General features: G+C 40.1%; 2 protein-coding genes across 3 annotated transcripts; both read left to right on the top strand.

Moving 5' to 3' along the window:
- Nucleotides 1-40,537: 40,537 nt before the first annotated feature.
- LOC126252079 (radical S-adenosyl methionine domain-containing protein 2-like) lies at nucleotides 40,538-86,781 on the top strand. Of its 2 annotated transcripts, XM_049952931.1 has the most exons (6): nucleotides 40,538-40,826; nucleotides 46,741-46,902; nucleotides 50,636-50,859; nucleotides 54,322-54,471; nucleotides 66,587-66,619; nucleotides 84,743-86,781. In XM_049952931.1, exons 1-6 carry the CDS (start codon nucleotides 40,541-40,543, stop codon nucleotides 84,905-84,907), a joined length of 1,020 nt encoding a protein of 339 aa, XP_049808888.1. In that variant the 5' UTR covers nucleotides 40,538-40,540; the 3' UTR covers nucleotides 84,908-86,781. The 2 variants fall into 2 exon arrangements, with proteins under 2 accessions (XP_049808888.1, XP_049808889.1); XM_049952932.1 differs by lacking the exon at nucleotides 46,741-46,902.
- A 36,270-nt stretch (nucleotides 86,782-123,051) lies between these two features.
- LOC126253481 (rhythmically expressed gene 2 protein-like) lies at nucleotides 123,052-129,212 on the top strand. The gene has a single exon (XM_049954844.1). It carries the CDS (start codon nucleotides 123,249-123,251, stop codon nucleotides 124,038-124,040), a length of 792 nt encoding a protein of 263 aa, XP_049810801.1. The 5' UTR covers nucleotides 123,052-123,248; the 3' UTR covers nucleotides 124,041-129,212.
- The last annotated feature ends 14,967 nt before the right edge of the window (nucleotides 129,213-144,179 follow it).

Below are 144,179 nucleotides of genomic sequence, written 5' to 3'. Positions count from 1 at the left end.
ATCCCCAGAAAAAATGTTATTACAGTTTTCGGTAGAACTCTTAGGGTCCTATTAAGAAATGCCATCAGACCTTTTGTACGAATTTATTACTTTTACATGACAAAAGTGATTCCCACATTAATTATCTCACATAGAGTCATCGTCACAAATAATGTTATAGTTTTTGGTAGAAATCTGTGGGTGCTATTCAGAACCGTCATCAGAAATATTCTACGAATTTTGCTATCGTAGAGAAAGTGAGTATCAGATTAAAACAATTATCGTATAAACTATTGTCGCCACAAAAATGTTCTTATCATTTTCAGTACAACTCTTCGGGTGCTTTCCAGAACAGCCAACAGAACTGTTATACAAATTTATTTTTTCCAAACTGACGAATAATTTTTTACCATATCAAATTTTTGCCGAGTTATTGTTTTCTTCCCGAAATTCTGCAGAACTATTCGTGTTTTGAGCAGGGAAATCTAGAACTGTTGCATACATATCAAGAACTATGAAAAAAGGTATATTTCTCTTAAAAGGGGTTCAAACTTCACGGGAAGTGCTCATAAGCATTCCATATTAAATGCAGTTACTACGTAAACAATTACCTGCACAGAATATGTTACCAGTATTTTCGATAGAACTCTTACAATGCTATCCAGAGCTGTCATCAGAACATACGAATAGACATAATTTTTTTGTAGAGTAAGTGAGCCCCACAATTAATCAATTACCTTACAAACTATTATAACCACAAAAAATGTTATTATGATTATCGATAGAAGTCTTGGGGTGTTAACCAGAACTGTTCATCAAAACTGTTGTACGAATTTACTTTTTTCTATGGAGACAGTGGGTCTAACATCAAAGCAGTTACCGTATATATATCATCGCCACAAAAAGATATTATTAGGATTTTCGATAGAGCTCTTGGTGTTCTGTTCAAAACTGTTGTACGAATTTACTTTTTGCGAAAATTGTCAAAGAATGTATTCGACGCGAAAATTTTTTCGAGTATTGTTGTTTTCTTGGCTAAATTCTGCAGGACTATTCAAATTTTGTACAAATAACTCTAGAACTATGTAATTTCTTTCAAGAACTCTGAAAAAATATACATTTCTGAAGAAAAGTGTGCCAACTTCACAGTAAGTGAAGAGGTTTCCTCCTTAAATTGCAATTATCTCGTAACCTATTAGCAGCACAAAAAATTGATATTAGGATATTCGATAGAACCATTGGGGTTCTGTTCAGAACTGCCCTCAGAACTGTTGTACGAATTTACTTTTTGCGAAAATTAATAAAGAATGTTTGCTATACGAAATTTTTTTCGAGTATTGTTGTTTTCTTCGTTAAATTCTGCAGAACTATTCAAATTTTGTACAAAGAACTCTAGAACTATGCCATATCTATCAAGAACTCTGAAAAAAATATACATTTCTGAAAAAAAGGGTGCCAACTTCACAGTAAGTGAAAAGATTTTCTCATTAAAATGCAATTTTCTCGTAAAATATTAGCTGCAGTTAAAATCTTACTTGGATTTTCGAAAGAACTCTTGGAGCTCTGTTCAGAACTGTGCTCAGAACTCTTGTACTTATTTACATTTTGCGGAAATTGACTAAGAATATTTTCGATACGAAAATTTTTTCTTCGCTACATTCTGCATAACTATTGAAATATGTACAGAGAACTCTACAACTATGACTTATCTATCAAGAACTCTGAAAAAAATAAATGTTTCTGAAAAAAAGGGTGCTAGCTTCACAGTAGGAGCTCCTATGTAATTCTTAATTAAGTTGCAATTACCTCTTGAACTATTACCTCTATAAAAAAATGCTACTAGGATTTTCGATAGAACTCTTCACTTGGAGTCCAGAACTGTCATCATAACTGTTGTACGAATATATTTATATTTTCCGTAGAGAAAGTGTATCCCACATTAAATCAATTTATCTCATAACCTATTATCCCCATAGAAAAATGTTGTTGGGATTTTCGATAGAGCTCTTGGGGTTCTGTTCAGAACTGTCCTCAGAACTGTTGTACAAGTTTAATTTTTGCGAAAATTGACAAAAAATGTTTTCGATACGAAAATTTTTTCGATTATTGTTGTTTTCTTCGCTCAATTCTGCAGAAGTATTGAAATTTTGTACAAAGAACTCTGGAACTATGCCATATCTATCAAGAACTCTGAGAAAAATATATATTTCTGAAAAAAAGGGTGCCAACTTCACAGTAAGTGAAAAGATTTTCTCATTAAAATGCAATTATCTCGTAAACTATTAGCTGCACAAAAAAATGTGACATGGATTTTCGAAAGAACTCTTGGAGCTCTGTTCAGAACTGTGTTCAGAACTCTTGTACTTATTTACATTATGCGGAAATTGACAAAGAATGTTTTCGATACGAACATGTTTTCGAGTATTGTTGTTTTCGTCGCTAAATTCTGCAGAACTATTGAAATTTTGTACAAAGAACCCTAGAACTATGGTACATCTATCTAGAGCTGTGAAAAAAAATGTATATTTCTCGAAAAAGGGGTGCTAACTTCACACGACTTATTCAAAGTAATGTTCAGTCTTCCATTTCTAAAGGCGGAAACGTAGAATGGAAGTTACAACTATCAGTACAACACGGCCGCCTACCTACTTCGAAAGTCATCAGGAGCACCCCGGGAGTTAACAGGTATGCAAGCAGCTGCAGAATAAGTGATGTAGAAAGTTCATCTGAAGTATCATTTTCTACAGCAGAATGAAATAATAGAGATGTCAAATATTGAGGGGCTACGAGTTTATGGCAAACAATGGATTGATGATTCTCTTTTTCACACATACTTAGGACTCCTATTCCTTTCTGGAATCCATGGGGAATCTACAAAAATTTTGTGGGATAAGGATATTAGGCGGAACATATTTCGAGCAACCATGTTCCTAGAAACATTCTGTAAAATATCGCGCTTCTTGCAATTTGATAAGAAACCCACAAGAGAGGAAATACGACTTACTGATAAACTCGCCGCAATTCGCAGGATCTTTGAGAAATGGTTAGAAATCCTTACTAAACTGCATAATCCGGGGGAATATGTGATCGCCGACGAGCAGCTGGTAGCATTTAGACACCGCTGTCCATCCAAGCAGTACATCCCAAGCAAACCGACAAAATATGCGATCAAGATATGGACTCTGTGTGACAGCAAATCTTCATATGTACTGAAAGCCCAAATTTATGCAGGAAAGGAGAGTGGAGCGGCACAAGAAAAAAAATCTGGGAATGAGAGTAGTTGCTGGTCTTACCTCTGATTTGCGAGGTCAGAATGTGTCATGTGACAATTTTTTCACGTCCCACAGTTCTGGACAGCTGCTCCTGAAAAGGAAACTGACGTTAGAAACCACACGTAACAATAAGCCAGAGGTTAAACGAAATATGACCAATAAGGAGGTTCTTACCTCTTCGTTTTACTTCACAAATGACGCTACGATCGTCAGTTATATTCCTAAGACAAATGAGAATGTTGTACTAATGAGCACTCTCCACCATGGTGGGGAAATAAGTGACAGTTCTGATAAGAAGCCAAAAATGATTTTAGATTATAATTCAACCAAAGGGGCTGTAGATACATTCGATCAGCTATCAGGTACTGTACATATACACTCCTGGAAATTGAAATAAGAACACCGTGAATTCATTGTCCCAGGAAGGGGAAACTTTATTGACACATTCCTGGGGTCAGATACATCACATGATCACACTGACAGAACCACAGGCACATAGACACAGGCAACAGAGCATGGACAATGTCGGCACTAGTACAGTGTATATCCACCTTTCGCAGCAATGCAGGCTGCTATTCTCCCATGGAGACGATCGTAGAGATGCTGGATGTAGTCCTGTGGAACGGCTTGCCATGCCATTTCCACCTGGCGCCTCAGTTGGACCAGCGTTCGTGCTGGACGTGCAGACCGCGTGAGACGATGCTTCATCCAGTCCCAAACATGCTCAATGGGGGACAGATCCGGAGATCTTGCTGGCCAGGGTAGTTGACTTACACCTTCTAGAGCACGTTGGGTGGCACGGGATACATGCGGACGTGCATTGTCCTGTTGGAACAGCAAGTTCTCTTGCCGGTCTAGGAATGGTAGAACGATGGGTTCGATGACGGTTTGGATGTACCGTGCACTATTCAGTGTCCCCTCGACGATCACCAGTGGTGTACGGCCAGTGTAGGAGATCGCTCCCCACACCATGATGCCGGGTGTTGGCCCTGTGTGCCTCGGTCGTGTGCAGTCCTGATTGTGGCGCTCACCTGCACGGCGCCAAACACGCATACGACCATCATTGGCACCAAGGCAGAAGCGACTCTCATCGCTGAAGACGACACGTCTCCATTCGTCCCTCCATTCACGCCTGTCGCGACACCACTGGAGGCGGGCTGCACGATGTTGGGGCGTGAGCGGAAGACGGCCTAACGGTGTGCGGGACCGTAGCCCAGCTTCATGGAGACGGTTGCGAATGGTCCTCGCCGATACCCCAGGAGCAACAGTGTCCCTAATTTGCTGGGAAGTGGCGGTGCGGTCCCCTACGGCACTGCGTAGGATCCTACGGTCTTGGCGTGCATCCGTGCGTCGCTGCGGTCCGGTCCCAGGTCGACGGGCACGTGCACCTTCCGCCGACCACTGGCGACAACATCGATGTACTGTGGAGACCTCACGCCCCACGTGTTGAGCAATTCGGCGGTACGTCCACCCGGCCTCCCGCATGCCCACTATACGCCCTCGCTCAAAGTCCGTCAACTGCACATACGTTTCACGTCCACGCTGTCGCGGCATGCTACCAGTGTTAAAGACTGCGATGGAGCTCCGTATGCCACGGCAAACTGGCTGACACTGACGGCGGCGGTGCACAAATGCTGCGCAGCTAGCGCCATTCGACGGCCAACACCGCGGTTCCTGGTGTGTCCGCTGTTCCGTGCGTGTGATCATTGCTTGTACAGCCCTCTCGCAGTGTCCGGAGCAAGTATGGTGGGTCTGACACACCGGTGTCAATGTGTTCTTTTTTCCATTTCCAGGAGCGTACATGCGAATGAAAAACCAATAGATAGCCAATGACATTTTCTACAATATTATTAGTGTTGCTGCTTATAATGCATATGTCTTGTGGACTTCGATTGACCCTAACTGTAATGCAAGAAAATTGGCTAGGAGGAGGCTATCTTTGGAGGAACTAGCTGCAGAGCACAGTGCATCAAGGAAGCATTTTCCAAGAACAGAAGATTCTTTGAGAATGGTCAGGAGCATCCGAGTCCCTGAAGGAGTGGCACTGGTGACCGAGCGGTTCTAGGCGCTTCAGTGTGGAACCGCGCGACCGCTATGGTCGCAGGTTCGAATCCTGCCTGGAGCATGGATGTGTGTGATGTCCTTAGGTTAGTTAGGTTTAAGTAGTTCTAAGTTCTAGGGGACTGATGACCCGAGATGTTAAGTCCCATAGTGCTCAGAGCCAAGGAGTGGCAGGTGTCGCTAAATCTGTAAGAACAAGAAACAATGAAACTTCCTGGCAGATTCAAACTGTGTGCTGGACTGAAAACCGAACTCGGGACAGTTTTAATCTGCCAGAAAGTTTCATATCAGTGCTCACTCCGCTGCAGAGTGAAAATCTCTTTCTGGGAACAAGAAACAGTACTAAATGTGCTCGCTGAAAGTTCTGTCCTTCAGTTAACGACAATAAAAACAAACATGTTGTATGGAAAGTGTAATAAACATGTCACCTACTTGTGTCCAAACTGAAGTCAGTAAGAAGGAAAGAAAGTGATATTGCAAGACGGACAGATCGTGGCTGAAAATGATTTTATGCTGGAAATGACTGTTGTTCCTAATATACCCGACATGAATATTAAAATAATAAATTTTTTAGTGAAGTTCTGTGTATTTTTATTACTATTATTATTATCGCCATGGTCATTAACAACATATTGTAACATAACAACGATGTCGATGGCTTATAACTGTACGAAAAATACGTGCGAGTAGAAGTTTTCTTCAGCGTTTTATTATTTCGACTCGTATTCACCCGACAGTACATTTTTATAGTAAAAGTGAACAGAATAGCAAGATTAAGAATATAGCTGACATTGTTTTCTGGAGACATTTGTTTCTTTTATCGAGTGCTTACGTGTGTGACTATCGCATTTTCAGTTGAATGCAGTTTGTAAATTTTTTTATCAGCAATTGCTACGTGAAGCTAGGAGAGCACCTCATCTTAGAATTGGCGCGGACTGCTCTTCACTTTATTTGACGCCCGAAGCGGCAGTAGTGTATACCTCTGGAATTGTCACGCGAACTGTACACCAGGGGCACAGCGACCCTCACTTATTTCTAGAAACATTGCCTCAATTTTTAATATATAATGAAATTGGGACTCTCATGTTGTTGTTGTTGTGGTCTTCAGTCCTAAGACTGGTATGATGCAGCTCTCCATGCCACTCTGTCCTGTGCAAGCTTCTTCATCTCCCAGTACTTACTGCAACCTACATCCTTCTGAATCTGCTTAGTGTATTCATCTCTGGGTCTCCCTCTACGATTTTTACCCTCCACGCTGCCCTCAAATGCTAAATTTGTGATTCCTTGATGCCTCAGAACATGTCATACCAACCGGTCCCTTCTTCTTGTCAAGTTGTGCCACAAACTTCTCTTCTCCCCAATTCTATTCAATACCTCCTCATTAGTTATGTGATCGACCCATCTAATCTTCAGCATTCTTCTGTAGCACCACATTTCGAAAGCTTCTATTCTCTTCTTGTCTAAACCATTTATCGTCCATGTTTCACTTCCATACATGGCCACACTCCATACAAATACTTTCAGAAACGACTTCCTAACACTTAAATCAATACTCGATGTTAACAAATTTCTCTTCTTCCTTGCCATTGCCAGTCTACATTTTATATCCTCTCTACTTCGACCACCATCAGTTATTTTGCTCCCCAAATAGTAAAACTCCTTTACTACTTTAAGTGTCTCATTTCCTAATCTAATTCCTTCACCATCACCCAACTTAATTCCATTACATTCCACTATCCTTGTTTTGCTTTTGTTGATGTTCATCTTATATCCTCCTTTCAAGACACTGTCCATTCCGTTCAACTGCTCTTCCAGGTCCTTTGCTGTTTCTGACGGCATCACAATGTCATCGGCGAAGCTCAAAGTTTTTATTTCTTCTCCATGGATTTTAATACCTACTCCGAATTTTTCTTTTGTTTCATTTACTGCTTGCTCAATATATTATATAATAATTAATGTATAATAATTAATATATAATGAAATTGGGACTCTCATACACTAAATTCATTTTATTTCACCACTGTCACGTACTTTTTAAATCGATATTAGTATTAATGCATCCAAAATTCGAGACTTAAGTAAAAACTGCTATGGAAGCTTTTAAGTGATGAAACTTGAAAGTGATTCAAATGTAGGCGTTATTTGCATTTTAATTAGATGAAGATGCATCTCATTTAATGAAGTGCACATATTACACGAATATTTTGAGATGTTCTCAATTATTGATAAATACGTTCATTCATTACTTCCACAGTCTTCGTTGCAATGTTGTCGGCAACTGTAGACCCCTTCTATTAACCATCAACTACTATGGTCATTCACAGGAACACAATTACTACGGAGGGGTCTCACAGACCGCATTTTTCTATTTTATGTATCAAACCAGAATTTTGCTGAATATATATAGTTTCTTGACTTCCAGTCATTCATTACACTTCTTAGAGGTGGCTTTTGTAGAAATTTGATTTTTTTTAAACACTGCAGTATTTTAAACACTTCGACAATTAAAACAAAGCGAAATCTGGAGTATATTTTTATTTTATGAGTTACGAAAATAACAGCAAATAGTAAGCTCTCTACTCATACACAGATTTTCATCAGAGGGATTATATTACAAATTGGCAATATAACTAGGTGGAAAAATCCGACATGACTTACGATAAATTGTGTACAAAGTCAGCTTTCAGTTTACGACTCACTTTGCAATGTAGAGCGAATATTTCAGTCCAAAAGTCTATGAATGGAGAAACTTTGCCACCATTTTATTTCGAAAATTACAAGTAAAAACTAAATACTTGTTCTCATGTGCCACTGAATCATACTTTAGTCAATTTCCACCTGCAAACACTTCACGCAGCCCTTCCTGGAACACTCCAAACAAATCGGAACACCACGCTGTTGACACGGATACCTTGTTTCCCTCTTCAGACGAGGAGGGCAAAAGGTGCACGTTTTTCGATTTTCGAATTCTTCTTTCGGTGTCTGAGACTCATCTTGCAAGTGAAGACATCTGTCTCACATAACACACGTTGCACAGAAGGCCCAGCTTTCCCCGCCATGGAGAAACAGTAGCATGCAATAAAAACGCGGCACGCAAACACTATGGTACGTCTGTGAGACCTCTCAAGGCTAATAATTACGAAACAAAGAGCAGCAACAATGCAGGAATGCTGGCACGTGTAGCTTGACAGCCAATAGGAAGGTACATGGAAGAGTCCATTTGGCTTTGCAGGGGTGTGAGAAATACCTCGACACAAAAATTAGTAGCGGTCTGAGAGACGGTCGATAGTAGTTAACGGTTAAGGACAGCTGTGTTCCAAGAATGGCCATCCATACCGTGGGCAATTGTATTTTGTTCATCGCTCTCAAGATCCGGCAGACTGATCAGTTTCGCCATTGTCCATACCTGCTGCATGAGCATCAGCTTAAGAATCACTTTCATCACGAAAGTCACTTACGTCCCTTTCACGAATGAGTTCTTTTAACAATATTTTCCGTATAGTATCTTCCGTTGGCAAAATGTAATTCCTACGTGCCATATTCACATAAATAATCTTCACCCTCTGCGAAGGAACAGTTACACATTGTGTAGTCCAGGGTAGACTGCCCCTCAAAACATATTTCTGTCAAATTAATTAAACAACAATGTTTCACAACTTCGAACTTCCTTCCTGTACTAGGTCTCATTCAATTCTGAATTTACATTTATGGCAGCAGGGTGTTACGCGTGCACCGTTAGAAACAAAAACTTCAGGATCGGAGTGACCCTGGTGTACACTTCCAGGTCTAATTGTCGTAGGAAGCTGAACTATTGACATAAAGTCAGAGCGCACGTTATAGGCCCCCAGTGACTTTTGTACTGGAATATTTACAAAGTCAGGGGATATTTATGTTAGGCCGGCCGGAGTGGCCGTGCGGTTCTAGGCGCCACAGTCTGGAGCCGAGCGACCGCTCCGGTCGCAAGTTCGAATCCTGCCTCGGGCATGGATGTGTGTGATGTCCTTAGGTTAGTTCGGTTTAATTAGTTCTAAGTTCTAGGCGACTGATGACCTCAGAAGTTAAGCCGCATGGTGCTCAGACCCATTTGATATTTGTTAGGCCCCTATTATCGCAGGTTCACCCGTAAAAAAAGAAACGTGCGTTCAGTAATTAGTGGCTGGAGTTTTTGCAGTTAAACTTAGCCATTCAGTATAATAGCAGAACCGGCACACTATTACCGAACACACGTCTGTCGCTAATGTGGTTCATACAGCTACCGCCGACGCGGCTCTCTCAAGTCCAACAATAGAGTTCCTGCTACTACTTAGCTACGGTATCGTAAGATTTCAATGGAGCGAGACGCGACTGTTGGAGGAAGAAAGCAGAAAAATTGGACGGGATATATAATTTTGCTGTTGTCAAGATTCGGTTGGTAAGATCTGCTGGATATGTATTAAAAAAAAAAAAATAAGCTGCAGCTTTCTGTGACTGATTAATTATCCCTTAATTAAACGCGGTGACTCACTCTAACGTATACTACGAGGTGTGGTCTCTGGAACACCCCAGCGTTTAAACTCAAGAGTTTGGGAATAAACGATTTGAAATTTTTCATTTAAGTTATATAACATTTATTTTTATAATTATTGCAGCATTGTTTAAATACTCCTCGTTGATTTGATTGCGCTAAATAAAATCTGAAGTATCTTACTTCTTATCACGAAAACCACATGCTTTCGTGCGGATTTTTGAATAGTACATTTAAACTGTTACACACCTGCATTTTACGTTATGAAAAACTGTAGTATATTTCTATCAGGTAATTTTTCACATTAAGCTAAATTCCGGGTTTTAAATTTGCACACAAAAACTGCACTCGACAGGACAAAAATAGTCTGCATTTTCGGAACACGTTTGATGTTAACTAACACTTTACGCATTTTATTGAAGCAGGAAGGTGTCCAACACTATTGTCCTGAAGTTCTTCCTCTTAATGATACTCTTGCTCACCAGCAGAGTTTTGATCACTGGATATTGCAAAACCGGCGTCTTTTTCGTCCGTATAACTGACACGCTCCTCTAATCACCTGCCACTATATCAAACAGGATTGTTAAAATTACCATATTCCTGCGAACACATTTTGTGCTCTACTGAGAAAACAGGTACGTAGCTCACGAGGTGCGGTGTAGGGGACCCCAACACGTGTCACAACAAGTGTCAGCAACAAACCAAGAAGGCGATAATGCAACCGACAATAAAACATCATAGAGTGGCAATTTAAGGAGGGTACGTGGAGTATAGAAGCACTCCGCCAGAATTTACCTCGGAGAGCGAGTTCGAAAATTCTCGCGCTGTCTGAAAGAACACACCTAGTGAGTTAAGAGGTTATAATATGTGAGAAATAGTGTTGTTAAACCTACTTACAAAATTATAAAATTTGTGTATCTACGTAGAAGAAATTACGGAAATGTAGTTTTTCGGGGAAAAGTGTGGTGGGCGTAGATTGGCAGTTTTGACAATGGCGCAGGATCACCTCGCTACCATTCTACACCAAGGCTTAATTCCGGCACCTCCCTGAGTCCTTTCTTTAACAGTTCAGCACCAGAGATGTGAAATAGTACACGTGTATTAAATCACAACGTAACTATAATTTGCCGCTGCGCCAGCACAAGTGAACGTGACAATGGGTCGCCAAAGTGATGTTATGGTACAAAATGCACACGGAATTAACGCTTCGTGAAGACGTAGGAAATCGGAATTGTACGAGACACAGATGGAGCAGGAATATCTTCATCGTCATTAACCGCTAAATGCCTTCTGGATTAATACTGAACACACGTTCATAGAGCAGCTACAAAGCAACTGTTCGAACGTTGCGGCTGGCAGCATTTGAAAACATGTCATAGTCACGAGGACTACCGACTTGTACCAATACGTATGGAGCAAAGAGACACTGGTACGGCGGCAGGCGGTGGCAGCTATTGTTTATATTGGAACCTTGTGGTGTTATGTTTTTGATTATAAGATGTTATGGTTTAAAAACCTGAATTTCAGAACAGTATTTTCTAAAAACATTGTAAGTCTTATCAGAAGTCTCTCTCTGTGGCCGGCGAGGGGGGGGGGGAGGGGGAGTGGTAGAAGGGGGTGCGTTCCGGCACCTAAATTAAGCACTGTTCTACACATGAATATTTATCCGATCATTGTTTCAGCAAAGATGATCTTCGGATACTGTTCGTGCAGACAGATACGCACAGAAACTAGTAAATCGGTCTTTTGCATGAACTGTAGGTACTAATTACATGTATAACAGTAAGTTAGGGTGCAAACAAGTGCGCCTGTATGAAAGTTATCGCCGACGAAAAACTCTTTCGAACAGCTCTGCTCTACAGCAAAAACGATAGAAGTGGCGCAACACGCAAACGACATATTGACGTTTCACGGAAACAGCAAGGTCAAAATGGGGAGCCGACGGACTGGAGAGAAGATGGGGGGGCTCCCCTGCTGGGATTCCTCTGGTAAAGTGACGATTATTCGTCTTGAGGGGATTGGCTGCCGTTGCTTCTGCAGCGTTTGTCGGTGAAAGCGAGAGCGCAAGTCCAGGAAAGAGCGCGCCGAAGGTCATCGATTTAACTAGCGGCCGGAACGCGCCGCGTGATTGCTGCAGTGGCGGTGATAGGGCGATAGCGTGTTGCAGTTGTCAGCATTATTGCGTAAGCTGTGCTGCGGGCACGCGGGTGCGCTCAGCTACGGCTGTTAAGTCCCGTTCTGCCAACAACCAACAGGGCTGCCACCTGACGCTCGCGTCCGAAGCTACAGAGAACTGTACACTCAGTTACTTACAAGGGCGTAACTTCACCGACATCGACCATAGCGTTTGCTACTTGCACTTATTTAAACTCTTACTTTAACTAGTCCAACACGTCCGAGACTTTGAAGTACCCGAAACGTTGCATACAAGGTGTATAAACTAATAAATTCTTATCGACAAGTTTATTCGCCTGATAGCCCGAGAAGAAGTTATCATTAAAATTCTCTGAAAAAGCCTATATTCACATTAGATGTATATATTCTATCATCTATACGCCTGTTGGAAACTTATAGCGAGTGACTGCATAACTGAAGTATTTCTTTTCCTCTGAATAAAACCACAGATTCTCTTCAACGTTGATTTCGAATTAATAACTTGTGGAGAAGCTTGGCTTGAGAGAGTTAAGAAAATGCAGTAATCTAATAGATCTATTAACGAAACTTTTTTTTTTTTTGCCTTCTTTCAGTAGTGTTTATCGGTGTTAGCTGCTATACTCTATGGATTTCTAAGGTACATAGCGTCATTTTTAGGAGTCTTAGTTAGCCCTCTTGCCACTATGATTTTTTGTTTCACTGAGTCCACTGGGTAATAAAGACTCCAGGCCATTTACACCGCTTATATTGGCAGGATTTATTTATTTATTTGTCCTTTTAAATCTCTTTTACGGTGCATATATTGTACACAAGATATCGGAGAGAAAACCTTTTTAGCTGTTAGTCTTACAAACATCAACCACATGCAATTTAAATTTTTATAACAAACTCGAACTATACAGTGAATAATTACAAATTTGATTAATAATGTACCATTAAAACTTATTTCTACAATTAAAAGTATGAACTGCATTTTTTTTTCAAGCATAACGCTCTCTATGAGATTCAACAGAAACAGTATTGATGTAGGTAGACTGTCTCTTTTTAAACTTTTGTAATTGAGGAAGAGATTTTATATGTATTGGTAATCTGTTGTACAGTTTTGTCCCTGCACGATGTACGCCTTTTTGGCGTACTGTGGTGTTGGAATGACTAACATATATATATTACTGCACAGTAATCACGGACAATTTATTTTGAGGAAAAATTTTAATAAACTAACGTAAAAACATGATTACAACTGTTCATCGTAACAGTCATCATTCTGTTATTATAAGGGTTACTTAAAGAAAAAAAAGAAATTTCGATTCGGGTCAATTGACCCCAGTGGACTCAGAGCAATAAACCATGAATACATTTCAATGCTTTGTAAATATAAAACTCAACAAAACAACATTGCATACAATTGAATCAGGGGGAGAAAGTCAATTATTTTGCAAGTAATAGCTTTGAAAACAAGGCACATAATATATATATCCTATGTACTTATGGGCTACTAGGAGAAACAGATGCATGAATCAATCGAGATGCGACTTATATGGTATAGGTATACTTCCGAACTACATGTACCACTTTTTCTTGAAAAAAAGATGCGGAACTGCTAGTCGATCCCCATAAATTCGGTCTATGCTGGGTAATATGACAGAAAGATTTTTGGTAATATGCCAGAAAGATTTTTGAATTTATATCGTTTTTCAAGGTAAGTTGATATGTGCAGATGGGGCTTATATGAGCCAACCCAGTTGCAGATCTCAGTTGATTTACGCCTCTTGCAAAAGCATCTGAAAGTGAAGCTAGCTAGCTCAAAATCGCTAACGCATACAACTAACACCAATAAATACCACTGAAGGAAATGACTGACAAGCTGCCACCTCTGTACTTTCCTCCACCATAGAAGAAGATCTTACAACATCTATTTACTTTCTATTAAGGGCTTTCTTATACGATCGCGTGAATTACGCAGAGTTGTTTAATTTCTAATTATTACAGAAACAGTACAATTAATGTTGCTACAGGTGCTCATTAGCACACTTAACATTGCAGTTTATTAGTTCAGTAACATGGATCACGTTTCTTTGAGTGTGCTCACATAGGACGTTCTTCGACGATGTTCTTTGTCAGTATCCATTTAGCTGGCGGTCTCAGTTAAAGTAGTTGCTATAACAATCCTATGTTGTTTACGTCAATAAAAAAGTAAATATTCGTTTCTGGCCATTTCGTTCTTATCTCATCGTACTCAGTTTTTTCCCATCTGTATAATTCTGTATAATTTTGACTCTAAATGCTAGAGACTTCTTGGAGATAAATCATAATGGTGTGGAACTAGTGGCTTTGCAGGCTGCTATAATTCATTTTGTTTTGTTTATGTGCATGTGATCATTTTACGAATGTGTAATTCTGCTACCTTGGAAGGAAAAAAAACACAAGACAGATGAAGCAAGGAGGATACAAAAAGCAGACTTGCACGGGCAAAGAGGGAGTTACTGGCAAAAAGAAGTCTTCTGGTATTAAACATCGCTCTCAATTTGAGGAAGAAATTTCTGAGAATGTACGTTTGGAGCACAAGATTCTCTGGATGTGAATCGTGGACTGTGGGAAAATCATTAAACAAGAGAATCGAAGCGATTGAGATGTGGTGCTATGAAAAAAGGCACTCAGTCTTCAGACCACAAGTGCCCCAGCGGGAACATTCGACCGCCGTGTCATCCTCAGTTGAGGATGCGGAAGGGAGAGGCGTGTGGTCAGCACACCGCTCTCCAGGTCGTTACGATGGTTTTCTTTGACCGGAGCCGCTACTATTCGGTCGAGTAGCTCCTCAATTACCATCACGAGGCTGAGTGCCCCCCAAAAATAGCAACAGCGCATGGCGGCCTGGACGGTCACCCATCCAAGTGCCGGCCACACCCGACAGCGCTTAACGTCGGTGATCTCACGGGAACCGGTGTATCCACTGCGGCAAGGTCGTTGCCCAGTACTATGAAAGGATGTCGAAAGTTAAGTACAGTGATAAGGTAAAAAATGAAGACTTTCTTCGCAGAATCAGTGAGAAAAGTAAAATGTGGAAACGCTGACAACAAGAAGGGACAAGATGATAATACATATATTAAGACGCCAGGAGATAACTTCGTTGGCACTAGAGCATGGGTTTTCAAACTTTTCCTCTGGTGGAACAGTTTGAGGATTCTGATGTTCTGATGGAACTCCTTGCTTGTTTTGAAGACTAATAAAATTTTTAAGAAATGATAAAAACTGGTTTTATTCAGAGATTAATTCAATTTTAAATCATAACTAAAACATCATGATCAATAATAAATCATAATAATTTTTTTAAATATTGGTATGCTCATAATGTCGAAAAAACCACCATTTTACAAAATGTTTATGCGGAGCACTTATTAGCTTCCTGTGGAATGCCAGTGCACTGTGGAACACTGTTTTGGAAACCCTATACTAGAGGAAATGTAAAGCGTGAAAACTGCAGGGGAAGACAGAGACTGGAATAAAGCCAACAAATAATTTGTGCAAGGTGAAGAGGTTGACACAGTAGAGGAAGTGGGGACTAACCGCATGAAACCAGACATATTACTGATGAAACAAAACAAAAGATGTACTCTCCATAAGGTAGTTTTCGAGATCCAGTGGCTAGCATTGTCAGCTAATGACGTGGGTTTCCAGGTTCGATTTCCTTTATTTTTACTGCGGTGGAAACACCTGGCTTGGGGCACGATTAACCACGTGAGATGAAATGAGAAGCTGCGTAATCAGATGAAACAGAGAAACTGACATGCAAGCTGCAAATGTGGCGTCAACGTGAAAGGCTTGCACTCGACATTTATTTATTTAAATTGTATTAGTTTATACATAAAAGCCTTTTGCATGCTGCTCATTATTTTATTTTATTTTATTTATGCACCCAGACGCGTTTTTGTCTTTTTAAAAAGGGTCTTCAGTGCGTGCCCTGGAATATTACATGGTTTCTCTTTGTCATATATAGGTTATATATTTAAAACAGTTCCTGAAATGTTCTGCAAAACTTGAGTGGTTTGCTCATATTTCCATGCTCTGTATTTTCTTTGTATGTAGTGTTGAATGTCCTACTGCTTTGTCCTACATATCTCCCACCTCATGTGTTGCATAGACTGCGTAGTGGTTGTTACATTCCTACATGGTGGATGACCGTGTCTTTTGTTATTTTTGGATTGGACTTTTGGACTGAGTTGTATGCTTTGAATGCTATATCTACGCCTTGTCTTTGTATCTTCTTTCTTATTTTCATCTAGTCTTTGTTTCATTGTTCTGTTTGTGTGGGTTTTTGTTGTGCTGCTGTCTGTGGCTATGTATTTATTGTGTTTATCGCCTGTATTTGTTGTTTAATTTTGTGACTAAATTACTATTGTATCCATCGTTTGTTGTTATTTGTGTGATTCTGTGGCTTACTTATTCCGTCGACAGACATTAAGTACCTATTACCCAGTGAACAAACAAAACTTTTTTTGTAACTTGAAAGAAAAATGTGAAGCTCTACTGATTTAGATTCGTACAAAAATAATGATGGTAGTTTTTTTTCTCAGGTCTAGGTTCAGAAATACACAATAATGTAGTACCAGCAAAACGCAACGTTTAACTGTGTTATATGGAACCATTACAAAGAGTCTGAACGTTATTTCTAAAACAGAAATGTGATTTCAACAAACTATAGTTAACTTGAAACTTCCTGATTAAAACTGTGTGCCGGACCGAGACTCGAACTCGGGACCTTTACCTTTCACGGGCAAGTGCTCTACCAGCTGAGCTACCCAAGCACGACTCACGCCCCGTCGTCACAGCTTTAATTCTGCCAGTACCTCGTCTCCTACCTTCCAAACTTCGCAGAAGCTCTCCTGCATACCTTGCAGAACTAGCACTCCTGGAAGGAAGGATATTGCGGAGAGTTTTAATCTGCCAGGAAGTTTCAATCCTTCAGTAGTTCATCGAATGTCGTCTGTCACACTGCTACAATTTTTTGTCTCGTGATATTTCACACAACCCTGCGAAGGGAAATGGACGCTTCTATGTACCTTCCTGTTCAGGCCAAGTCTTGTGCATTGTTGCTGTTCTATTGTACTGGGATATATTCGCTGTAAACGGAGAGGGCAGACAATCATTCCACTCTGGGCGCATTCATACGCTGGCATTCACTATAATGAGGAAGCTGATGTCTTAGTGAAGCAAGCTGCATCTACAGGAGCTGTTCTCTATTTGAAATTACTGTGTACAGACTAGTTAGGGGAAGTCAAAAGCCATAGAAAACAGCAATGGCAAGAGATGTGGAATGTGTCGCAACAAGCGAAAGCTCGATATTATGTGACATTACAATCTCAGATTCTTAAATATCCGTGATTTACGACAAATTCATTTGGACCGATCTGTGATTTCTACCATCATTCGTCTCCTCTTTAACACTGCCTTGTTTCCAGTGTCTGTATATCATTATATCAACATTTGCGATTTCCCTGCATGTGAGTGTGATTCTGAGTCATAAGCTGATGTAAACCACACCTTGTTTTCGTGTTTCAGATTGAACAATGAACCAGCGAGATATCTGAAGACTTTAATGAATATGGATTACCTCCTCCCTCAATTAGAATCTTCTCTCTCGACTTCTAAAGACAGTCGTCTGTATAAAGTGATTGTCAAGTTTCTTAAGGGAGCTACCGTACCGTGCTGCGCATAAAAGCAACCGGAATGTGGAAGCACCGCGCCGGCAACCGGACAAATATGAAATGGGCCTTAGGCATATGAAAGACTACAGTAAATTCGATTTTGCTGAACATTTACCTGCGAAAAAAATTTCTTCCATTTTGACCAGAGCTTAAAAACATGCACGTGTCAATTGGTGTAAAACCAAAAGATCCGAAAATTCAACTGAAGATAACAAAATCTGTGTAGAACATCGTAATACGAGACGATACTTGGATATAACCGTACTAGTCGGAAGCTAAACAAAGAGTTAAGCGGTGTAATGCACATCGTCATTGGAAATTACACGATTTCCAAATCTACACGCTGATTATCGCTGGTGTATAATAAGACAATTACACCGAGGTGACAAAAGTCGTGGGATAGCGATTTGCACGTATAAAGATGGCGGTAGTACCGCCTACACAAGGTATAAAAGTGCAGTGCATCGGCCGAACTATTTGCACTAACAAGGGGACCCTCCACACTGTAAATCACGTATTTTGATGCGCTTCTAATATGCTGTAGATGCACTTGCCCTGAGTACCTGGCTATCCGGTTTTTTAGCGACGGGCCTTGGTTTTTGAGAAAATCGGTTTTGAAGTTCATTTCGTGATTTGTATACCCGTAACATTGGGTGTATTCCGAGAAATTCAGCGTAGCGCAACGATAAAGGCTAGTCTGCTTTCGGCTGCGGTGGGGCGAGGACGTCCGCTGCGCCCCGCCGTGCGCGACCGTGAGCGCTTGCTTGTGTTTACCTTCTCGCGGCGCGAGTTGTATTTCTTCCAAGTTCAGTGCGATTATGGCACACACATGGCGCCACGATACGATCAAAATTACTTTCCAACCAGATCACGCGCGTCCTCGAGCCTATGAAATAGAACAATTCATACGCGACGATCTACGTTTAGATCCGGCGACTGTCGTCGGAATACATTTTTCTATAACGGCGAGCGTGGTTTATGTTAAAATGACCAGTGCAGAGGTCTGCGCGACAGTGGTTTCTAAATACTCGAACTCTCTCCGATTCAAACATTCTGACGGGCATATCGGTGCAGTGACGGTGGATCATGCAGGCATGGGCCTAAGGACTGTAAGAGTTTTTGAGCTCCCCTTCGAGGTCCCAGAGGAAGTTGTCAAGGACGCCTTCCGACCATATGGCAATGTTATCAGCCACGTTGCAGAAAAGTGGCAAACTTTCTCGACGTATAAGGTCTACAATGGTGTGCGCCAAATTAAACTTGAGCTCAAGAAACATGTGCCGTCCTTTTTGAACATCGGTGGCTGTCGTGCAATCATCATGTACGACGGTCAACCGCGTACCTGTTCCGGATGTGGGCAGGAAGGCCATGTTCGATCGAGCTGCTTACAACGTAGAATTACGCAGATACCAGTGGGAGACTCCGTTTCCCCGACGGGGACGACAATCCTGCCACTCACGTACGCTCAGACGACGATGCGCACCATAGTTGAGGACGAAACGGGCGATCAGACACATCCATCGACGCCAGAAGTACCAAGGGAGGAAGAGGAAGGACCCTCGGTGCCAACCCATATGTCTCCCCCTCCACAGCAACAACAGCAGCAACAGTCCCACGGACTCCAGACGCAACATAACATTCAGAACGCGATGGACGTGGACGCGAACATTGTCCCGACCGCGGCTTTCCTAGCTGAAGGTGATACGACGCTGGATTGCCTCCCACATTCGGATACGGATGTCCACGTTCGAAAGCAACGTTCGCCCCGACGACGCAAGCGACGTCGGCGGACCCCTTCTGACGATTGCCTCCTACACACGGCCGGTCAAGAAGGTGACATCTCATCAGACAGCATGGATGCTGCGCCTGCTGAGGATGTAAGTGGTGTAGACGGTTCACTTGCCCATACTACGAGTGCCCAGTTACTTCTTGCACCACAAACGCGGCAGGTCGCGTCGATGGATGGCGATCCGTCTACCTCTACCAAAGACGACGTACGTGAGAGAGATTTAGGTGCCGATCAGCCACACAGCATCGTGTTGCACCCACTGTGGTCGGACGATGTTGAGGAACTTCCTGAAGAGGGCACGGGTGACAGGGGAGGGGGCGGCATTGGGGATGCCACTACTAGCGTGAATGACTCATAATTTGTAACGGGTTTGGTGGGTCCGGCATCTCTTGCGGTTAGCTTTGATTGCCATGGCGTCTACCCTAGGTGAAGAGGCTAGGCATCACACCTTTCGCCTTGCCACAATCAATATCAACGCGATAAGTGCACCACACAAACTGACAATGCTACAACGCGTGCTTGATGCGGCGGACATCGACGTGGCCCTCTTACAGGAAGTATGTGTCGCTAGTTTCCCTGACTTCTACGGATATACCGCCCACATCTCCCACGCCTCTTCTACCGATTGTGGTGTGGCTGTTCTGCTACGGGACGGTTTGGCGGCTACGGACGTACTGTACTTACCGAGTGCAAGAGCCCTGGCAGTAACTGTCAACGGTGTACGACTCATCAATGTATATGCCCCTTCAGGATCAGGGAGACGGAGAGATCGGGCCCGCTTTTTTTCGGAAGATATTACGCGTCTATTTATGGGCCACATAGACGATATGGTGATCGGAGGAGATTTTAACTGTACATTATCTCCATCTGATCAGCAGCCACATCACGTCCCGTGTGCGGAATTGGAAATGCTAGTGCGTGACCTCCACCTGATTGACACGTGGCGCCACATCCATGGCCCGGCTCCTGGTTACACCCATTATACAAGCCATTCATCAAGTCGGTTGGACAGGATTTACGTCACAAGCACCCTTTCGACGGCGACGAGAGGAGCAGAGCTCTGGCCCACTGCATTCACCGACCACACAGCCTATATTTGCACCATTGCCCTCAAACCTGCACGTGTGTGGCGCAGTAGGCCCCCCTGGAAACTGAACGTCGCCCATCTGGACGAGCCTGCATGTAAAGGTGCTGTCGAAGAGTCGTGGAACGCGTCCTTACGGCGTCGTGGTCGTTACCGATCGACCCTCAGTTGGTGGATTGAATGTGCGAAGCCTGCTCTTAGACGCACCTTCATGGCTTACGGCCGGGAAGCAGCGGCATGGAGGAGGAGCACGGAAAACTTTTATTACACCGTCCTACGGGAATGTCTTGCTATGGAGCCCTCACCTGACAGGCAGATCACAGTCAATCGCGCGAAAGCGCAGCTCGTCTCCTTAGCACGCCATCATTTACAAGGCGCTGTTATACGGTCGCGTGCTCCAGACATGGTACAATCAGAAAGGCCATCTATGCACCACGTGCTAATGGAACGCAGGAGGCGCCGTAGGGCACTGGTAACCGACATGATAACCGACGACGGTCGACATGTGGTAGAACAAGCAGATATAGCAGAAGCCTTCTATGGGCATTACGCTCAACTTTATTCAGCAGTGCTCCCTGATATGGCGACGGTAGACACCGTTTCAGCACATGTCCACGGTACAGTTCCACCAGACATGGTACCGACTTTACTGGGAGAAGTGACAGAAGAGGAAGTGCTCGACGCCATTGGTAAAGGTGCTCCCCATAAATCACCAGGAATCGATGGGTTACCATTAGAGTTCTATCGAGCCTTTAAACAACTGTTGCTACCGTGTTTGATTGAAATTTGCCAGGAATTGATGTCCCCGGGTATAACATTGCCTGCACCATTCTTGGAAGGTCTGATTGTCCCCATCCATAAGCCGAAGGGACGGAATCATGTCCGCGACTATCGTCCCTTAACGTTATTGAACAGCGACTTCAAGATCTTTTCGAGGCTGCTATCAGAACGTATTCGCGGCACACTATTGCACGTCTTGTCCGGCGATCAGACGTCCTTGGGGGGATCCAACAACATCAGAACTGCGTTATGTCGTTACAGAGATCTCATCTCCCTTGCACGGGTGAGACGTTTGCCGGCTGCCCTCGCGTCTATCGACTTTAGCCAGGCTTTTGACCGTGTGGGCCACACTTTCCTCACGGCCGTTCTACGGCGCATGGAATACCCCGACCCCTTTATCACAGTGTTGACACGCCTACTACATGGTGCAACTTCTCGAGTTCTTGTCAATGGAAGACTGACGGCGCCCATGCCGATCCGCCGATCAGTACGACAGGGATGTCCATTATCAACATTGTTATTTGCATTAGCCTTAGAACCCTTGTTGTGTGGTCTCCGAGACAGGCTCACTGGGATACAGTTCGGCGGCTCCATCTATCGCTGCACCGCATATGCGGATGATTTGATGATCGTCATACGAGGAGCTGACGATATGGCCGCGGCTTTGGACTGGATTGCAACCTACGGTACGGCTTCTGGTAGCCAAATCAACGTTGACAAGTCCGTCGCCTTGAGCATCGGGATTGGGCTACCGCAGGAACACATTGCCCCCTTACGCTTCAGTGATACTGTACGCTGCTTGGGCTTAGATTTCATGAACGACATGCGACGCGCGACGACGCTCAATTATCGACGCCTTCTTAACCAAATTCGGGCCGGAATTGCAAATCAGCGCTTGCGATCCCTCAACATCGTTCAGCGGGCGTATTATGCCAATGTATACCTTGCGTCCCGCATACCGCATGTCGCCCAAACGCTACCCATTCCGAAGCCCTTGGCTCGTAGCATTATGGCAGCGCTGGGATACTTCGTCACCGCTGGTATGTTACTGAAGATCAGATACGTATCTCTTACCCTCCCCGAGGATAAAGGTGGTCTCGGCCTAGTTAACGTCCATGATAGGGCCATTGCCCTCTATGTTAGCTCACAGTTATGTCTGCTGCGCCGTTGTCCTACGAGCCTCACGAGTCTGCTTCTGACGGCGCTACGTCCTGCTTCACTAAGAGCGCCGGTGCCACTACAGGACATCCCAGCGCCCCTCTTTTATATAGGACGATTCTATTTAGAACAAAGTTATTGCAGTGTCGCGCTCACGACACCACAAATGGCCACAACTCGACGCCTATATCATGACATGCTGCAACGCCGCCCCCTAAATGTGGTCGAACTAAAATATCCTGACGTACGGTGGCGCGTGGTGTGGAAGACTGTACACGATGCCATGCTTGATTCCGATGTTGTTTCTCAATGGTACGTCGTCGTTAATGGGAAGCTCGTGACGCAAGAACGTCTCTACAATATCCACATGGCGGAATCTCCCAATTGTGTGGGTTGTAATACAGTAGATTCTGACGAGCACCGCCTCAGCTGTGGAGAGGCTGAACCGGTTTGGCACCTAGTGCGGCAGATGCTGGCTTATCTCTTGCGAGTTAGGCCGGAGCATATATCTGCACGCACGTTATTGTTTCCGGATGAGACATTTTACCCCAAGACTCGAACCAACTCTGTCACCTGGATACGTGGACATGCAGTCCATTACCTCTGTCGTGACGGACACAAGGATTTCCTTGACTTCTGGTTCTATTTGCAAGAAAGACATCATGCTATTTCCGGGCATACCAGATATCGACAATGCTTCGCAAACTACCTATGGAGTGCCTTTCACAGCCCGCCGTGTAGCTGGAATGTTCCAGGCAGTGGCAGATGAGGTCAGAACGAACTGCAAACGACCATATATTGAACAATCTTATCAGTGGGCGCAGTCGCTGGGAAGCCTCACTACGACGTGGTAGCTTTCTTTTCATTTATTTCTATTTATGTTTCATATCTTTGATGGCGTCTTCATTCTGTTTTAGATTTCCAGGCTTGGTTAACTGTGACTGTTCGCACATTGATTTAAAAAAGAAAAAGAACGTGGGCAGGAGACCTGCGTTCAAATCCAAATAAATACAGAAGAACAAAATAAGAACAAAATGAACAACAAATAAAATTTAATAAAGTATTATACCCTTTCCTTTCTTCTTTTATTTTATTTTTTTATATAAAGTTCAGAGGCATATTTAATTTTTGTTCGTTGGCGGAACCTGAAGTGGCGGCGAACGGCCGTCCTAGTTAGCTTTAGGATGAAAGTGGCGGTGGCACTAGCTTTGTTTTTGTTTTTAGGCTAGATAGGTTTTTGGGGGTAGTATGGGTGATAGGGGCCAACGCCTGAAGTGGAAGAGGTAATTTTCTTACTTTATTAACAAAAATAAATAAATAATTAAAATAATAATAATAATAAAAAAATTTAAAAAGGGGTAGCGTAAAAATAAAAAAAAAACTGCGGAAAAAAAAGCTAACGGCTACCGCGATGGATATAGCGCGTTCGAATCCTTCTCGTGTACTTTTTTTTTCAGAATCGAGCGAATTTTCCAATTTTATTTTAAAGAATATCAACACAGTGTGAGGTGTGCTAAATTATAAAGATATATTCAGTTATTAACTTTTTCTTTCATATGATATTACAAAATCTTATTTTTCATCGTCCACATTGCTTGATGTGCCAGAACAATGCTGTGGGTGATACTTATCATAAAACAACCGAAGCACAAATTTACACAGCACCACGCGCATTTTATGAAAGCAATCGTCTTGCAGGCGCACGGTTTCTTCATGAGCGATACCGGGAAACACAATTCTTTTGCATTCAAAAAGCTTTCTCTTTCATCCGCTAATTTTGATGCGAACCATGCGTATCTAATCAGCTTCCAAAATTAGCTGCGCTGAATTGATGTAGGATTAGCGAATGTAATTTTATCGAATCTTCCCTAGAAGCGAACTCTGTATTGTTTTTCATCATGTCGGGAGCATTCTGAATAATTTTCGTCAAGATTTTCACCTGTCGGTAAAAATAAACATCGCAAGGCTGGCAATAAGGAGTGCACTTTGGTGGGGCCACTTTATAAGGGTGCAGGTGATCGCTTTCCTTTCATCAGTGAATAGGTGATCGTATAAAGATGAATCGGTTTGCCCTCCCCACGTATCGATGTTGTACAAAAATTTTCTCTATCCCACGTACGGAAGAATTAGAAAACGCAAAAATTCTTCGTACACCAGTTTCGTGAACTTCCCGGCTTTCGTGCAGGACGTGACTACATTTCTGCCTTTCCCAGTTAATTTGTCTACTCGTTTTTGAACGTTGGGACCAAATTTTCCGAACGGTTCTTGCATACATAAAAAAATCATATTGGAGCAGAATTCGAACACGGTACCTCCAGCGCCGCAGCCGTGGACCTTTACTGCTGCGCTACGCTGACTTGCTCGAAGTCACTTAATGTTACGGGTATACAAATTGCGCAATCGATTTTCTCAAAAACCAAGGCCCGTCGCTTTTTTTTTTTTTTTTTTAAACAGATAGTCAGGTATTCAGGGAAAGTGCCTCTACAACATATTTGAAGCGCATCAAAATCCGTGATTTACAGTATGGAGGGTCCCCTTGTAAGGTGATTTATGTGAAAAAGTTTCCGAGTGACTCTAGTCACATGACGGGAATTGACAGATTTCTTGAACGCGGAATGGTAGTTGGAGCTAGATGGATGGGACATTACATTTCGGAAATCATTTAGAATTCTATTTTCCGAGATCCACGGTGTCAAGAGTGTGCCGAGAATACCACGTTTCAGGCATTACCTCTCACCACGGGCTACACAGTGGCCGACGGACTTCACTTAACGACCGAGAGCAGGGCCGTTTGTGTGAAGTTTTCACCGGTAACGGACAAGCAACACTGCATGAAATAACAGTAGAAATCAATGTCAGAGGTACGACAAACATATCCGTTGGACAGTGCGGCGAAATTTGGCGTTAATGGGCTGTGGCAGCAGACGACCAACGCGAGCGCCTTTGCTAACTGCACGACATCGCCTGCAGCTCCTCTCCAGGGCTCGTGACCATGTCGGTTGGACCCTAGTCGACTGGAAAACCGTGGCCTGTTCAGATAAGTCCAGTTTAAAGTTGGTAAGAGCTGACGGTAGGGTTCGGGTGCGGCGCAGATCCAAACCATGGACCCAAGTTGTCAAATAGGCACTGTACAAGCTGGTGGCGGCTCCACAATGGAGTTGGTTGTGTTTACATGGAATGGACTGGGTACTCTGTTCCAACTGGACCGATCATTGACTGGAAGTGGTTATGTTCGGCTAGCTGGAGACCATTTGCAGCCATCCATGAATTTCATGTCCTGAAACAAGGACGAAGTTTTTATTCATGACAGTCGTCGTGTCACCAGGCCACAGCTGTTTGTGATTGGTTTGAAGAACATTCTGGACAATTCGAGCGAATGATTTGTCCACCCATATCGACCAACATGAATCTCAACGAATCGTTATGGGACATAATCGAGACGTCAGTTTGTACACAAAGTCCCGCACTGGCAACAGTTCCTCTATTGTGGACGGGTATGGTTCAGTATTTCTGAGGGGACTTCCAACGATTTGTTACGTCCATGCCACGTCGAGTTGCGGCACTACGCCAAGCAAAAAGAGGTCCGACACGGAATGGGGTGGTGCCTATGACTTATGGCACGTTAGTGTATGTGTCAATAACTGATAAAACTTTTTGACATGTATTAAGAAGACAATATTCTGAAGTTGCCGTAGCAGGCGAGGTGCGCCACTGGTTAGCACACTGGACTCGTATCTGGGAAGACGATGGTGCAAACCTGCGTCCAGCCATCCAGATTTAGGTTTTCCGTGATTTCCCTAAATCGTTACAGGCAAAGGCCGGGATGGTTCCTTCCAAAGATCACGGCCGATTTCTTTCCCCATCCTTCCCTAATCCGAGCTTCTGCTCCGTTTCTAATGACCTCGTTATCGGCAGGACATTAAGCACCAATGTCCTCGTCTTCCTTCAAGCTGCCGCTGATGATTGACATTTGCGGCAGATACTAGTCCGACAATAAATAAATAAAAATATTTTTGTCGAGCAGGATGTCTCTCATAAGAGTCGTCAGGCGCGTTTGCTCTGATATTTTACTAGATGTTTACAATTTCGTATTTGAAATGCGTAGCTGGAGTCAGCCCAAACAAATACTGCTCATCACGTCTTTCGTGCGGTGCCCAGTATCAACGGAAAGCGTTGGTTTGTTTCCTGTTACAGCCAAAATAAGTTCTTAAGTGATTTTCTTTTTGCCTATTCGATAGATCGGTCAAAGACTGGTCTAGTGCGATATACGTTTTATCTACATGTTTTAACAGGGACAGTAAAAAAACGAAGAATAGCCAATACTCCAGCAGCGGTTGGGCAGCGCTTTTGCAAGGCGCTGCTCAAAAAATGGCTCAAAAGGCTCTGAGCACTACGGGACTTAACATCTGAGGTCATCAGTCCCGTAGAACTTAGAACTACTTAAACCTAACTAACCTAAGGACATCACACACATCCATGCCCGACGCAGGATTCGAACCTGGGATCGTAGCAGTCGCGCGGTTCCGGACAGAAGCGCCTAGAACAGCTCGGTCACCAAGGTCGGCCAAGGCGCTGCCAGACAGCGCAGGTCAGAACGGTATATTAGACGGGGCAGGTTGTTCCTACTTTATTGTCCATGTTAATATGGGCATATATAACATTAGACCAATTTGGGATCACTTTACCAATTGGGAACGTAAAATTCCGCTTTAAAAATAATTTTGTTTGTATCGGGAAACAAATCGACGCCTTCTGTTGCCACCGGGCGTCGAATGAATCAGGTGATGAGCAGTATTTGTTTGGGCTGACTCCGGCTACACACAGCAGAAACGAAGTTAAAGTATCTGCCGAAACACCACAGGAAATGGACCTCACGATTCTTTGGAGAGACACTTGGTGTTATTTAAAATTTCCAAGCTACAGAGCACCATGTCTGTAGGAAACTGTGTATAACTGACGTTCCAGAAGCCTTCACAGGGATGTTGGGTTTTTACGCTCATGCATCAATACTTTTCTAATGGTCTTCGTGGTTAATAACATCACAAACGAAATATTTGAAGCAAACATTATTTTCATATAGACTTCCTACTCATGTTCAGAGTTCACAGTGGAGTATTATATTCTGAGACCGAAAGTCTTTGACAGCTTGTTGACCGAGCGAGATGGTGCATTAGTGAGCACACTGGACTCGCATTCGGGAGGACGACGGTTCAAACTCGCGTCTGGCCATCCTGATTTAGGTTTTCCGTAATTTCCCTAAATCGCTTCTGGCAAATGCCGGGATGGTTCCTCTTAAAGGGCACGGTCGACTTCCTCCCTCTCCTTCCCTAATCCGATGGGACGATGACCTCGCTGTTTGTTCCCCTCCCCCATATCAACGGACCAACATCTTGCTGGTAGACAACAGGCAGGAAATGGAAATCATCAGATACTGAAAAACTAAGGAAAAGAGTGTCCGCCTCTCTAGCTGAATGGTCATCGCAAATAGTTACCATGCAGTAGGCGTGGGTTCGATTCCCGATACTCCAAAAATATTTCGGATGGGTATGGGGTGCACTCAGGCTCGTTATGTCAATTGAAGAGTAGGCGAAACGACCAGGAGAGCGGTGTGCTGACCATGTGCCCCCCTCCATACCGCATCCGCATGACGCGGCAAGACAGAGGATGACAAGGAGGCCGGTATACATCCGTCGGGCTTTCAAAAATTGCGAGTAGATTTGTTTTGTATTATATACTGAACCGCCAAAGAAACTGGTATAGGTATGCTTATTCATATACAGAGAATACAAAAACAGGCAGAATACGGCTCTGCGATCGGCAACGCCTATATAAGACAACAAGTCTCTGGCGCAGTTGTTAGATCGGTTACTGCTGCTACAATGGTAGGTTATCAAGATTTGAGTTTGAACGTTGTGTTACGGTCGGCGCATGAGCGATGGGACACAGTATCGCCGAAGTAGCGATGAAGTGGGGATTTTCCAGTGCGGCCATTTCACGAGTGTACCTGAATATCAGGAATCCGGTAAAACATCAAATCTCCGACATCGCTGCAGCCCGAAAAAGATCCTGCAAGAACGGGAACAACGACGACTGAAGAGAATCGTTCAACGAGACAGGAGTGCAACCCTTTCGCAAATTACTGCAGATTTCAGTGCTGGACCATCAACAAGTGTCAGCGTGCGAACCATTCAACGAAACATCACTGATGTGGGTTTTCGGAGCCGAAAGCCCACTCGTGTACCCTCGATAACTGCACGACACAAAGCTTAACGCCTCGCCTGGGCCCGTCAACACCGACATTGATGACTGGAAACTGTTGGCTGTTCGGATGAGTCTCGTTTCAAATTATATTGAGCGGATGGACGAGTACGGGTTTGGAGACAATCTTATGAATCCATGGACCCTGCAAGTCAGTAGGGGACTGTTCAAGCTGGTGGCAGCCCCGTAAGGGTGTGGGACGTATGCAGTTGGAGTGATATGGGGCCCTTGATACGTCTAGATAGGACTCAGACATATGATACATACGTAAGCATCCTGTCTGATCACCAGCATCCATTTATGTCCATTGCGCATTCCGACGAATATGGGCAATTCCAACAGGACAATGCAACACCCTCACACGTTCAGAACTGCTACAGAGTGGCTCCAGGAACACTCTTCTGAATTTAAACACATCCGCTGGCCACCAAAATCCCTAGACATGGACATTATTGAGCATATCTGGGGCGCCTCGCAACGTGCTGTTCAAAAAGATCTCCACCCCCTCGTACTCTCAGGGATTTATGGACAGCCCTGCAGGATTCATGGTGTCAGTTCCCTCTAGCACTACTTCAGACATTAGTCGAGTCCATGCCACGTCGTGTTGCGGCACTTCTGCGTTCTCGCGGGGGGTCCTGCGCGATATTAGGCAGGTGTGCCGTTTTCTTTGGCTCTTCAGTATAGCTGTACATTTACGAATTAAGATTCCTTCCTTCAATTTCGCCTCAGGCGTGCTGACGTGTAACCTGACTTGTTCTCCTTCATCGTGGGATTTACAGAACGAGATATGTACATGAATGGAAATGAACCATACGGTATTGACATAATTTGTCGTTTTTGTTCCTCGCTATGATGCTGACTCAACTAATATAGTATCCGATGCAGCGCGTGTGGTGGTGGAAAGTTTTTATTTTTTAAGCACTTCATTAATGCCTATTCCGAAATCAGCTGACATTACACAAACAATGAGGACATCCCGGTGTACCCACGACTAGGAGGTAGAGTTCCAACGCGACGTATATAACTTTTTAAAAAATCGCAAGTTGAACCAAGCAGTAATTTAACCTCACTAGACTAACCTAACAGATAGATAATAACGAAGAAACTGTAATACAATAACATATCTGCAAACATTATGTAACACATTTATTCTACTTAACATCAAACATGAATTATCGGCGCTGACGATGCTTCGTAAGTAGGCCTAAAAGGAAGTGAAACACGCTTGGCATAAAAACATCGCCAAGAAGATGATGATAATAATAATAATAATAATAATAATAATAATAATGGTTTAGAGTTACTAAGAAACGGCATGACAAAAAAATGGCGAAGAAACCGTCATTGTAAAAAAAAATTTACAGTCGAAGGTGCAAAGTGATTTTAACCATTTGTCTCATCTTTCTTCTTCGGTCTTTTCCCATTCCAAATACAAAGCAAACAAAGATGATGCCGCTTCACGCTAATAAATTCATCCACAAATTCCTTGGTCCAGCGTCGCGAATCCGTTGCGACAGTACAGTGTAATAGCGGCTATAAGAGCGCAAGGAGCAGATTCGCGGAAGGCACTCAGGCTGACGCAATGGGTGGTTTTCTGTCTTCCTGGGTTGCCTATAAGCGGCCACTAGATGACCAATATTATTGCGCAATAATGTTGAACGTGCGGGGTGAAACTGAGAGGTTGTGCAATAGTATTGAGCACATCAGAAATCTATTGGGCTGCCTGGAAATACTGTGTCGTCTGTGGGCAGTATTGGCAATATCCCTTCCAGTCTCGTGTGATACACTCTGGATGTCTTTGTGTGCTCACTGTTTACTGCTGTACTAAAAGTGAGTTCAAAACAACACTAAAAAAAGGCTATTATTAGAGTGCATCGAAATGCATAATCATTGCCGGCATCGTGGTAGGTCACGGCAGATAGTGCAAAGACAGAAATGTGGAGAAGGAATCGTATGTTTCGTTCCAGAAAATACACGGAACGGCCACGAAAGATGAGCTTTTTTAGATTAATTAATGCAGAATTATGAATAAAAGTACATGTAGATATTTGTGTGAGTATATACATTCTTCCCCGAATATAAACCTCTAGTGCATTGTTACTGCATGACACATTCCCATAGGTATGTCTCAAATACTTTACACTGAAACTGTCCGCCTGCTTAGCTGAGTGGTAACGTGCTTGCCTCCCATGCAGCGGGCCCAGGTTCGATTCCCAGCTGGGTTGGAGATTTTCTCCGCTCGTGGACTGGATGTTGTGTCGTCCTCATCATCATTTCAGCCTCAGCATCTGCCCGCAAGTCGCCCAGTGTGGCTTCGACTGAAATAAAACTTGCACTTGGCGGCCGATCCCAAATGGGGCCTCCCGGCCATTAATGCCATACGATCATTTCAATCTGATGCAGATAATCAGTAAAATGTGTATAGCAGTTATACAAAAGCAGTATACAAGTTGGGGATCGCGACACAAACAAAAATCCATACAAGTTTCATGTCATATATGTGTGTTTATTCTACGTCTGTATATTCAGGAACAAAATGATATAAAATTTGAGGAAAATGAAACGTTCTGTGTGCAATGGCTTTGACATAAATAACGACACAAGTGCCAGCGTACCCATTTTCACTCATTTCACAAGGTTCTCTTTCCCAATGGAATCATTTTAGCTAAATCCTTTCTCTTTTCTTCAGACAACCTAGGTTCACAGCGTAGTGTTTCCGGCTGCACATGTTGAACATCAGAAGCTTTCACATTCCTCTTCAAGATATAATGTTCCTTGACCTCTTCAATTTCATTGAGAGTTGACCGAACTTAACAGTACCCTAGCCGTTCAGCAGTCAGTTTGACCCACCGTGCTTTTGAAATATGCACATTGGTGAAGTTCATACTTTTTCAGCAGTCATTAAAATCTCATTTCTTGCGTAACCGTTACTGTGGATGGTGTTGTGCGCATAGATTCATTGCAGAGGCTAACTATCTTTCGTACTTCATATGCAGTTATCCTCTTTCGTTTCTCAGTGTGAGAAAAATCACGACCGCAAGACACAAAAGAGTGTCCTTTCACCAAAAACTTGTGTTCGATTTCCGTAAAACAACCCTTTTCTGGGAGGTAAGTAAATAATTCCGTGCAAGTAGTTAACTATAGCCTCATAATCAGAACGATGCTTTTTGTCGATACGTAATTCGTTTCAATAATAAATTAAACGCATTAAATACTTTAACATTACTTACGTTGATTCTAAGCCTTGTATTAAATGCCAGTGAAGGTCTCCCTGGTGCTTGGGAGCGTCTTTAGTCTTTTCTTGTGCATTCCTTTTCTTTGCTGCCTAGTTTCTTCCTTTCACTTTGAGCACTACCTTCACCTTTCCTCCTCCATTTTGGTGCAGTTTTCCTTTCCATTTTTAAATATTGTGTATTGTTTACATGTAATAATGATTTCAGCAATGCCCTATTGTTGCAAACAAACCAAAGCTAATTGAACTGTCAGCAATTCACACAAATGCACGCCAGAGTTGGCGCATGATTCATTATTTGAACATCGCTGTTGGCCTTAGACACGAGTGCAATCTTTAGACAGCTGTAAATGCGTTTTCCGCTGTTCTGGCGCTTGTGTCAGAACATATGTTATCGGCCTTGGCATTTACAGCGCAATTTCACCTTTTTTTTTTCGCTCACCCGTTGTTTACCCATGCCACATCTATAAGCAATTACGTAGCAATCGCTAAACCCGAATTGTTGTCTCATTGCGGTCAGCAGCTTAGTGCTAAATTTGACTGAACAGGGGATTTGGCTGAATCATGAGAATCACTTCTAGAAGTGTATGAATTTTTTTTAATTTATAAAAATCCGTGCTCTAGACTCCAAGGGGGCGAGGGAGCGGCAGCAATGTATCAAACGTGGGAGCATCAACACACAAAAAGTTATCATAAACTTTTTTGTCATTCAAGCTCAATTCTCTCAACAAGTTTTCGTGAGTAATGTATGACACTCCTTCAATCAATTTTTCATCCGCCTATTTTTTTTTTTTTCAAAGTAGAGCAATTATCATAGCAGCTGCGTCTTTCTCGTCAACATTCCGAACCAGCAAGGTTTCCCAAACTGTCTTCCCACAGGCGTTTCGCGGGAAGTGAATAAGTGCTCCGCGAAAACTATTAATAACATGGAGTTTTTTTCCAACATTTTGACGATACTAATTGCTTCTTTAAATTTTATTATGATATCTGTGTTATTTGCTGTGACTTGAAACTGAAGTCATCACTAAATAAAACATTTTTTCTATTGTTTTTTAAACTTTACCGACCTTCAAAATACACAAGGTGTTTCATCAAAACACCAACATTCTGAAAGTGTTTCGTCAGAGGAAAAGTTTGGGATCTATTGTTCTATATGTCGATAAGCCTGGTTTGGCTCTGAGCACTATGGGACTTAACATCTATGGTCATCAGTCCCATAGAACTTAGAACTACTTAAATCTAACTAACCTAAGGACATCACACAACACCCAGTCATCACGAGGCAGAGAAAATCCCTGACCCCGCCGGGAATCGAACCCGGGAATCCGGGCGTGGGAATAAGCCTGGTTTACACAGGAGTGAACGCAAGCGACCAGCATTAGCGAAAGAGGATTCCCTCTCGTGTAAACTGCAGGTGAGCGCGGCCAAAGAGCATTCGGTCGTGTTCGAGGTGGTGTTTGCTCGATTCAAATTCGCAACTGTTCGATCTTGTTCTGCTGATTGTTGAGCTTTCATAGAATTGCATGTATTCCTCTTTGGAACTTGGATCACAGAGATCATTCGTCTGCTGTTTTATGCACGAACTACGTTTCTGGTTGACGTGAGCTAAAGGATCCCATAAGAACAACATGCTGAACGAAAACAAACATACTTGGAAAAAATATACCGTAGCACTCGGAGGCCAAACGGGACGACAAATTCATTAGTTGCTTCTGTCAGGCGGGAATGGAGTGAAAAGGCATGGGCGTTTGTATACCTTTGTACTAAAAGAAACAGTACACTGAATTTCGTGGAAAACAAACAAATACGAATACGTATCTACTATGCTGATTAATGTAAAATTACAAGTATACGAAAGGCCTGATCATTGCCATAGATTGTTTTCTGGATAGCTGGACTTAAGTCACTGAAGTATCACTGTTATTTTTTAGGAATTTTGCTCTGATAACGGAATAAGTTAAAATCCAGTTTTTCTGACGTATACTCTATCTGCCCTCCCAAAAGCTACATTAGCAAAATTTGTCAAGTGCCCTAGTTGACAGGTCGTACGTATATTTTACACCACAGTAATCGCATTTTATAGGGATTACCTTCCTTATACGTACTCTAAAGAAAATCCCTGAATACTTCGCGTGTAACTGCAGACATCAGAAACTATCTGAAATATCATAGCTATTAAAGTGCTAACAATTACTAACGAAGCTACCTGCAATTGCTAAGACCCACAGTGTAAATGCTAATCTATATTCAGGTTATGTTGTTGGTCGGTAATTAGTGGCCTGGTTTTTAAATTTCTCCCTCAGTGCCAATCGAAGTCAACGGAAAATGTCAACCGACGTAAGTGCAACGTTTAGTAATAACCAGTAAACCCCCGACTCTGTAAAAAATCGAACTTTAGTACAAAGAATAGTTTCATGTTTCTGGTTTAATAAAGTTTAATAAAAGCAAATCTTCTGGTCCAGCCTGTATACCAATTAGGTTCCTTTCAGGGTATGCTGATGCATTAGCTCCACACTTAACAATCATATACAACCGTTCGCTCGACGAAAGATCCTTACCCAAAGACTGGAAAGTTGCACAGGTGACACCAATATTGAAGAAAGGTAGTAGGAGTAATCCACTAAATTACAGACCCGTATCGTTAACGTCGATATGCAGCGGGATTTTGGAGCGTATATTGTGTTCAAACATTATGAATTACCTCGAAGAAAACTGTCTATTGACACACAGTCAACATGGGTTTAGAAAACATCATTCCTGCGAAACACAACTAGCTGTTTATTCACATGAAGTGTTGAATGCTGTTGACGAGGGATTTCAGATTGATCCCGAATTTCTGGGTTTCCAGAAGGCTTTCGACACTGTACCATACAAGCGGCTTGTAGTGAAACTGCGTGCTTATGGAATATCGTCTCAGTTATGTGTCTGGATTTGTGATTTCCTGTCAGAGAGATCACAGTTTGTAGTAATTGACGTGAAGTCATCCAGTAGAACAGATGCGATTTCTGGCGTTCCCCAAGGTAGTGTTATAGGCCCTTTGCTGTTCCTTATCTATATAAACAATTTGTGAGACAATCTGAGCAGCCACCTTAGGTTGTTTGCAGATGACGCTGTCGTTTATCGACTAATAAAGTCATCAGAAGATCAAAACAAATTGCAGAACGATTTAGAAAAGAAGAAGGTTGTATACATGGAAGAACCCTGGAGATACTAAAAGGTATCAGATAGATTATATAATGGTAAGACAGAGATTTAGGAACCAGGTTTTAAATTGTAAGACATTTCCAGGGGCAGATGTGGACTCTGACCACAATCTATTGGTTATGACCTGTAGATTAAAACTGAAGAAACTGCAAAAAGGTGGGAATTTAATGAGATGGGACCTGGATAAACTGAAAGAACCAGAGGTTGTACAGAGTTTCAGGGAGAGCATAAGGGAACAATTGACAGGAATGGGGGAAAGAAATACAGTAGAAGAAGAATGGGTAGCTTTGAGGGATGAAGTAGTGAAGGCAGCAGAGGATCAAGTAGGTAAAACGACGAGGTCTAGTAGAAATCCTTGGGTAACAGAAGAAATATTGAATTTAATTGATGAAAGGAGAAAATATAAAAATGCAGTAAATGAAGCAGGCAAAAAGGAATACAAACGTCTCAAAAATGAGATCGACAGGAAGTGCAAAATGGCTAAGCAGGGATGGCTAGAGGACAAATGTAAGGATGTAGAGGCTTATCTCACTAGTGGTAAGATAGATACTGCCTACAGGAAAATTAAAGAGACCTTTGGAGATAAGAGAACGACTTGTATGAATATCAAGAGCTCAGATGGAAACCCAGTTCTAAGCAAGGAAGGGAAAGCAGAAAGGTGGAAAGAGTATATAGAGGGTCTATACAAGGGCGATGTACTTGAGGACAATATTATGGAAATGGAAGAGGATGTAGATGAATATGAAATGAGAGATACGATACTGCGTGAAGAGTTTGACAGAGCACTGAAAGACCTGAGTCGAAACAAGGCCCCCGGAGTAGACAACATTCCATTGGAACTACTGATGGCCTTGGGAGAGCCAGTCCTGACAAAACTCTACCATCTGGTGAGCAAGATGTATGAAACAGGCGAAATACCCTCAGACTTCAAGAAGAATATAATAATTCCAATCCCAAAGAAAGCAGGTGTTGACAGATGTGAAAATTACCGAACCATCAGTTTAATAAGTCACAGCTGCAAAATACTAACACGAATTCTTTACAGACGAATGGAAAAACTAATAGAAGCCAACCTCGGGGAAGATCAGTTTGGATTCCGTAGAAACACTGGAACACGTGAGGCAATACTGACCTTACGACTTATCTTAGAAGAAAGATTAAGGAAAGGCAAACCTACGTTTCTAGCATTTGTAGACTTAGAGAAAGCTTTTGACAATGTTGACTGGAATACTCTCTTTCAAATTCTAAAGGTGGCAGGGGTAAAATACAGGGAGCGAAAGGCTATTTACAATTTGTACAGAAACCAGATGGCAGTTATAAGAGTCGAGGGACATGAAAGGGAAGCAGTGGTTGGGAAGGGAGTAAGACAGGGTTGTAGCCTCTCCCCGATGTTATTCAATCTGTATATTGAGCAAGCAGTAAAGGAAACAAAAGAAAAATTCGGAGTAGGTATTAAAATCCATGGAGAAGAAATAAAAAGTTTGAGGTTCGCCGATGACATTGTAATTCTGTCAGAGACAGCAAAGGACTTGGAAGAGCAGTTGAATGGAATGGACAGTGTCTTGAAAGGAGGATATAAGATGAACATCAACAAAAGCAAAACGAGGATAATGGAATGTAGTCGAATTAAGTCGGGTGATGCTGAGGGAATTAGATTAGGAAATGAGACACTTAAAGTAGTAAAGGAGTTTTGCTATTTGGGGAGCAAAATAACTGATGATGGTCGAAGTAGAGAGGATATAAAATGTAGACTGGCAATGGCAAGGAAAGCGTTTCTGAAGAAGAGAAATTTGTTAACATCGAGTATAGATTTAAGTGTCAGGAAGTCATTTCTGAAAGTATTTGTATGGAGTGTAGCCATGTATGGAAGTGAAACATGGACGATAAATAGTTTGGACAAGAAGAGAATAGAAGCTTTCGAAATGTGGTGCTACAGAAGAATGCTGAAGATTAGATGGGTAGATCACATAACTAATGAGGAAGTACTGAATAGGATTGGGGAGAAGAGAAGTTTGTGGCACAACTTGACCAGAAGACGGGATCGGTTGGTAGGACATGTTCTGAGGCATCAAGGGATCACCAATTTAGTATTGGAGGGCAGCGTGGAGGGTAAAAATCGTAGAGGGAGACCAAGAGATGAATACACTAAGCAGATTCAGAAGGATGTAGGTTGCAGTAGGTACTGGGAGATGAAGAAGCTTGCACAGGATAGAGTAGCATGGAGAGCTGCATCAAACCAGTCTCAGGACTGAAGACCACAACAACAACATCTGAATAGTGCGAAAAGTGGCAGTTGACCCTATAACGAAAAGTGTGAGGTCATCCACATGAGTGCTAAAAGGAATTCGTTAAACTTCGGTCACACGATAAATCAGTCTAATCTAAAAGCCGTAAATTCAACTGAATACCTAGGTATTACAATTACGAACAACTTAAATTGGAAGGAACATACAGAAAATGTTGTAGGGAAGGCTAACCAAAGACTGCGTTTTATTGGCAGGACACTTGGAAAATGTAACAGATCTACTCGTACTAAGGGGACTGCCTACACTACGCTTGTCCATACTCTTTTAGAATACTGCTGCGCGGTGTGGGATCCTTACCAGATAAGACTGACGTAAGACTGACAGAGTAAATCGAAAAAGTTCAAAGAAGGGCAGCACGTTTTGTATTGTCGCGAAATATGGGAGAGAGTGTCACAGAAATGATACATGATTGGGGGTGGACATCACCAAAAGAAAGGCGTTTTTCGTTGCGACGGAATCTTCTCACGAAATTCGAATCACCAACTTTCTCCTCCAAATGCGAAAATATTTTATTGACACCGACCTACATGGGGAGAAACGATCACCACGATAAAATAAGGGAAATCAGAGCTCGCACGGAAAGATATAGGCGTTCGTTCTTTCCGCGCGCTATAAGAGATTGGAATAATAGAGAATTGTGAAGGTGGTTCGATGAACCCTCTGCCAGGCACTTAAATGTGATTTGCAGAGTATCCATGTAGATGTAGATGTTACGCTATAAATGAGTTAATGTGTTAAATATTTGACGTTAAGCATATAAGCGAGGAAAAGTTTAGATAAGGTTTGAAACTATTTTTAAAGTTTGTTGAAAGTCTCAGTTATAAAACACTGGATGAATGTAGTCTGAGTGATCTGAATTCAATTTTAATGAAAAGCAAGTCTTTCACGCAATCGATATTTATGGCGTCATATTTCATGAACTACATGTTGTACTATGATATAATTTTGCAAGTACATTCAGTTGCATGTGTGGATATTGTCTGCAAACTGCTGCGAACAGAGTTAATAGTAAAGAAGTAATAAATTAAAACGTCTTGTCTGACGCCGAAGTTTACTGTACGAAAAATACAAATGTAGTAAGCGTTAAACTATTTTCCTTTCATCATTTTGTAGTGGGGTTCAGCGAGAAAAAGTTCGTGAAGTTTGACATTATGTGTGAACTTTGTTGGAAGTCGCTAAGTGATCTTATTCTCAAATACTGAACGAATAAAATCCGGGTAATTACAGGACTAAAGACGAACACAGTTTGCTACTGTAATACTTGTCTGATTTTTTTGCCCCTGGAAGCTGTGAGATATGCAACCCGCTAGTGGTATTTGTTACGTTTCCCGGAGCTGCTATAATTGCTATAATGCACGATCTCGACACGATTCACGCTTTGCTGAAAATTTAGGCACCTACGTTTTTATTTTTTGTGTCATTTTGCTTGCTTCGTGAAAAATACTACAGTTCTGCATCGTGGTGATAGTAGTATTGTATCAAAAGAAACCTGTGTTCCTATTAATAGGGCCAATGACGCCGAGTACTCCGTTCTTTCCTGTGTGTACGCCCTTTCATATATACAGGCGAAATGTGGTGAACACTGCCGTTGTGTGTGACTGCTCATTTTTTTCCTGTCGCTCCAGTGTAAAGAGAGGGTGAGCGAACGAAAGTGAATACGAATGAAGGAACATTAGTGAACGATTCGCTATTGTTCACTACCACTGACAATTGACTTTCTTGCACTATTCAATAGACTTGTGATCGTTCGAATATATTCAACATCGATTTTGACTGGAGCGAACGTAACATAACACGAGGGAACGAACACGGAAGCTTAGGAAATTTACGTTCTTCTTTTCTTGGCGCAAAAAAACATTTGCTCATAAATTTCACTAACAACAAACTAGTTACTCATAAAGCACAACTGTGAAACTCTGTTGTGTAGGGTCGACCACGTAATGAATGAATGATGCAAGTACTGCGTTCCAGCCATACGGAAGTGGTGGTACGGCCGGTGAATTGATGCCTGAAACTTAAAACGAGTATGGCGCGGCTGCTTCGCTTGTCTGTTTTGTTCAAGTCTCTACGGCAACGCAGCTTAGGCAGCTACGACGTTCAGTCTTGCGGCAGTCTATCATGCTTCACGGTTGAAAGCCGGCAACAACCCCAGGATGCTCTCTGTTGTTGAGAGATTTTGTCAACTTTTAAGTTGCAGCTGTCTACTAAAATAGTTAAATAGCGCTGTCATTGCCAGTCCAACCTCACAAGAGAAAATAAGCAAAATATATTATTATTGTTGGGCAAAGCCGTCGTCAACCCAAAGATAAGTTTCGAAGTCACAGTGCTTTACTATAGAAGTGGTCCTATTGAGGTGGTATGCGCTTGCCTTCTTCCGACCTTTGAACTAACTTAACCAGTTAAGTACTCAACGTCGACTCTGAAGCATTGTGAAACTCGCCATTTTCACGTTGACAAACATTGCAGAGGTGAAAGAAGTGACAAGTGACATACAAATCCTAAAAGCTAGCCAGATATCGAACTTCAGCCCTTTCAGTCAGTAGCTTGGAGCTGAACAATGTGACGCTAAGGCACAATGCAGCAATTATAATTTTGATAAAATGTCAATATGTTTTGCAAACCTATTTGTAAAGTTTCTCAGTAAAGTTTTAGATACTTACAGTAGCTCTCCAGCCTGTTAGTCATATCCACAGTGGTATTTAAAACCTTTCTATTTTCAAGATCAGGACAAGAAGTCTCTTTGTAAAGTGAAAATGTAGGTTACGGCGATGGTAACTGAGCCCATCGCGCAAAGTCGGCCAGGTCGACGCTCGACGTTGTACGAACTCGCAGAGAACTTACGGGAGATATGGCGGAGTTCTCTGGATTCTATTCGGAACGCGGGGTTTCACCAAATTCTCACTGAACGCGGCATTTCGCAACGCCTGGAAAATTCACGAGCCGCATTTTTGCGTTTCAGTGTTGGCGAACCTGATACTGGGGGATTCCCTAAACACAGTCATACGCGTATAAATATGCCTCCCACAGTGCCAAGTGTTATTGTTGCGACAACGCGGAGCCATGAGTTGTGTAACGGAGGTTTTGGGCGAGGCGTGGGAGAGATTTGTGCTTATTGTAGTCGAAATACTACAATTATTTATTCCTAAATGGAGGCATGTTATACAGCAACATACATGCCACGAATCGAAAGAACACTACTCGATTCATATAGTTCCGATAAGTGTTAATTATCATTTAACACGTCAGTGCAACTACAAATGCGGTTTTTGCTTTCACACAGCGAAAACTTCTTTTGTGTTACCCCTGGAAGAAGCGAGAAAAGGTCTTCGGATGCTTAAAAAGGAAGGTAAGTGTACTCAGAGTCATGAAGAGCTCATTCGCAGATTAGTTGTGAGTATCGGTATATTCGTCAAAATGTTAATACTAAAGAAACTATAATATTTCATAGTGATTAAAGATATCTACAAGAAATTTAGCAGTATATACCAAAGATGTACGCTTGGTTTCCAAATGTGCACGACAATAAGGTTCGATTCAGCACTGTGGAAAGCAAAGTGCGTCGTCGTCCGCAGTTGAATTCATAAGTGCACGACGCTTTTGATACGGTATGTACGTCTGTTGACCAATAGCCGAAAGGAAGGTTTTTTGTTTTTCAGTAGGACAGTCCGGTTGTTTTAAGCGTCGCATCGCGTGTGTAATAATCAGTTGTTTTGCGTTTGTAACTTTATACACGCAGCACCCGTTCTTGTCAAGTTGACTGTAGGGATTCGGTCTTTTATTTCCCAGCCAGATGCCACAGTCTGACGTAGATTTGAAGTAATACAACTTAGTAGAATGCTAACGAGTATTCGTGCACTTATTGCCGGCTTTTCTATTTGCCGATCGGTTGTCTTAACACACTTCCTTTTTGAGCCTCGTAACACACAAATCGCATCATAACCGGTTTCACTCATTACAAACTTATCATCAGATGTTCTGAGCACGTTACTTAACGCGACGACTGAAGAGGTGTTCCATTCGTCATATCAGCACTCTTTTCTCGACGTTCGCTCAACAAAAAGTGTGCGATTCCAAAGATGATCGAAGAACGGTTAGCGTAACCAAAAAACTCAACTCCTCCCCAACAGGCAATGAACGAATGCCCTCCCGAGATTAAAGAACTTACTCAGAGGATATGCTCATTTGTGGCATTAGGTGAACACTGAATTTTATAAACTAATATCTGTCACAGATGTTTTTGAAAATAATTTTGTATGTCATTAAGTGATCGGCTGAAAGCGTTTGCAGATATAATTGATTTAATATACAACTGTGATGTTCAAAAAATATAAATAAATAAAAATATAAAAAATGAGTTAACTCGATTCACAACGTTACATGCTTGTGAAACAGGTTCTTTTTATTTATTTAGCCATCCCTGGACATCTTAAAATGTATGGATGTTGTCAGTTTTGTGAGACATAAGTTAATTTACAATCATGTTTGCTCCTTATCAAAACCTTATATATATATATATATATATATATATATATATATATATATATATATATATATATTAGTTTAACAGTATGAGACAAAAGCTACTATTTACAATTCGTTTTTACTAAGGAATTCACGTATAGTGTAAAAACAGTGTTCCTGCAAATACAATTTAATATTTATCCTAAAGCAGTACATGTTATCTGTTTCTTTTATTTTCTGCGGCAGTTTATTATACAATTTTACACCATCATACAAGAAACTATTTTGAGTCTTATGTTTATTTTTTATTTTTCATGTCTAGGTGAAGACAGTGTCTCGTTCTTGTACTATAGTTATGAAAACTGATGTCTACTATAATTTTCTATATTTTTCCTATGATACACTATGGTTTGGAATATAAATTCCCAAGGAACAGTTGGAATTTCTAACAGTTTGAAAAGTTCTCTGCAGTGGGCCCACTTACTGCTTTTCATTGTAATTCTTACTGTTGTTGTTGGTTTTTTTTTTTTTTTTTTTTTTTTTTTTTTTTTTTTTTTTTTGCATCTTAAATACTGTTTGTAAATGCTGAGCACTGCCTCCCCAGAAAATTTTACCATAACTGATTACTGAATGAACATAATTGAAGTGTACAGTTCTCAAACATTCATCACTGCATGCAGATGCAAGGACCCTTAAGTGCATAACATGTTGTGGACATCTTTTTCTAGAGTTTCATAACATGTTCATTCCACATCATTTGGGTGACAATGTGAAACCCTAAGAATTCTGTTGTAGGTTCATTTGCTCATTCTGCTTTTTCATTGTTTCCTTATGCTAGCCATTCACTTGCTATGTGAATCAGTGGGACTAGAACATATTTAATTAAAACAACAAAGAAAGAAACATAATGATATGTAATAAGGGGCACATATTCACCTCAAAACAGCATTGATTGGATAACAAAGAAAGTAAGTGTAGGAATTCAAATACATTTTCTGATGTACTATTTCCTACTTTTTTTTAACTTTCTGTATAAACATTTTATTTGCCAGAGTCCAAGAAGATTATCCCATAAGCCAACAGGCAGGAAATATACAATATAAGCCAATATTCTGGTGCACAAGCCAACACAAGCGTCTGTATATGTGCGGATGGATATGTGTGTGTGTGCGAGTGTATACCTGTCCTTTTTCCCCCCTAAGATAAGTCTTTCTGCTCCCGGGATTGGAATGACTCCTTACTCTCTCCCTTAAAACCCACATCCTTTTGTCTTTCCCTCTCCTTCCCTCTTTCCTGACGAAGCAACCGTTGGTTGCGAAAGCTTGAATTTTGTGTGTGTGTTTGTGTTTGTTTGTGTGTGTATCAACATGTCAACGCTTTCGCTTGGTAAGTTACATCATCTTTGTTTTTAGATATATTTTTCCCACGTGGAATGTTTCCCTATATATAAACGAAAGTGCTGGCAGGTCGATAGACACACAAACAAACACAAACATACACACAAAATTCAAGCTTTTGCAACAAACGGTTGCTTCATCTGGAAAGAGCGAAGGAGAGGGAAAGATGAAAGGATGTGGGTTTTAAGGGAGAGGGTAAGGAGTCATTCCAATCTCGGGAGCGGAAAGACTTACCTTAGGGGGAAAAAAGGACAGGTATATACTCGCACACACACACATATCCATCCGCACATACACAGACACAAGCAGATGAAGCAACCGTGTGTTGCGAAAGCTTGAATTTTGTGTGTATGTTTGTGTTATATATATATATATATATATATATATATATATATATATATATATATATATATATATATATATATATATCTAAAAAGAAAGATGATGAGACTTACCAAACAAAAGCGCTGGCAGGTCGATAGACACACAAACAAACACAAATATACACACAAAATTCAAGCTTTCGCAACAAACTGTTGCCTCATCAGGAAAGAGGGAAGGAGAGGGAAAGACGAAAGGATGTGGGTTTTAAGGGAGAGGGTAAGGAGTCATTCCAATCCCGGGAGCGGAAAGACTTACCTTAGGGGGAAAAAAGGACAGGTATACACTCGCACACACACACGTATCCATCCACACATACAGACACAAGCAGACATATTGGTCTTTAAATATGTCTGCTTGTGTCTGTATGTGTGGATGGATACGTGTGTGTGTGCGAGTGTATACCTGTCCTTTTTTCCCCCTAAGGTAAGTCTTTCCGCTCCCGGGATTGGAATGACTCCTTACCCTCTCCCTTAAAACCCACATCCTTTCGTCTTTCCCTCTCCTTCCCTCTTTCCTGATGAGGCAACAGTTTGTTGCGAAAGCTTGAATTTTGTGTGTATATTTGTGTTTGTTTGTGTGTCTATCGACCTGCCAGCGCTTTTGTTTGGTAAGTCTCATCATCTTTCTTTTTAGATATATTTTTTCCACGTGGAATGTTTCCCTCTGTTATATATATATATATATATATATATATATATATATATATATATATATATATATATATATATATATATATATATATATATATATATATATATGACTTTTAGATATATTTTTCCCACGTGGAATGTTTCCCTCATAACTGGTTACACAGTAAATACATATAATAGCTTGTACAGTATATACATAATTAATAATACTTTGCCTAGAACAGAAGGGTGGTACAAACAAACAGTGGAAAGACACTATAGGAAATGTTGCAAAATCTTAAACTGTGTCATCAGGAAGACACAAGACATGGAATATTATAAAATCTGAAACAAATATGTACAAAAAATTAGAACACTTGGGGGTTGCACAGTTCATGGAAAATGAGACAGATCAGAACAATCTGAGAAAGGCAACCTCAGGATTCAGTGTTTTTTCCCCTCTCTGTAGCTGGAAGCATTGGAACACAAAACACTCAGCCTTCTTTAGAAGCCATAAAACTGATTAGTCTTACTCAGCATAACACCACCAACGACATTGCACTTCAAATCCACAACACTCAACAAACAAAATTTTGAAAAACACAACCCTCAGTCACGAACACAATTAATTTATAACCTAGGTTTCGGTGTCATAAGGGACACCTTCTTTGGACAAAATTGAAACTAAATGTTACAGCATAATGTACCAAAAAGTTTTGTGTACTGTAGCAGAGGACACATGACAGCGCCTAGTGGCTTGCACCTCTGTTGCATTTTAGTTTAATGCTGACTATCTGACGCTGTCAGGTATGACCGCAGCTTTCGTATTTTTTTGTAGTTATGCTGTAACATTTAGTTTCAATTTTGTCCAAAGAAGGTGTCCCTTGTGACACTGAAACCTAGGTTATAAATTAATTGTGTTCGTGACTGAGGGCTGTGTTTTTCAAAATTTTGTATTATACAACAGTCGTTGATTGACAGCCACGTTAAAAACCTTAACACTTAGCAACAGTTCGTGAAAATTGGGCTATATTCTTATAGATTACAACATGCTTCAGTGATAGCTGTAAACAAAAGTGGTGACAGGCATGTAATATCTAACTTTTGGCCTATCTCTTTGCTGCCAGTTCTTTCAAAAGTATTTGAGAGGGTAGTGCACAACAGATTATATTAACACCTTACACAAAGTGGCTCACTGACACTCTTGAACTTTGACTTTTGTAAAGGACTCTCCCCAAAGAAAGCAATGTCCATTCTCAAAAAAGAAATTGTGCATGAACTGAATTGTAGAAGCTATCCTGTGAGGATTTTCTGAGACCTTGCCAATTCTTTTGATTATGTAAAATGTAACATATTAGTACAAAAACTCCCATACCTTATTGTGTCAAAAACAAACCTTTGAGCTTGTCTGGAATCTTACTTGCAGGAAAATGAGACAAAGAGTTGCCTTAACAGATGCAGGTGAAACAAGATAATAAGAGTGGGTAACTATTAAGTACGGTGATCTGCAGACCACTAATATCCTTGGTGTATGTTGATGACCCTAGTAGCACTGGTAAATAACAAGGCAGAATGTTTGCTGATGATGTAAGTATCTTGATGATGGGGTGATCTTGATGAATGGGGTGAAATTCTCAGTGCAAAACACAACTGAAACAACAGCACTAAGTAAACAAATGGAGATGCTCAACGAACTCTAGTGACAGATGCTACAAGAGAGACATTCTGCATTACAGTGTGATTTACTGTTAAAATTCCAAGAGTGTATGTTCCTCAAAGAGTCAGCCAATATATCACTTCTTCGTAAGTATATCTTGAGAAAATACCACAAACATGAAATTTAGAGAGATAAGAGCTCGCCAACAGGAAAAGGGGGGGGGGGGGGGAGACTGTGGTACACAGAGCACCTTCTGCAACACACTGCAAGTATTTTATGTGCAAGTATCTTATGGAGTAGAGATCTAGATGCTGGTAATTAATGATGTGTTCAAGTTTTGTAGTTTCTCAATATGTAATTTGCACAGGAATGTTTGTAGTGAGTTTTTTGTTTGTATTGGTAATGAACAGTTTACTTACAAATGCCTAATCACATTTCTTGCTTATTTTTGTATATGCTGACCGACCCAAAAAGCAGGAATAATATTTCATGTAACCTTAATATTATCATGTGTAGAAAACATTCCACTATTTCTGTACTTCTTGCTAAAATTTTCCTCAGAGGAACAATCATAGACATTTGGCCTTGTTTATTATATGTAACACAGTCTAAGATGCTTTGTTACAGTTATCTTTAGGTTCTACAAAGAAAAAGAAAAGATACACAGGAATATGTCATGTAATCCCTGTTATTAAATGTAAGTGAGCTATATCAAAAGATCCCTCTTTTTAGGTATGCAGAAAATTAATTTTTCTGGAGGAGAGCCATTTCTACCTGACAGAGGTCATTTTCTTGGTGAACTTGTGCGGTACTGTAAGGTGGAGCTCTCTCTACCCAGTGTTACCGTAGTCAGCAATGGCAGTACAGTCAGTGAAGCATGGTTTAAGAAATATGGTAATAGTAACATATATTTATTGATAAATTTTTATGATAAGTTAACTATCTTAGTGATAGAAATCTCTGTAACAATGTGTTAATGGTATAGAATTTACATGTTATACACAGGCTCTTTTCAAAAATGTGTTCAATACACAAAATACGGGAAAGACAACCACTCACCTATAGTGGTTCCATGTGCTGAGTGCGAAAACCTGTAATAGAAAACAGCATTCTCACTAGCTTTCGAGTGCAAGCTCTTTTTGTAGCAAAAGCACATACAGTCGGACACACAACCACACAGGCACCCACATACACACTCCCATGGCCACAGCAAGACTTAAGTGCTAGTGCTTGAAAGTTAATGTGAATCCTATCTTCTGTTACTTGTTTCATGCTTCAAGTATCAATCCACTAAGGAAAGTGGCTGCCTTCCCTCATTTTACATATTGCCCATCCAGGCATTTCCATTATTGTCACAAATGTTTTCTATTGTCTCAGGCCAAACTACATGTGAATTAGCAGCAGATAAACAATGCATTCATATATTACAGGTATGTAGTTCCAGTTTGTATCTTTTGGTATTCATTGTTATGAAACAGAAAAGTAGCAAAAATGGACAGCAGAAGTTACTCATTTAAGTTTTTGCTAAAAAAAATCATTATCTACTGTATGCAAATTAAATCTGCCAGACTTCACACAGAATGTTTATGTACTTAATTTAGTGTGAACAAGCTCTTGTTATGTGGGAGGAAACATAAAAGGCAAAATTCCCTATTGTTAGACATATGTAATAGCTAAATGGCATCTTGGGTGTGTTCCTGAATAGATATCAACAATCTCAGCATTTGATTATCAACAATCAGCCCTAGAACTTTTATCAACACTGTCTCACTTTCACCACGATTCACCATGGTTTGGATTCAATATTACAAATGTAGTCCTGCCTTTTCCCCCCAGAAACTGGCTGTATAAGTCCATTCTCAAGCCTGGCAATGGATAAAGATAAATGTAGGACACCATAATGTCTTGTCAAGCATTGTGATCTTCAAAACAACCCTATGATGAATGAGGACTTTAGTTAAATGACCTGCCAAAAACTTGAAGAATAATAGAATGAGGAAATACTACAACTCACTTTAAAGCATTCATTTTGAGCAATGCATTGGTGTAGCAAAAGAACTTGGACATTCTGAGTCATGAACAGTCTTAATTTTCTTTTTTGTTGCACTCGAGAGATATACAAGCACACACAGCTTCATTATGTGTTCAGCCAAGTAGGAGAATCTTCAGGGTTTTGGAGCAAGTCAAGGCACATATTAACAAAAGAGAAGCAAATCTTAAAAAGAACTGCAGAGTATACGGCATTACCAATCGCTATTCTGCTTAATACTACTTGTGCTTACAGTAGCTAAATTTAAGCTAGTAAATGAGAATGCAAGCCACTGCTTTGTACAAAGCAGCAGCAACTATATTAAGTAGCTGCTGTCTATATTCTGTTGGTAGTGTACTGTAATATTTATTTTATTACAATATTTGTTTTCCAAAGAATTTAATTACATATGTTTGTGGAAAAAGAGACGTATTTAGAATAGATTACTACATGTCATGCACCTGTCTAATGAAAGCTGGTTCTTGCCATGTAGGTACATTAACAGGACATCTGTCACCAGCTGAGTCACAGAGGTTGGCTATTGAGACGTGTTTGTAGCTTTCATTTTAATTGGTAGGGTCTCCCATGTTCTTGCTTTATATTAGATGACAACTTTTTGAAAATTTTGCATCATAATGCATAACTCCGAAATCTAGACAAATAGCCGAGGTCTACCTACAAAATTGTATTTATATTTTGTATTGTGACTGTGAAGGTCACAATTCATTTGATACTGATATATATTATTAGAATCAAAGTTGACATGTGCTGGGAAGTGAGCGTAAGAATCACACAATTCTTAAAGAGGCCTCTATAAGATGTATGGTATAAATCTCTTCTACTACAAGCTCTTTGCTTTACATGTTTAGGAGGAAATAGTATGAACAGAAACAAGAAAATACATACATTAACAGCTGTGGACACTTCTTCAGTAGAAGATACAAGTTGCAAGTGCAGGTCACAATTCAACTGAAACTGATTTATATTATCAGAATCAAAGTTGACATGTGCTGGGAAGTGAGCGTAAGAATCACACAATTCTTAAAGAGGCCTCTATAAGATGTATGGTACAAATCTCTTCTACTACAAGCTCTTTGCTTTGCATGTTTAGGAGGAAATAGTATGAACAGAAACAAGAAAATACATACCTTAACAGCTGTGGACACTTCTTCAGTAGAAGATACATGTTGCACATAGCAAAGAGGAACAAGTGCTCGTAGCTCTTAGGGTATACACTTTAGAGCCCATATTTCCAACACAAATTTTCTGGTTTTGGCCCATACTCTTCCTCGCAAAATATGGAAAGCAAACAGCTTGCAGTAGAAGAGATTTGTTTTGCAGTATCATGGATGAAGAAATGCTCATAGCTCTTAAGGTATGCACAAAGGTATGCATAGTTCCATATATGGGGGGTAATAATAATAATAATAATAATAATAATAATATCTGCATTTCAGTGGTTAATAAGGTTACGAAAACGTGGCAGTCATTATTCAGTGAAAGTGTAAAAAAAAAAGGCTCTAAACCAAAAAACATGCATTACTCGGTGTATGGGATTTGAGAAAGAGATGCTGCACGTACACCATGGTGGCCAGGACCACTATTGAAATGGTGCTAAATTTCTGCCCCAAGAAAATTACTTCTTGCCGAGTTCTAGTTGTGGAAGTTCTCCACAATAGTTATCATGGACATGTAACAATTAATTCATAAGTGTATGTTAGCACTCAGTGGTCTCTTTTAACACCTCATCAAATAGTGGCCCTGGGCATGTGGAAGTCTTCCACTCACATGGTGAAGGATCATCTTTACTCAGTCCATAATAATCATAAAGCTACTAAAGCAAGTGCTCCAGATTTGAAGCCTAACATGCCTGTTGTATAGCAGTAATTTTAACATTGATGCATCAATACAGTAATGCATATTTCAAACCATTCCATCTAACAATGGAAAATCCAGGACAGAATAATGACACTACTATGAAAAAGAAAGATGGCTGGTCACCATAAAGTGGAGGTGTTGAGTCACAGACAGGCACAACAAAGACTGCTAAACACATAAGCTTTCTGTCAGAAGGCCTTCTTCTGAAATAAACAAAACACATGCACACACATCTATATTCATGCAAATGCAGCTCACACACACATGGCCATTGTCTCTGGCTGCTGGGGCCAGATACAGTGGTCATGTGTGTGTGAGCTGCATTTGTGTAAATATGTGTGTGTGTTTTTTGTCTGTTTCAGAAGAAGAGCTTTTGGCCAAAAGCTTGTGTGTTTAGTGGTCTTGTTTGGCCTGTATGCGACTCAATATCTTCGCCATATGGTGAGTAGCGATCTTTCCTTTTCATAATATTAACTCATTCTAAGTATGTGAAGATTCTCCCTCAGGACAGCATGTTCAGAATGCTATGCGTGAATGAATGCTTTTGACTATCATGTTAAGTTCTTACTCAACAGAAAATAACCTACATATTTTGGTGTGTGTGTGTGTGTGTGTGTGTGTGTGTGTGTGTGTGTGTGTCTGCAGGCTGGTGAGGGGTGTTGGGGTCAGTTGGGGTAAAAAATACAATTCTGCCATTATTGAAGTTTTATAAATTTGCAGGAAAATATTTGGACATCTTGGCTATTTCATGTGATTCATTTGATGAAGAAACTAACTGCAATATTGGAAGAGGGAGGGGTACCCATATTAAGAAGCTGATGAAAATTCGTGACTGGTGTCATCAGTACAATGTAGCATTTAAAATCAATACTGTGGTGAATATGGAGAATCTGGAAGAAGACATGTCAGATAATATTGTGGCACTGAGGCCTGTACGTTGGAAGGTGAGTGAAATTGGCAACAGACAACATATAATATGTGTTGCAGTAAAGTATGAATATAGACAGCTGTGCAGTAGTGAATCATGAGTCATCACAAAGTCCTAAATTCAAGAAACAATAGTAGACCTATTTAAGAAAAAAACGAAGTTAATTGACTGAAGGACTTCTAACTTGTTTATTTAGTGTAGTAAGGTTTGTGCACAAAAAACTGTCAAATCAATCTCCACAGCCTCTTGAGCTGTTGACTAGTTCATAGACATAGCTTAGTAGAAATTACAATGAAATGAACACCCTTAGCTGCTTACAGGCGTTGACATATGTCAACGGGAACAGATGAAAATGTGTGCCCCGACCGGGACTCGAACCCGAGATCTCCTGCTTACATGGCAGACGCTCTCTCCATCTGAGCCACCGAGGACACAGACGATAGCGCGACTGCAGGGATTTATCTCTGGCACGCCTCCCGCGAAACCCACATTCTCAGTGTATTGTCCCGCACTACATCTTAGTAGCTTGTACTGTTGTGCTGGATGTTAAAGGATGGGTTATTCAAACCAGGTTATCACATTATATGTATGTATATATGAAATGTAATACAGCAGAATGAAGACATTTGAGTATGAGAAAGAGGATTGTGTAAAAAGTAATCAGAAAAGAGTAAAAAATATATTAGTGTACAAAACGTTATTCTTGAAGGGTGACCTTTGAAAGACATTGATGAATGTTGTGATATATAACCAAAAACTAGCAGTGATGAAGAATGTATCACAAATTTTGTTGCGAAGAAAACTGCAACACCGAAAATTTCACTCATCCCACAGACTATGGGTTCAAGCACTTGCAGACATTATTTGTTCCTAGAGTCTGCTTTTGTAGTTGGTTTTTGCAGACATGTATTTAGGTTGGAACTTCTGCGTAAGGTTAATAATAAAGTCAACTACCATAAATGAAGAAATATCATCCACATTACTCTTTGAAGAAAACTTAAGTTCTTTCAGATAAGTAAATGTTAATGTGGTATTAGTGAATTGCAGGAGCACACATGAAAAAGTCCCAGAATTAGTTTCATTTATGAAAGATAACAATGCCATGAAGCAATTACCAACAGAAAGCTGGCTGGAACTTAAAGTGAAATACTAAATGCAGATTGAGATATATATTACAGAGATAGGCTAGACACCAACGGCAGTTGTGTATTTATTGTTGTAAAGTATTTGGTAATATCTATGAGGAGGTTACAACAGGATCTTGAGTGTGAAGCTGTGTTGAGAGAAGTATCAGAAGTGTGTCAAACAAGTTAATTGGATGCTTCTATAGACCATCTGCCTCTGGTACCATAGGTCAGAGTGTTACATAGAAAATTTTGTGCTTGTTGTGAGCAAGTTCACTGATCATGCTGTTGTCACAGGGTGAGATCTCAATTTGCTAGCAATTAAAAGTGGTTCCATAGTCAAGGATTCATGTGAGACTGTTCCGAATGTCTTGTCTGAAATTTACTTTGAGCAGTTAGTGGGGCAGTGACTTCCATGAGCAACATGTTTCACATCCCAGCAATGAACAGACATCAACTTTTTGAACCAGTTAACATGTAGGAGGGTGTAAGTGATTATAAGTTTGTGATAGCCTCAGTGACCAGGGATGTTATAAGGAGTGTTACGAAGGGTGAGAAAATAATTTAGCTTGGCAAGAATAACAGGAAACAAATTGGAAAGTATCTGAGAAGTCAAAATCCAATATTCAGTTCTGAGGACAGAGATGTGGAGCAAAAATGAAATTCAAAACTATTGTTCAGTATACCTTAGAGAATTATATGCTGAGCTAGTTTGTGACTGATGGAAAAGATCCACCATGATTCAGTAATCATATTAGAAAGTTATTGCAGAGACAAATAGAGCTTCATCCCAGATTTAAGCAAAGTCAGAGCCTAACTGACAAATAGAAGCCAAACTGAGCATAAGAAAAGCTTTCAATGAATTCAAAAGTAAAGTTTTACCAACTGGTCTGGCAGAAAATCCTAAGGTATTTTGGTTGTGTCTAAAGTCAGAAAATGGATCAAAATGATGTATTCATTCATCAGTGGCCATACTGGCACCAAAACAGAAGATGACAGGAAAAACGCCAAAATACTGAATTGTACTTCTGAGATTGGCGTACAGTTTCTCCATTGAATATAATGTAAATGCTGAAATGTCAGATATTGAGATAAGTGACTGCAGAACAGAAAATCAAGTAAAATCACTTAACAAGGGAAAGGCATCTGGGACAGGTGAGATTCTGCAGATGTTATGCAAAAGAACTTGCTCCCTTTCTAGCAGCAGAGGTTCTTCTCAGACAATGCTGTTGTCTATAGGAAGGCTGCAATGGCAGAAGACTGTAGCAGAATGCAGAAAAACCAGTTGACCCTGAATATAAATAAATATAACTTATTACACATCAGTAGACAAATATACCCATTACTGTTCATTTTGGCTATTGACGAAAATCTGCTAGAAGCAGTAAAAACCATAAGATACCTAGGAATAACTATTTGTAACAACAGAAAATGGAGTGATCATGTAAAACTAATTGTAGGAAAAGCAGATCCCAGGCTGAGATGCATTAGAAGAATATTAAGGAAATTCATTATACGCATGAAATAAGTAGCTTACAAAACATTTGTGAGACTAATTCTTGAGTATTGCTCATCAGTCTGGAATACATTGCAAATTTATTCAAATTGTTGAACCATTTATGATATACTGTTAAAGAAAATATGACTCAGAAATCAAAGCTGAATAATAGGAAGCCATAAATAGAAAAACTGTTAACCTCTCCAATTTTTTCTTGAGATCATAAAGCAGACATTAGGTATTTATAATTTTAATTTTTGTAGTTTAACAGCAATTTTTCCTCACATTGTTCTGCAGTTGGCTGAGCTTTCTCTTTCCCTCTCCATTCAAGGTCTTCCTACTGTACAGCATCTTTTCTCACTCTTTCTCCAGACCACAAAAGTAAATTCATGGTGAAATAAGAGTATTTAATTGAGTCTACTATCTCTGTTTTTGAATAAGATTGTTATTACATATGCCAGTATTGACATATTATTTGACATATATTGACATTGTTACATATTTGAACTACACAGTGTACAGCGAGCCCTACTCACTGGTCCCTATCTTGGTTAATGTCAGTAAGTAGCCAATAATTCCTACAGCCCATATTTCCTATGTATGTGTAATTTTTTTTAAGTTTATATACCTGTGGTACTGTTTAGCACTATGGTTCTTAAATATATGAATATGTTAATGCCTGATGTGCACCTAAGATGTCTCATGTTTAATTACTTCAATGGTACTCGAGGCTGGAGTTTTGTGTTTCTGTTTATATATTTTCAATAATCTCAAAATTAATACATTGATCTGTATGAAAGGTTTGGTATTTTCATGGATTTAAGTTGGGACTCCTGTCATGGACCTTTTGTTCTAGGTTTTTCAGTGTCTGCTGCTTAAAGGAGAAAATGTTGGGGAGAATGCTCTTCGGAATGCAGAAAAGTTGTATGTGACAGATCAGCAGTTTCAAAATTTCTTGGACAGACATAAAAATGTACCTGTTCTGGTCCCTGAAAGTAACCAAAAGGTATGTGAGTGACATTTTCTAAGGTCCATAGAGTATGTGATATTAACAAATTATATCAAAGCACATTTATTGTGCAACCCCTTAATAAAATTCTTAACTATTAGAGACATACAAATTACATACTATGCATATTTATGAGCAGGGTACAAAGCTGCTGTAAGATTGTTCTGTTTGCAAAGCCATGGACTTCCTCAGCAGTTACTTTGCTTTGTGATATCAAATACCTTTGATTTAATAGCAACAGCAACAGCAAAGCTCCTCATTCTCATCCTGATGGGCCAATCATGAATGACTGACCACCATGTCATTCCCTGCCAATGGCATCATATGATGCGGTATGGAGGGGTGTGGGATCAGCACACATCTCTCCTGGCCATTTTTGGCTTTTTAGAGCTTACAGTCACTACTTCGTACTCAAGTAGCTCCTTAATTGGCATCAAAAAGCTGAGTGTGTCTCATTCCAGTCCTTGCACTGAAGAAGAATCCCTGGCAGTAGAAGGAATAGAATGCGAAACTTCAAATTAGCATTCAGATATGCTGAGAACGGAGCAACAGAGGTGGACAATGATGATGTAATAGGTCTGGCAGAAATTTCACCCTACTTGAGTCAAGATATTCATGTACACTTATTTCTTTATCTATTCTCAGCAAACCACTGTGAAGTGATTGCAAAGTGTACTTCTGATTGTAGCACATTTTATGGTTTCTTTCCCTGCGATCCACATCAGTATTCAAGGTTTCAGTTTATGTAAAGGCCAATGTGAACAGATTCATAGACGTTAACTTTACAGAGGCATCTCTTTGTGGAAAACATGATATTACTTCAATTTATAAAGTTTGCAAGTGCAGGTATTATATAAAAATAAAACATTTCCTTATGGCTGTGGGAAAATTCAATTAACAATCCTGTTTATTATCTTATGGTGATACATTTTTCACTGTTCCTGCATACAAAATGAAAACAGTTGTTCCTGCACACAAAATGAACACAGTAACACTTCACAGAGGTTTCGAAAATATCTTAATTACACATAAATTCATCTGTTACATTATTCAGTGAATATTACACTGTAGCAGTTTTCTCTCTTTACAGCAAACCTACAAAACTGTGATGACATAAATTTGATCATGCAGTTGCAGAGCACAGTGTCCAGTTCTGAGGTCAAAGTCAACAGTTTCTCCGTGTGTGCCATGTGGATCTATCCCATTCCAACTCCACCACTGTATTGTGCTGTGGGATCTCTCCCTGCAATTCACTTTCAATCAGCCTCCACTAGTTTCTGTTCACCAACTACCCATGTCCCTTATCCTTGTTCCTGTCCTCCCTTTCCCTCACCAATTTCATACTTCTCTCTGCCTCTTGTTTTAATCATAGTGTTCTTTTTAACGCATCTGTATTCATCTCACTATTTTTCTTGTATTCTTCCTTTCATTAAGTTGTCTGCATGGTCCTCCACACTGCCATTCCCTCTCTCTACAACTCTCCTGTGTGCAACATGTTTCCACTCAAGCATTCACCTGGAGCAGAGGGGGATACCTCCTCTCTTGCCCCTACAATCTCTCTCATGTGCACATTAACTCTTCTCTTTTCTTACTGTTTTAATATGGTCCAAATAATGATTTTGTTTCCATTCCTTAACTCAACCGTCCTTAGTCTTCTCTTTCAGGATCAATTTGAGGAGCCAAAACTTGTGTCCATATGGAGACCCCCATTATCACACAACTCAAGTGGTCCTGGACTGGATATGGACCTGTGTTCCAGTGTAATAACCCTCTAAAAATAATAACACTTTCTTAGCACATATATCATGAACAAAACACTACATCATACTGATATTAATACCATAGATAGCGAAGCCTGCATTGGCTGCTTCTGCCTGTTAACCATAAGGTTTTATTGTTGCAGCATAATAGTAAATAACGAATGCTCACATGCAAAGTCATACAATATGTTGATCATGTGAAAGAAGTAAGTAATTCTTCACATGCAGCAATCATATAACATCATTTCTTGTTCTGAAATGCACACCCCCTTTTCTACAATATAAATACACATATATACACTCTTTCCCATGCCAATTCTTGTAGTAAACATCAGATGACAGTAGCAAATTAAACAACCACTCATCTCAAGAGCCATATGAAACTAACTACACTCCCCTCCTGAGTAAACCAATTGCCCTACCAACTTATTTTTCACATTTGAAAAAAAAAAAGGCAGCAACTTGCAGGTAATAAAATTTGAATCACATAACCAGTACCATAAACTAACTAACTTCACAAGTGTTCCACCTTAATATGGTCACAGACAACAGCAGAGTACAAAACACAGCCCCTCCACATAGCCCATATACATGTACACATGCTGATATCCATATCATCATTCACTTTACATCTTTACTTCAAATCCATCAACTGAAGGGAAAACGACAGATAAATTGACAAAAAGAAAGCACATAACAAGAAATATACCCATTTTTTTTTTGCACTTGCACTCACACACATAAACACTTTCATTTTTGGCATTGCTGATACTCCATTCATCGCCTGTCATCATAGGTCAGTTGCCCCCCTTGTGCACCCCCTACGTTATTACACTAGATCCTCTTGGCAAAATAGCAGTTGTAGAGATGAAACTGGCCAGAGGTCATCACTACATCTTGACGCTGGCTACCGGTGGCTGTGGGACCATTCACATGCAGAGAGTCATACCCAGTGACACTCCCCAAGGCAGTAGTAGTGGGGACGAACTGGGTCACTGCATGCCTGTGCACTGCTGATGTCTTGTCACACAGCTGCAATTAGCTCCTCACTACTTGTCAGAGACAGTGAGTCAAAATTTGTGTGTTTGGGTCCACAGTAATTGCAGTCTTTTAACTAACACTTTGGGCACAAATAATAAGTACTTCCGGGGGGGGGGGGGGGGTTTCATCCTTATTCACTTTATTTCTCTTCATATGAAAAACCTTTTTTCCCTAGCATTGCTATTGGGTTCAGTCTGGAAAGGGGATGTGTGTGAAATTTATCTGTATCCATTAGAATGCACTACTGCCACTTCATTTGCTCTCTTTGCATTGTGTTTCTTCAGGTTTCTGGTGGACTCTTTTCCATGAAGTATCTTTGGTTTTTTGCCTATTCCAAGTGCACTGTATTCTTGTGCCTGCTGCAACTATTTTGGTGTGCAGCATCGGCTACAGTATGGTTAATGTGCTTTTATTTGTATTTTATGTGGTGGTGCTTGGATTATGCCTGGATTTCCAGAAAATACTTCTTTATACCCTAGTACTAGAGTGGCTGATTTATCCCTCATTGTGCTAAATTTATGTTTCATTATTTTGATTTTCTGGGTGATTTCCCTTTCTGCAATTATGTGTTTTTCTTCTTCAATGTGCTGACTCAAATTTCAGTATTTTATTTAAACTATTTGTGCCAGTTTCCCATAGTCTTTTTCTATCATAGCATAGTATGTCTCATAAATAACTTGGCATCTTCTGTAGTTGTCTTCTCTTTAAAGGTAACCATTGATACTCTCTTTTATCCTTCCTAATCCTCAGGGCATTTTCTGCAAAATTAAACTCTGTTTGATGTTCTTTTATCCAATCTCCTCTCAATATGCAATCCACACATAAGTTTGGTACTACTAAAGCCTCCATGTTATGCATTTCACCCTCCGTCACCACATCCAGTATCATATGGTATTTTAATTTTGTAAGTTTACTTATAGTTCCAATAGCACACACAATTTTGTATTCATTTACAGGAAAGTTTACTAACTTGCTTCTGATTCTCAACCACTTCTTGTACAGATTTTTCCAAATAGAAGACACATTACTTTCTCATTCTAAAGGGCATGCACTTCCAGATTTTCAGTTTTTGTGTTTATTATTGATGACTTGCTCCTCATTCTGTAACCTCAATTCAGCTTGTTCTTCCATTAGTTTATCAGTATGTATTATTAATATTTGCCATGACCCTGTGTTTGTTGTTTCATATTTGCTTTCTTCTCTCTTTTCTTCCACCGCTTCAGTCTGGTTGCATTTTTTGTGTCCGTGTCTGGTTTGGAAGTACCTACTTGATGATCAGTTTCTGAATCTTCAATTTGGATGTACATCATTTTATTAATTCTTTAAGTTCTTCCAAATTCTTTAACTGTTATGCTTCCCATTGTGTCTCTTTTCCCTTTTCTTTCATGTTGCATGTCTTTTCCATTAATGCCTCCAACCTCTATTATATCCTCGATTCATTAACCATCTATACGCAACACCCCCCTCCTCCCCTCTTTAGTTCACCAATGTCTAAACATCCTGTCTTTAGATATATCCTCTTGTCGCATTCTGGTCCAAACTGCCAGAGTTGACGGTCATTTGTGTGTGAGGCGTACGTGCTCGTGTGTATGAATAGTGTGTGTTTCTCTTTTGCTTATGAAGGCTGTGGCCAAAAGCTTTGTGTAAATGTCTTTTTATTGTGCCTGTCTGCAATTTAACGTGTCTTCTTTATGATAAGTAGCAATCTATCTTTTCCTTCACTGTTGATATTCCTACCTGTAGTTTCCATTGTTTGATTCTGCCATCATCAGTTATTTTGATATCAAATAGCAAAACACATCTATTACTTTACTAATTCTGTTAGCATCACCTGATTTAATTTGACTACATACCATTGCCTTTGTTTTACTTTTGTTGATGATAATCTTATAACTGTTTTCAAGGCACTGTCCATTCCATACAACTGCTTTTCCAAGTCCCTTGCATCTCTGACAATTACAGTGTTATTAGAAAATTTTGTCTTCTTTTTCCCCTACTGCTTGAACTATTGTGTCTAGACCATACAGCCTAGACACAATGCTGTAGCCGATAGGGCACGCAATGCTAACGCAGACGGGCGTGAAGTCTGGAACATGAGACTTATAAATGAATAAGAAGAAAAGTACGTAGATGCTTGTTACTTAACTTTTAATTAGTCCTTGGAATACATCTCTCTTGAATATTAGTAAGCTATAGGCACTGATACAAATGGCGCCTTGCTAGGTGGTCGCCAGTTAACTTAGCAGAGGGCTATTCTACTGTCTATCTCTCGGCAAATGAGAGCAAGGCTTAGCACGTCCAATCGCTAGCTATGTTGTCCGTACAACTGGGGACGAGGTCTCCTCAGTCTCTCGAGACCTGCCTTGTGGTGGCGCTAGGTTTGCGATCCCACAGTGGCGACACGCGGGTCCGACATGTACTACAGGACCGCGGCCGATTTAAGTTACCACATAGCAAGTGTGGTGTCTAGCGGTGACACCACATGAACTACAACTCCCTTTCCAGATTTACCCTAGGTTTTGTTTACTGCTTGCTTGATGTACAGATTCAATAACGTCAGTGATATGCAACAACCCTGTCCCACTTCTTTCTCAACCATTTTCTCCTGTTCATGTCTTTTGACTCTCATAACTGTAATCTGGTTTTTGTACTAGTTGTAAAGAGCCTTATAACCCCTGTATTTTATTCCTGGTACCTTCAGAATGTCAAAGAGTCATTTCTGTTCAGCATTGTCAAAAGCTTTCTCTAAATCTACAAATGCTATAATCATACATTTTCCTTTCTTTAACCTATCCTTAAGATAGCTGCAGGGTCAGTATTGCCTCGCATTGTTTCTTCATTTCTTTGAAACACAAACTGGTCTTCCACAAGGTAAGCTTCTACTAGTTTTTCTGTATATAACTCATGTTATTATTTTGCAACAGTGACTTGGTTAAGTAATAGTTCAGTAATAGTCACACCTGGCTTCCTTGGAAATTGTATCATTACATTCTTCTTGAATTCTGAGGGTACTTTGCCTGTTATAGTTCTGTCATAGCTGGCTCTCTCAAGGATCTCAATAATTCTGAGGGTATGCTGTCTACTGCAAGGGTCTTTCCATGCTCTGTCATATTCTTCTCTCAGTATCGCACCTCCCATCTCATCTTCATCTAATTCCTTTTCCCTTTCTATAATATTGCTTTGAACTTCATTTCCCTCATATGTTCCTCCTGTATACTCCTTCTGCCTTTTGGCTATCCCTTCTTTGTGTAGTACTGGATTGCCGCCTGAGCTCATGGCATTCATACAGCTGCTCTCTTTTCTCCAAAGGTCTCTTTAATTTTCTTGTAGGCAGCATCTATCTTTCTTCCAGTTATGCATTATTCTACTGCCTTGTATTTGACATCCAGCCATTCCTGTGTAGCACCATTGCACTTTCTGTCAATCTTATTTTAGATATCAGTATTTCCTTTATCCTGCTTGATTTGCAACATTTTTATATTTTCTTTTTTTTTGTCAGTTAAATTCAATATATTCCATATTATTTAAGAATTTCTGCTGTATCTTGTCCTTTTACCTATTTGATTCTCTACTGGCTTCACTGTTTCATCTCTCAAAGCTGCCCATTAATCTTGTATTTCTCTCTCTTGTTTCAGTTAATAGTTGCATAATGGTCCCTCTGGAAGTCTCAACAACATCTGATTCTTTCAGTTTTTCCAAGTTTCATTCCATAATTTACTGTTTTGGAATTCCTTCAGTTCGAATCTGCATTTCATAAGCAATAAATTTTAACTGAGATGATGATGATGATGATGATGATGTTTGATTTGTGGTGTGCTCAACTGCGCAGTTATCAGCACTTGTACGAATTCCCAACCTTTGCTCAGCCCAATCTTGCCACTTTCATGAACAATGATGAAATGATGAGGACAACACTAACACCCTGACCCCACCGGGAATCGAACCCAGGACCCCATGCTCAGGAAGTGAGAATGCGACCGCAAGACCACGAGCTGCCGACCTTTAGTTGAGAGTCCACATCAGTCCATGATAAGAAGATTTCAGCACTGCATTGATACCAATGGACATCACTTCGAACACCTTCTGTAAATGGGCGTGCCACCTGTTTGACCTTCATTGACCTTCAAAGACCTTACTGTTACACATCATTGAATTCGTCTCGATAGCTGCTATCAGAAAATAAGTGCTAAACTATAGCATCACATATAAAAAAAAGAAGTTGACCCATGATGCGACCCAACCTAGTAAGAAAAAACCAACGTCATATTATGGCCTCCATTGTCCCATGCAACATTTACCCACCAAGTTTTCAGCTACTATCATACTTTCAGAGTTATTCTAGGTGGCAATAGTTAGTAACATACCCTATATAATCAATCTAAAACCTTCCTGTGCCTCCACATCTCTTCTATGCTTATCACCTTATTACATAATTTTTAAATCTAGTGTGAGCAATGATTAAATTGTGCTCTATGCAAAATTCTATCAAGCAATTTCCTCTTTCATTCCTGCTTAATGTTTTTCCTCTGCTCCCTTCTTAAACTATCGAATTTCAGTCTCCCATCACAATTAAATTTGGTTTCTCTTAGATATTGGAATAATTCCTTTTATCCCGTCATACATTCTTTCAAACAGTGGAAAATCCATGGTGGAATAACAACAATATTATGGAAAGAATAGATATCACCATATAGAAGAGATGTTGAGTCACAGATAGGCACAACAAAGGAGATAAATAAACTTTTGGCCAAAAAGGCCTTCATTGGAATCAGACAACACACACACACACACACACAAACACACATATATATGACCACAGTGTCTGAGAGACTGTGTGTGTGTGTGTGTGTGTATGTGTGTGTGTGTGTGTGTGTGTGTGTGTGTGTAATTCCAATGAAGGCCTTTTTGGTCAAATACTTACTTGTTCAATAATCTTCCTGTTGTGACTATCCGCGGCTCAACATCCCTCTATATGATGAGTAACAATCTATCCTTTTCATTATATTGTCATACATTCTTTCAATATCTTCATAATATGAAGAGCTAGTAAGCATATAAACTTGTATTACTGTGGTGGTGATTGATCTTATATCTAACTTGGGTGTGATACTGTGTTCACTATGCTATTTGTAGTAGATATTCATATTTCTGTTTTCTCGTTCATTATTAGACCTATTACTGCACAACCACTATTTCATTCTGTATGTATAATCCTGCACTCATCTGAGCAGAACTCTTTTTATTAATGCCTCCTCACATCACCATTTCCCAACATATCTAACTCGAACCTATCACTTTCCATTGTTTAGTTCTGTACCTTACCCACCGGATTAAGGGAACTAATATTCCATGCTCTGTTCTGTAGAATGTGTTTTGCATTTTCTAATGATGCCATCATCTTGAGTAGTTACCACCCAAAGATGTTAATGGAGGATTATTTTAACCTCTGGAATATTTACCCTAGGGGGTGCTATCATCATTTAACCATATAGCAGAGCTGCATGCCCTGGAAAAAAGTAATGGCTGTAGTTTTTCCATGCTTTCAGCCCTTTGCATTACCAACACGGCAAGGTAATGTCGACTAATGTTACCAGGCCAGATCAATCGATCATCCAAATCATTATCCTTGCAACTACTGTAAAGGATGCTGCCCCTCATCAGGAGACTCAAGTTAGTTTGGCCTCTCCGCACATACCCATCTGTTATGGTTGCACATACAGCATGGCTACCTGTACCAGTCAAGAAAATAGCGTGTCGCCATATTTTCTGCTCAGAAGATGTACTACAGTTGTAAAACTGGCTCATTACGTTCATAGCAAATTGTTACAAGTATTATCCATGGAACATGCAAATAACTAACTAAATAATCTGGGTCTTCCACTTCAGTTTGTTCCCTTATCAATTTGTTTCCTTTCCTGACAATCCTGGTAAGCCTTACATGCATTCCTTCATTGCTTGCAGAGTAACCCTGCAGTTTTGAATGGTTTCTGCCTTAAAAGTCCATGTCTTACAGCTGTAAATCAAAATTGGTAGTACACACAGATTGTAACATTTCCTTGCGAGATATTACATGTTTCATTTAGCAGAAGCACTCTAGGCCAATTTTACTCTTGTCTTTATTTCTTTTACTGTACAGCTAGATATTGTCATCAACTGTTTTAATTCAAAATCTCATCAGCTTGTTCAATGACTTCATTGTTAACTTTTTTCTGTGTTTGTTGTGCATATTGTACATTATTTGTCAGATTACAATTGATTTCAGACCTACTTTCAAATTCCACTGACTTCAGGAAAAAGAATTTGGTTCAGATATGTTCCATTAACATTTACTCCTTCTTTTTTTCTGCATGAGACCTGATAACTTTAGTCAGTATCTTGTACATTATAGTTAGGGGCCTGATAAGTGCATGGTTTTTTATGAGTTGTCTGTCTCCTATCAGGTGAAGTAGAACAAATATAGCATTTTTCTAGTTTGGAGCAATTGGCTTCCTGTGTTGATATTCTGTAAACATTTTATGACATTTGCCTGCTTTATTTCTTCATTGATAGTCATTTGTGTTGATGTACTATGTTGTTATACTGGCTGAAAAATGGGGGTGGGGGGGTGGAAGTTCAACACTGAATACTGTAAATGATGCAGCTGACAGTTGCACATTGCATTTCACAGTTCTTTACTTCCACTGTTCATAATCCCCAATATTACACAGTTATATGGCCAGCTAACTATTGGTAAATGTTGATAAGCCTCATTAACAGTTTGCAGGCATACGTCAGCATACTGCTACAATAGTTTGCAGTTGAACCTCTATGAGCAGTAAAAACCTAACCACAGATGTCACAGTCTTTCAAATAAATTGAACATGTTAAAACACATGGCCTATTCGTGTTACACTTATTTCACAGTTAAGTTGATGCATTGTTGTTGACCTAACCAGCACAGGTTTCTCGTCTGAAAATCGGCCATGTACTGACTGTCTCGGGACAAAAAATCGGGTCTTTATATATCATCACAATAATAGGTACTGAAACTATGTATTGTTCGATGTTTAATTTCCAGCTATTACAATTAAAACATAACTCATTAAATTAACTGTTTACGAAAAATTGGTTCTTTTTAACAGTTTCTTCTACTACAAGAGTTAGGCTGAATTATTTGTTTAAATGATGAAATTAATGGGTATAGTTATTAAAAAAATACTTTTGGCAAACCTGGTAATTACTTTGGAATTAATTAAGGTCTGGCTTTGCTAACATGTCTTCGAATAGAGCAGAATAGATCCTTTAAGAATACTATTAGTTGTTCCTCCAAATGTTTCTAATTAGAACATAATTTATATTTGTTTATAAGTCAACAATAGAAATTAAGTTTCAAAACAATTACTGATTTCATGCTGTAACAAAAGATACTAACTAGGAATAGTCAAAATAAATTAGAAAATTGATTACATATATTAAACAAAGCACAAAATTAGATCTGTAGCTATATTCTTTAAAACTGAGGGCCAACCTTTCTCTTTTATGAAAATGCAGATTATACTCATATATGTTAATGGTAATTAGTTAAAACTGAAATAAACGAATTTAAGGAGGCAGATGGCAAAACAAGAGGGGAAGTAAAAAGAACGCAGCTTGCTTCATCACAATTTTTGAGAGTTACGTGTGTGTATTACTTTGTCTGAACTTTTACTATTTCTATTGAAACACCATTGTCTTGAGACACCTTTTATTTCTTCGTATCACAAATGACTTGACATTGTCACTTGGAATTACTTTCAGAATGTCATTGTTTCCATTACTACAAGGGTCAGGTCAAAAAGTATCGGAACAACATTTCCCTAATTTATTACAACTGCATAAAATTCACAGTGACACCATTTTTCAACATAGTCACTCTGCCACCCTGGATCTCAGTGTGTTTGGTCTGTCTCTCCAAAAGCTTTCAAACACCCTTAGGAAAAAAAGTTTTCCACTTGAGCAGTCTCTTTCACCTCTTCATCGGAGGTGAATCGACAGCCTCTGAAATCGTCTCTTAATGGACCAAAGAACTGGAAATTTCTCAGGGCTAGATCAGCACTGTATGGAGGATGCTACAACACCTTGAAATGCATGTTCTGACAAATTTGAATCGTGTGGGCCATGATATGTGAACATAAGTTGTCATTCAAAAAGAGAAAACTGTTTCCTAATAGATATTGGCAATTTTTTTAAACTATGGGCTTCAATTCATTCCAAAGCTTTATCATTGTAACATTGTTTACTGTTGATTATTTTTCTGGGTAAAGTTTCATAATTGGCTCTCGGGTTCTCAAAAAACCGTGAGCATCACTTTTACTGTAGAGGGCTGATGTTTGAATTTTTTTCTGAGATGACTGTGTATTGCAGTACTCTCATGTTAGGTGGGTTCTTTGGAGAGGTAAGTGGTAAGTCCCTTCAAAATGTGCCTGTTGTCATTGGCCAGTTAGCTGTTATGCTATTCACATAATTTTTTCACTGTGCCACTGTCCATAGCCTCAGTAGAAGCTAAAAATTCAGTGTTGTATGAAGCAGCACTATGCCATCAAATTCTGTGTGGGACTCAAAAAATAGCCTTTGGAAATGTCGTCCATGATTCAGCAAGTGTTCAGAATTGAAAGCCTGTCAAAAACTGCTGTTGTTCAAATACAGTTGAGAGAGCGTGGAAGACGAAACACCACACAGGATGCCCATCCATGAGTAGAAACAAGGGCAGTGTGTGTAAGTGTTGAACTCAGAACAGTAGTTAATTTTTCCAACTATCACAGACCTGAGGCCAGGCATTGACACCAATTGGAGGCTGGCTTCTCACAATGCACCAAGCCACCCCCGCTTCCTGTTAAATGACTACCTAGCCCAAAATGCCATTGCAACATTTCTGCAGCCCCCCCCCCTCCCCACAATCCCAATGTGGCCTCAGCAGACTTCCCCAAGTGAAGACAGCCCTCAAAAGATCACTCCATGAGACCATAGCAGAGGTCAAAGTGTCTTTACGGTGTTGTTTGAAGGACATTCTGGGTAAAGACTTCCAGGATGCCTTCCAAGCATACAAATCTCATTGGCAGATGTTTGTCTGTGCCCAAGAGTCCTACTTTGAAGAATGTGGTAGTGGTATCTTTAATATATTTTATCTGAATTCGACTCATTACTTTTTACACAGAACCTGTGAATTACTTTTCCTGTCATTTATATTATTTCCTTTTCATTGTGTTTTTCATGATTTCTTGCCTGATTAGTCTATTTCATATTCTGTTGAGCTGATTTATTTCAACATGTTGTATTTTCTTGTTTACTTCCAGATGCAGAATAGTTACCTCATACTGGATGAATATGTAAGTAAAAATGAAGAATAAATGCATACTCACAGTAAAATTACTGTTTTCGTGTAATAATATGCTGTAATTGCCTAAAATTAAGAGAATGTAATAGAAATGCCTGTATTCATCCAAAATTTAGGTAGTTCTCCAGAAACTCAAACAGTCATGCATCTGAGTGTTTTCATGCCTCTTTGCTGCAGTAAAAGTTCTTGGATTCTAGCCATGTCAACTTGTAAGGACTCTATCATCAGCCACAGCAAAAGGGACTCTATAATGTTTCTCCTCCTATCACCAGGCCAAACATCATTGTTTTCTTAATGCTGACATTTATTAGCAGTAGTTGCAGTAAGTTTTCAAATTTCACAGGTGGTTCCCTCCTTGAAATGAATCAGCTCTTTTAGTTCTATATTTGCAGCCATTTTGGCCTGGCATTTGTCAGGTCCAGATGAGGCAACTGCTCCAGTGAGAGTGCTTTCAAAGTTAGATGCCAAGCTGTGTTGGGAGCAAATCCATTATTGTGATGAACGAAGCTCAAATATATCTGTATTTACATTTCCTAGATAATTAAACTTCCCTGAAACCACTAGTCAAACAAATAATTAATAATTTTTGTTTCTGTTTGAGCCTGACTTTATGGTTATGTGGTATAAAATACTTGATAAAGCAGTAGGTACTGTTGGTGACTAGTGTAAGGCTTGCCACAATTACAGAGAGTGTGACAAATTCCAGATGTGTAAGCCCTAATTTTCAGTCACTCATTGCATTTTCTAACACAATTAAAAATATATAGTGAAGTTCATTGAGTTACCTGTTTCATGAATGAAGTCAGAGGTTCTGTATTGTTACAAAACTCTTGCTTGTTTTCTGTTTAACAATTTTTCACTTAGTTTTCACTATATATCTGTGCATCAGCATCAGAATTCTGAAACTGCTGTGAAGTTTGTGGCAGAGGGTACTTCCTGTTGTACCACATATTATATATTCTTCCTGTTTCATTCATATTTGGAGTTTGGGAAGAGTGACTGCTGAAATATCTCCGCAAACACTGCAATTAATCTGATCTTGTGTACATGATCCATAACCAAATTATACATAGGAGGGAGCAAGACATTCCTAGATTCCTCATGTAAAGCTGGTCCTCGAAACTTTGTAAGTAGGCTTATGGAGGATAGTTCATGTCTACCTTCAAGGTTCCGTCAGTTCAGGCTTTTCAACATTTCCTTGACACTTATCTCTAAATCAAAAGAAAATTTGTGACCATTCGTGCTGTGCTTCTTTGTATACTTCAAATATTTTCCATTAGTTCCCTTTGGTATGGATCCCACATACTTGAGCAATATTCTAGGGTGATTCGTATGTGTGTTTTGTGTGGAATCTCCTCTGTAAACTGGTATGATTTTCCCAGTGTGCTATCAGTGATCGAAAGTCTGTCAACTGCTTCACCTATGATTGATTCTATGTGATCATTCCATTATATCCCCATAAATTGTTATTCCAATTTATTTGTATGGGTTGATTAATTAGAAACTGAACTATGACTCATTAAATTGTAGTCAGAGAATACTATGTTTTAGCATTTTGTTAAGTGCACAAGTTTACACATCTGAGCACATAAAGTAAGTTGTCAATCTTACCACTTTGGAATCTTATTGAGATATGACCGGATAGTCGTGCCAGTTTTTTCGTTATAGTGTTTCACTATAGACCGATAGCTGCATCATATGCAAAAGGTCTGAGGTTATTAGTAATATTGTCTGCCATGTCATTCATACACGACAGGATCAGCCAGGGTACTGAACATACTTTCTTGTGGCATGCCCAAAGTTACTTCTACATTTGTCGATGACCCTACATTAAAAATAACATGCTGTATTCATCTTACCAAGATATCCTCAATCCAGTCACAAATTTCATTTCATACACATATAATAATAAGTTTCCTTAATAACTCTGTGTGGCACTGAGTCTAATTCTTTCTGAAAGCCACAAAATGCAGCATTAACCTGATTTCCTTGATCCATGGCTGCAGAGCATCATGTGAGAAAAGCATGAGATGGATTCCATATAAGTAATAAAAGGTCACTCTCATTACATTTGAACCCATAATGTATTATAACATTCTAAAACATTTAGATGTAAATGATACTGGATAGTAGTTCTATGAATAACAGCAGCATCATTTCTTGTAGACGGGTGTGACACTGTACTATTTTCCAATCACTAGATGCATTTTTCTGATTCAAGGGCTCTACAATATATTATGGTTAAGAGAGGGACTAACTTAGCTGCAAATTCCATATAGAATCTGACAGATTTAGTGTTTTCATTTGTTCCTCAATGTGACCGACATTAATATCTATACCGCTCACCTTTTCAGGGCGTGAGAATTAAGCTGGAGCAATATGCTAATATCTAACATTTTGATATTTTGTTTCTGTCCATGAGTGTCTCAGCACTGATTTTGGTACCTCTGACAGCCTAACATATTATTAGAATTTGTTTGCCTTTTGTGAGAGATCTATCAACAAGATTCTGCTATGGTAGTCAGTGTTGCCCTTCATGTTTCCCTTTAGACTACCAAATTCATTCCATTTAGCATCTTTCTGTCTATAGCCCTATGCTTTGTTTTCCAACTGTTGTTCAGTAGTCACTGTTTCTTTAGAAATTTCTTTACAGAGACTGTATAGTGCATACCATGGAGGGTTCCTCCAATCATGAATTGTTCTAATGGGTAAATATTGATCAAGTGCTTAGTGAACTACTTTTCTAAACAAGAGTTGGTTGCTTTGGGGAGGGGGGTGGGGAGAGAGGACACCAAACAGTGAGGTCATTGGTCCCATGGTCTAAAGTGACAGAAACTATGGGAGGAACAACACAGACAGCACATTCCAGTCAATGGCAAAGAAAAATGGGCAAATAAAGAGGCAAAAGGAATGTTGGGGTGACAGGAAGAATGAAGAACAAGAGTGGAGTGGGAGAGGGCGATATGTGGGGGAAGGTGAGAGCAGGGGGTGCCCCGAAGGTGCTACACACAATGGGGCACCAGCACCACCAGCAACCGATCCCAACCTCCACACCATACCATGATAGTGATACAATGGGGACAATACCAAGGGAAGAAGACCCAAGAAAATGGGGAAATAAACAGTTTAAAAGACCAGACAAAATGTAAGGAAAGGAGGGGGGAGGGGAAGCCTGACCAGTTTGGAGGCAAGGCTGAAGGACTCCCAAACAAACACAGTGCTAACTGGAGACTGATTCTGGAAGGGAACTCAGGTCCTTAAATGTGGGAGGACTCACTACTTTCACAAAGAAAACTGAGGACGGATGTAACCATGTGAGGGTTGTCTGCTAGTACCCGGGACAAGAAAGGTGAGAGGACATATTTAGAGTGAGGGCCAAAAGGTGATAGCAGGCCAGCAAAATATGGATCACCGTGAGGGGGGCCCCACAACTACAAAGGGGGGGCAGGGTCATTACAGAGTAAAAAAGCCATGGATCAGCCTGATATTGCTGATATGAACACAGCAGAGGATAGTAAACTCCTGCCAGGAGAGATGGAGGGTAGAACGCCACATTGTGGGAGTCCTCTTGATCACATGAACTTTGTAAGACGAGATGCCCCCCCCCCCCCCTCTCCCGAAGGGCTGGCTCACAACTGAGCTAAGAGGAATTTGATGTGAAGCCGCAAATCTGCCCTCAGAGGTACCATGGAGGACAGGGGCTAAGTACAGGCAATAATGGTCTCCCCCCCCCCCCTCCCACTGCCAGATGATCATCAATCTCATTACCCTGGATACTCTCATGGCCAGAAACCCAAAGGAAATCAATTGAACAAGCAGCATGGTCAAGATCAACAAGAAGGTCGTAGATGGCAAAGACTTAGACATAGTGGGAGAAACACCAGAGGATAGCCTGAAGGCCACTCATTGAGCCCATACGTAACAACACGCAGGAGAGGGATGACTGTTTAATAAAGCAGTTGTCATGATAGATGGCCATCAGTTCCATGGCAAGCAATCAACACAAGGCAAGCAAGAGATGGTTTTGTGAAGATGTGAAGGCATATTCCAGATGATCAGTGGATGTAGAGCCGTCAGTGCAAAAATCAAAAGCATCCCGATGCCCCATAAGAGCAGGTGGAACAAACAGCCTAACACCATCAGAGCGGTGGAGGCTTTCAGACCATGGAAGAGACCTATCTGAATCTGGGAGTCCAAGGAACTAACCAGGAGGGAGAGGGAGAGGGGGGGGGGGGAGGAGTTTGGGGGAGAATGTGGGGAACAGAGCGAAAGGTCAAAGAGCGAAAATGGGCAGTGGAGAGAAGTTAGATGGAACCCAACCAGTAACCCACATGAGGGCAAGCAGTGGGTAGGTGAAGTTCTGTAGAACAGGAAGGGTGAGTCAGGAAAGAGCAGATAGTGATGGCATAGGAAATGGTAGCTGGGACCACTGAACCAAAAAGAGAGGGGGGTACCCCAGGATCAACCAGAAGGCTTGAGAGGGCTAATGCAAAAGGCACCTGCGGCCAAATGTATACCATGATAGTGGACCAGGTCCAAGAGGAGCAGCATGGAAGGGGCAGCTGAGTCCAAAATTTGACAACTGGAGTCCAGATGAAACAGAACTAAGGCCTGATAAAGACAGAGAAGAGTTGAAAGATCCTTGTTCCAAGAGGTGTGCACAAGGAAGCTAAGGATACTGAGTTTGTTGTCAAAAAGACGATCCAAGAAATAGAACTGGTTGACCAAAATCAGGAGCTGAGCATTGAGGTAGAGCTCTGAATCAGGATGGACCATAGTACAGTGACAGAAATGGACCACCTGCAATTCAAGGGAGGAAAACTGAAAACCACGTGAGAGTGTCCATGTGGAAGCATCCTGCAGCTGTCACTCCACACAGGCCACTGAGTGGGAACTAGCCCAGATAATTAAAACATCCACATACAGAGCAAGGGTGACCAGTGGTCTGATTGAGGCCATGCGTCCATTAATAGCCATGAGAAAGAGAAGGACACTTAATGTGGAGCCCTGTGGGATGCCATTGTCCTGGATCTTCAAAGATGTAAGAAAGTTGCGAACCCAAACTTGGAACTGCCAGTGGGACAGTAAATGGCAAATAAAAATCAGGAGGTGCCCCTGAAGACCCCATACATGGAGAGTAAGTAAGATGCGATGGCAACATGCCATATCTTAGGTGTCATGAAGATTGAAGAAACTGCAACAAGGTGGCAGCGCTGAGAAAGGGCTGCTGAACGTGCAATTTCCAATCAAAGTAGATGATAATCAGAGACCATGCCTCTTGAAAATCACACTGATAAGGAGACAAAAGGTTCTGAGAGTCAAGGATGCAACTGAGCTGACGAGCCTCTGTCCATTCAAATAACATCCATGGGACGTTGGTCACACCGATTGGTTGGTAACTACTGAGGGATATTGGATACTCACCAGGCATAAGGCTAGGAAACAGAATACTGTCCCTCCACTGAGAGGGGAAAATGCCTTGCAGCCAAATATGGTTAAACAATTGGAGAAGGTATTGTTGTGGAGAATCGAGGTGTTGAAGCAGTTAGACAACCAATTGCTTCAGTAATTGCTTGGATGGAATCAGGGCCAGGGGTTGAATCATGGGAAGAGGAGAGGGCCAGATGAAGTTCCCATTACGTAAAAGGTTTATTGTAGTATTTCACCTAAGAGGGGTAGAACATAAGTGGGAAGCATCAGCCCACTGTTTTCGAAGGAGGAAGGTGGCTAGATAGGAAGCTGATGCTATTGTTGTCGTGAAATGGGTCTCAAGGTATTCCATAGGACCGATGGATCCATACAAAGACCATCTGGAAGGGCAAGGCCCAGCTTGGAGGACTGTCATTGGCAACCTCAGTGGGTATGAAGCATAGCCCATACCCGTGATGAAGGGACAGAAGAATCTAGTGAGAAGACAATGCATTTCCAACACACCCCATTGCTATGTTTGACTAACCCTTTCATTGTTGCGGGCATGTATACATGTCCTACTATACCATTCCCCAAATTTTGTGGACATGTCTTTGTGTGTTGCTTGGATTTTCCTACAGTACTGTGGATGTCTGAATGCGTCCTAATCTCTCGCTGCTGCGGTCAAGTTACTTCCATACCTCAATGAATAAAAGAGTTTTGAGTATTTATCATAAAACATATGTGCCTCTTTGCATGCTACCATTTGCAAAAAAACCTTGTTATGATGTCTTGAATTGTTTATGCGATTTGACAATTTTTATGACCTGATGATTTGCGACACACATGGACGTGAACGGGCACATCACACATGATCGTCCGTTGGATATAAAACCCAATAACTCGTGAACAAAATGAAATATTCTTCTGTTCTCAATTCTAAATAAAATTTCAATATCTTTTCTACATCTACATCTTTTGTGTTCATTTTTCTTCTTGGGGTCTCCAGTTTGTGGGTAAGTTAATCACAGTAAATAATATGAACTCAGAATTGGTGGGTAAAAACACAATTTAACTACAGTTGCCAAATAATTACATAGCATTGATAAGCACACAGTTCATGAGTAGTATCAGAGACTAACTGATCAGCGATCTACTTTGGCATTCAACAGGAACATGCAACACTCAAAGCACCTGTTGAATGTTTGGTTCCATAACAGTGTGTAATAATGAGCTTGGCTTTAAAAATGTTATCGGTTATATCTGCAAGCAGATATGGTGGTCAACAGAGGGATTGTTTTATAAATTTATGCCCACCTTTAATACTAAGTCAAGCCTAAATGTGATCCACTGTGTCAACCAAAGGGAATACCCAAAACTCAAACCATCTGTTGAATGTTTACTTCCGCAATAGTTTCTTGCACATATTCAATAGGCTTGTGATCGTTCAAATATATTCAACATTCATTTTGATTGAGGCATTTTTGCTTTATCAAGGGCCCTGCTTGTCTCTCTTTTCACCTCTTCCACCATATTAGAGGGAAACCCTCGAATGGTTTGCTCGACACTGCTGATGATATCACATTTGGGTAATGTGTTTGACAGTAATTCTTTTGCCAGCAAGGAAGTGATACTTTTCCTTCACATCTGAGTTCTAGATTTAGAGACACAAATATAAGACAGTGACAACACGGTATCGACTAAGTGAATGAAGACTCAGAGAACTTGACAAAGACATTTGCACTGATATAGAGATGTTAACCTACTAGTGGCAAATTGTGGACACTGACATAGGTCTTCACACTTTGATTATCGGAAGCTGACTGAATAATGGATACTTTGATTATCGGAAGCTGACTCAATAATGAATTCTCACAATTACTTACAGATTTGCATGGGAAAAATTATTAAAAATTTTTATTACAATTTAATTTATAATAAAAATACAGCTGAAAGTAGTTGCAATGAACAAGTAATAATTTGATTTCTCTATATGATGGAGTAATGAAAAAAAAACAATAAAGTTAGCTACTCTTCCAGGATTTGCCAATTTTCATGCAACTTTAATAGATTCATAATTTTCCCAGTTTTCTTTTTCTTAATTAAAATGTTAGTCTCTTCACTGAATGTATTTTTCTGTTCAAAAAGCTTGGGGCAACAATATTGTTACATCATTTCTTGGGATTTAAATTCTTAAAAGCCAAAATAGCAAAACTATATCATGGGAAGCAGAAATTATAAATATCTTTTTAAATAGTAGGATTTTGGAAAACATTAAATGCTGGCCAAAAGGTGTAACTGAAGGGCTTTGACTGCTGTATGTTATTTTGCAAACCATTAGTTATTTATTCACTGGAAATCTTAACTCCATGCATTTTTGTAGGAATCTAATATGTTTAATAATTCTTCAAAAAAATTATTTTTAGGGAAACTAACTATTCCTTTGCAATTAAATATTATGAGGGTATTTGGTGAACTATGTTTCATGAATAAGACATAAATAAGAAAGTAATCATTTTACATGATTATAGCATATGTGTTACACACATAGTGAAAAGAAAAATTTTATATATGTACCTAGTGGAACCACTGTCCATCCCTCAGTGCACCCCCATCCCCCTCCCCCCCCCCCTGCTCCCCCCACATTCCTGTTTCGAGCTTTGTCTGGAGTACACTTTGAAAATCACTGGGATAGGATGGATACGGCTTTAGTCAGACTTGACTATTAGCTGTATGAGTAATCTCTTAGCAGACGCAATCAAGTTGTGTATGTTATATCTGAGTGACGGGAAATGCATCAGTCACACCCATGTGTCAATATAATTCCTCTGAGCAATTTTTCAATCTCTACATTAACATGTTCCCCAGAATGCTTCATCATAGGCCTATCACAACACTCAAAGAGTGATACAATCTTCGCACTAGCATGCCTGAAATTATTATTAATTGTATAGTTGGTGTTATGCTCCAAACTGTTTACTTGCTATGCCCATGTAATTACATGATCTTCTTTTCTAAGATCCTTCACGAAAGAGCATAATTCACAGATGATATTGCTTGGCCTGAAAATACTAGTTACTTGATGGTTATTTCCCACAGACTTTTGAACCATATCTGACATTCAAGTCCCCTGGTTACTTCTAGTGGTCTTACCACCTTACCTTCTTGGTCATCTTAAAACTGTCATTCTTGCATTTAGCCTGTGTCTTACGCCCTGTTTTTGAAGACTGCATTGGAACTTCTTAGGTTGTCTGAATGCGTTTGTCCTCATTCCTCAAAGCTTTGAAGCTATTCAAGACCACTACACTGATGCTGTCAGTCTTACTACCACAGACTGCAGGTCACAAAAATGCTAATGCATGTTGCACTATTGTCAAATCAGCTCAAAGTTTCAAGATAAACAGCTTTTTCTAGTATTGTGTACTGGTAGTGATAATCACTACGTCTTCAGGGAAGACCACCAACATTCCTCAAGTAGGTTGTATTACAACATGTCATATGAAAATAATGTGGACATTCCTCACACTGACTGTTATTCCAAACTCCTGCCTTTTAGTGTTTGTATCCTTCTGGCAGTGGGCACTGCAAGCTTCTCTACAAGTAAACTGTGTTGGACAATATTGGTTTAAATTTCATTGGAAGACAGTACCTTGAACCTGCTGGTAAGGGGGTTCAGTGTAATACCTCAAGTTCTTCCTGGTCTGTCCCTTGCCTTATGTAGGACTCACTAGACCTACCACCAGTGATAGGTCCCATATTTCCTGGATAGGAGACAGTGTCTGTAGGAGAGGATAGAACTTGCAGTACCTGTGGTATTTGTGATATGTGACTCAGTAGTTTAGCCATGACACCCACTTGTAGCATCTTCCAATTGCTTGACATCAGTCAGGGCAATTTCTGGGCTGCATAGAAACATCAACTAACTTATCTTCTACAGGAGAACAGCATTTATAATGGAGCTGCATTTATTCTGGTGTAATATACGGGGTGACAAGTAAGCTTTGAGAACTGAACCTACAGTGCCCAAGAAAATGGTTTGTATTCTAAGCGAGAAACCTGGGATAAAATGTCCTATTTCACTGGAGGTATTCAGTACTTAATGTCTAAAACATCTCTTTCGTCAAAGTTTTGTAGTTCCCTATTTAGATCACCAACACCATTTATTAACACTTGCTGATTACTCTGAGTCACAAAATAAATTACACATAGTTCATAAGTGTTACTGATCTTGTTAATTGCTGATGACTTCCAATGAAAATTTGCAGGAGAACAATTTGAACTATGGTGGGCCAAACTGCTTGTATGCAAAGCAGAATTAATCAATTCGCTGAAAGATATCACAGTCCGCCAAATTAGAAGTTAACACCAGTAAGTAGACATCACAAAAATCGGATCCCAAGCAGGCCCAGACGAAACCCGCACACTCTGAAGAAGAATAATCAGGATAGTGCAGTCATTATCAATTCTACAGCTGCTTGCACACAAAAGTGAGACTGGCTTAAATTGACTGGCTAGTAAGCTCAAGGACCTGCTTCATGGAAATCCTGTGTGGTTCCCTGCTTGCAGCAACCCTGTGGGATGTAGGTGTAGTATAGGGTACCAATATTATGGCATCATTCATTGATATGCCTAGCAGGATTACAGGAGAGGGCGTTAACAGATTCATTTAACAAACTTGTGAATAGATTAAGTTCATGACAAATGGAGAAAATAAACACAGCTCTTGAAGGAGAAAACTAGCTAGAATACAATATGACATTTAAAATGTGAGTACGTTACCACAATAAACAACATACCAAAATTTATTCACAACTTGCAAATGTGAGGTGTGATCAAAAAGTTACATTACCACAATAAACAACATACCAAAATTTATTCGCAACTTGCAAATATGAAATGTGATCAAAACCCAACAGTTTTTTTTTTCTCCCCCCCCCCCCCCAAAGGCTTTATACACCCAATTAAAAATATATATATATCTTGTTGGTACTCATGTTCCTGATGAATGTTTACATTTTCAGCTGTTTTGAATGTTTTTAATTTTTTTTTTTTTACTTTTTTTATTGTTGACAGTCAAAAAGGTTAGACATGTTTTTGAGTGGATGGCAAATTTTTACATTTGAAAAAGGTGGATCAAAGAATTTGCAGTAAATTTTGATTGAAATATGGAATAAAGTGTAGCACCACATTCAAATGTTGACTGCAGCTTTTGACAAATCTACCATGAGTAAGATAGAAGTTTACAAATGCTGTAAACGTTTCAAGGAGGGTCAAGAAGACATCAAAGATGATGACTGCTCTGGGCACCATAGCACGTCAATTACTGATGACATTGTGGAAGAAGTAAACAAAACTGTGTTGAAAAATCACCAAATCACCATAAGAAAGGTTACTGATGATGTCGGCAATCCTTTGCCTCATGCCAAGCATTTTTTTTTTTTTTTCCCCATGAAAAGTGTAGCAGTCAAGTTCATTCAAAAATGGTTAAATTTCAACCAAAAACTACACGACATTGATTCATTTAGGAATTACTGCAAAAAGTTGACAGTAATCCAGAACTTCCAAACAAAGTTATAACAAGTGACAAAACATGGGTCTATGGGTATGACACTGAAAACAAGGCCCAATCATCCCAATGGAAATTGCCTGAAGAGCAAAGACCAAAAAAAATTTGTCAAGTTCGATCACGTGTGAAGGTTCTTCTTACTATTTTCTTTGATTACAATGAGACATTGCATCATCACTTCCTGCTTTATGGTTGTAGGGTCAATATGGATGAAGTTACGTGCCATTTGCATGAAGCAATATCAAGGAAACACCTGGAATTGTGGCAAAACCACTCTTAGAAATTGCATGACAATAATGCTCCTGCTCACACCTCAATGCTTGTTCCTCAATGCTTGTTCATAATTTTTTGGCAAAAACAAAACCCTGCGACTTCTTTCTGTACCCATTGGTGAAGAGAACTGTAAAAGGATGTCATATTGTCACCATTGATGGGATACATACAGAATCACTTGCGGAGCTGAAAACCATGAGAAAAGTGAGTTCCAGAAATGCTTCCCAGATTGGGAAAAGAGAGAAACTGTTTGCTTACATGCCCCAGAGAAGACTGAAAGTTTGGTACACAAGTAACAGAGATGCAATGACCCACCAAGACTATACATGAGACTTGAAGCACATCTACTCCCACACAGTCCCCCCCATGGTAGAATGTAGCTCCTAGAAAAAAAAATGGGAATTTCTCATGAACTTGGCGGCCAGCCCTTGTAGGAACAGGCATTGGAGGCCGCGGGCTGTGGACCTTAATGGGTGTCCCGGCTAGGTGACAGTGGTATAGGTGTTGTCACCCATGTTCAGGTCTGCTCAAGCTGTGCCTCCTAGGAGTGATGCCGCATCTGTTAGAGAGACAAGCACCCGGAGTTGCAGTGGTGGCTTCCAGAGTTGTTCTCCACAACATAGCTTGTGTTAACGCACTGATGGATAAAGTTTTGTTTTATTGTGTTGTTGTGGTCCCTGCCCTCACAGGCATAGTCAACTCATGGCACAGGACTGTCTTGCTGGTGGGTTATATGCTCCAACATAACATCCACCCCCTCCTCTCAAAGGAGAAATAGGGATACATTTTGGCATCCCGGAAGTTGGCACTGCTGCTTCCAGTGTATTGAGAAAGTGATGAAACCAGTGGACTCCTATCAGTGTCCATGGGAGTGGATTCCTGTTGATGTTCATGGGAATGCAGGCATCAGTTGTTGAAGGGGTGCCAGCTGAGAGACTGCTGTCCATGGGTTGCATGGCCATCAGGTCCTGACATTGGGGAAGCTGGCAGCTGTGGTTGTTGCTTGTGAGTGCTGCGTGGACCAGATCTGGAACAGAAGTTGAGAAGAAATCCTCAGTCAGGGCCTTTCAAGGGCGTACTTGATTGAGGTGCTTGTGGCAGCATGTGTGATCTGTCAGTTGGATCTCAACCATTGCCCTGCCTAGGAAGCATGTGATGCGAGTCATCATCCATTGGTGGTGGCCCCTGGAGAACACCAGTGCCCATATGTCATCCTGAGGGTATAGTGGTGGTGGTGAGGACACTGGGGTCGGGGTGTTTGAGTGGTGGGATGCATTATGAAGAGTTTGTACCATTGCATTTGGCCAAGTTTTTTTGCTGGGGTTGACCGGTCCTGTGATGTGGAGTGTTAAAACAAGGTAAGTGCTTCTTCGAGACTATGATGCTGGTGAAACTCTGGAAGCCGGATGGAGCAATGTCATATTGACCAAAATGATGTTGTTCTCTTCATAAATGTGGCGAAATTCTGATGATATGAATTGAGGTTTCTTATCTGATACAACGGTTCCTGGTAATCCTCCAGTGGAAAAAATGCGTGATAAGGCTTATATGCTTTTTGCTGACGAAGCTGATTACAGCTGAGAGACATAGAGGATATTTACTTACCATATTGACCAAGATGAATGAAGAAAAGGCTTGGCAAAATCAAAATGAATTTGGCACCAAATTTGGCTCTGGCCATAGGAGAACACAGTTTCATTCCAAAAGGAATCAAACCTGATAGAAAATACCAACGTGCCAGGTCCGCCTGCTTGCTCTGGCACGTCAGGCATATTACGATCATCTGTTTGATTCCTTTGTTGTTGCCCTTGCAGGAGACAGGTTTTCAAGCCAACAGTTCGGTGATGACCATCCCCCAATGACCTTGGTGGAGCAATGACTATACACAGTGTTGGAGTGTATTCGAGATGATAACTCTGGTGTGTCCATTGTCTCGATGCAGTAATAGGGCACTGTTGAGTATCGATAATTCATGCTGACAGTGCAAATATGCCTAGATCTTGGGGTCCTTGATAAGGTTGTGATCTGCTGGCCAACCATGTTGCACAAACAGGATGGCGGCATGAAGCACCAGATCCTCCAGTGACCTCCGGGTGAAAGTCATAGCATTTGATGGCAAATATGTGACAGCAGCCTTTCCATCTGTGTCTGTATGAAAGCTGACCTCTGGTGCAGGATCAAAGTCAGGGTCCCGCCCAGCAGAGATACGGAACTATGTGTCCCCATTGCATGCTACACTCTGGGATGGTAATGGATGTTGCAGTGATACCTTGAAATGAACAGTGCCCGCCATTGCAGGTACTGGCAGTCCTGATAGGTATGTTAGCATGGGTGTTAAACAATGGCAGAAGGGGCTTACAGCCCACGCTCACAGTTCTGGTATCCAGCTCTATGGAAGCTGAATCACCACTGGAGGTAATGGGCCAAAATGGCTGTTAGGACACAATCTTGCTTCAGTGCTGTGCTCTCAGCATGAGTGCGACGCTTGTCTCGTCACATGAATATGCTTACCAGCAGTGTTCCTCATGGCCAATATAAATATGGCCACCCAGTGAATGGTCAGTCAGCTCTGCAGTCATGGCTAATATTGTTGGTTACTATCTTCACTGAACTATAGGCCATTGGATAACAACCTCACTTGGAACTTGGTCTTTATTTCTTATTGTGACTTGGACTGTCTCTCTCTTTGCTCTTGACCTGTTGATGTCATTCAGGCAAAAGTTTCCACTTTGCACTTTGTTGGTTAACTAGGTTGCTTTGATCTTGTCCTTGTCTGTGTCCTTTCCACTTGTCATGTTGTTTAACTAGGTTGCTTTGATCTTGTCCTTGTTTGTGTCCTTTTCACTTGTCAGTCAGTGGTGTGTAGCTCGCCAATAACTGTGTGTTATGTTCTCTTCTGCAGGCAACCCTTCTGTCTTGCTGTCTGAGGTGTTTCACTCCTGGGTTCTAACATGTACACTGATATTCAGCTAGTTGGAGATAGTAGCAGTAGTCATGAACCGTTTTAAGCACAAAGATCATGACCAGGGCCTCTTTTTTTCTATTTGACCATAACTGTGCTGTGCCAGCATCAGAATTTTAGAAACAAAAGCAGTTGGATGCTCCACACCATTGATTTTGTGAGAAAGAAATGCCCCAAGGCCATAGTCAGATGTATCAGCCATAACAATTAGCAGCTGCTTAGAGTCATAAGCCTTGAGGGACGTCAGCTGGAGTAATGTTTTTTTTTTCAAATCCCAAAAAACCTTTTCAAAAGTGGGTTACCAACAACATTTAACATTTTTGCAAAGAAACTGATGGAGCAGTTCAGTGATGGTTGCTGCTTGAATTATGAATTTTTGGTAGTAGTTCAGCTGACCCAACACTGATTTTGGTATCCCTTGGAGGTGACAGTTTTTTCATGGCCTCTCCATGGTGAAGAGAAAGGTGCATCCTTGAAGCACTTGAAACATGTACCAGTTATTCAACTTGTGGCATGAAAAAATTTAAGTTAACTTGTTTGAACACTTTGAATAAGGCTTTCAAATTTGTTGCAAGATCTTTCACATTTTGACCAGTGAAGAATATACTGTCCAGATAATTGGCTGTGCCTGGAATTCCCTGTATTAGGGTTCTGGATATCTTTGAAATACGCCTAGTGCACTGGCAATGCAAAGGGCAGACAATTATATTGAAAAAGGCAAAAGGATATCATAATGATGAAGATACACTTTGAGGCTTCATCCATGATAGTTGTGGATAGCTGTCCCTAAGGTAGATTTTTGCAAACAGCGGGTCACTGGCAGGTTTTTCCATGATGTCTTTAACCTTCAGAAATAGGAATGATGTTGATGAAAAACTATGCATTGACAGTAGACTTAAAATACACAAAAATTCTGAAAAATCCATTTGATTTTTTTGACTGTCACAATAGGAGCAGCCCACTGGCTGTTGGCTACTTGGTTCAGGATTCCTTCCTACTGCAGTCTTTGCAACTCAAGGCAAAGCCTGTCCCAAAATGCAAAAGGTGCATTCTGTGACTTGAGAAACTTATGCATCACCAAGGACTGCAAGGAAATGTGCACTTCAAAGTTGGTGACTGGTTGACTGATGGGAAAACTCTGAGACATACTTCGTAAAATGGACTTGAAGGTAGATGTTATGTATGAATGGTTGGATGCAGTTAAGTGAGTCGTGGACTTTCAAACCTAGAGCATTAAAGTGAACTAAACCAACAGTTTTAGTGGCCCCTGTCATATCAACAACTAGGATGCTGGCTGCTAGGTATGCTGGTTGATACTGAATGTGGACACTGAACTGGCTCTTCACTCCAATTGTGTAGCTTCTAGTGGTTACAAAGGTGCCTATTTGAGTCTCAGTTAATGATAGCAGTGGGGGAACCAGTATCTATTTGAAAGACAACAGGGATGGTTGATGACCATCTCTAACATCAGTACCCTATCAGAGATGGGCAGCACAGCCTGGATGTAGAGGACATGCAAGCCATATATATAGCCCACCTCATCAGGGTCCAGTGTGTCCATATGAGTATTCACATTTATTTTTAGCGAGGACTGGCAAACCTCTGCCTTGTGTCCAGTTTTACCATAGGTTTTGAACTTTGCCTGGTGAAAATAGCATTGCTGGCAATGATGCAGTGATAAAACAATCACTTCATGAGGGTGACAAAAGATTGTGACGGTTTCCCATGATTTCCCGTTTTGGGGAGAATTGTCTGGTGGTACAGGTCAAGCCAGGGTCTTACATGTTGGGCGGGTGGCAAATGCCTGTGTTGGTTGTTGTAGGATCACTGAGGACCTGACTTACTGCTCAAAATCCTGGAAGAGGGGGGAGGTATGTAGCTAACAATGGTTCATTCAGTCTAATCAGGTCATTCCAGGAGCCCTTCGTGTGGAGAATAGACAAGGACCACGCCATTAACTAATGATTCAGCATATCACTATTTGCACTTGGTACTGGAACACTGAAATTGGCAATTTCTGGAAAGCCCTTGCGATTGTGCTATCCACTCCCAGTAGGAATGTCTGTTTCGATTAAGACAACTAAAATATCTGTGCCTGGCAGCTGGCACATAAACTTTTGAACCAAAATAGTCCAATAAACACATTTTCAAATATTCATAATTTAACTCATGTGGAGAATGCACAAGGATTTAACTGCTGCAGGAGGTGATAGACATCAGCCCCTCAGGAGAGCAACAAAAAAAGCACACTGCTGTGTAACATCTAAGATTGTGTGGGAAATAAAATGTAGTTCTAAGTGTCTAACATAGTTCGCCCATGGTTCCGTCTTCCCATCAAACATTGGGAACAGTGGTGGTGAAGCTCGGAAGCCCTTCACCATGGGATAAATGTGAGACAATTGGTTGGCACCTCAGGTGACATGCTTATGGCTGCAGTCTTCCCCATCATTAGTTCCTGCACCTGTTGCATTTTTGTGGTCATGTCTGTAATGGCTATGGACATACTGAAATGAACACCTGACATGCACACCATGTATGTGAAAAAAAAAAAAAACATGTAAAAGCACTGTCTAATTGGGAAAAACACATCAAAGCACCATCTACTGGGGCCACAGTACAGGAGTACAGATGAAATTCACAAAAAACCTTGTCACCAATTGAAGTGGTCTGTGCCAGGTTCAGAATGGCAAAACTAACACCCCGGAACATAATGAACAACTGGTATGTTCATAATAATATAGAATCACTCTTCTCTGTGTTCGAGCATAAATTCACGAGAAACAAAAATAGTTTATCAATTGAATTTTGTGTCGAACTAAATTCTTCTGATAGTTGAAGTAAACGTTTATAACTGTTTGCCTAGAATTGCTACATCACAAACAATCTGATAAGTGTCAAAATCTTAGGAACCATTCAGTGAGATGACAGTTTCTGAACACAATCACAGTAATGAGCTGAGATACTGAACTCCAGGAGGCAGCCTGATACGATCCAGGTGATGGCTTTAAAGTACTAAATTGGCGGATGAATTGATCATGAACTATTTATGGCCACATGACATGGCAGAGGCAAATGGGCCCACACTAGCTACACCTGCTATGAGTGGTGCCACTGCCACCTGTCAGTGAGTCAAGAATCTGGAGTCACAGTAGTGGCATCCGAAGTTGTTCTCCACAACCTGTCTTGCTATTGTTACTTCCTTACTGACACATATTTTTTCCGAAGAAAGATTTTGTTTTACTTTCATTGTCATGGTCCCTCTGTTCTTGGACAAAGGAAGATTGTGGCGCAGTACTGTCATGCTAGTGGGCTGCATGAGTCAACATAGCAGTTTTGAGTAGAAGCAGCAGTTGGCTGAGTCGTATATGACAATGTTCTATCCATTATTTCTGACTCATTCGCAATAGCACATAAATTTTGTTTTTTAACTTTTCAATGCACTGGCAAACCTGAAGAATTTACATTGTATTTTACAAACATTATGCTGCCTGGTACAGAACACTCCATAAAAACGTTGTAGAACTACCTCACTAGGTCACTGCCACATCATCTTAAATAACATTACAATAATTAAAATATATTTTGCATTATTGAAATGGCTGTTTTGACAAAATTATAATTAAAAATTAAAATTTGCAAAAGTTACACACATCATGAATTACAGTGTTTTGCAGAGTGTCTCATCATAATAATATTTCAGAATGTATTACAGTCTTTATATCAAATTATACTGTGTTACATTTTATAACAACATTTTCAAATAGTATTCTAATTACATCCCAATTCCAACAGGTAATTTATTATTAATATGATTTCAGTATTTGTGTGTAATGTGTGTTACTGTAAAATTAAAGTAACTTAGTTAATTACAATTATTTATAAATTATAATTTCTTTTTTTCTCAGATGAGGTTCCTAGATTGCACAAGAGGGGACAAAAAGCCATCACCTTCCATTTTGGACATTGGTGTAAAGAATGCACTTAACTTCTCAGGTTTTGATGAAAAAATGTTCAAGAAGAGAGGTGGAGTGTATAAGTGGAGCAAGGCAAGCATGAACCTTGATTGGTAAATGACTGTTACATGATGGATTGAAGGAAATCTGCCTGACCTTTCTGCAGTACAAAAATTTCCAGTATGAATTTTGACTGGTAAATGATTATTAGATGTTAGATGACTGATGAAATAAGTCTGCCTGACCTTGCTGCAGTACAAAAATTTCCAGTACCCTCTGAAACGCAGTGTGTGTGTGTGTGTGTGTGTGTGTGTGTGTGTGTGTGTGTGTGTGCGTGTTTGTCAGGGGAGTAACTAGGGTGGGGCAACTATAGGACATGTCCTGAGGACTGCAAGAACAAGGGACCCTCTTGCACCCAAAAGAAAGAACAAGAAAAAAAATTGGAATAAATTAAAATGCAAAGGAAAACTGGAAAAATAGAAATAATGACGTACATCAATATATGTTCTTTCCTTCATTCTCCCATGTAATAAAGATAATCAAAGTGTTATTTAAAGGAAAAAGACCTGTTTGCTTTCAGAAGTTTTAACACTGCACATGCCAACGGCCATCTATCCGATGGAGTGAAAAACATGAGTCATCTGGAAAGGCCACCTGTCGCCACTCAGTGGATGTTCAGTTACAGTATTGGTGTGCAAATTCCAGCCTTCGTTGCCAACGAATAGCACTTAGCTTGCGTTCATGAACCAGACACCTGCTGCGGAGACCAATTCACTTACGTCTGTTCACCCGTACACATCTCCGCAGCAGTCGTTCGCTCCTGCCGACTACCACCCGTAGTGCACCACAGTTGCCTTGGTGCCAGTTGTGGATAGCACCTTTCTGCCATGAATGGTATAGTTTAACCATGGTGGCACATGATCAGTTTACAGACATAGCCATTTTGAAAATACTTCCACTCTTGGCCCGAAAGTCAATGATCATGCCCTTTCCAGTGTCAGATACATTGCTCCACTTCCACATTACGACAATGACTGCACTGTTTTCCATGTCTTCTGTGACATGATCTGTATATCCTTCACTGCTAGTGCTACCACCTGCCATCTGTGAGTGGCTACTGCACATTGACGTTGAACGAGCAATCGGTTACATTAATGTGACTGGACTGTGTATTACGTGTTTCTGTGCACTACATGTCTGTCCACTACAAGTAAGTGGTTGCCTTTCCCTTATTTTACATATTTTTCCATCCAGAAATATCCATTATTGTTATACAGTGAAAGAATATGAGATGAACTGTGGACATTTTAGTGAGTATATAAAGCGGAAGAGAGCAGATCTGATGGAGGAAGCAGGGAGCCCCACTTAGATACTTGTTCCAGGGTCCCCACGACTGTAGTTACACCCATGGTGTGTGTGTGTGTGTGTGTGTGTGTGTGTGTGTTTGTGTTTGTGTGTGTGTGAGAGAGAGAGAGAGAGAGAGAGAGAGAGAGAGAGAGACTTAATTGGTATAGGTAGTTGAAAACAGTATTTTTCATCTTCATTTCTCATCAACTTGAAGGTAACATAGCCATCTTAAACTTGTATGAACTGAAGAAAAAATGGACAATCAATTTACTGTGACAACTAAGTGGCTTGATGGAGTACTAAAAGATGCTGTTCCATCACCAGAGGTTATAGAAGCAAAGGTAGCCAGAAAACACCTAAGAGTGAATGAGGATTTCGCCCCAAACATCTAGATTTGTGGTGTAACATTTACCAATTAGCCAACGAGCCACAAGTAGGTGTCATAATTGTTTTAGTTTTAAGTTAGATTACACATCACTGATATTATATTCAGCAGCCAAGACTGATCTGTCTAATTTTTTATGTAGAAAATAATCAATCATTAACTTTTGTAAAACAGCGAAATATAGCTCCGCATTAGAAATTATATTTTTTTGTTCTTGTTTTGTAAAGAGTATAGTGTCAGTTTTTTATGTTATTATATCTATGGAAAAAATCATGTAAGTCATTGAAAAGCAATTTTATGAAGATTGTCACTTCTTGAGTGTAGAAATGGACAATGGACTTTGGAATAAACTTGATAAATACTTAAATAAGACAAAATCTTCATTGCAAATCTGTCTGTTGGAAAAGAGTATACTCAAATTATTTCTGCTTTTAGTGATTTCTAATTGAGTGCTACAGTGAATAGAAAAGACAAAAAAGAAACAAATCATTTATAATGTTAAACCAACAGAAAGAAGGGAGGATAGGGTTCAATGTCCTGATGGAGTCATATGGAGATGGAGCACAAGCTCAGATTAGGCAAAAGTCTGTGTCTACCGATCCTAATGGTGGGACATCTTTATCCCCCACTCTATGCAGTCTGTACCTTGGTGGGTTCCATTGCTTACGTTTCACCAGATCACTACCAGAGGTCAACACATGCACCCCTGTGTCCAATAATATCCTGCAGCCCTTTTTTCCCATTAGCCCTCTTATCACACAGTTCACCTCTGCATATGATTTCATAGCATCCACTCTTACTGTGAGTGATTGTAGGTGGACCTATGGTTCCCACTGGTATTTAACACCTTATCTTTCCCTGGTCCTCTACTTCAAGAATTATTACCTCCTCTTTCTTTATTCAAATCACCCTGAGGCTGGTGACACTTGTCTCTTTATATGCCCTGTCCATCCACACCTGAAACATTTTGTATTAGCTGCAAACATTGTCCATTTACCCCGCATTCCAGTCAACAGATTGATCCCACACACTACAGCTAACTGCACTGCTATGTGCAAATCCATCGGATCCACTGTCTGTGCTCGTCTGGACATTTCTGTGTCCCTCCTAAAAGAACATTGAGCACCTGCTGCTCAGCTTCTTCAGGGTGTGTATGCTTCGAGACATCGAGGAAAAAGCCGGGAATCTTTTCATCCAAGAGAAAACTGGTAAAAACATGGGAATTTTTTTGGAATTCTGGGAATTTTTCATTGTTTTAGACTTCAGTTTAAGATTTTTAATTTTGACTGGTAAGAAATAATACACAGCAAAATGTGTCAAAGGCTTTAGGACAAAGACTATGGAATACTTTATAACAGTAAACTGCTGCCAATGAGTGTGACGTCATAACTGTTTACATGAAGTTCATTTGAGTAGTTGCCCATAGGCTCATGTGCATATGTAGTTGAGTTTCCTATGGGCAGTACCTTGAAGTGTGGCTGTTAGCTGTATCAACAATAGCAACAAACAGCCAGATGTTACCTGGAAAAATTTTTCTGGCGCCCAAGCTGCCAGATTTCTGCGTGTGCATACCAGTTTGGGTTACAGTGGGGAGGGGGTTAGTCTCCACGTAAGCCGTGTTAACATTTTGTGATTTTGCTGTTTCCTCATCATTTACATTTCTCACATCAAATTAAAACAAAATAGATTTCTGTGTTGGAAGTTATCAAGTGAATTAAAATACATTCACATAATTACAGTAGGCTAACATATGTTGTTAATTTCAGTTCTCTGATCTAATTTTATTTCCACATTTTTGGCAGTCAACCGCCTTGCAGAACAGTGAAGTTATTTTTGTTGATTTTGCTAAATAACTGTAGCTTTCATTTATCTTTTCCCCAGAGGCAGTCAGTTTATTAGAAATGATGTGTTTCATTCTGCCCTATTGGCTAGTTTCAACTGTTCACTGAATTTCAGGTGCACGTTTTCATCTTCTGGCGTGTATGGCATTATGCCATAATAAAGAACCAAACATGAGATAATACAGTACTAGTACTCCAAGAAAATTTGCATCCCGAAAACCGCACTCAAATCTTAACACCATGTTGGACCTACTTCATTGTGATTCAGAACACATGAATGTCCACTTTAAGCTGAATTATGCATTTTAGTACGGTGTGCAAAATTCTGGTGCTCTTGGAGTTTTTCTATTTCTGTTATGAAGTCATGCAAGATCTTTTAATATTGTATATGTACAAACATATGGGCTTTCAGCATCATCGCAGCTACCCACACACAGTAATGCCTGTTTTCTGGCGCTCTCTGGCAACTACTGAAACGAAGCTGTTACTAACAGGTCGCTGGAAAATATTGCGAATGGTGCTTTGAAAAGTGTTAGTTTCAAAGTAAATTTTCTTTTATGCAAGATGAATTATGTTACATGTGTGAATGTGCAATGAATTTCTTAAATCACATAGCGCTTTACTCTCATTTGAAACTTAACACATTGAGGACTAGTCACTTACAAGAATTTCGAGCCTAGAAGACTGGACATTAATATCATTATTTAAAATTTTACTGGCACATTTGTGTGATGTATCTTAAAGTGAAACACATGCAAAAAAGACCGATATTTATATGTGAAAGTTTAGCTTTTCTTGGAGTTTATTAATCCTCATATCCAATATGATATCTGAAAGTTTAACTTTTCTTGTTGCTACACTTTGTACATTAATTTTAACCATTAACTTTTCCTATTTGTGTGGTTACACTACAGAACAGTGATATTGCTTTTGGATGACTAAGTCTTGTGTCCTATGCTCAGAATATCTGCTGTCATGGGCTGGTGAGATCATGTGACATGAGCTATGACTTGCTTACAAAAGCACTTTTCAGTCTCGATTTCAATGCTTCAGAAACTAACATGCTGTTTTAAATCTATACTTTCTTAATACAAATAGAAAAATGTGCAGCGTATCGTAATATGAATATATGCAGCATAAATGTTGCTGCACGTCACAAATCTTTCCAAAACGTTTTTTTGCTGAGTTTTTTCGTTGTCTGAAGTTCCACACTGGTGTATAAAACCATTAACATTCAAAGGATTCATATTTTTACAGCTCCAGTGAAAGTATACTGTCACTTATCGTGGAAAAAATTGTATTTTTCACCTTGGAAGAAGTGTATTTTCATGTGGAAAAAAGTGCATTTTTAAGCGGGAAATCTGGGAACTTATTTATTTATTTTTTTTCTTTTCTGCTTATACACCCTGTTCTTGCACAGGAATTTAATTGACTACAGCATCCTGTCATAATTCATGGTCCATCTCCTATCTGCAAATTGTACCACAGTTTCCATAGTTCTCTCAGTTTTTACCCCTAATCGTTCACTATAGTGTCTGGCACTATTTTGTTGCATATATCTCTGAATTAACCCTTCTATAAGTTCTTTGAATGTTGTGGCTACCTTAAGAGCTTTTGTAGACCCTACATAACTTTTAGCTTCCCCTGTTAGTCCCAGTTTTACAACATTCAATAATGCCTTATCAGACCAACCTTCCATCTCAGCCAGATTTCCAAGGTATCTCACAAAGGCCTGTACATCCTCAGTTGCCTTACCAGAAAAAGGAGCAATTGAACTTGCGACTGACAAATATATGCCCTTTAGTGACGATCACGATTGTAACAACCCATGCAGTTCTGCATTATCCGCTGTTAACGGTGCTACCTTTCCTAACAATATGCGTACTGCTTCTGGCTCTGACACACCTTGTGTCTCTGGTTCTGTCGAAGCTTTGTCGTTGGCAACCCTAATTTTGAGAACTAACAAGACAAGAAAAAAGAAATACATTAACTTAATTCTTACGTCTAATCATGAGCCATCTCGATTCCTGGCATTGACTCTCCACACGCCTCCAACTATAACATGTATAACATTTTACTGTAAATGATTCCACACATGGTGCTGAGTGGCCCCCAAGGTTACACTGAGCACATTTAATAGGCACTAACCAATTGTGACTTCCACTGCCTCTAAAACTAGACAAAACTGTGGGTTCTCTACTCACAGTAAAATCTACTTTACAAGATGCATGACTGTCAAACCTTTCTCCATGGCCAAAATACAGTCAAAATTTTTGGACGCTCATACCATTGACTCTTAAGAAGTTGACATCAATGATCTGACACCAGTGTTATATGACCCACAGACTGTCAGCCGTGGAGAGTGAAATGAGACATCAAGATGGCAGTAGATTTCTTTAATTAACTTCTTTATTTCGGATCTCTACCATAGTACATAATAACAGCTTGTTGGAAGCATCCAGTTGCCTCTCATATGAAACAATAGATGTCCGGTGTTGTTGACAGTGCAAAGAGTGGGGCCAAGCCTTGCATCACTTGAATGCTGCTGTCAATAACATCTCCGGCTGAGACCATGATGACAGCACAAAGAGTGACTGACGATACTGGGGAGGCAGCCATGACCATCCTCCAGTGAACGGGCGGCTCTCTGCTCCGGCTGTGGCTGGTTTTGTGACTCAGGGCAGGCTACCCTGTCCCGTGGTTGGAAAGTGGATCCTGTACTGCATTCCGGGATGTTGCTCCGAGTGTCACAGGCTCATGTTATAGGCTGTGATACTGAGATGAGAGTATTTTAGTACACAAATGACTGATGAGTACTCATACCCTCCAGACTACGTTCATTTAGGGCTTAAGCCACATACTCTAAACAGTTCCGTGGTGCCAAGGCTACCATCCTTCCACTGGCATATTGCAGTGTCGGCTGTTGCTATACTGCACCCAGCTGGCTCGGTGTCACAACACCTGTTGGTTGTGTTTTGTTTCACAGTGTATAACAAACATTCTTGCCTGCCAGCAGCTGGCTCTGTTGCAACTCACTTCTGCTCTGGCATACTTTTTTGACCAAATATAGTCGAGCTACAATGACTGTTTGTAAGCTCGTTATGAGGGAGAGAAGAGAGGAGTGGTAGGTTTTGTTTACAAAAATAGACGCTCCTCCTTTTGTCTCTCTCCACTAAGGTCATCTTTTTTTCTGAAGGGGCATCAGACAATTTACAGTGGATTTCCTGAAGGCTTATATGCATTTGTCTACCGTGAGTTAATAGACATAGTTCTTCCACATGTGTCGTGAACCCATACAAGTTCCATTGAAGTATGGAACCCATCTTAATTGTGAGGTTTTTTTTCTGTCTTGTCCCCCTACCGTTCCTCCATGGTGGAGACGTAGCAGTGAAGGACATCTGCCATGAGGATCTGTTTTCCTTTTTGGCATTAGATTCCATAGCCATCTGTACTTCAGTTGTAGGACGGCTTGGTTATTGGACTGGCATTGCAGGCTTGCACTTGCATTTACAGGTGTAGGTTGATGTGCCCTGCCCAGCTGTCAGAGTCTGGGTACCAACACTAGTCTTCTGTGTAGGCTGCTTCGAGGCAAACAACTTTGTAAAACTGGGTGACTATGTGGCCTTAAGTGTCAGAGTACAAGATACAAGCCATTCCTGTTCTAGTTCTTTGGCATCTATATCCTTAATGTCGTGGCATGTCACAAACCTTTCAACAATATAGCCCAGTGTGCCACTGACTGTTGCTAGCATATGTCTCGTCAGTGTCTAGGATGCCATAAGATGGAGGTTCAAATGGTTCAAATGGCTCTGAGCACTATGGGACTCAACTGCTGTGGTCATCAGTCCCCTAGAACTTAGAACTACTTAAACCTAACTAACCTAAGGACATCACACACATCCATGCCCGAGGCAGGATTCGAACCTGCGACCGTAGCAGTCGTACGGTTCCGGACTGCGCGCCTAGAACCGCGAGACCACCGCGGCCGGCTAAGATGGAGGGTTTTTCTTATAAACGTTTATACCATTCTCAGGACCTGGGTGGTGAAGCCAATATCGCTGTTCCCTGTGACATGCAACATTCCACTGCCGCACCATATGTCACTAAAGAGAATATTAGTACAATTGCATTATTATAAATGTTCTGCGTGTACAAAATTGTGCTATTGTTCATTCACTTTACTTTGCGTCATTTCTTTATCTGTGTCCAGTCCCATACGTATATTAATTATATTTCTCGTCTTCTGAAAGCTTCTCCTTCTATTAGTTTTATGAAAATATGACTGTGGACTTCTTTTCCTCCATTTCAATTGTAGATGCAGGCAGCTGACTCCAGGAAACACCAGTGACTCCCAAGATGATGCAAATTATGAAGGAATTTTCCTTGACTTGGCCCTATTTCACTTGAATAAAAATGCTTAACACTGTTATTAAGTCCTCTCTTATTCAGAAACACATATGATACAAAAGACTCATAGCCCATCATACTCCAAGCAGTACAGCAGAACAAAAACTTCTACATACCAGAGCGTCTGACTGAGACTTTCTAAAAAACAAAATCATATACAAATAATTGAATGAAAGTGCTTCATTTGTCTGCGCCCCACTGTGCATTCACAATTAACATCTTTGCCAATGCTTATGATCAATCGGTGTTTCAAATTTTTTAAAATAAAAATTAACTTTACTGTATTCTGTGGGTCCTTCATCATGTAGCTACACAATTTCCCCCACACTGTATGTTGACATAGTATGGTGACGTACAGTTGTTTTTACATTTGCCGATAGGGGTCAATGTCCTTTATTGTCGGCTTCTTTTTTTTTTTCTTTCTTTTTTTTATTTTTTATTTAACGGAATGTATATGTCAGCTTATCCTACTAAACTATTATATACATAATATGTGAGTCCATTACATATTTAAATTTAGTGTGTTAACAATAATGTCCAGTTTGCTCCATTCTCACTGCCGGGTTTCGCACTGGCTGATTTGGCAGCAAGAACTAGTTGCCAACGGTCAACATGCTATATGCTACGGTTGCATATGTGCACTTGTTTTTTTTTTGGTGTTGATGTCACATTGAGTGTCAAACTTTCACTTGAGTGCCACGTATCAAAGAATTGCTGTAGCATTTGTCTTCATTCTGGGTGCAGTGAGTGTGTGCTTATTGTTTCAAAATCCAACGCTGTGGCAGAAGATATCCATTTTTATGGCCCGGGTATCATTACTACCCGTTGTACTCACATTTTCAGCGGAGAGAGCCCTGACCAACAGCATCCATTGACGAGGTGAGTACCTGCTCGAACAACTATAGTTCACTTGTCCATGTATTGAGCATTGTGAGCCTCAATAGTCATAAGTTATTTCGTTGCACACGCATGTTCATGTCACCACACTTCACCGTACTCTTGTGGAAAGACACATATAGCCGTCCAAAACACTATAAATTGCTTGTCTTTGAAGTTCATTTCTTCATATAGAGTTTGGTTTCTAATGGAAATTCATACAAGTACTGAGTTACAACAATATACATTACATGATAACTTATACCTATGGCTGACATTCCATCCATTGGTTATATTATGAACATAAATTTCTAAAGTTTTAAAAAATCATAAATATTTTCAGTAACTGGGTTCTGTTGCTACAGTTCACTCGTTAGCTTCTATTTATCTTCATTCACATCACATATACAAATTAATTACATATCACATTTTTATGACACAATACAAACATATAATACATTTTTGCTTTTATAGATAGGCTTTTATCACTTGTGGGAGCTCATCTGTTTCTTAGGTAGGGGAGGGAGGAAAAAACATTGGAAATAGGACTAAAACATCGCGCATTGCTGGCCTAACTACACTTGGCGCTGCCTCCTTTGTTTGGAAGGGAAGAAAGGAAATACTGATCTACTAGTTCAAGGCTTTATGTGGAAATGTTACTCGTACAATCATGGACTAGTTGCCAAGAAACTTTTGCTTCATTGAAATAATGTGTGCCGATTAATCATTGACGAAGTGTCATGTTGTTTCCTCATGTACTAGTGCTATTTACTTCAAATCCCATGTAGCTTAGTGTGAAATCTAATGGTTTAACCACCGTATACTTATCTTTCTCAAATACCTGGAAATGTCATTATTCAAGCTTTCATGTGCAACGACAAAAAATTAATTGGTTTTTGTGAAATCTCATGCTTAAATGTTTATGTATACTCTGCAGCGAATAGGTAGTGATAATTGTCACATAGACACACTGTGACGATGCATATTTCATTTCTCATGTGCCTTATGACCTTTATCATAAATATCCTTTTAACTAAATTTTTTACTCGAGGTGCGGCCCGTTTCTTCATTTGGTATCTGCTACTCTCGACGTAATTCTCTTCTTCTGCACTGTAACGATGCACTGGTCTCTGAAAGAAAAAACTTAAAACTAATTGCATTTTGTAGCTCGATGGCCACTGATACATTTGGTCATTGAATGCCTGCAGATATTTCCATATTTTGTTTAAATTCATAGACATTTTGTTTGTTCTATTACTCATTATGATCATTTACTCTGAAAAGAAAATTGATATCACTCACGGTATTTTATTGTTAGTCCTCAGACATCTCGTATAGATTTTTCATAATGCTTCCTTTCGATTGTAAATATGTTGTATACAGCTTAGTATTTAATTAAATATGTGTGTACATATATCAATAGGTTCTTTAGTTTCGTAGACAGTGTATGTATTTGCATAGTATTTCCATTTACTTTGTATTTAGGTTAAGTACATATTGCATTCCTATTTTGGCTGCGTCTTCAGCCAGTCTGTCGCACATGCACACAGTTCAATGTCTCCTCTCCTGCTACTGACATCAGCGCGTATTGTTGAGCGTGAGACAACTGAGCCATAAGCAAATTTTGTTTGCACAAGTACTTTCGCTTCGCATGAAGCGGTCTGTTACTTATCATTTCTGTTAATTTTTATGCCTATGTGTACAAATCAAGAGGATTACTTATGCCTATACACATTACTTTATCTTAAAATACACTCCAGAAGAAAAAATTACACTTAGAATTATGTACACTATGTACAATTATCTTGCGATAAAAAAAATTGTTGCCACTTTTTGTCATTCTATAGAGGCTTTTGTATCTTTTGAGGGTAAGGACCCTTGTCTCTTCTTGTTTTTAGGTTAATCTGTACGTGCCAGGATATGGTATTTTGGAAATTACATATGGTCCTGAATAGAGTAATTACCAATTCTTATTCAGTTTGCCAAATTTTGTCAATTTAGGGTGCATCCGTAAGAGGACTCATTGCCCTTCAAAAAATTGTGTAACACATTTCAGTTTCTTGTTATAAATTTTCTTTCTATACTCTGCCCTGTTTTCTAGTGTAATCATGGCTTATTTTGATTTTCTCTTTTGGTGTCATTTCTCTATTGGGCACCTTTGGTATGGGCGACCCCCACTCATTCGTTTGCTTTGTCTGGAACATCAATTCATTAGGTATGAAACCTGTTGAAGAATGTGGAAGATTATTGACAGCTTGCATGAAAGGAGTTATGTATTCTAACCATTGGGTATGTTTGTGAGGGGTGTATGTCCTAATAAACTGTTTAAATTCTTTAAAGATTCGTTCAACTGGGCATGCTTCTGGGTGAAAAAAGCTTACTGATATGTGCCTTATACCCTGGGAGTTCATAAATTGTTTCCACTTCTGCCCAACAAAATGTGAAGCATTATTAGTTAGTAGGCATGCTTAGTTAGTGGGCATGCTTCTGGGTGAAAAAAGCTTACTGATATGTGCCTTATGCCCTGGGAGTTCATAAATTGTTTCCACTTCTGCCCAACAAAATGTGAAGCATTATTAGTAAGTAGTACCTTTGGTTTACCTACTCTTCTCAAATAATCTCCCTCAATTATTTTTCTGATATTTTTGGCTGTTGCAATTTTAATGGCATAAATTTTGATATGTTTCAAGAAAACGTTGTATACTGCTACTACGTATTTTACTCCTCCCTTACTTCTTGGATATGGACCAGCTATGTCCAGGGATATGATATCTAGAGGGTTTTTTGTGAGTATTGGGTGTAGCTCAGTATATTTTGACACATTGGACTGTTTTGATTTTTGACATATTACGCACTTTCTTAATACCTGTAGGACTTGCCTTCTCAAATTTGGAAAGTAACAAAATCTTGCAATTTTTTCAGTACATTGGCCTACTCCATAATGTCTTCATATTTCATGTGCATGTCTTTTAAATTCATCAACATAATGTGTGTTGCAATTTTTGTAGTAAATTTGCTCACTCCATAATGTCCCCATACTTCATGTGCGTGTGTTATAAATTCGTGGATATAATCTTCAGGAATACACTCACACCATTGATAAGATTTTTCATGTTTCTTATGAAACAAAATGCCGTTTTACTCCTGATACCATTTACTTACCTTTCCACCTTCATCTTGCTTAAGGTTTTGCTCGAATTTACTCCATCTGTGATCTTCCTGTGGTATAATTTTCATCTGTTTACAAAACTTATGATAATCAGACTGTGTAGTGCTTTGAGAATTTCTGCGTAAATTCTAGAACCACTCGGCCTTCTACCATCTCGAACACACGATATTTTAAATATAAGTGAAAGAGAGCCTATTTACTATGCATCACCTGTCTTCGTGTGCAGGTTTGAAGTTTATCGTGAGACAACTATAGACTTGGTGGTCGAACGACACCTACAAGTGTTTGCCAGTTGCGCCATGGTAGCCGTAGTGACAGAACAAGGAGTGTTTATGTATTCCGTGCTGTTTTATAACTTTGACGATTGTAGTGGAAAAGAAAGAACAGTTGAGATATTGTTAATTAATGCTCGTTTTGGACCTGGAAAGGACAAGATGTATATTCAGATTCATATTGAAAAAGGACATGGTTATCAAGCCAACCTTACATTATATCTAAATCTACTTTGTTTCTATGGTTTGGAAACGCGAAGAGACTTACTTGATAGTATTTGCTTATGTGGAGACTGAGATTTGTAAAAGTTTGATGTTGAAATATATGTCATTAAGTGAAGAAAAAGAAACTGCGTATGTTTGCTTATTTTATAAGTACAAAGAGTCTTGAGGAATTCCTGGTCCTAGCAAATATACTTCAGAGAAGAAGAGAAAAGAAGATTGCAGCAGCAAGCAAAAAGGAAAGTCGGTTGACAATCTCAAGTAAGTCTTATCATTAAAGAAGTGGGAGTTTATACACATACTTCACCACTTTAATTCGTCCAAAACATTATAACTGTTGTGTTGTACCTTGCATTAATAACATTTTGATTTCTGCATCTTGCTCTGTTACTTCTCTAAATTCCTCTAAACCTAGTGGTAGCCTAGACAAGGTGTCTGCAATAACGTTCTGACTTCCTTTAATATAAATGATGTCAAAATTGAATTCTTGTAAATATAGACACCACCTAACTAATCTATAGTGCAATAGTTTACATATTAAAAGAAATCACAGTGACTGGTGGTCACAGTAAACTTTGGTATTCTTGCCCAACAAAAAATATTCAAACTTTTTAAATGCCTATATTACTGCTAAAATTTCCAATTCTGACACTGTGTAAGATCTTTCTGCTTCTGATATCGAGTGACTAGCAAAACTTCCTTACGTTCTTCCTCTCACATCTGGAATAAACATGCCCCCAGCCCTTGAGATGAGGCATCTGTGCATAGACAAAAAACCTTGGACATGTCAGGGTGGCTTAGAATGTTTGCATTTACCAATACCTGCTTAATGTTATTAAAGTCCTCTTGACACTTATCATCCCATAACCAAAACCTATTTTTTTATAACAAGTTGAGCAACACATCACTGTTCATCAGTTGTTGTGATATGAATTTACGAACAAACGAAGCTAGTCCTAAAAAGGCTTTTAGTTGTTTTTTATTCCTTGGAGCTGGGCAATTGTGTATGGCATCAAGCTTCTTCAGATCAGGTATTATACCTTGTTCTGACACAACACGTCCTCTAAATTTGACTTGCTCCTTACCAAAACTAGACTTTTTTTTAAATTGGCTAGTACTTTGTAATCTGCAAATCATTGAAGCACCTGTTCAATGAACCTGATATGTTCTAACCAAGTGAGTGTGGCTATTAGCAGGTCATCTACATAGACAGTGACTTTGATAAGCAGTCCTGGTCTTAAAACCTTGTCCAATGCAGATATAAACATTCCTGTGCTAATGTTCAGTCCAAAAGGTAGAACACAGAATTCGTAAATTCTGCCCCCACAAACAAATGCATTTATTTTTTACTTTCTTCATGGAGCCAGTAGGACATCTTGAGATTGAGTATACTGAAATATTTTGTATTATAAAACTTTAGAAGCTGTTCGTCCAAGTTGTCTGGTATTATACATACTAGTACTATAATCTTATTGATATCTCTAACATCGAGAACTAATCTTACAGAACCATCTGGTTTGCTTACTGGTAATATTGGGACTACAATTGGGTGAAAATGAAGATTGTATAATTCCCCATTTAATCATACGATTGATCTCTTCCCGTACTGCCTCTCGTTTTTCCCAGAGAATAGGATTTGACATTACACAAAATGTTTCATGTGGATAGACTTCAAATTTATATTCATAGTCTTTGATTACTCCAGGCTCCTTACTGAAAACATTGGCATACTTAAATAACAAGTTAGAAAGTTCTTGTTGTTGCATCTCATTTAGTACCTGTGATTCACTTAGTTTCGACTCTACCATTTCGTAACTAACCTCAGTGTTTGCTTCTTGCTCAGTATCAAATTTGTATGTGAAATACACTGCTAGAAAGGAATATTGTATACGTTGGTAGTTGGACCTTTATCTAAAATTAACTGTGTGTCAGTGTTAAATATTTTCACCTTAATGATTGTCCGCCCCTGGTAGCTGAATGGTCAGCGCGACAGACTGTCAATCCAAAGGGCCCCGGTTCGATTCCCGGCTGGGGCGGACTGGGTGTTGTGTTGTCCTAATCATCATCATTTCATCCCCATCGACGCGCAAGTTGCCGAAATGGCGTCAAATCGAAAGACTTGCACCAGGCGAACGGTCTACCCAACGGGAGGCCCTCGTCACACGACATATCATTTCATTTTACCTTAATGATTGCTTGTACTTGTTCTTCCGTGACTTTACCTACTATATCTAACTCATGCAGATACACATCATCCTTGATGTCACCTCGTTTGTCAAATCTTTGAAACATGTTTGTAGGTCTTCCATGCCCCCATTCCTAAAGGTCAATAGCCTGGCGCTTAGCTACGACCAGCTGGTGTTTTCCGACGGAGTGGCCTGACTTAGTTCATTACCTGGAGAAATTTCAGTGAGTTGCACTGAGTGTGTACTTAGCCAATTTGTCGTTATGTGCCGTGCAGTTATTTTGCTGTCCAAAGGTCGGCTGGGGTACAGCGTAAGGCATGGCATTGTTACCGCGCTTCGGCCACTGCGGCGGCTGACTGTTTCTATTCATATTCGGCATAGGATGTTGTGATGGTGAATTGTAATTCTCTCGTGCGTTGAAATTACCCATGTTGTTTCCGTTCCCAGTACCATACTCATTACCTCTGGGCATGTAATTTTGCTGTTGTGTGTACCGTGCCAAAATTGCTGTGTGTTTAAATCACGTTTTACTGACTGTAATTATGTTGTTGTGCCTGGTTTTCTGTTGCTCTATGGGCCATGGGGTACAGCTTGTTCAGGTATTTTTCAAAGTATCCACGTAGACTACTGTATTTGCCATTGAATGGTGCAGGGTTGAAAACCTCGCGTCTGAGTCTTTCTTGCATTGCCTCACACCAGTATTTGTCGAGGAAAGCTCATTCAAATTGGGTATAAGTGCAATCCCACGACAAATCTGATCTGTGCTTCCGTCCAGTTGCATGGAAATACATGACGAGAAGATCTAATAAATACTACGGGATTCATTCTTTTACCTTCGGTAGTAAATGTCGATGTCTCAGCAAACCTTCACCTGCAAAAATAGTTGATAGACTCGTGGCATTTTCGATCGTACTTATATTGTTATTATAGTTATTGGTAATTCCGGCTGGTAGTTGATCAGGTATTGGAGTTGTTAATATGTTTACACTTTGCAATGTACAACTGTCACTGGTACCTGCTGTGAGACTCGTGACAATTTGTGAATAGATGCAACAGGTTGTTGTTTGTTCACTGTAGCCTGTGTATTATTTACATTCATATTTCGAGGTCCGGTAATACTTTCTTCTAAAAGATCACGGATCCTATTTTCCGCGGCTTGTAGGTTAATGTTTACCTTGTTCATGATTTCAGTTTTTCTTTTTCTGAATAGCCTTCTCTACTACATCTGTGTATAACTTAACAGTCGGTTACTAATTTCCCTGCAATGGTGTTACCCTTATCTAGCGTACCTGCTTCAGCTTGACTAATGATATCACTCAGATTTTCATTTATCTTCTCTCTCTTCTTTTTAGCACATACTGTTTATTTATTTATGTCCTGAATCTTTGTGGTACATATACCATACCTTAGATGTTGGACAAAATGACATTACATTAATATACTGTTACATTGATTGTATACATTACATTTACAAATTGTTACATTTTTATATTGCTATATTGTTACATTACATTTTTATATTGTTACAACCGAAATTAACTTATTTTTCAAGATACTGTGTTACTGAGTAAAAACAGTTTTCCAAGAGATATGATGTTACAGATTTTTTAAAGCTATGGATTTTGTTTATGGCCTTTAGGTTACTTGGCAGCTTATTAAACAAATGTGAACCTGAGTGATAATACACCTTTCTTGCACAGTGTGGTATAACAATGATGTCTGTGTATGTCACTATTTGCCCTTGTATGGTGTTCATGTACAGATTTATTTTGAATAAATACATTTCCACTTTTAGCATGCTTTTTTTTACATTACAACTTCTAGTATATAGATACATGGTAGGGGTAGAATCCCCAGTTCTTTAAAGAATGGTTTGCATGATTTTTGGCTGTTAACATTTTTCACTATCCTCACAATCTTTTTTTGTTTCTGGAATGTGGTTATGCTACGAGGAGAATTTCCCCAGAATATGATGCCATATCTTAATAGGGAGTGTATGCAAGCATAATACACCGCTCTAACTGTTTCAGGACATGTGTTGTTCCATATAATCCTCATCGCATAAGTCATTTTGGATAGTTTAGAATTTAATGAAGTGATGTGGGGATTCCATTTAAGATTGTCTTGTAAGTAGATGCCAAGAAATTTTGTTTCAGTGACACTGTTAATTCTTTGGTTTTCCTTGGACATGTTTGGTTTTAATGGGTTTTTATTTTGTTGTGTATGGAAGTGCAAGACGACTGTTTTTTGAGGGTTTATCAGTAATTTATCCCTCATAAACCACTCTGTGACATTTTCACTTGTGACTTTAGCATTTAAACTTAGAGCCATTTCATTTTCACCTTCAATTAATATGCTTGTGTCGTCTGCAAATAGCACTGGTTCGGAGTGTTGAATGTGTAGGGGGAAGTCGTTTATGAAAATTAGGAAGAGAAAGGGACCTAAAATTGAGCCTTGTGATACACCATGGTTAATGTGGAAGGTTTCGATTGATAAGCTTGGAGTTCGTTTTTTCCCATGTGTTTTACCTGTGTTATCTGAGAGCGATTTTCTAGGTAGGATTTCAGCCACTCGTGTGGCAGGCCTCTTACACCATACCACTCTTAACTTTCTTAGGAGAATTTCATGGTCTATTAGATCAAATGCTTGTGTTAAATCCAGGAAAATCCCCGAAACATTTTTGTGATTATCCACTGAATTTAAAATACGATTTATGAGGCTAAAAGTGGCTGTTTCAGTACTCCACTGAGGCCTGAAGCATTACTGACATCCTGAAATCATATTTTTTGTTAAAGAAATCAGTTAGTTGTAGCAGAACTAGTTTTTCAATGATTTTTGAAAAACCTGACAGGAGTGACACAGACCTATAGTTGACCATCTGCTGCCGATCGCCCTTTTTGTAAAGGGGTACAACTTTTGCAGTTTTTAACTGTTGTGGAAAAATACCGCTTGATAGTGAAGAATTGCATATATCTAGCAGTGGTGCAAGTATCTGTTCAGCTGATACTTTTATAATATAGTCTGGCACACATCGACGACTCCGGCTGAATATTTATTTTTTAATGACTTTATGCTGTTTAACAGTTCTTCCCTACTTATTGGTCGGAGGAACATGGATGTATTTGTTACACTATTTCCAGAAATTTCCTGTAATATTTTGTTTGATGTTTTTCCCATTTGTTCCTTCGCTAACTCACGAGCAATATTGGTATAGTAAGAATTGAAGTGGTTAGCAATTAATTTTGGATCAGTGATCTTGCTGCCCGCCTGTGACAATACAATATTTTTGTGTGTTTCCACCTTTCCAGTAAGTCTCTGTACCGTATTCCACATTGTCTTAGCTTTGTTTGATGATTCCATAATAAGTTTGTCATTTTCCCTTACGACTCAAGAGTTAACTTGTATTTTTTGAAGTAGTGAGCAAATTCAGGGCTGCTATCTGTTTTTAATAGTGCAAAAAGTTCTCTTTTTCTTCTACTTGATACTTTGATCCCTGATGTAATCCAAGTTTTGGGTTTGCTGGGGCCTTTACAAATTATTTTCTTTTTTGGAAATGCAATTGCTAAACAATGTCTGTAAATTTCCATGAAATTATCCAGCTTTTCATCTGTGTTGTAACTGTTGTAGATTTTATTCCACGAGTGGGTACTTAGCATATGTTTGAAGTGCTCAATATTTTGCATGCTGAATTTTCTCTTGTAGATAACACTTCCATTCCTAGACAAATCAACACTTCCGCATATGGCAAGTAGCTGTGCATTGTGGTCACTGTAGCCGGTATTAAACTTTTCTGAGGGGTGCATGTCAGTGTTTTTGCAAGTATTTTTAAGTTTCCCTAGTGCAAGGTCAAGTTTTTTAAAGAAAATGTTTACATTGCTGTTGGGTGATCTGTAAACACACATTACTATAGTTTTTCCTGGTGTTATTTCAATAGCTGAGGCTTCAAAGTGTTTTTCGCTTCCTAAGTGATTTACACAGTCTATTATCTTATAGTCTATGTTTTCTTTTACATAAATGCAGCTTCCTCCAAGCTTTGATATTGATCTGCAAAAGTCGTTTGCCAGAGTGAAACCGGTTATGTTTGAATACTGTATATGGTCCTTCTCTAGCCAGTGCTCACAAAAACTTAAAACTGATACCTCCTTCCACTCATTCCTAAGAAGCACATTTATTTCATCAGGTTTGTTTGGTAGGGACTGTACATTTTGGTGAACGACTTTTAAAGTGTATGTATAAGTTTGTTCTGTAACACATTCCCCTGTGGCACCCTCAGCTACTCTAAAAAACGTCTACCTGTCCCTTGGTGTGTGTTTCTTCCCAGCCATTTATCTAATGTGTTTTGGCCCATTTTTGTGTTATTCGTTCTTTCCTTGGGTTTCATCCTTCCTTGTGAGTCAATTTGGACCCCTTTAACATGTTCTGCTTTGTTTTTTGCGCTTTCATTGCCTGTTATGAGCCAATTATCCAACGTACTGGTAAGTTTTTTAGTGTAATGCTTTACAAAATTATATATTTTCTCTGTTAGGTATTGTTTACCAGCATAATTTAGATGAAGTCCGTGTCTGGTGTGCATGGATTTTTCAAGAGTGCTTACATCTATTACATTTGCATGCTCAAATTTTCCACAAACATCCTTTTGATCTTAATCACTAATTGGTTCACGCATGACCAGGAAGGTAGGTCATGCCTCTATGGTAGGTTAATAACTAACACATTCGTGTGGATTGTCTGCTGCAGTACACATTTAAGTGCTATTTTTATTTCGTTGGCTTGATCCCTTGCAACACGCACCTCCAAAAATTACCACGTAGTCTGATTGTCCAAAGTTTTTACAAGGGTTTTCAATTGGTTTTGTTACTTCCGAAAAACAAGCTCCTGGTTTCACGAAACCCATGACATTATAGCTTGGTAAAAGGCTAGACACTCTTTCTGCAATTTGACGACCGTGACTGTCGGCGAGTATAAGGACCTGTCGATCTTTTTTGCACAGTCTCAGCTGGTCGATATTGTTTTGTTCTGTGTTGTTTATCATAGCGGTACCCGAAATGCATGTTTCTGTATGTTTTTTATTGTTTGAAACAGATGGGCATTTTTGGGTGATGCTATTTATTGACATACCGCGATCTGGACAGTTTTCACTACGCAACACTGACTGTTCTTTACTGCTTGAACAAAGTGAACGTTTTTTAGTTATAATATTTGCGGTCTTAGCTTGGGAAATGTAGTTTTGTGCAAGACTTGCGTTCAGGTTAGATTTTGAACTCGTTTTCCCTATGTGGACTCTGTTGTTCTGATCGTTGTTAACGTTGCAGTTGGCAGGTTGCTTGAGGTTATGGTCTTCACATGTCCCATGGATGACTTCTTTCTCTCGCAGTTCTTGCAGTTGACTTCTTAAGGCGGCGACTAACTTTTGTAGTTCGTTGATGTCACTGTTTTTTACCGTTAACATGCAGCGATAATCGACACATTGGTCACAAGGATGAATAACTCGCGTGTTTGCATCTGTGACTGTTTTGCTTTTCGATTTTGACCTAGTTACGACTTCGTTGGCATTTTTAACTTTCAAATAACAACGGTGGCACATTCCAGGATTCTCTAAACTAACTCTTACACATTCTTCACACGGAACATTTTCGTTATTGGCATAATTTACAGAGCGAAAATTTCGCGAACCTTTAATTTCCGCCAACTTCTAATGTTGCTACCCTTAAAGTAAGCTCTTCTACAGCTAGAGGTACACCTTCAGAGTCTTTATTTATTTTGTTGACGATAGTGGTTACCTTTTTTACTGTCGAAACAAACTGGTTTTGTGTGGCTTCAATGTTTGTGTTTGCGTCTGTGATTTTATCTCTTGTTCTACTAGATCGCGATAGACATTAAAAAAATCTACCTTCCGTTTTACCTCCGTAATGTTTCTATTAACTTCAGAAAGTACTTCATGCTTTATCTGTGTTTTCATATCGTTCAATTTTTCCTCGATTTCAGTGAGAATATATTTGGCTAGGTCATCGAATTCCTGTGCGACTGTGTCTTGCAAATCCTTGAATACTCGTTTTTGTTCTTGCTTCATTGTATTTAAATCTTTAAATCTTGTGTAACAATGTTTTGTTGCTGTTTTACCATGTTCACATCTTGTATCAAATTACTGAACTTGGTCTTTATATTGTGTTTCATATCATCAAATTTCGCGTTTATGTTAGATAGTAGCTGCCATAGCAGTGCTTCAGTTGTACTACCATGGTTGCTTTCAGCTGAATTTCCCCAGTTAATGTTTGTGTCGTGACCAAGTGGTGTTTGCAACGTGTTGTCAAGATTCATATATAGATCGCTATCCGACGTTTCATTCATGAGCGGTATGTCGTTCTGGAAGGTATTTGACATTGTCTCGCCAATTGTAAACATTGTGTCGTCAAAGTTGTTCTGTTGTGGAGCGTCGCTATCATTTGTCACTCCTGCGACACTCAACTCTGGTCTACTTAAACTTCCTGCAGTAGGCATGCTTGGCGCCTGAACTTCAATTGTTAGATCTCGTAATTCTACGCCATCTTGGCTGATAGCTCTTTCGCTATGGCTATCAACAATTGGCATATATTTTTCGGCCATGTTATATGAATGTGCAAAAAACGGAAATTTCCCAAAATATTAAAAATTTCATACAGTAGTTATTACACTTGATAAATGTAAATTATGTACTGTCAAAGCCTATTTATGTCTATTATGATGCTCAAACTATAGTGTCACAAATCTTAATTTTTTATGACAATGTGTATCACACTGAAAAATTTCTGTAAATTTTTCGACAATAAAATCCAAGGACGGAAATAATAAGGTCAAGATTTCTATCTACATCAAAAGAGGCCCTACCAAGTGTAACTATGCAAGCAAATTGCGTAGCCACCCTACCTTTGCTGTGCCGAATAAAACAGCTTACTATGGAAAATTTTACGTGACTTGCGTCCAGTTCTTACTCCTTTCAAAATTTTTCTCCTCAGTTTTTGCCTTTTTGCAATACTTACCCCCCGTCGTGATTCATGCAAATAGAAAATACAGAAATTAGTTTTTACTGCTAATAACAATGTCATAGAAATTTCTTATGATAACAATAGTTAACAAACCCTACTTACAACTGGGTTCCTAAGTCGTGGCACCTAGGTCACCAGGTGTAATATAATAAAAAAATAGATAATTTAAAAAATTTAAAAGAAGGAAAAGGAATGAAAGAAATTGATTGGTGATTGTCCTTTAACTTTCAATGAAGAGAAAATATTAGTACAATTGCATTATTATGAAATGTTCGACATGTACAAAATTGTGCTATTGTGCATTCATTTTACCTTGCGTCGTTCAATCTCTATACATATATTAATTGTATTTCTCGTCTTCTGCAAGCTTCTCCTTCTGTTAATTTTACGAAAATATGACTGTGGACTTCTTTTCCTCCATTTCAATTGTAGACGCAGGCAGCTGATCCAGGAAACACCAGTGACTCCCAAGATGATGCAAATTATGAAGGAATTTTCCTTGACTTGGCTCTATTTCAATTTAATAAAAATGCTTAACACTGTTATTAAGTTCTCTCTTATCTGTAAACACATAGACTCATAGCCCATCATACTCTGAGCAGTACAGCGTAACAAAAGCTTCTCCATGCCAGAGTGTCTGACTGAGACTGAAGCCGTCTGAAAAACAAAATCATATACAAATAATTGAATGAAAGTCCCTTCATTTATCCGCACCCCACTGCACATTCACAATTAATGTCTTCACCAATTCTTATGATCAATCGGTGTTCCAAATTCTTTTTTTTTTTTTTAAATAAACATTAACATTACTGTATCCTGGGGGTCCTTTATCATGTACCTACACACAGAGTACAAGATACGAGCCATTCCTGTTGGAGTTTTTTGGTATCTGTATCCTTAATGTCTTGGCATGTCACAAACCTTTCAACAGTTTAGCCCAGAGTGCAGCTGAATGTTGCTAGTATATGCCTCATCAGTGTCTAGGACGCCTTGAGATAGAGGGTTTTTCTTATAGACGTTTATACCATTATCACGACCTGAGTGGTTAAACCAAGATCCATGTTATCTGTGACACGCAACATTCCACTGCCCCACCGTAAGTCACTAAAGCATGCGCAGTGCCTATGTTTACAGAGGACGCAATGCTCACCAGTCCCCTCCTCGAAAAACTTGGGGTTGCCAAATCCATACTTAGTCAACTTCCTGAGATGCCCACCATTTGGCAAGATCGGAGGTGGGGGGTGGAGAGGGGGGTGGCATGTGGCTTATTGAATGCCACAGATGCGGCAAGCATACTGGTTAAAATTGTTTGGTAAATAGCTCATGTGTGGCAGGTTGGAGTGAGTGCCCAAATAGCTCACCACATGTGGACAGATTTTAATGACGGGTTAATGATATTTCTGAGTTTTTCTGGAAGCTCGCAAGCCCTGCATGTGCATTGAACTCGTAGTAGTGGAGATGTGGCCTACACATTGTTACTTGCAGTTCTCGGAAGCGATGATCCCGTCTCCATAGTTGGGCACACATGAGCAGATTTCTGCATGAGGTTTCCTGTGAGTATCAAATGACTGCACGTTTTAATTGTGTGAAGTATGTTGAAGGAGTGGAAAAATGACCACACTGAAAAACATATACAGTAGTACTGTGAAAGAGCTCGTTTGTGGAACTTCACCCACTAACATCAAATCAACAAGAATGTAAAAAGTTGGGAACATGAATCGAGGGTTGAAATGTTTGTAAACTGTATCCAGACTGTGGACCGAAGTGTAATAAAAACTAAGCTGTAAAGTTTGAAATCATGTTTCAGAAACATGCTCAGAAAGCGTCAGACATCTGAATGGAGCGGAAAATGGGGATGATTTGTGTAAGAATTTCTATTCTACATCTACAGGGCTACTCTGCAACTCACACTTAAGTGCCTGGCAGAGGGTTCATTGAACCACCTCTACAATAATTCTGTATTATTCCACCCTGGAACAGCATGTGAAAAAAGTAAACACTTATATCTTTCTGTGCAAGCTATGATTTCCCTAATTCTATTATGATGATAGTTTCTTGCTATGTACATGGTCGCCAATAAGATACTTTCGCATTCAGAGGAGAACGTTAGTGATTGAAATTTCATGAGAGCCTGCTGCATCGAGAAATGCATTTGTTTTAATGATGCCCCCCCCCCCAAATTCTGCATCACATTTGTGACACACTCTACCCTGTTTCTCAATAATACAAAATGTGCTGCCATTCTTTGAACTTTCTTGATGTACTCTGTTAATCGCATCTGGTAAGGATCCCACACTGTGCAAGAATTATGAAACATTTTGGTAATAGCAGTTTACTGATGTGATATAATGTGACTGGTTGCTGTTTTCCAATACCTAATTATTCTGAAGCATGAAAGTAATGTGTGGATCACAAAGTTATATTCTTTTCAGAAATGATCTGCATTCTGTAAATATCCAAGCACTGTGTGTGCCTCATTAGTATTAAAAAACTGAAACTGATATATTGGCTGCATACCAGTGGATAAATCACATTCTTCCCTTACCTTATTCAATTTGACCTATTGCTGACTTCATTTTAATTTATCTGACATTCAGTTGAGGACCACATACATAAAGTAATTTTGTCTACTTACATATACAAAATTATATGTGCTTTTCAAATCAGAATAATCAATGTACTATTGTCATAACACTCTTCAGAAACCATAAAAACATTGTAAATATGGAGTATTGTTAGGACATGGTAGCATTTCTGTGATGCCTACAGCTATACTCTACATGGTAGAGGGTACAGCCCTCAGGTTATTAGGGCTTTTTCCTGTTACATTCACATATGGAGCACAGGAAAAAAAGATTAATTAAGTGCCTCTGTGTTTGCTGTAATTAATCTACTGTTATTCTCGCGATTCTTCAGGTAGCAAGATGTAGGGGGTTGTCGAGTGATCTTCAAGTCATCATTTAAAGCCGGTTCTTAAAACTTTGGTAGTAGACTTTTTCGGGACAGTTCCAATCTATCTTCAAGACTCTGCCAGTTCAGTTCCTCCAATATCTCAGTGACACTCTCCTGAAGATGAAACAAACCTGTGACCATTTGTACTGTCCTTCTCTGTGTACGTTCAATATCCCATGTCAGTCCTATTTGTTATGGGTCCAACACACCTGAGCAACATTTTAGGATGGATCACATGAGTGATTCATAAGCAATCCACTTTGTAGACTGAGTGCATTTCTCTAGTATCCTACCAGTAAAATTTGAAGTCTGTTACCTGCTCTAACCACAACTGAGCCTGTGTGGTTGTTGCACTTCATGTTCTTAATAAGTGTTGCATTTAAGTGCACTGAATTTATAAGTCATGTGATAACTTCTTGTACTGTATCAGGCCTCCTTTTGCCAGGTGCAGTGCAGCAGCTCGACGTGACATTGACTCAGCAAGTTGTTGGAAGTCCCCTGCAGAAATATTGATCCATACTCCCTCTATATCTGTTCATAATTGCGTCCATAAATGCAAAAGTGTTGCCGGTGCTGGATTTTGTGCTTAATTATGTCCCATTAATGTTTGATGGGATTCATGTTGGGCGATCTGGGTGGCTAAATAATTCTCTCGAATTGTACAGAATGTTCTTCAAACCAATCATGAACAATTGTGGCCCAGTGACATGGAACATTGTCGTCCATACAAATTCTGTAGTTGTTTGAGAACATGAAGGGCTGAAAATTATCTCCAATTAGCTGAACATAACCATTTCCAAACAATGAACTGTTTAGTTGGACTAGAGGGCCCAGTACATTCCATGTAAACGCAGTCCACTCGATTATGGAGCCACCAGCTCGCACAATGCAGTGTTTACAACTTGGGTCCATGGTGACACACTCGAACTCTACCAAGCAGCTCTTACCACCTGAAATCAGGAGTTACCTGGCAAGGGTCCAATCAACATGGTCACGAACCCAGGAGGACCAAAGCAGGCGATGTTGTGCTGTTAGCAAAGGCACCTTCTTAACAGATATGTTCGTTGTACATCCCATATTGATTTCAGTGGTTATTTCACGCACTGTTGCTTGCTCGTTGGTACTGACAACTCTATGCAAATACTACTGCTCTTGGTCGTTAAGTGAAGGTCGCCAGCCACTGTGTTATCCTTGTGAGAGGTAATGCCTGAAAGTTGGTATTCCTGGCACACTCTTGTCATTACAGATCGCACAATATTGTATTTCCGAATGATTTCCAAAGTGGAATGTCCCATGTGTCTACCTCCAATTACCAACATTCAGAATCTGTTAATTCCCATTGTGTGCCCATACTCACATCTGAAACCTTTCACATGAATCATCTGTATACAAATGACAGCTTCACCACTGCACTGCCCTTCTACACCTTATGTACACGATACTACCCACATTTGTACTTGGCATATCTCAATGCCATCACTTTTATCACAGCATTGTATTTTTATGAGTTTAGAGATTCCAGCTATGACTCACAGGATACATTTTTTTTGTTTTATGAAGTGCACAGTTTTACATTTTTGAACATTTTAATCAAGCTTCCAGTCATGCATCACTTTGAAATCTTATCTGTTTCATTGTAGGTAACTGCATCATCTGCGCAAAAATTGTAGTTCCTATTAATACTGTTCGCAGGATCATTAATATCATCCCCATGCTTCACCCACAGTTACTTCCACATCTGTCGACAACTCTCTACCCAAGATAACATGTTGTGTCTCACTACTAAGATATCCTCAAACCGATCACATATTTCGTCTGATACCCCAAATCATCATACTTCCAATAATAAGTTTAGGTATTGTGTTGAGTCAAATGCTTTCGGAAATCAAGAAATATTGCATTTACCTAACTGCCCTGATCCATGGCTCTCAGGATGTCATATGAGAAACGTACACGTTGTGTTTCACATGATTATGTTTTCGAAATCCATGCTGTTGGCGTGGAGGAGGTCGTTCTTTTCGAGACACTTCATTATATATGAACTCGAAATATGTTCTAAGATTCTACAATAAATGGTTTCAAATGTATTGAACCATAATTTTTTTGATCTCTTTCTTCCAGCCACAGTTCTTTGTTTAGGATATCTACAATAGATCATAGTCGACCGATGGGGCAAACTCAGCTGTGAATTAGGTATATTATCCGACAGGGAGTCCATCGGACCCTTGGGCTTTATTCAGTTTTAACTATTTTAGCTTTTTCTCAACAGCACTGATACTAATAAATATTTCATACATCTCTTCAGTGGTACAAGAATTAAGTTAAGCATTTCTGCTTTTGTTTGCTGCTCTCAACTTCAGTTCCAGTCTCATCCACAAGTAACAGGACACTAATGTTGGTGCCATTAAAAGCCTTCACATGGTCGTTTGAAGTTGTGATGTTCATCTGCTTTATTTCTTTCTTGATAGTCCCCAGTGTCGACGTACTGCATTGTTATACTGTGTGAAAAATGGTGGGTGGAATTTCAATACTGACTCTGTAAATGATGTAGCTGACAATTGCACAATTGAGTTTCACAGTCCTTTGCTTTTGCTGTTCACATCCCTCAGTATTACATAATTATATAATCAGTTCACTATTGGTAAGTGTTGATAAGCCTCATTAATAGATGGTAGACAACATCAGCAATACTGCTACAGTAGTTTGCTTTTGAACATCTATGAGCAGTAAAAATCTAACCACACAGTTCACAGTTCTTGCAGAATAATATGGTACGTGTGACACAATTTTTCAAATAAATTAAACAGACATTGTCATTAATTGTTTTAACGCACAGCTTATCTGTGTTACACTTATTCCACTGTTAAGTTGATGCACTGTTGTTGGTCTCACCTACACATATTTCACGTCTGAAAATCGGCTGTGGACTGAATGTCTCAGGACCAAAAATTAGTCCTTGATATGAGGGGCATTTGAAAAGTCCAAGCAAAAATAAAAACTACTTATGTGTTTGAGGTAAACCTTTTTTATTTTTGACATAGTCTCCTTTTAGACTTATACATTTCCTCCAACACTGTTCTAATTTGTTGATCCCTTCCGAATAATAGGAGTTGTCCAACTCTGCAAAAAAGCTATTACTTGCTGCAATCACCTCCTCGTTTGAATAAAATCTTTGTTCCGCCAGCCATTTTTTCAAATTGGGGAACAAATAGTAGTCCGAGGGAGCCACGTCTGGAGAATAGAGGGGATGTGAAACGAGTTGGAACCCTATTTCCGTTAATTCTGCGAACACAACTGCTTAGGTGTGTGCTGGTGCATTGTCGTGATGGAAAAGGACTTTTTTGTGGTCCAATCACTGGCGTTTTTCTTGCAGCTCGGTTTTCAAACGGTCCAATAACGATGAATAACATGCACCATAAACGTTTTACCCTTTTTCAGATAGTCGATAAGGATTATCCCTTGCGGATCCCAAAAAACAGTCGTCATTACCGTTGTGGCCGAAGGAGTGGTCTTCGCATTTTTTGGTGCAGATTCTCCCTTGGTAACCCTTTGTTTAGATTGTTGTTTGGTCTCAGGAGTATAGCAATGTATCCACGTTTCATCCACAGTGATGAAACGACATGTAAAGTCTTGCAGATTCTTCCTGAACAGCTGAAAACCATCCTTACAACAATTCACACGATTCAGTTTTTGGTCAAGCGTAAACAATCGCGGAACCCATCTTGCGGATAGCTTTCTCATGTCCAAATGTTTATGCAAAATATTATGTAAATGTTCATTTAAGATGCCCACAGCACTAGCAATCTCACACACCTTAACTCTTCAGTCATCCATCGCCATATCATGGATTTCATCGATGATTTCTGGAGTTGTAACCTGCACAGGACGTCCAGAACGTTCAGCATCACTTGTTCCCATATGACCATTCCGAAAATTTTGAAACCACTTATCTAATCGAAGTCAGAGTCACTGCAATGTTTATCAAGCATCTCTTTAGTCTCCTGAGGAGTTTTGCCTTTCATAAAGTAATGTTTAATCACCACATGAAATTCTTTTTCGTCCACTTTTTGACAATAACTCGACTTCCTTGATTCACACGAATGCCAAACACAAAGAAATAGACCAATATGGCTGAAACTTAGTGTGCGTTCTAGCCAGAGATGCTACTAACTAAACATGACCTCAATATGCGCCGGTGGTGCCATCTGTCGGACTTTACACGGACTTTTCAAACACCCCTCGTATATCCTCACAATAATAGGCATTGAAACTATATATTGTTCAACGTTTAAGTTACAGAAATTATAATTATAACATAATTCATTCAATTAACTGAATACATCAAAAAATTCCTTCTTTTTAACAGTTCCTTCTACCACAAAGGTTAGGCCGAATTACTTGTTTAAATAATGAAATTAACAGAGATAGTTATACAAACAATACGTTTGACAAACCTGGTAATTATTTTGGAATTAAGGGCTGGCTTTGCTAATATATTTTCGAACAGAGACAAATAAATACTTTGAGACTCCTAGTAGCTCGTCTTCTAAATGTTGATAATTAGTACAGAATTTATATTTGTTTACAAACCAACAATACAATCTAAGTCATGAAACAATTACTGATTTCACACTATAGCAAAAGGTATTAACTAGGAATGCTCAAAATAAATTAGAAAATTATTTACATTAAAAAAACTAAGCACAAAATTAGAACTGGTGCTATATTCCTTCAAACTGAGGGCCAGCCTTTCTCTTTTATGGAAATGCAGATTATACTCATGCATGTTAATGGTAATCAGGCAAAAATGAAAGTAAAATGAATTCAAGAGGCAGATGGCAAAAAAGAGAGGAAGTAAAGAGATCCCATCTTGCTTCATCACAAAGTATGTTCTAACTTGTGCGAAAAATTACAACTCACTGCGTGAAAAATGGGCTTCTTCCTTTGCACTTTTGAAAGGAACTGAAACAAAGATAAAAAACGCTACCTTCATGTACCAGTATGACATTACATTATGTCTGCACACAGATAAGATGTTCTTGTTTGGAAACAGGCCCATTTCTACTATTACACAATACTAGGTATCAAAATGTTAGAGGCGGCAAAGAGTGGAAAAAATTAATTTCATATCAAACAACGAAAAAACTGATCGAATGAGGAGAAAAAATTAAAAAGAAGAAAAATTAAAACTCAACACATTGCCTCAACAACTACAGCAGCCAATACTGATTACGAAACGGAAACTAATAAGACCTTGGTTCAACTCTGTCAAGCACTGGAGTGGGACCCATACGCTGCGTTGTGTAGATGTTATGACTTGACATCATATCTCCATCAGTCTTTCTTTTTGTCTTTGTCTCCGGAGGTCATTTGTCAATCATGTGTCGTATTGATTGGTGGATAATCGATCATGTATTCACAAACTAGGTGTTGTACTTCTCTTTCAACATATCTGAAAGGAGTAAATGGTAAGTGCAATTCAATCATATACAATCTTTGTCTCTTAAGATCTCTGAGTGATACTCAGTGGACAAGGAGGTCTGATGCTGTAACATCCATAATTTACCGGTTACCACATTTATACGATGTGTTGTATGAAATTTCTTAAAAACTCTCAAAGGCTCTTCTGGTACCATAGCTAAGGTAGAAGCTGAAGGTTTTCTAAACAGCATATCTTCATTTAAGTTTGTTGTAGCTGTTGCAACATGGCATAGTATCAATTTGACCAGTAAACTGCCACAAGCGAACACTTTACTCTTGAGAAAACTGTAATGAGCTTAAAACTACATAGGATTATTTGAATAACACGAGGAGTGGCGTGGAATTTGAGAGAATTGTGGTTGGTGCTCGAGAGCTAGCTGAAGAAATTAATATTGAGCCAATTTTTCAGCCAGATATAAAATGGACCCCAAAGAGAAATTCAGAATGCCTTACTATTTTGCAATATTGGACACAGCAATTAGTTCTGTAAAAGAATGATTCATACAGCTGAATGAAACTGCAAGATTATTTGGTTTTCTATACAACAACTTCCAAAAAACTCATGGATTTGTGCATCAAACTGTTCTGTTCTAGCATAGCACTGGAGAAATCCAGTCTTTTGTAAAAGACGCTGATGCAGCAGCTCTCTGTTCTGAACATTCAAGAATAAGTCATTGAATATCAAAGAATGTGAAAACTGAACGTCCAGTGAACTATCTGTTCCAAAATCGGTTGAAAAATGGGTTTCGTAATTTGGTTGTAGCTTTTCATTTCCTTTTGACTTAACTGATATCAGAGAGGAGTTTCTTGAAACTCAATAAAGACATATCAGTGCATTTCTATGAACCAAGAGTGATCGTGGGGGACAAGCTGCAGTTTCAGTAGAGAAAGATGTAGCTTATCAGCTTGACATTAAAGACCTTATTAAAGAGGTTGCTAAAATAAAGGCAAGTGATAACTCGAGTAGGGGGAAGAATGCAAAACACCACTGAAGTTAGAGGGGAGAGATTTTTAAAAAAAAGATGTAAAATGTAATGCCTTTCGTTATTTAATGTATGATGAATTTTATTGTTTAATTTTGAACACACGTTCTTTTATATCTAATGCACTTAAGCTTTCTAGCGTAAGTGTGGAAGTTGCAGTGTTGTATTTCAAAACACTACTTTTTAATGTCGCATGTTTAAAAATTCAAAATGTTGAAATTAAACAGTTATATCATGTAGAATTATTGTAGTATTCCCAATATCCTAACATTAAAAAATTTCTACTGTAAGTCTTAAAATATAAATATTGTTAACGGGTATGATGTAAGGTTACCGGATTTTTGAGCACCAAATTGAGGACAGATTGACTTTTGTCTTCACAATCTCTACAGTGGCATAGCAGTTTGGTGTTACATAGTGAGAAGGAATCTAGATAGTGTGTCGGTTTGCGTCCTGTATGTAAAATTGTTTTTATTCCTTTGTTTTTTGAAATGATTCTGGGATATTATTGTGTTCTGTAACATCTGATGTTATACACATGTAAGTGCACTCTCTTCAGGAGTGGATTGTAATTGTCAGTAATTTACAAATTCAGCATGAGACACACAAATGTCAGTAAATTCTCGAAGTATGTTGGTAATCTGCTAAAGGAAAGTAAGTACTACTCAAAATAAAAAGCATAGAAAACACTGGGACATGAAAAAGAATTAAACCATAACATAGTCTCAGCCATCCAGAAAGTTTAAAGGAAAATTAGCAAGCTAGTTATTTTAGGAGTCTTCATTTCCAAACAAGGCCATTGCTGGGTGTTTTCCAACCCTAGGCGATGAAAACTCTCTTTTCTACAACCATTGGTTTCCCCAAAATACCCCCACCATTACCACCAATATTCAACAACGCAAATCTCCAATTACAAAAAAAATTGTTCAAATGGCTCTGAGCACTATGGGACTCAACATCTTAGGTCATAAGTCCCCGAGAACTTAGAACTACTTAAACCTAACTAACCTAAGGACATCACACACACCCATGCCCGAGACAGGATTTGAACCTGTGACCGTAGCAGTCCCGCGGTTCCGGACTGCAGCGCCAGAACCACTGCGGCCGGTTCCAATTACACTTTTAACCACTTAAATAAGGTGATGAGATATCCTCATATTCTGGGGACAGTCCTCAATTTTGATGCTTTGTCTTCAGTCCCTATAAAACTAATTGAGGGAACAAACGTTCTCTGCTTGTTGGTTTTTGCCTCCCCAAAATAATTGAAAGAGGGAGAATGTGTTCAACATTTTAAATTAGAACTCAATTGAATATAACAGTGCACTCAAATTTAATATCAATTACTTATTTTATTTAATTGCAAGAAAATGGACTAATAAAGTTGTGGAACCATCTTCTTGTCCAAATGCATTTTTCCTTGAATTTAGAAATTATGCTATAGCAATGGAACTCTTGTTTATGCATCAGTCTAAGTCAGCCATCTTTGGCGCGTCATGGTTGCTTGCACACAGGACACCAAAGCTTTTCACCTGATGCTGCTGCTTATTTTAGAGCCAACCAGCTGTTTCTATAAAATGGCATCCCTAACCTGTATAATACTGTAGCTGGAGCGTAAGGCTACAGAATTAGGTTTACTTAAGAAAACAAAGCGACGAGGAATGCTGTGCATGAAATTTACAGAGGGAGGAATCTCCATGGAGAATTTCATAAATATCATCAACTATGGAGGTCACCAGACAAATTCTTCGAATACACGTGAATGAACAGAGGAGTATTCGACTATCTCATCAATAAATTAAAAACGAATGTTTGTTTACACTATCAAGAACTTTTAACAGCCAATAAATACTGAGGAATGCCTACTACATGACTAACTACACTAAATACAAATAAAAGTACAGAGATTGATAGTACTGAACAAAAGGTAGTTGTGGTGTAGTAGTATCATATAAAGTTCGTGATCACGGGTTAGGTAAACATCCTGAGTTCGTTTCTGCGTCGTTTTTATATTTTTACCGACTCAGCTACAATTCTGTTTATTAAGTTTTATGTATACTGTTTACACTGCATCGCTAAGTATATTTTTGAGGTCTTGCCAAAGAACTTGATCTTCACACTTATCCCAGTACATCACACACACATATAATTCCTAATAAATTACAATGAACCATGAAATATTACAGATATTTGGTATTGCGAATGTAATTCATCAGCAGTCAGTGTCAAGGCCAAGCGTTTCAATTACTCTAAATAGTCTGTAAAAGCAAAGCTTACGAAATTTTTGAAAGGAAAGGCAAACGTTTTGTGCAATGGTTTGTCTAGAAGTATGAAATGAAAACTATTAGGGAAACGTTTGGTGCACCTCATTTTCTGTTCGTTATTTCAAGCATCATTCAAAGGCACGTAGAACGTTTCTCTGATCTACTTATTTCTTTTACACAAATCATTTCATAAAATATTTGACTGATTTCTTTCTTTTTTAATTTCAAGTTTTATTGAGAAAGCATGATCTTACTGACTCCTCATTTGCATTCCTAATGCACTTGATTCGCAGGAAGCCTTTTTGACATTTAAATATCGCACCAATGTATCTTTTTATGTGCAAAATAGCTAGGTCTTGAACAGATGAAATTTTTAACACTTCATTTACAGCAGCTTTTAGTGAAATATTTCAATGTTTCCTCTGCTTATTAATTAAGTTATCGTTAATTACTTTCAAGCAGTTAAATATTTTCATGCCAAACTAGACCTCATGCTGTTCACTTTGATACTCCGTTTACCTGTTTCTCTCCCTTTGTTTGGCTATGAAAATTTTTTACAAAACCTCATGGTGTAAGTTATAGGGAATCTTGTTTCCGCTCTGCTCATGAATTTACAAAAACGTAGCGAGTGTTAATCATATGATAAAATAGTACTTTGTGTGTGCTGTCATTTCCAAAATTCGTCGTTTCGATATCTTGAACCTTCTATGAGATACGACGAGTTTTACTACCACTTGATTCCTGAAGCGCAGGAAAGGTTCTGACGCGCCGTGAGCGACCCGACCCGTCTGCGGATATGACAACTTTAAATACAATTTAGATATATTGGTTAGATTTCATTCGCAGTAATGTATGGCCTTAAATGAACTATACGGAAAGTCTACGTAATGTGATTTTATCTCTGCAAATTCTTAAAAATTTCCTGCAGCCATGTACTCAATTTCGTGCAGCGCAGTAACTATGACGAATAACGAAAATAAGCTCAGACCTGTATCGTTTAAAGATACCAAGCTATAGGTTGCAGAAGAATCAGTTTTTTTTTCTTTCACTGAATAGTTTTCTTAAATTCGGATGTTAAGTAATTCATAGCTGCCGTCGCGTCCGTTCCACTTCTTTGCCGGAAAGACACGTGACTTAGCTCTCTGTCGCGTGTGCTGCAGCGACAAGATTCAAACACGTTTGAATTCAAACGTCGCCAGTTGACACTTCCGTAACTAAACCTGCGGTTGTGTTTTGTCGCCTGAAGCTATCGCTCTTTCTTCACGTTGCTCAATTTTTTTTTTTTTGTCGTACTTAGCACTAGGCGTTTCTAGAACTTGTTCTCATTGTCAAGTCAAAATATTTACGTAAGTATTTTGTGTGCTGTTTGTGTTGTGCCTTTCTTCTACTGTATTCTGTCGTCTTTTTGAGGTTAAGGTACCGTTCTGTGCCTGCTATATTATGCAGAAAAGCATGTGCACACACACTTTGAAAATGCACAAATCATATGAGTGGTAGTTTGCGTGTGTCTTGTATTCTGCATCATGGAGAAGGCACAGTATCTTATAACCACAAAAACACGTTCGTAGAACAAGACAGGCAGGACAACACACACATATACTAGTGGAAATATTTAATCATGATGAGAAATTTTCGAAATGCGTCGTACGAAGCATTAAAAAAATACGAAAGTGGTACAGTGTTTCATTACCATATTCAAAGAATGAATGACAGTTACAGGCTTACCAAAATCATCGATTATGATGAATGAAACTGAGTCACAAGTTTCTGCTTCCCACTTGCGGTCGGCACTTCTTGGAGAATCAGTGATACAAAATATTAACTGAAGACGTTCTTAATTATTCCATATCAACATCCTGTTTTTTTTCGTCATATTTTGATTACATGCATACGATGAAAGAATTTCACCAGCATATCTCATTAGTTTTGGCAACACAACTTTTGTTGCTGATTGACATTACGTTGCAGATAAATAGTACCAACGTTAATAAAGAGCAAGGTAGCAAGTGCCCAAACATTAAAAACACCGGAAATTATCTAATTTGAAGAAAAATGATCGTTGGTGTAGTTGGTATGGAGTGGCCACAATGTGTCCACTGATTAAGAATGTAGTATGTGTCTTAAAGTCAATAATATGTCTAACAACATTTAATGCTTACTTCTACTTCTGATACCTCCCCTACAAAGTGCGCATGTCGTTTACAGCAGTGAATATAGTACGTGACGCCCATTATCGGCTCTTGTGATCGGATTTTTGTATGCAAAACAAAATTTTTTTCATTTTGAAAGTAACGTTAAAGGATAGAGCTTTTTGCTTTCGATGCCTCTATATATAGGGAAACATTCCACGTGGGAAAAATATATCTAAAAACAAAGATGATGTGACTTACCGAACGAAAGCGCTGGCAGGTCGATAGACACACAAACAAACACAAACACACACACAAAATTCAAGCTCTCGCAACAAACTGTTGCCTCATCAGGAAAGAGGGGAAGGAGAGGGAAAGACGAAAGGATGTGGGTTTTAAGGGAGAGGGTAAGGAGTCAACCCAGTCCCGGGAGCGGAAAGACTTACCTTAGGGGGAAAAAAGGACAGGTATACACTCGCACACACACACACACACACACACATATCCCTCAATGGAATAGAATTACACTAGAATCCTTTCAAGGGCTAGCAGGAACCTAGAATTTCTTAGTTCAACGAGAATTCTACGAGACTGAACACAAAAAGCTCTGTACATGCGCGCGCTGATATCTTTGGCACACACTTGTGAAATGCTTTGGAGCCAGTCTGTAGAACTTCCTCTGGCCAGTCGAAACTGTTCGCAACTGTTCGTTGCACGCAATTCGAACAAGGGACCCACGTCGTCGCAGCTCTAACCAATCGGAAAGCGCTATGTTTCGTTCGCGTGCGTGTGTAAAAAGCTGATTTTGTTTACAGGACTGCCGCTTCTTTGAAAGTTTGCTTGCTTACGTGTGAAAAATGTTTCTTGTGAAAATTATATTTACTTGCGATAATTGTGCTTCTTTTCGAAAACTATGTTGCGTGTTTTATTTGATTTGCTGTTTTAAACGGTGAAATCAGAGAACTATTCCTGTATGAAGTGAAATGTGAAGCTGCTAGAATAGTTCCTGTGAGAAATGTCTGGTGTAGGTGTACTTTACAGTTGAATGTTAGCGCAGTACAGGAAACCAGCTTATGCCATGAATTGGGCGCCAAATAAATTATATGGAGTGTAATCATTTTCAAAGTGTGTAAACGCAAATGTTTTACGGAAAATTGCTATTTTTCGTAGCAATGATTGATACATGTTCACACAGGATATGCATTGTGCTTTGATGCATTTGTTGTATCATACATTTTGGTTTAGATGTTTGATTAAAAAATTATTCTGGAATGAAATGTAGGCTTTAGTCACGTAAACTGGACCTCCTGATGTTCCTTAAACTTGGCCACTTTCTTTTTCATGTTTAAAGCCTTACGTATTACTGCACTCTTATTCCCTTGAAATTCTCTTGCTGATACCAAGAGGGTAATAGGGCGGGCTAATCAAAGAACGTCGAGTCTGTATAAAATGACTAAAGCTATTGATGTATTTCAGAAACAGGTTAGTCGGAAGAAGGCCAGTGAACATTTAATGTTCGAAAAACAACTCGTATGCGGGTGTCCAGGAAGAAGTAAAAAATACACCTGATGAAGCAGCAAAAACAAAGAAAGGCAGACCTACACATTTAGGTAAAGATCTTGAAGAGCTAGTTTGTGTTATCTTGCTATGGAAGCTTCTTCCTTCATGCTTTGTCGCAATGACGTGTGAAGAATGGCTATACAACTGTCAGAGAGAAATAACACTGTACGCCCATACGAATATGAAACTGCTGGGAAAATGTGGGGTAGTTCTTAACTGACACACAACCAATCTGTTACAACACAAATAAATCTTACAGGAACGTCCTATAACAGGACTCTTATCTTCAAGCAAAGAAAACACACAGAAATTCTTTAACATTCTGGAAGATGTTATGTTATACCCACTTTGAAACTACAGTAGAAATTGTTTTATAATTTTGTTTGGTGTTATTTTATGGGATCGCATTTTGGCAGCTATTTTTGGAACTCGCGAAGTGTAAAGTTTTTTAAAATATTTTTTTCATAATTTTTCTGTTACCAAAATGTAAATGGCACATAACATTATAAATTAAATATTATGTTTTTAAATAATAATTTTTTACTATTTTCTATTTTTTTAATAAAAACTAAATGGGAGACCACTTTTAAGCAGCTCTACATTTGTCACTGCTGCAGTTCACTCACAGCGATTTAAGCTGTAGTCTTGAGTTGCTGCCCAACGTCGCCAATGGAAATAGCGGCATAATCGAAAAAAAGTCAAATATTTCTAACAAGAAGGAATATAAATATCATTTCAGATTTCAGAATCTGTCACAAACTCGAAGGTAAAAAAAAAAGCTAAGAATCAACAAGTTTTAAACTTGTAATCTTCGACGCAGTAATCTAACGCTTCTAACCACACGACGAAACAACGTTAGACACGGTTGGATACAGTTTTTGTTCATAATAGAATGTCCTGCTGACTCTGTCGATGTATCCTCGGTTGATATTTAATTACATTATTAGAAATCCTGCCGATGGTAACATGTACGTCACAAATCTTCAGCGTGCCAAAAACAACTTTAATAACAAAACATACACAGGCCTGCACGCGGGTGAAACAGCTCTTTCCGATTGGTCTTCCAGTTCTGACTTTTCATTGGTCACTTGGTTAGAACTGGAAGACGTGTGGGGGGTAGTGCAAGACCCCTCCTATATTGTTGCGACTATTTCCGAAATGAATCTAGCATCGTGAACACCCCCCCCCCTCACCCCTCCGTCCCACCGCCGTATATGTGGGTGCTTGTCAAGTAAATACGTTTGTAAACAGTGGTGCAGCGCCATCTACCTGCGATTGAGGGAAGCGGTTCAGCACGAGTTCACTGATTGCACTGTAGCACGTTAATGCAGATAACAGTGTTTATGCGGGAGTGAGACAACCGCGATGCACCGTTTTCGCTTAGTGACATTTGATGTTAGTGGGACACTTCTTAATTTTCGGAGGCCACCTCAGACATTGTATTCAGAGGCAGCGTCTCTCTTCGGCGTTACTGCGCAGCCATCAGACATCGCTTTAATATTCCGAGCCCAGTATGATAAATTATCCCGTGAGCATCCGAACTTCGGTCAAAAAACCGGCATAGGCTGGAAAAAGTGGTGGAATCTGCTGGTCGTAGATGTTCTCGAAAAGGCAACACGATGCCAGTACAACAGAAGCACTTATGACAGTGTTGCAGGTTATCTCATAAATGCTTTCGAGAACGGAGATTGTTATGCCATTGCTGAAGGCGCCCAAGATTTATTGTCATATCTGCAGCAGACAAACACAATTATTGGCGTAATCTCAAACTACGATGAAAGACTGCATTGTGTACTGAATTCACTGGATTTAAATAAGTATTTTAATTTTGTTGTAACGTCATATGAAGCTGGTATTGAAAAGCCATCACCCAAAATATTTGAAAAAGCCCTGGCCTTAGCATTGAAGATTGATACCCATGTAACTCCATCATGTTCTCTTCATATTGGTGATAAAGTCGAAACCGATTATGTTGGAGCCATTGGGGCGCATTGGCATTGTGCTTTAGTGACGAAAAGCAGTGATGAACTGTGCAGAAGAGGACTGCAAAGACAAGGTGTATTACCGAATTATATTTTCCGCGATCTTGTTGAACTTAGGGCAAAGCTCCCACATCTGTGGGAAAGGGACATTGGTCAAGATGCTAAGAAATTTTAGAAGGTTAAAAGTAAACTAGTTGGGGCCTGCACTTATATTAGTTTCAACAAAACCTTTTGCAAGAGTGCAGTGAAATAAAAAGAAACATGTTCACTGCATATGGAAGAAGTATGTGCCCACTTTGTGAAGTCATAAGAGTCTTTTATAATATAAACGAGACAGGCAAATAGATTAGCTGCGAAACAATGGATATTATGTAACATCTTGTACTCCTGTATTGAACGCCAACCGCTTCTACGGATCAGAATATGTTTGCATTAGGATTTTGCTTTTGTGTGAAAACATCTGGTGAGGTATATAACTTAAAGCATGTAACAATTAGGGGAAAGAACCACACAAATCAGCTGACATCTGAAGCAACAACAGCATATAAATGATTCTTGGTGTAATTTTAATTAATGGGCCTTGATTACATTTTCCAAGTCCAGAGTATTAACAGACAAGTAGGGAGGTGCCAAGTGCTTCCACCGTAGTTTATGTCCTGTTTTCTTGTCAACCATTGTGTTCCAGTTTTTCTTACTACTTCTTGCACCAATTTCCTTTTGGCCCTTCTAAACAACGAAAGTTCCAAGGTGATGTTTAAGCTTTGTTCATTATCTTATTAGCCACTCTGGTACATGGATGAAAAGTGCTTGCAAATACAGAGCTAGATATATTATGTGGAAAGAGGGCAGTTCAAAGGCAATTGCTGCATACAATAAACTTGAAGTATTTTAAATAAATGTTATCTGGAGCTGTGAGCAGAGTATGTGAACACTGGACTATTTAAACCAGCAAACACAAGATATAAAATTCACATGCATTGTATATGAAACTGCTACAAATTTTTAAATTACATTATGTACTTGGTACAAGAGATGTAATTGACACAAAAAACTATCCCCACGTTTGTGGTTTTAATTCTCTCATTTCGTTTTTAAAGCACAGCCTTTATACACTAAACTTTTCACTACTAATGTTTGCATGTAAACCTTTCCTATCAGAATCAATTATTTTAACTTGAGATTGGCATGCCTTAATAAATGTAAGTCAAAATCATAACTGTACTGTCTACCATTTTATGTAATCAGGGACAGTTGTGTTTCAGCTTTATTATGACGGTATAAAATTTGAGTTTGTATCACATATAAAGTGACACACACTACAAATCGCACATCAGAGAAGTTGTTTAAAGATAAAAGTATAATGACTGTGGAATTAGATTGTAAAGGAAAACTACTTTGCATGTATTGGAGATTGTGATACTGCCATTCTGGGTTATGATGATAATATATTTTTTATGTTGTTCAGTGTATGGTTATATTTATGTACTTGCTGAAAATCCATATTTTTCACTATGGTCTGATTTTTCAAGTTTTTAATAAGTTTAAAGGTGTTAGTAACAAGAATGTTCAATCTCAAAACCGATATAGTCCCGCCCCGCAGTGTTGTTGATAGTGTGATAATATGTTGTTATGGTCAACATTGTGGTTATATAATGCTAACAAATAGTTGTGTTGCTGATAGCACTACAGGTCAAAGCTAAGAGATCATATCATTCCCTTCACTACTTTAATTACTTCTCCTCAATGCAGTGCGTAAAATAGATTCACTTGTAACATCATGCCCTGAAAGACAATTGAGTTCAAACAGCTTCTAACTTCTTCACTGAAAAATATTATTATCACTTCTATGCACATTGATGTGGTAATCATGATTGCTCTGCCAAATTGTGCTAGGATGGTCTCATCAATGGAAGGAGGCCTTTGGATATGGCACAATCACTTAAGATAGATGTCTGATCTTATTCAATTTCCATGGATCTTTGGTTGATACAGAATACATGGTGGAATCTAGGAATGGACTTTTATGAGAATAGTATCCATTTGTTCTAGTTTCTTGTTGTGGTCTAGGCCTTGTTGATGTTGCAGGAGGCAATTGGGAATGTCATCTGTCATATGGAGTTGCGCAATAATTAAGTAACAAAATTATATATTTGCATACAGTGTCTGCGTGATGAAGAGTGATATTCTGCATTGCTGGCTCTTCATTTTAAGCCTCTGTACTCTTTATCTGAAGAGAATCTCTGACTAATGTGGTTAGAAATAGAGGAGGAGTGCGTAGGAGACCAGCTGCTGGCGGAAACTCGCTAACATGAACAGCAAAGTATCATAAATGAACTGTATCTTATCTTTGGTTGTTTTTTTTTAGGGGGGGGGGATTCTGGGATTCTTTTCATATCTGTGCACTGTGAAATAAACCTGCACTGATTTCAAAATTAGTTATTCCTGGAAAGAAGCAATAAGTACCCAATGGTTTTGATCGCAGCATTAATAACTGTTAGATGCCAAAATCTAGGTTTGTCTTGATGTGTATTTTTTTCCACCACATAATTTATTGCAAGAAATGAACTAACTTCACCAGGCCATGCCCAATTTAGACAGATATGTAATGTGTTCAGAGTACATGTAAATGTTACAAACATGTATTCCTAAGTTGAACATTCATAGCTCTGTCTCGCAGTGTACTAGATTCATGTTAAATAATGTCTTACATGGATAAAATGTGACTGTAATTGTTTTAAATTATCTTTCACATTCAACACATTACTGTTTTATTTTTCAAATTATTATTTTAGTAGAAGATTGTGGACCGTAAGAGTCAAATTTGTGTTTTATCATGTACAAGCTTATCTCAGTATGAATTAAATGTTCTAGTCTGTCACAGGTGGGTCTCTTAAAGCCCAAATGGTGTAACTCTCATTATTCTTGTTATGAGGTATTATGATTTACAAAGATTGTTACTCAAAACTCAACAGTAATTTTTGGCTAAAGTGCACTTACAGTGTGCCGCAGTATTCCATTGCATGCTGCTGTCGGCACTTTGTTATCGTTGTTCATAGCCAGTCAGGTGATATAGGCCTACTGTAGCCAATAGGAATCACTGACTGCAATGGTTCCTTTTGGTAGAAGATACGAATTAATGGCATCTGTTTTCAGTATGCAGAGCACCAGAATAAAATTCACTGCTCTGGTTAGTATGAATTTGTATGTTGCTTACTAATTTCCATAAATTCTCTGTTGACTGGGAAAACTACATGTGCTGATGGACTGACCTGTGGTCATGAATGGAAGAAAATTAGATGTAGCTGCAGCATAGCCTGAGGCCTAGGTTAGAGTGGACTATAATTTGCTTGTGAATTGGCTAAGCCCACTAATCTCAACACAAAAACACAATTGCCATAATAGGTTGATGTGTACTGTAGCACAAGAAAACATTCATCATTGCAGTGACCTACTTGTATATCCTCTTCCTGATTTTACCATAACTCTAACCTAGTTCAATGCCAGTTAATCTTACTTGTAAACCATAGGCAATTACAAACAAGAACCTCATTGGCTACATACATCTGATTGATGTTTCATCATGTTAACTTCCCTTTATTTATCGTACAAACTGTTACTAAGAGCAACAGACAACAGAATAGCTGTGGTACACCATAAGTGCATTTTTACCAATGTTATCCAGTTATAGACCTGATACAGGGGTCCAAATAAAGGTACACCATTTATAATATAAACAGGTAAAGGATTTTACTTACTATAATAATATACATGGCAGTTGACAGTGTATTAACATAACCTTTGCTACTCATAGTCAGTTCCATTCAGTTGCCCAATATTTTCATCATTGCCAGAAGAATGAACTTGAAAATTTGATTATGGTCCTGTATCAGCTGTAGAATATTTCAGAACAAATGAAAATTTGTGGCGGACTGGGACTTGAACCTGGATTTCGTGCTTGGGGTCAGTGGTTACTTTAAGCACTTCGGCTATCCAAACATGCTTCCAGGAGCGGCTCATACAAACATGCTTCTAGGAGTGGCCAAATCTCCATTTGTCCTGGTGTTCTTGTGCTCGCATTGTATTACTGTGATTCCTGCGCAGGGTGAGACATTGTTCTCTCTTGTCATTTTCATTTGTTCTGAAATAGTCTACAGCTGATGGGGAACCATGATTGCAATTTGTGAGCTCATTCTTAACTGAATGCGGCTGTTGGTCATTAGTGCAGTGACTCAGACACTGCACTGCAGATTGTCAGAAGAAAGGAGACTCTAAAAGTAATGGCAACAAGCAGTTGGTATGTTGGGCAAAAGGTCTTTCATGGCCTCCTCCTTCTCTTTAGTAACAGCCTGTAGTCATGTGTACAGATTTACACAAGGTATGTTAGTCAGAGAAACTAGGTGTCCGTTTTCAGATCCCAGCTTGAAGTTTAACTTTTAAAATTCCATGTTCGTTGAAAGGGTTTCCTTGAAAAATATTGTGAATGGTTCAGTCTTTTGGTAATCCTCTAGATGTTTTTCAGTGTCAGTCTTCCTTTTGGTGACTGACTTCAAAATGTTTTCAACATGCAAGAAGTCATTGTCATTACAGCAGCACGAAAGGTCTCTTTTTCCAAGACTTGTCGATAATATTGTAGCTGTCATCGGGACCAAATATCTAATGTCTTTACTGCAGTTTTCTGTGAGGCAAAGACACCACCATTGGGGTGATAGGAATCACCACTTTGTATGAACATTGGGGTCTATGGTTTCAGTGTTATTCTCTTCGTTAAAACTAGTTTCATTAATGTTATGACTCTTTTCCAGTTCCTGTTCTACCCTGTACAAGTATTGTTGTACATCACAATGTGTTTTGCTGATGGTGCTATTGTATAAGTGTGTTTCACCAAACAGTCACTTCGTCCCAGTAGTACTTGAATCCTAATTTTGATAACAGCTTGTGACAATGTAAATTGAAAACATATAATTTATGTTTGTAATAATCTGTTTGACATGGCTCCTGAGCTTTTTTGGCTTTGCGTAGATGCAGTTAATGGTCCTGCCAAAGCTTGATGTTTTTGTGTTCATCCGTTGAATGCTTGAGTTTACTAGCAAACATATCATATTGTACACAAGCATCCTTGCGAGGAGCAAGGAAATCAAGCTGAACTCACTGTTAAAAGCTCTGTGACAAATGTGTTCTGCACCTGACTCTTTTTCCTTGACTTTCAACATGTTCTTTGTAAAAATTGGAGAAGAGTCAAACATTCATATCTTCTGATAAAGGGGAATGATGCTATGTGACCACTTACTATTAATTTTCCTGTAGAGCTTTGTTACCGGGAATGTTCTTGCAATGTTTATCTTCGCCTGGAGGCTCTCCAAGTTTTACCTTTCTTTTTTTTTTTAAATGGCTTGAGCATTCTACCATCAGAGATTTTGAATGTTTCCAAGAAGTATTTTTTACACGTTGTTTCACTTCTTCCATCAATGTTCATATGAAAAATACAAGTTGCAGTTGTTTTTATTTTTAATGATATTTTTTGTTCAATGGCTAGCAGTCACAGTGGTTTATATCTTAACTACACCACTTCAACTGTCAGTGGAGAGATGCCTCTACTTACAGCAAAAACTTATGTTGGTACACACATGGTTGCTATGCAGGTTAGGAGTTACACCATTTGTGCTGTTAATAGAATGGCACTTGCTGAGCACAACCCCAACCATATTAAAAAAATAAGAGAAAGTGGAGTTGCACCACTTAGTCTTTAACTGGAAAATATGTAACATGTAATTTAGCACTCTCAGAGTTAAATAATTGTTGTAAATTATATTTTGTTTAGAAACAAACATTGTGTGCAAATACGTATTTTCCCTGCGACAAGCACCTTAGAAGGTAATACTTCCTGTGTGGTTTCCTATAGTACAAATAACTGGTGTTATAAATCAGGAGGTGTTTTCAGCCATATTCAGGCCATCTTCTGTGTAATTACATGGGCCTACTTGTTCTTTGCTATCAGCTGGAAACTATTAGTGCAGCTATGGTAAGTATAATTATGATTTTTCTAGGAAACTCCCAAAGAAAAAATTTCTTTGCATGCTCATTTTTTATCAAGAACAGTTGGAGTACCATTAATCTTGGAGTTAAGGAGATTAATTTTTGGGTCTTTAATTTAGTCAAGTTCAAACTTCTCATTATAAAGGAAGTTTACCATTGTGGGGAACTATTTTCCTGATAGGTGGTGGTAAGTGACAATGGGACCAAACTGCCGAGATCATTGGTCATTTCCTGATAGGTATTCAGCAGTCAAATACATTAGTCTGTTTTCCAAAAATGTCTCAGAAACTTTATAGTTCCTGGTGGTAGATTTTTTCGTACTTATAGAAACATACCTGCTGTGTCAGGTTTCTTTATGCTTTTTGAAACCATGGTGTCTTAATGCTATTTTGTCTGACAACAGCGTTTTTTAAGATTTATCAATGTTATGTAATACAGTATGTTTCTAATCTAAGCATCAACAAACCACAATTTTTATTAACCACTTTGAAGCAAAAAAAGAACACTATTACTGACTTCGAATATTACAGATTGATCACCAAATGCCTTACATGCAATTGTGCTAAAACACCATGATGTGTTGTTCTAAGATCATCGTATTTCTACACATTGGAAAAAAAATGTATTTTTAAGTGCAGTTTGGTAGCCACTGAAGGTTCTGTTGGTCAAACATCTGAGCCAATCACACCTTTTTGAAGATACTCTGTATGATTGTATCTTTGTTAGTAGTTGATGGGGTTGTGCCATGTCTAACACCTTTCACAAATCTAGGAAGATGGCTTCTACCTGTTTGCTTGCAGTGGCTGTTTGCAAGATATTGTGTATGAATAAAAAAATATTCTGAATATAATAGAGAGAAACATTACACGTGGGAAAAATATATCTAAAAACAAAGATGATGTGACTTACCAAAAGAAAGCGCTGGCAGGTCGATAGACACACAAACATACACACAAAATTCTAGCTTTCGCAACCAACGGCTGCTTCGTCAGGAAAGAAGGAAGGAGAGGGAAAGACGAAAGGATGTGGGTTTTAAGGGAGAGGGTAAGGAGTCATTCCAATCCCGGGAGCGGGAAGACTTACCTTAGGGGGAAAGAAAGGACGGGTATACACTCGCACACACACACATATCCATCCTCACATATACAGACACAAACATACATATGTGTATACCCGTCCTTTTTTCCCCCTAAGGTAAGTCTTTCCGCTCCTGGGATTGGAATGACTCCTTACCCTATCCCTTAAAACCCACATCCTTTCGTCTTTCCCTCTCCTTCCTTCTTTCCTGACGAAGCAGCCGTTGGTTGCGAAAGCTAGAATTTTGTGTGTATGTTTGTGTGTCTATCGACCTGCCAGCGCTTTCTTTTGGTAAGTCACATCATCTTTGTTTTTAGATATAAAAAAATAATCTCTATCACATGAGTGATTTTTCTTGATTATGTGCTGATTCTTTGAGAGAAGCTTGTTTTCCTCCTGGAAGATCATGGTGTTTAAGCTTAGAATATGGTCTAGCATCCTACAACAGATGTCGGCAGTATTGGTCTGTAATTTTCTGCATTTAATCTTACATCCTTGTGGCCTGCACTCTTTCCCAGGCATGTGGGGGAGTGGCTAATATTGATACCTCTAATTTTGAATCTGTAAGGGGGTCAAATTTGGTGCAATAATATCCTCATGCACAAATATGTTTTAAATGTGGAATTTAATATTTCTGCTTTCTTAAGATTCAACATTGGATGGTTCCGCAAGAAACTGAATGAAAGACTTTGACTTGTTCATTGACTTTATTTAGGGTCTGAAATTCCTTGGATTTTCTAATAAATCTTTTGTCAAGATCTAGCTATTAAAATTGTTGTAAGGCTTACTATTAGCTTTTTTCTATCAGTTTGTGTGCAACAAGAGTTTTGCAGTCTCTGTTCTTACAACACTGTCTGAATTGTACCATTAAACCATGGTGGGTCTCTGCCATCTTTTTGTGGAACATCCTTATCCAGGCCACAGTTTATAATTTCTTCCAGCTTTAACCACAGTTATTATGTGTTTGTTTGATCTGAATTAAATATTATCATTTTATGCTTTAAGAATGTTGATACTGACACATTATCAGTTTGACCAAATACAAATATCCTCCTACATTTCTTGGTAAAATGTTTGCCTTTGATGACCATGATCACAAATTTCTCTCTCATTGCTGACACAGTTTAAAAAAAATGGGTCTGTTTGTAACTAAGAGGTCTAAAATATTTCTTTAGTGTGAGGGTTGCTGGACTACTTAATCTAGGGAGTTAGACAATGTATTCAGTATTAATTCGCAATACTATTTGTCGTTATTGCTGGTCTCATATCCGTAGTTTTCCCTGTCAGTAATAGGCAGGTTAAAGTTGCCACCTACTGCTACCAAATGTTCAAATTGTTTCTGCCAGATGTGTCAAGCTATGTTTTGTAGAAACATGTGATTATTAAATTGAGTACACTGACTTGAGTTACTCTTGTCAAATTAGTTCACAATCAGATTCAGTTTGCATCTCACTAGACTTAATGCCTCTGCTTGTTCATATAAACTGTACTCGTCTTGGAGAGTCTAGCCTAACTTTCCGACATGCCTTCCATGTGTTGTCAAAACTTGCTACAAACACTGTTCCTCTTGGAAAATCTAGCATATCTTTCTGATGTACTTCCAATGTGTTTTCAAAAAATTCCATCCTTTCTTCTTCTTGTTTCTACCTACTCTCAGTTGCTAGTATGATGTGGAGACAATTGCTTTCTAAAAAAAAACACGAGCTTTTGGTATCTTTTTGTGAATACTCTTTCTTTTAACTAATATTTTAAGATTCTCACTTTCTGGATTTGCTATGCAGTCTGTTGAATAACTGGCCTGTCTTATGCTGATTTTTCCACTGGGGTTCTTGGAGTTTTGTCCAACTTTCTGATGTGCAGTTTGCACTTCCTTTGCCACCCAGAGGCCATTTCTAGTGTATTGTGCCCATCTGACCTGTCAACATGCCTTAAACAAGTCTCCACCGTCTATGGTATGTAGATGAATCTACAGTCAGTATAACCACGGAACTGATTAAGCCTCTAGTTTAGACTCTCTACTAGACTTCTGATTACAGGGCCTCAGTAAATCCTTGGAATTATTTTACAAATGATAGCTAGCATCAGCCAAGAGGTCTCTGAACAAGTGTCTTCACCATATCAATTACGAGCCGGTGGTTTATAGGCACAGAGCTTGAGCCTAGTAACATCCAAGATGTGTTCTAGTGGGTTCAGATCAGCCAAATCTGGTGGCCAGTACATCGATGTGAGTTCATTGTCATGCTCCTCAAACCACTGTAGCACAACCAACAATTCTACTGCTAGAAGATGCCACTGCCAGCAGAGAAGGCATTAGAGCTGAAGTGATGCAGATGATCTACAATAATGTTCACATAGTCCACAGCTGTTATGGTGCCTTTGATTGCTACCACGTCCCATCAAAGCCCAGGTGAATGTCTCCCATAACATAATAATGCCTCCCACGTGCCTGCATCTGTGGTGTGGTGCAAGTTTCAAGCAGCTGTTCATCTGGATGACAGTCTATACAGACACAACCATCGACGTGATGTAACAAGAAATGTGAGTTATCAAATCAGGCAAAATGCTTCTATTGACCCAATGGTCCAATCTCAATGATCACGTGATCACTGCAGTCACTAGGACAATATTCTTGGGTCAGCATGGGAACAAATAGGGGTCATCTGCTGTGGAAGCCCGTGTTTAACGACGTGTGCCAGGCTGTAGCAATCTTCCTTTCATCAAAGTCACTTTGCCAGTGGATTTCTCCATTTTGGCTCGCATTGTTGCTAGAATGACTCACTATTCATCTCTCCTCTGCTTCTATTTTTTCCCATTTTATGTGACCACAATGCCACCAGGTAGCATTCAGTCTTTCTTGGGCAGTGGTCATGTTTTGGCTTATCAGTGTATGTATTAGTAATTCAAAGTATTGTAATGCACCAACCATATTTGGTCATAAACGGGCAAAATCGAAAGTAAATTGCAGGAGTGCAAATGTTTTGCTTTACAAAATCTACTACAACCTTTGCAATATTGTGAGGCAGGACCACGTGGGAGGATATGCAAACAGTTGACACAGCATTACCCAAGTGACAGATGCCTTAAGTCTTCCACACTAGCAGCTATAAAAAATCAAGGCATAGCAAGCCCAAACAAGTGCAGCTAGCCATTTTATACAAAAGTCACTTCCGTTAGTATTGTAGCTTTATCACCAAGAAACTGTTACACTCGGCCGCATTTGGAATGCTGTTTGTGGGTACCAGTCCAACTTTGCACCAGGGCGCTCTGCCCTTGGATCATGGGATCTAGAGCTGCTTTCTCAATGGGTCAGCACCAGCCCTGGGAATCAGCTCGCTGGGCATCGACTCGGGGGCAGTGGGTCACTGCCATATCACCAGGCTGTTGCCTTCTGGACAATGCAGGGCGCACCACAATGCAAGCAGTTACAGATATCTGGGACCGTCTGGAGTTGGAATCACTGCTGACAGAAGCAGTTGCATCACAGGCCACTGCCTGGCTGATGTGCTATGCTCTGTCAGCATTGTGGGGCAACAAAACACAGGAGGCGTGCAGCCAGGTTGTCGCTTCCTGTACTGAGCTACAGCAGGAGGCCATAATAAAAGCATTTGGAATTACAAGCTGGTTAATTGGCACTGTACAGCATCCCCCGACCCAGATCCACCAGTCTATTACACTATTTTATTAACCCTTTCCACTCCAGCATCAAGTGGTGCTCGACATTGTGAATTTTGCTTTCTGTTCGGATAGTGATTCTCATTTGACACAATTGTTCATGGCTGTCACATGATCAGTTCTTGTTTCTGACGGTACTAGGTGTCAATGGTGCTTGGTGCTGCCATCTAGGGGAACTTGGCGTTAACTCGGTGTCAAACTGTTGCAGTTGTGTTGAAAGGAATGTTGGAATTATTATGTTCAAGTTCACGTGCATGCAATGGCTAGTTCCTTATGTTCAGTTCTTTCCGAGGAAGAGATTTTACAGCCTTTAGACGAATCTCTTAAGCGACAACGATAGTGAGAGTGATTTTGATGATGAGAGTGGTTCATTTCTAAACAATTCTAGTGAAGATGATAATGAAGACCATTAAAAATGGCATGTGACGAGGGCCTCACGTCGGGTAGGCCGCTCGCCTGGTACAAGTCTTTTGATTTAACACCACATCGGCGACTTGTGCATCGATGAGGATGAAATGATGATGAGTAGGACAACACAACACCCAGTCCCTGAGCGGAGAAAATCTCTGACCCAGCCGAGAATCGAACCCAGGCCCTTAGGATTGACAGTCTGTCGCGCTGACCACTCAGCTACCGAGGGCAGATATGAAGACCATGAAATGTGAAATGTGTATTTTTCTAGTGATTCAGCAGAAGATTCGCGTTGAATGTGGAGCAAAAATTTTACAGATTTTCCTTTTGACAAATCAAAGTGTGATTTTATCACTAAAAGTGGTAAAGTTCCATCATTGCCAGTTGGTTTCTTTCAGTTAATTTTCACAGACAACCTATTTCAACAAACAGCAAACAAAATGAACAGGTAGGCCACAGCAAAAATATGTAAAGTGACACCATTTCCACAACAATCTATGTGGTGGAACTGGAGAAATGTTACCAAGGAAGAAATGAAATGCTTCCATGTTGTGCCAATGAATATGGCAGTACAAAAGTGTGAGAACTTGCAGGACTTTGTTTCAAGAGAATTGTTACAATTATCTGACTTCTTTTCAGACTGTTTTACTCACAGAAAATTTTCTGGGAACTTCATGTTTCTAATCCAGAGAGTGTTACACATCAAAACACACTGGTTCAGTCATGTCTGAGTAAAGTGAAGAATGTGTAGGATTAATTAAACAATGGAAAATCCAGGATGGAATGTTACAATACGAGAGAAGGAAAGTTGCTACCCACTATATAGCGGAGATGCTGAGTTGTGATAGGCTCAATAAAAAGATTCGCACAATCATAGTTTTTGGCCATTAAGGCCTTTGTCAGCAGTGGACACGCATAAACACACGCACACACACTCATGCAAGCGCAACTTGCACACATGTCTGCAGTCTCAGAGAGCTGAAACTACACTGCGAGCAGCAGCACCAGTGCATGATGGGAGTGGCGACTGGGTGGGGGTAAGGAGGAGGCTGGGGCAGGGAGAGGGAGGGATAGTATGGTGGGACTGGCGGACAGTGAAGTTTTGCAGTTTAGACGGAGGGCAGGAGAGAAGGTGCGAAGGGGGGTGGGGGTAGGTAGCGGAAAGGAGAGAAATAAAAATAAATTAAAAGACTGGGTGTGGCGGTGAAATGACAGCTGTGTAGTGCTGGAATGGGAACAGGGAGGGGGCTGGATGGGTGAGGACAGTAGCTAATGAAGATTGAGGCCAGGAGGGTTACGGGAACGTAGGATGTATTGCAGGGAAAGTTCCCACCTGCACAATTCAGAAAAGCTGGTGTTGGTGGGAAGCATCCATATGGCACAGGCTGTGAAGCAGTCATTGAGATGAGGGGTATCATGTTTGGCAGCATGTTCAGCTACAGGGTGGTCCACTTGTTTTTTGGCCAGTTTGTCGGTGGCCATTCATGCGGACAGACAGCTTGTTGGTTGTCATGCCTACATAGAATGCAGCACAGTGGTTGCAGCTTAGCTTGTAGATCACATGACTGGTTTCACAGGTAGCCCTGCCTTTGATGTGATAGGTAATGTTAGTGACCGGACTGGAGTAGGTGGCGGTAGGAGGATGTATGGGACAGGTCTTGCATCTAGGTCTATTACAGGGGTATGTGCCATGAGGTAAGGGATTGGGAGCAGGGGTTGTGTAAGGATGGACAAGTATATTGTGTAGGTTCGGTGGACGGCGGAATACCATGGTAGGAGGGGTGGTAATGATAGTGGGTAGGACATTTCTCATTTCAGGGCATGACGAGAGGTAATGGAAACCCTGGCGGAGAATGTAAGTCAGTTGCTCCAGTCCCAGATGGTACTGAGTTATGAGGGGAATGCTCCTCTGTGGCTGGACTGTGGGACTTTGGGAGGTGGTGGGAAACTGGAAAGATAAGGCACGGGAGATTTGTTTTTGCACAAGGATGGGTGGATAATTACGGTCGGCGAAGGCTTCAGTGAGACCCTCGGCATATTTAGAGAGGGACTGCTCGTCACTGCAGATGCGACGACCATGGGTGGCTAGGTTGTATGGAAGGGACTTCTTGGTATGAAACGGGTGGCAGCTGTCGAAGTGGAGGTATTGCTGGTGGTTAGTAGGTTTGATATGGACGGATGTACTGATGTAGCCATCTCTGAGGTGGAGGTCAACATCTAGGAAGGTGGCTTGGGTTGAGTAGGACCAGGTGAAGCAAATGGGGGAGAAGTTGTTGAGGTTCTGGAGGAATATGAATAAGGTGTCCTCACCTTCAATCCAGATAGCAAAGATGTCATCAATGAATCTGAACCAGGTGAGGGGTTTAGGATTCTGGGTTTTTAGGAAGGATTCCTCTAGATGGCCCATGAATAGGTTAGCATAGGATGGTGCCATGTGGGTGCTCATAGCCGTACCGTGGATTTGTTTGTAGGTAATGCCTTCAAAGGAGAAGTAATTGTGGGTGAGAATATAGTTGGTCATGGAGGCTAGGAAAGAGGTTGTTGGTTTGGAATCCATAGGGCATCTGGAAAGGTAGTTTTCGATAGCAGTAAGGCCATGGGCATTGGGAATGTTAGTGTACAGGGAGGTAGCATCAGTAGTGATGAGCAGGGCACCGTGTGGTAAAGGGAAAGGAACTGTGGACGGTTGGTCGAAGAAATGGTTGGTATCTTTTATATGGGAGGATAGGTTCCGGGTAAAAGGTTGGTGTTGGTCTACGAGAGCAGAGATTCTCTCAGTGGGGGCACAGTAACCGGCCACAATGGGGCGTCCTGTGTAGGATTACTTGTCTCGCAAGTTTCTCGAAATTTATTGACCATATAGGTATTTAGCTGCCGAAGAAACTACAGTATCATTCAAAGATCACATGTTATTCAAAATGTAAAATCCTCAAAAACCAACAAAATGAGGACTCTGAGTTTGTGATTTCAGATTCTCAAACAGTTATATTTGCAGTTTGATGCTCTATTTTGGCACTGTAACAACAGAGTCATTGGTTCGTCCAGACTTGAATTTTTTCTGAGAGAATAGTCCTTCAATTGCTGGCTAATATCAGAAGTGTTACAGGGAAATCATAGTATAATTTATCATTTGTACACTGACTGTTTTTATACACGTTTCGCATTAGCTGATGAACTGTGATTCTTCAATTTCTCCAGGCGTATTATATGACGAAATAAATCTCGGGCGAACAGCCTGGTATGAGTGTGCATAGGACACAATATTTCAGCAATTGACTGCATTGTAATCATCAGGTGCGCTGATATACTGAGCGGCGGTGGGCCGGTGCTTAAGGAATCTGACATACTGGTGAACTTCGACGTGGTATCTCTATTCACTAAGGTTCCGTTACAAGACTCCTTGGACGCACACCGATTTGTACCTACATGCGGATAGCTGCCACCACCCAGCACAAAAGAATGGCGTGCTCAAAACTCTTGTACACACAGCTCACACCATCTCCGACAGGGACAGTCTCCAACGAAAATTGGACCATCTGAAGACTGTGTTTCGGAGGAACGGTTACAAGGAAGGGCAAATTCGGAAGGCTCTACACCCCACACCCGCAGCACCGGCGTAAGCTGAGAATGAACCTCAGGACGAGGTGGCCTTGGCTATTACTCCATTTTGTGGGGCCTTATTTGGAAAAATTGGACGCATTTTACGTAAACACCAAGTGAAAACCATCTTCCGTCCTCCAAGCAAAACCAAGAGCCTTCTTGGTTGTGTCAACGACAACCTTGGTCTACGTAAATCAGGGGTTTAGCAGATACCTTGCCAATGTGGTAGTGTATACATTGGGCAGACCATTCGTACCATTGAGCCCCCAGGGGCTCAGCATTCTGGGGACTGGTAAGTGCCGCCAGTACCCTGTCACCGTAAGCTCTGGGCATACTTCAGCGACCACCGTGCGGCGCGGCAGTGGAACATTGTGTGTCTCAGGGAATGGGGATCTTGGCTTGACCACCCGATCGCGAGGATGGAACAAACCTCTATAAACAACCCCTCAATCTCAAGGTGTGCTGTGTGCTGATGAGATGCATGGCTGTTAAGGTGGAACAGTTGTTAGCGGGCAACCTCTGGGGAACCTGCGGCACCTCAGTTGTATAAGGCTTACCTGGGCACGCGGGACTTCTAGTTCCCTAGTTACTCGTGGGACCGAGATGGATTCTTCAAAATCCTCTTTTCCTCCTCCCAGCAGAAAGGGTGGGCTGCTGGAAGGTTCTAACACCCAGTCTCTCAAGAGGGCCCATGCAGTCAGTCCCCCTGACTCCAACACATCTTTAACAAGTAATGTCTTTAGTAACAGAATGCATTCTGGTAATCAGAATGTGTTTCTCATTGTGAAATGGAAGGAGGGTAGTTTTGAGGAGATTTCGCCCTTCTATATACAAAAGTGTTTGGAGGGCATCTGTGGCACCTTAAAATCAGTGAAGCGTTTGCGTAATGGGACCTTGCTAGTGGAAACTTCCAATTCCCAGCAAGCAACAAACCTCCAATCTGCTAAATGCCTTGGGGAGCATGCCATAGACACTGAACTGCACAGCACCTTGAATTATAGCAAAGGTGTTGTGACATGCCGGGATCTAATCGACATTCCCAAGGAAGAACTGCAACAAGAGTGGGCTCCGGATGATATCATTGATGTACAACCTATCATGAGGAGGGTTGACAATCTTGCCAAATCCGACTCCTTCATTCTGACCTTCAGTAGCATGAAACTTCCTGAACATGTTAAAGCTGGCTTCCTTCGCCTTAGTGTGAGGCCTTATTTCCCGACCCCCAATGCGCTGTTTTAAATGCCAGCGTTTTGGGCATATCACCTTAGGGTGTATAGGCGAAGCGAATTGTGGCAACTGTGGTAAGGCTGCTCATGAAGGAGTTAGTTGCTCATCTCCAGCCAAAGGTATCAATTGCTCTGGGAACCACCCTGTATGGAGTAGGGACTGCCAAATATTTTTAGAGGAACACAAAGTTCAGGAAATAAAAACAACCAAGTGTATCCCCTATGGTGAGGCCAAAAAGATCTACAAGTCGATGCAACCTCATACATTTGCTACATCTTTTGCCTCCATGGTTCAGAATTCAGAAGCCTACTCCAAAAGCCGATGCCTCTACGCAGACAGAGGTGGTGAGAGTTGGCACTAACACCTGTAGCTGTCAATGCACTTGCAACGCACTGCACTGTAGCCCCTACTCGAACGGCAGATAAAGGTACAGTGGCGAACTTGGGCCAGCCCCTGGTGCCTCCAACAGCTGAGGCTGTTCCGAAGCCCGGTACGACCATCACCACTCCCACATCGGCTCCCCCAAAGCCCACCAAACCGCAGAAAGCTCCTCTACAGCAGCAACAGCAGGTCAAATCACGCAGTAAACCATCTGACCATGCAGATGTTGTTTTATGTGAGGCTTCATCTGACTCTTCCCCAGAGCTCATGGAGTATGACGTATGTGTGGGGCAATCATCTCGCCCCACGCCTGCCCTTCCACCTGCTGCAGTCTCCCCACACCGTCGGAGAGACAAGATGGAGGTGCTACCCCTGTCATAGATGGCTCCCATACTTCAGTGGAACTTGCAGGGGTTCAGGACACATGTGAAGGAACTTTGTCTACTCTCTCAGGGTAGACCACTGTGTCTGTGTCTCCAGGAGACTTAATTCCATCCATCGTACTCCCCCGAGCTACGAGGCTATACACTCCACGAAAAGAACGACCTGCGTGGAGAGAGAGCTAGAGGAGGTGTAGGTATTTTCGTCAGGACGGACTACCACTCCTCGCCTCTCTCGCTTACAACGACTTTACAGGCCGTCGCTGTGTCCATGCATGTGCGTCATCCATTGACTGTCTGTTCGCTTTACTTGCCCCCACATGATACACTTGATGATGTGGCCCTCACCGACCTTCTTACACAGCTCCCCCAGCCAATCATTATTTGTGGTGATTTTAATGCCCACAATGTGCTTTGGGGCTCTGCAATTACCTTTCCCAGGGGTAGAGCAATTGAGATATTATCCTGTCATCCTGTGCCTACTTGCTCATGGAGGATAGAGCACTCACTTCTGCACAGCGACTGGGTCGTTCTCTGCCATTGATCTCTCGCTTTGCTCTCCAGCTAAATGGGAAGTGGTTGCTGACTTGCACGGCAGTGATCACTTCCCAATCTGGATTCACCTGCCAGATGGTGTGGGCCCCGAAAGGAGACCACCAAGGTGGGTGCTCAGTGGAGCCAACTGGACACTTTATAATCAGTTGGCCCAGTTCGAACACTGTGCGAATGTTGAGGCGTGGGTGGATCATATTACCAAAATGGACCACCACGCCGCTGCAGCATCCATTCCACAGGCCACTGGAAGAGGCAATCTGTCCCTTGGTGGAGTGCCGAATGCCGCTCTGCAATCAGGACCAGGCGTGCGGCTCTGCGTTGGTTCCAGTGTCAGCCGACTGCTGAGAATCTTGCAGCCTTTCGGGTGGCGAGGGCAAAATGTCGCTGCATTATTTGTGAGAGTAAGAAGAGGTCATGGCAACAGTTCCTGAACACCATTAATCGTTCCACCAAAAGTTCCATTGTGTGGGAGGCCATCAGGAGAATTTCTGGGAGAGGAGGGAGCTGTCCCATGGCTTCTGTAATGAATAACGGCACTCTCCACACGGATCCGCGAGACATTGCCTAGACTATGGCAGCGTATTTTGCCATGGTTACTGCAACAACCAATCAGTATCTGGGTTTCCAGCGCCGTAGAGCGGTTGCTGAGAGGTGTAGTCTGTACTTCCAGTCCACCTCTCATGAAGTTTACAACTGCCCATTTTCTATGTGAGAGCTGGATTTTTCATTGTCTGCAGCTCGTGACACATCTCCTGGTCACAACAGGATCCATTATAGTATGCTGCAGCACCTCACAAAGCGCAACAAAGAAATCCTCCTTTACTTTTTAATGCCATTTGGGCGTCAGGTCACTTTCCTGACTCATGGCATGAGGCAGTTTTAATTCCTTTTTTAAAACCTGGGAAAGACCGCACAAACCCGAGTAGCTACCATAGAGTTTCCCTCACTAATTGCCTGGGATAGACCTTGGAGCGGGTGGTCAACCGCTGCCTTGTCTGGATGTTAGAATCCTGGCAACTCCTTAGTCGCTTTCAGTGTGGGTTCAGGAGGTTTCGTTCCACCTTCCATAATCTTGCCCTCCTGCAGGCAACTATACAACAAGCTTTCCTACGCCATCATCACCTTCTAGGTGTATTTTTTGACATCGAGAAGGCCTAAGATACCACTTGGAGGCGTCTCATGCTGGAGCAGCTTCACGAATGGGGTTTTCGTGGTTGTCTTCTTCTTTTTATTCAGTCTCTCCTCTCGCCATGATATTTTAGATATCGAATTGGTGACGTCCTGTCTGACCGCTTTGAGCAGAAGAACAGTGTACCTCAGGTTAGCGTTTTAAGTGTGACTGTCATTGCCATCACTATTAATAGCATTACCTCCATAGTGAAAAGTCCTGTCCAGTGTTCCTTGTTTGTGGATGATTTCTCTTTGTTTTGCTCTTCTTCAAGCCTTGCAACGACAATGCGTCAGTTGCAACTTACTCTTAGACGTTTGGATGACTGGGCGCAGAAGAGTGGTTTTAAGTTTTCCACCGAGAAGACCATGGTGTGTTCTTTTTCACCGTTCTCGTTCGATTCTAACCTTTCCTGAGTTGAGGATAATGGACATTATCCTTACTTTTAAAGACACGGTGAGATTTCTGGGACTCATTTTTGACTCTAAGCTTACGTGGTTACCTCATCTTAAAGACCTGAAACGACGGTCACTGAAGGCTTTAAGTATTTTGAAATGTCTTAGTCACAGTACATGGGTAGCCAACAGGACTTATCTGCTCCAGTTTTACAGTGCGTTTGTGCGATCTTGGCTCGATTATGGGTGCACGGTGTATGGGTCTACGAGGCCTTATTACTTAAAGATGTTGGACATTCTGCACCATGAGGGGCTTCGGTTGGCCACTGGGGCATTCAGAACCAGCCCCATACCAAGCCTCTGTGCAGAGGCTGGTGAACCGCCACTTCATATGCGGCGACGGCTACTTACAGTGCGCCAGGCGTATAAAACTTTGTTCACACCATACACACCTGCATAACATACCGTTGCTCAGCTTCCTCTGGCATGGCTATTTCATAAACGGCAACATGCGATGCGGTCCTATGGCATTCGTGCACAGGATGGCCTCTCTGCGATGGATATGGCTGGTCTTCATGTTTTACATTGTGTTTGGAGCAGATTTCCACTTTGGCTCCTCCGGAGACCCAGACTTATTTTAGATTTGACTAATCTTAAGAAAGATTTTACATCCCAATCTCTGTTTCTTAACATTTTAGATGCGCATCGCAGTTTTACTGTCGTTTACACTGATGGCTCCAAGCAGGAGAATTTCCTTGGCTGTTCTGTAGTGTTTCCTGATCATGTTACCCAGATTCGCCTCCCTGATGAATATACCGTATTCGCAGCGGAGCTCCACATGATACTGAAGGCACTGTAGCTGATGAATCGTGTTCGGGGCAATCGATTTCTCCTCTGCTCCGATTCTCTTAGTGCCTTACAATCACTGCAGAATCTGTACCCAACTGAGGCGATGGTCCAGCTGATGTATGACCAATTCTACCTGCTCCAACGGCGGGGTAAGGAGATGTCCTTCTGCTGGGTGCCTTGTCATGTAGGAATATGGGGCAATGAACAGGCCGATCAGGCTGCTAAGGAGGCCTGCAGAGAGCAGGATGTGGTCCAGTGTCCTCTTTCCTTGCAGTCTGTCATTTCTCCACTCCACAAGAAGTGCATGGAGTTGTGGGAGGAAGAATGGCTGGCGGTGATGGCCAATAAACTGTGGTTGGTGAAGTCGACAACTCGGCCGTGGTGTTCCTCCTGCCGGTTGCTCAGGCGGGAAGAAGTGACCCTCACACGCCTTCGGATCGGGCACTGTCCTCTCACACATAGCTTTCTATTACGGCAGGAGGATCCCCCTCTTTTTGTGATGCTTGTGGTGTGCACATCTGTCCAGCACATTTTAACAGACTGCATTTTATACCGTGATGCAAGGG

This window comes from Schistocerca nitens, chromosome 4 (assembly GCF_023898315.1).
Source record: "Schistocerca nitens isolate TAMUIC-IGC-003100 chromosome 4, iqSchNite1.1, whole genome shotgun sequence".
Classification (NCBI taxonomy): Eukaryota; Metazoa; Arthropoda; class Insecta; order Orthoptera; family Acrididae; genus Schistocerca; species Schistocerca nitens.
This window is presented reverse-complemented; position numbering and strand designations above follow the sequence as displayed.

Bases quoted from the DNA above. Each gene is read 5' to 3' on its own strand.
- LOC126253481 (XM_049954844.1), top strand. From the start codon at position 123,249: ATGCACCGTTTTCGCTTAGTGACATTTGATGTTAGTGGGACACTTCTT.
- LOC126252079 (XM_049952931.1), top strand. From the start codon at position 40,541: ATGAGTTGTGTAACGGAGGTTTTGGGCGAGGCGTGGGAGAGATTTGTG. The intron at 40,827-46,740 runs GTAAGTGTACTC...CCCTCTTTTTAG, and splicing joins TCGGATGCTTAAAAAGGAAG to GTATGCAGAAAATTAATTTT. The intron at 50,860-54,321 runs GTGAGTGAAATT...CTTTTGTTCTAG, and splicing joins TGAGGCCTGTACGTTGGAAG to GTTTTTCAGTGTCTGCTGCT.